The sequence below is a fragment of the Tetrao urogallus genome (genome assembly GCF_951394365.1).
Source record: "Tetrao urogallus genome assembly, chromosome: 1".
Classification (NCBI taxonomy): domain Eukaryota; kingdom Metazoa; phylum Chordata; class Aves; order Galliformes; family Phasianidae; genus Tetrao; species Tetrao urogallus.
The window spans coordinates 66,418,778-66,562,956 of record NC_136813.1 but is presented as its reverse complement, the minus strand read 5'-3'; the positions used below and the strand labels follow the sequence as shown (position 1 = coordinate 66,562,956).

At 39.6% G+C, this 144,179-nt stretch overlaps 6 protein-coding genes across 6 annotated transcripts; 3 read left to right on the top strand and 3 right to left on the bottom strand.

Annotated features, from left to right (window-relative positions):
• Nucleotides 1–40,815: 40,815 nt before the first annotated feature.
• Nucleotides 40,816–41,889, top strand: P2RY8 (P2Y receptor family member 8; the record flags this gene model as incomplete). Its single annotated transcript, XM_079544942.1, has 1 exon — nt 40,816–41,889. One exon carries the CDS (start codon nt 40,816–40,818, stop codon nt 41,887–41,889), a length of 1,074 nt encoding a protein of 357 aa, XP_079401068.1.
• A 9,597-nt stretch (nt 41,890–51,486) lies between these two features.
• ASMTL (acetylserotonin O-methyltransferase like) lies at nt 51,487–77,293 on the top strand (the record flags this gene model as incomplete). The annotated part of the gene is made up of 13 exons (XM_079549648.1): nt 51,487–51,579; nt 53,213–53,344; nt 55,863–55,910; nt 56,284–56,348; nt 58,408–58,469; nt 60,343–60,451; nt 62,145–62,559; nt 65,577–65,739; nt 66,712–66,896; nt 69,311–69,440; nt 70,568–70,711; nt 71,248–71,370; nt 77,062–77,293. 13 exons carry the CDS (start codon nt 51,487–51,489, stop codon nt 77,274–77,276), a joined length of 1,884 nt encoding a protein of 627 aa, XP_079405774.1. The 3' UTR covers nt 77,277–77,293.
• A 3,532-nt stretch (nt 77,294–80,825) lies between these two features.
• SLC25A6 (solute carrier family 25 member 6) lies at nt 80,826–83,901 on the top strand (the record flags this gene model as incomplete). Its single annotated transcript, XM_079536438.1, has 4 exons — nt 80,826–80,936; nt 81,863–82,349; nt 83,082–83,222; nt 83,680–83,901. 4 exons carry the CDS (start codon nt 80,826–80,828, stop codon nt 83,835–83,837), a joined length of 897 nt encoding a protein of 298 aa, XP_079392564.1. The 3' UTR covers nt 83,838–83,901.
• Nucleotides 83,902–86,899: 2,998 nt separating this feature from the next.
• LOC306946638 (granulocyte-macrophage colony-stimulating factor receptor subunit alpha-like) lies at nt 86,900–98,507 on the bottom strand (the record flags this gene model as incomplete). Its single annotated transcript, XM_079535730.1, has 11 exons — nt 86,900–86,968; nt 88,387–88,468; nt 89,038–89,131; nt 89,939–90,071; nt 90,733–90,771; nt 93,803–93,942; nt 94,674–94,849; nt 94,954–95,083; nt 96,855–96,975; nt 98,119–98,252; nt 98,420–98,507. 11 exons carry the CDS (start codon nt 98,505–98,507, stop codon nt 86,900–86,902), a joined length of 1,206 nt encoding a protein of 401 aa, XP_079391856.1.
• A 12,051-nt stretch (nt 98,508–110,558) lies between these two features.
• LOC306954006 (granulocyte-macrophage colony-stimulating factor receptor subunit alpha-like) lies at nt 110,559–123,491 on the bottom strand (the record flags this gene model as incomplete). Its single annotated transcript, XM_079545048.1, has 11 exons — nt 110,559–110,633; nt 111,416–111,497; nt 113,330–113,423; nt 113,850–113,979; nt 114,977–115,015; nt 118,027–118,166; nt 119,561–119,730; nt 119,852–119,981; nt 120,996–121,122; nt 123,109–123,242; nt 123,407–123,491. The coding sequence occupies 11 exons, from the start codon at nt 123,489–123,491 to the stop codon at nt 110,559–110,561; spliced, it is 1,206 nt and encodes a 401-aa protein (XP_079401174.1).
• A 5,130-nt stretch (nt 123,492–128,621) lies between these two features.
• On the bottom strand, nt 128,622–136,227 carry LOC306953911 (granulocyte-macrophage colony-stimulating factor receptor subunit alpha-like; the record flags this gene model as incomplete). The annotated part of the gene is made up of 9 exons (XM_079544930.1): nt 128,622–128,684; nt 129,580–129,661; nt 130,204–130,291; nt 130,846–130,984; nt 131,554–131,592; nt 133,285–133,424; nt 134,114–134,292; nt 134,383–134,512; nt 136,191–136,227. The coding sequence occupies 9 exons, from the start codon at nt 136,225–136,227 to the stop codon at nt 128,622–128,624; spliced, it is 897 nt and encodes a 298-aa protein (XP_079401056.1).
• Nucleotides 136,228–144,179: the final 7,952 nt, after the last annotated feature.

Here is a 144,179-nt window from a genome sequence, read left to right as displayed (position 1 = left end):
CACCTTTTCTTCTCCTAAGAGAAAGATTCTTCTCTCTATAATTCCAGGAAAAAAAAAAAAAAGAAAAGAAAAAAAAAAAAAAAAAAAGAAGATCTGAGACCTAGTGAATGATATGCAGAAAATATATACTTCAATAATTTATCTTTCAAACATTCTTTTGGTATTTGTCCCATTTAAGATTTCTAGGTGCTTGGGTCTGGCAGTAGTAAGTTCAGCTAAAAGTTTAAATAATTTAATTACAGTGTTACTTTTTTTGCTGCCATGGTATCCTACTGATATTGTATATCCATCACATTCACTTTGAAAGATCCCTATGTGCAGCTAACAATATCCCACACTTTATTTGCTAGAGCAATCAGCTGTTACAGCTGCAAATACTACTATCTTGCACTCAAGTTTTCAGTTTATCTAATTTTACACCTATGGAAATGAAAGAGTTATTTCTCTTTATGAGAAATGGAAAAAGCTTTTTCCTCTTGATGTTATCAAGTTTCATCTCAGCTTCACTCTGAAATAATTTAGTTTCAGATTGTGAGTACACCAAAGATAGCATTGGGAAGCTGCATGCAGAATACATGCTCAGCAATTATAGTAATACATTTAATGCACTAAAAAACCATTAAGTGAGATTTTGCCTTTCCAAAGTAAGTCACAGAGGTTGGGATTCAGCTCATATACATTAAGCCATCTAAAATGCAGGTGTCTAGACTAAACTTGTAAATTAGAGAGAAATTAACACTTCTAGTAAGAGATTCCATTGTACCCTATAACAGAGAGATGGGATGGCTGTGAATCTCCTCAGCAACACAAATCTAGCCAACAAGGTTCAGCAATTTCAACATAGGTAATGAGATTCTCATCCACAAAGCTGTTCTAGCGGCACTTGATTATCACTTGAGCTTTAAACCCAGCCTTATCTGGCCTGACAGTGTAAAGGAAGATGGAAAGATATTTTAGCTAACAATAGGTGGAGGTAGCCACTGTCTGCAGCTGCAACTAAGAGAATTTGTTCGCTGCTAATCTGACCATTTTGCAGAAGTATCCAAGCCTGTCACAAGTGACAACAACAGAGAAGCTCTACTGGTTCTTGGGACGAGTGTCAGGTCAGCCTGGCTCTCCTGCTGCTTCTGTTCCCTTTGTGGGACAGAAACTGTCTGGTTTTAGCAGGAGAAGGAGAATGTTTTTGATGCAAGCTTTTGGGAAGGAACATCACAGATCATCGCAAAACTGGGAGATCTGGGGACATTTGCAGGTGAGGAGAATTCCACTTACACGTGGGACTAAGGTTTTGGTGTTTCAGGCTCATAAAAGTGATGCCTTTATACATGAGAGGAAGGTGTTGTAAATCAAGGCTTCTAGATGTGCGACTAAGAAAATCAGCTTACCACAGAATTAAATTCACAAATGCATTCAATGAGCTCAATGAGGTACAATTACTGATGCACTACTGTTAATTTTTTTTTTAATTATTTTTTAATTTATATTTAAATTAAATTTTTATCCTGTTTGCTTGAATTCTTTCTCATTTATATGTTTTGGTATTCCCTAATAGCTCCTCACTAGGGAATGCAAACTAACTGTGTCATAAAACTGCTGATTTAGAAAACACATTTCATTTTTCCCTATTGTTACAAAACACAATACATGAAGCTGAAACCTACAGGAAGAATCTCTTATCATTTCCAGCCACAGACTCATTAAAGACTCAGCATCTCATATTTGCAGCTGTATTTCCATGATCAGAAATTACAAACAAGTCACCGCACATGAGATTGCTCCTCATCTCTGTATGTGGGAGTCAAAAAAGGAAGGTGAATAACATTCCCCGTATCTGAGGTGAAGCAGGAACAATCTGCAGGATAGGAAGTCTGGTGTAAATCAGGTCAAGCTGTAGGAACCAGGGAAGCACAAAATATTTTGATATTCTGGAGTCAGACCTGTGCTCAAACACTTCAAAATTCACCTGCCATCTTGCTGCCACTATAACTTCAAACATTAAAGCCCTTAAATTTCCCACCAAGGCCTTAAGATTAAATATACTTCAAAATCAGCTCAGGGAGAAAAACAGAGAAAAGTTTGCTTCGAGTCCTAGTGGAGGCCTTTTCTTGCTATGAAGTCATAGGACTGGACTAAATAGGAAAAAAAGAACTCCTGCAAATCAATGCATGGGGTTAGGTTTCTTTTGTTCGTTTGTTTGCTTACTTGCTTGTTTAATTTGTCTTTTCTCATTTCACTGCTATCTGATTTTTAGGAGTTTCCTCAGTACTATACTGATCATTAAGGACTAAGGAAAATGCTGCTGATGATGTTTTTGGACTAAATTTTTACTCCCTGTCAGCCAGATAGGCTTGGTGTATCTCTGCCACTGGATTCAGCCTCTTTAAAGATAGGCCAAGTCATGTAGGAGAAGTCAGAGAGATCCAGCGGGCTGTCCCACTCAACTGGAAGGGCTATTTGTGTTCTCAGTGTCTCTACCAGTGCCACACAAATATACTGAGATATCCCCCAGAAGGTCTTCAGATTCATATGCTCACACCTGGCTGTATATTACTGTCCTGCCCCACTGACTAAAGTGGAAGGGGAAGAGACTCAAGCTACATAGGTTGCTCTGAAAGTAATGCCTCCTAGTTATAGTCATGGAAAGTGCAACTGATACAAAAAACACTATTTGATAGAACAAATTACTATCTGTTGCATGGCGATATAACATAACGGAATGTTGATGGGAAAGTTCAACTTCTACTGCCATAGTACCAACACCTGCCTCTGACATCATGGGTCAACATAATAAAACAGAAGGCAATACTTTCAGAGCAACCCTTAGCATCTGGCTGCTCTCTTGAGGTCTGTAATATTTGTACCTAACAGCACACAGACTGTTGGAGTTTCAGTGACCATCAACCGCTTGAGAACATCTGTGTTTTTCACTTCAAGTGCTTCACATTACTGCAGAAGTCAGCAGGACACACTGTTACCTTCACCCTCCCAAACCCTCCCATAGCACTCATAATGCTTCACACCTCGCTGGTTTGGCAGTAGCAGAAGGTGCAGCAGGTGTGAAACTAGACCTTCCGAGGTGCTGAGTGGGTCCTTCAGGCAGAGAATGGGGAAGAGAAAGGGGAAATCCCACATTACTCACAAGGAGGAAGCCCAGGGAGGAAGGGCAGGACATTCACCGCTTTTTTCTCGGGGAAGGTGCATTTCCTCCCCTCAGCTCCTCTCACACTTCCTTTCTGCTTGCTGTAATGAGCAGCAAGTAGTCATCCACACCTTCAGGCTGGCCACATAAAGTGGCAAGCCAGAGCCACCCTCCAGAAACAAGAACTGGGAATTAGGCTGGGTGGCCTACAAATAGAGATGCAATCTAAATATGTAAAGCACACTGTAAACAGAATCTTGTAAGCAAGAACTGGACTTAATGCAGGGGTGACAAGAGAAGATGTGCCTGGGGTAAGAGAGAGGACTTATAATTGAGGGGGGTAAAAACATACACTAATGGAAACATTTATTCATTGCAACAGCTATGCTGAAAAACAAAGAGAGCTCCTTTTGCTGTTGCATTATGTAGAAATACCTATTTGCTATTACAACTGGGAGACATACTAAACACTGCAGAAAATAACCCGCAAAGCACAAGCCTCCCTTTTCACATTGTTATCTGAGTCCAGGAAACAGCTGCCTTCTTGGCCCCACTCTCTCACCTTGTGGCTGTTGTCTTTTGTGGAAACTGGCAGTGCTCCATTTCTGCCGGCTGCCGGCAGTAGCCTTGAACATTGTGCCAGAGCTACCACTGTTTGTGACAATCCTATGAGATGCATGGTACAACTCTGCTGAGGCACATCTTCAAATGTTGGCTTCCACTTATAAGGATGAACATCATTTTTTTTGGTGCGAGAATGCCCAGCAGTACCTGGCTTTGATGTGTTGCCCTATCTATGTTTTCTTGAGAAACACTGCTTGCCTTAGAGACAGAGTTGTGGGGTGACAACATTGTGGGGTGACAACATTTTAGGGTGACATTGCTGCAACTTACAGGTCTTCTTTGTGCTTTTTCCTCACTGTCAATGGCATCACAATTATTCAAACACTTGTTGCTAAAAACTTCTTACTCTGCTCCTTCATTGGTGAAACCAAGCAGTGCAACAGAGCTTTCAAATCAGTTTTGTGTAAGATTTTTATGAAGTGTTGTATTCTCAAGATAGTACTAGCAGTAATCCAGCTGGCATACATTGCCAAATTGAAATGTTTGTTTGTGGTTATATAAGCTTTTGCTGGTATCAAATGGTCTCTGCTGTGGATTTGATCCTCCTGTTATTATTGTGTTGCAAAGAGTTTCAACAAAGGGCACAAATGAAGACCTGCAGATACACTCCTGAGGTATGCAATGGAAATGAAGATATGCTAGGAACTTCCTGAGAGGAGAATTTCAGAATTGAAAATGCATTTAATCTGTAATAGACACATATTACAGTTTTATTTGGGACTTGAAAATACTGCTCTGTTAGAGTTTAGACTGAAAAAACAAAAAAACAAACAAACAAAAAAAAACAACCAAAACAACACAAAAAAGCACATACTGCTGTCAGTCACAACATGATTGCAACTTCTTTGGGAGACACTTCTTGACACTAGACACAGCTCAACTGGAAAAGCAAGAAAGGGGCTGATCAGACAGGGAATCAGAATGTTGCAGCGTAGGAATGGGTCCAAGTTAAAAATGTGAGTTGCACATTCGTGCAGGGGCCCTGCACCCTGCTGGACCACATCTTTTGAACTTAAAGAAATTCTTCTAAAGCTTCTTTCCTGTTTGCACTGTTAAAGGAAATGGCAGAAGACAATACAGTAAACATTCAGTCATAAGGCAAAGGAATATCTGGACTGAGATCAGTGTTCAGTGTTACTTGGGTCAAGGGTAAAGTGCTGATGAATCGACAGAGTCTGCACTTAAATGGATGGCAAGAAGACTCAGATTAGCTTTAGTCTGTCTACGTAAGCTGGGTTTCCTCTTTGCGTTTAGTTTTTGCATTGTTGGTACATGCAGTGTTGACACATTATATGTACATTTTCTAATGGTGTCACGGCTCTTGTTGTCCATTTATGGCCACAGCCCATCACGTAAAATGGCTCCTAATGTCTGAAACACACAGCAGAGCTCATCACAGCCAAAAACCAGCCTGGCAGGGTCCTGGTGCTCCTCTCCCTCTAGCACTGGCACGGCAACCCCACTAGCTGCCCACAGCTTGGCCCTGGTCTCTCCCTGCTGCTGAGGCGAGCTGGCTGTGACAGCAGCTGTGCTCACTGGGACCTGAGAGTTGCCACAGTTGCAGCATGTGAGCCAGCAGGCTTTCACTTGAGGCTGCTGCTCCTCTGGAGAGCTGCAGCTGAGAGGACACCTGGCCTGGCAAGTGACTGGCATACTTCTCCTCCCCCAGCTGTCCGTCACTAATGTAATGGCTTCCTGGCGGTCCTGCTTCCTTCCTCACTTCTTTCCCCTCCCCACAGAGCTTGCTGCAATGCCAAGCCTTCTGCACAGACATTCAATAGTGGCTCTGGCCTGTGGAGAGGTGGCTTGCATGGCACGGCCTGCCCTCCAGAACCAGGTGCTGCTCTATGTTCTCTGTCTCCTCCTCTCCCCAGCCATGACCTGCTTGAGGAGAGCCAATGCACCATCTGAGCTCTTCCTCAAACCTTCTCCAAGAACCTTCCCAGCACTGAGTAGGAGAGTTTTGCGAGCTCAACCCTGCAAGTAAACACAATGTGAGCGTAATGAATGAAGCTGTAGCCATATGGGACGGGCAGTCCATATGGAAGAATCACAGAATCACAGAATGGCCAGGGTTGGAAGGGACCTCAAGGATCATGACACTCCAACCCCCTGCCACATGCAGGGCCACCAACCTCCCCATTTAATACTAGACCAGGCTGCCCAGGGCCCCATCCAACCTGGCCTTGAACACCTCCAGGGACGGGGCATCCACAACCTCTCTGGGCAGCCTGTTCCAGCACCTCACCACTCTCTCTGTACAGAACTTCCCCTGACATCCAACCTAAATCTCCCCTCCTTCAACTTCAAACCATTTCCCCTTGTCCTGCTGTCATCAACCCCTTCAAAGAGTTGATTCCCCTCCTGTCTGTAGGCTCCCTTTAGGTACTGGAAGGCTACAATGAGGTCACCCCGCAGCCTTCTTTTCTCCAGGCTGAACAAGCCCAGATCCCTCAGAACCTTGGCAGCTGTGACAACACTACTCCTGCCTTAGCAAAACTAGGAACAGCATTTGACCCTCACTTTTTTATACAGTGGTCTGCAGGAATGACTGCAAGATTACAAGTATTGACTGACGCTTATGTTGTAGAACTGGGATCCAGATTTCTGATTTGGGCTGCAATATCAAGACCTTTGGAAATACACACCACCTAACCTTGCTTGCTTTCTCACTCTGAATCTTTCTGTATCTTGTTAAAAGGATTTCTTAGCAAATTTGTGGCTGGAAAAAGCAAAAGCTTTTCTGGCTGTAAATGCCATACAATTAAAATTTAATAAGTTGTAAGATCATTTGTTCTATTTTTTCACCTTTTCTTTTTTTCTTAAAAAGAAAAAAATAACGGTCTTCTGTTGAGACAGTGATAACACCTTTAAGCAACGGTGCATGATAAATCAAGAAACTGGGTGGAGTGCTTCCTTCCTGTTATCCGTTTGTGATCAGTGAGAAGTAAGAAACAAGTAGGACATCTTACTTACTTACAACGTATGAAAAACAAACTTTCTGCACTAAAAAGCAGAGGTTCTCCCACCAGGTTTTAGCTCTGGGCCAGATCCTGAGTCCTTATAAATGCCTGTGTGACTGTCTCCCTGCTTTTCTTCTTTTCTCTCCCAGCAGTTCTTCTTTTGTCTTTCCCTCTTGCTCAGAAGGCAGGCTTCTTTCTTGCACACTAATCTCACCCAGTGTTGAGATGTAAGTCAACATGTCATTGGAAGTTTTTTGGTGGCAGTAAAGACTTGAAAGCATCTGCTCATGCAGACACAGCACAATCTATTTTCCCAGTAACTATGTGGTGCAAAAAGCAGACAGAAAGAAATAAAAAACAAAAGGTATCTTACTACTCTGTATAAGCCACCTCTTGTTTCAAAACACTCTGTTCTGGAGATGCTGGGTGCTCCAAATTATCTACTCAGTGTATTCCATTTGTCACATCCAACATCTGGGCAACAAGGACCAAGAAAAATGACCTCCAAGTGTGTAAAACATAACTGAAACATGCCAGTTGTTAAAAACAAAAACAAACCAAACAAATTCAAAGCATTAAAACCCTATTAGTTTTAACCACTATAAAATGTGTTGCTTCTCAGGAAATGGCCATTTCCTATCTGTTTTGTCCAAGATTTGTGGTTTGTTCTTAGGGATCTCCAGCAGTGCTCCCTGAAATTGAGACCCAGGAATATACCCAACTGGGAAGACCTCAGCTGAAGTGATCTTAGTGGCTTTACCTGGAAACTGTGGAGTAGAAGACCAAGACAAAGCCCAGTTTTGGGGCAACACTCAATGGTCTCAGCTGTAAGAGTGTAGAAGGACCACCAGCCTGCTGCCTTCTACAATACCACAGAAACCTCTCTCTCAAGCTGACACACTGTTTGGGAGGGATTCAGAGAAATGGATAGGTGACTGCTTAATCAGAGAGCATCCCATCTATCTAAACTTGAGGGTCTGGTTCTAAAAGGTGCTTGGAAAATGGCAACAAGTGAGTACATCATCTCCCAACCCAAAGCAGCTGAGCTACTAATGATTCTGCTTGCCCCTGCCTCAACAGAATAAAGTAACCCTATGGATTAAGGTCTGCATCTTATCTCTTCCCAGCTCTCTTCCTACAGAAATAACCTTTGAGGTCCAGTCCTTAGGCTGTGTATGGGAACTGCTGAGTCACGGCCTGAACCTCTGATTAATCACCTGAGGCGAGCCATGAGTCAGCCAGAGGAGCACAGGTGAAGGCAATTCACCTGTGCTGCCGGAAGGGGTGGAGCCTGGCTCCACTCCTCCTAGACCTATTTAAGAGCTGGCTACCAGAGGGGAAGGATCTCTTCTGGAGATCCCCTCTCTTGGTGTCTTCTGGTGAGCTCAGCCGAAGGGTAAGCTCTTCCGCTTATTCTCTTTGTGATCATTGTCTACCTTGCTTGATTCTCTTGATTATATTGTGATTACAACATCTTGATATCTGTTGATTAAACAACTATATTGCAATTATAGCATCTTGATTATACAGGCTGGAATTTAAATGTATCTTTAATGAAGAAAAATGACAAAAAATTACATTATTTTATATGACTGATGGGAAAATACTTCCAATCACTGAATAAAAAGGAAGGAATTCTTATCCCTGCTTTTTCTGTTCCCTTCCTACCTCTTTTCTATTTAGTGTGCTCAGTGGCTCCTTTACTCTGCCAGAGAAAAGTAAGGGAGAGACATATGGGGATCATACCCTGAAATAGCAAAAATAGGAAGAGGAAGTTGCTTTAGTGTTACTGTCAGGATTATCAAACTGAAATCTGCCTAGTGGGAGGTTAGTCAGGCCAGCAATTAGTCAGCAGTCTTCTAAATGATTTCAAAAACACTTATTAGTTTTCCTGAAGATGAGTAAATTAAAGTTAAGGCTGTAATTTGTGCTATGCAGGTGGTTTTCTTCACTGTCAGGTCATGTACTGTTACACTGCAGTGTAGGCATTCCTGTGCAACTCTGCTGATCATACTGTTGCAAGGAAAACCTTTCACCAGAATAAATTTCTCTATGATTTCATCTTATATTCTCACAGAGGGGACTGTGGTACCTCCAACACCACAATGTGATTTGGTTGTACCAGACGCTCTTCAAGTCATAGACAAGTCATAGAGTTGTCAATGGCAAGGAGACAGAGCGGAAAAACGTGGGCCAAAAACGTGATCTCTGTGAAGTCAGAGGGATCCTTATGCAAGATTTCGTGTGCTGTCTGTGCTGTAGCTGGTTGTGCTATTGTGAGATTTCTGTGAATCAGGGCCATGGATTCATCATGCATTAGATGCATGCTGTGAGGCCATCAGCAGAGCAGGGAGAAGCTTAAATCTTAAGAATGCCAAACCCACCCATTTGTGGAAAGGGCTGTCAAAGGGCTTAAAATCCTCCTGTATTCTAAAGAACCAGAGATAAACATTTCAAGAATTTTCAGCGAATCAAGCATTTTCTTTTGAGCCAATGAAAACTTTATTTTCAGCTCAAATGCATCTTTTTTGTTCCCAATTTTTTTTTTTTCCAAAGCAGTTGGTGCTAAACTCATACGGGTGCTATGAGATGGCAGCCATCGAACTGCCAGCAGAGGTCTGATGGATCAATTTCAGCTGCAAGGGACTGGAGTACCTGTTGCTACTCAGTCCAAGCATCGTTTGCCTCCCAGAAACAGTCACCAGGCTGCAGATTCATTAAAGTTTTACACAGTATATAACAGGAAAGGCATATTATACAGCTGAACTTGTAATTTCATGCATTCCACAGTGCTTCTGATGAGCCTTGGTTCTCAGCTCTGGTTTTCTGTCATTCCTGATTTACAAGCTGTGCCTCCTGTCTATTCCTACCAAATAGCTCTTTCTTCTTTTCCCTGCTCTTCTGCTTTGTCCTCTCCCTTGCACATCATAGACTATTCACTCCCCTTTGCCATCTATTATCACTCTCCCTCTCTATTGCAGTTTTTTTCACATATCTTACTTGCAATAGTCTCACTCACTTCTCCCCATTCATCTTCCACAAAGCAATGGAAATCTTGCTCAAGCTGCAAGAAAAAATGTATAGCAAGAGTCTCATTTAGAGAATGTCTCCATCTTTGCATTGAAACCAAGGGACATGCACTAATATGCCTGGAGTAAAGGTTATGGGTCTCAAAGTTCAGTTCTGGGTGTAGCCAGAACACTCTACTCAGTGTAAGAAGCAAGAAATATCACTAGATGTGGTAGAACAAATGTCGTTGGAGAGATCCTGGCCCTAAATTGCAATACAGTGTCTAAAAAGCACCATGAAGAAATGCAACACTCTTTTCAAGCAAAGACTTGTATTATATACTATTACTCTTGCTACTAAATTGGGCAGTACTCATTTCCTATGACAGACATTTTTTTGTGAAAAAAAAGTCAGTTTGAAAGCACTGAAATGAGTCATTTTATCTTTGAGAGTTTTTCACCCTTTATTTTCCCTTGGGCAGAATTGCATGAGCCTTTAGCTTGGAGAATGAATAACAAGAAGTTGAAATGTTTTGACCCTGTGAAAGTCTTAGAGTTGGATATGGAAGCAGTTCGTATGGCCTCTCCCAAGACAAAGTTAGACAGTTATATCTCCCATCATTCCATTCCATCATGTACCTAGTACATCTGGATGCTGAATCCAGCTTTAGAAATAATTGGTCAAGACTGTCCACTTATCTCATGGAGAGTTAGAGTTTCTTTTTCCTGGATAGCTCCATATAAAGTGGCACAATAGCAGTAAAATGATGGCCAGTCATAGCTGACATCTGGACTTTCATCAGATGTGTAAGGGCACCATAGCACAGCCAGCTCAATAGCATGGGCAAAAAAAAGTCACTGGGAGGATGAGGGCTGAAATAATGCATTCTGCCTTTCTCATTGCAGGCCATCATGTCTCAATTATGATCTCTGGAGGAGGGTGGGGTGCTAGGGAGTGTGGAGACACAAGGATGAAGGAGATGCCTCCTTTTTCTTGACTGGGGTCACCTACCATCCCTCCATCTTCTTGAAGAACTTACCTTGCAACAGAGCACTTAATGCTATGGCAATCTTGCCTTACTAGTACAGACAAAGTGTCTGAGTTCTGGCAGCTTGCACAGACCTCCTAGTAAAGAATGACAAAGAAGTAAAAGTTTACCAAAAACATGGTTCTCCTTCTTTTCCTTCCTCTCTGCTGTGATGCAGAAGGACATCACAGATCCTCTTTCATCCTTTCTGTTCTGTTTGCTGTTCTCTCACAGTTCTGGGACTTCTTCTGTCAGCCTCACTCACTCTTGCCACCTTCTGTCACTTCTCCATCCCTTCCAGCTCCTTCTTTCTGTACAGGTTTACTTTTCCATTGACTCAATCCCAGTGCAAAGGACTTCCTCCTCCAGGTAGCTCATCCTCCACCACACTGTTCATACTCCCATATTGCTGTGCTTACAAACCTGCCCCCCACACCTTGAACCCTCTCTTTGCCTCCCAATACATGTAGAATCATAGAATTCTAGAATTGTTTGAGTTGGAAGAGACCCTAAAAGTTCATCTAATTCAACTCCTCTGCAATGAACAGAGACATCCACAGCTAGATCAGGTTGCTCAGAGCCTTGTCCAGCCTAACCTTAAATGACTTCAGGAATGGGCCACCCACAACCTCTATGAACAACCTGTTCCACTGATTCCCCATCCTTATTGTAAAAAAGCTTCTTTCTTGTATGCAGCCTATATCTCCCCCTCTTTCAATTTGGAACTATTTGTCCTTGTCCTATCATAGCAGACCCTGCTAAAGAGTATGCCCCCTTCTTACTCAAAGCCCCCTTTAGATACTGAAAGGCCACTATCAAATCTCTCTGGAGCCTTCTTTTCTCCAGGCTGAACAGTCCCTCATAGAGGACAGTTGTTATGCTGTGTCGAGATGGGGTCAGGAAAGCCAAGGCACAAATGGAACTGGACTAGGTCCCTCTGGATGGCATCCTGTCCCTCAGGCATGTTGACCACACCATGCAGCTTGGTGTCATTCACAAACTTGCTGAGGGTGCACTCAATCCCGCTATCGATGTCACTGATGAAGACAGTTTTTGTTCTAGTACAGACCCCTTCTCCTTGTCCATTGTTATCAGATTGCCTGTATTATTCACTTGAGGCAGGGTATGCCCTTCTGGATTTTCCTTTTCTAGTTTGTATACTTGTAGAATCCCTTCTTGTTATTCTTTGCACCTTTTGCCAAGTCCAGTTTCAGACCAGGAGCATCGCTATACTGTCCCTGTTTTCACCACCTGTGCATTTTCTTCTTGTTCTCCAGTTTGACCAGCGGGTTGCAGTGCAGCCATACTGCCCTCTCGCCTTCCTTTCCTGACTTCGTACACCTGGGAACGTAGAGCTCTTGTTCCCTAAGGAAAGTTCACTTAAACATCTGCCAACTCTGCTCCCTCCCTTGTCCTTGAGGGCAATTTCCCAGGGAGTTTTGTTGTCTAGCTCCCTGAACAGCTTGCAGCTGACAATAGCCACACTCCAGCCATGGGAATCATCCCAATAGGTCTTGTTGATGGCAAGTATGCCATAGGTTTCTAGAACTAGGCCTTCAGGAAGAGTGGGATGTCAGCTTGCCTTTCTCATATTTGTTGATATCACAGCTAGCATCCTGCTACATGCTCCAGTTGTCAGGTCTCCCTCTCTTTATGTTGACTGCCAGGCTGTGTCTGTCAGGGGGATGCAAAATACTGTACATTTGTTGCTCTGGGAATGAATAAACACATTTAGCCTTAGTGCAGCTCCCCAGTACTTCTTTTTGCTCTATTTTTGTGTAAGATTTTGTTACGCCTTGTGGCCAGGGAGCCCTCAGTGCCTTGAACAAATCAAATCCCCTTTCACATATTCTTCTTCTGGGCACCAGAGCCAGAGGCACATTCAGGTCACCCTCATGGCTGGTGCAGATTCACTCCAGAGGAAACTCACTGCAATGTCTGTATAATTAGAAGCTTTCTAACATCATTAAAAAATAATAATCATCATTAATAGAGTCTTCTTAAATGTCTTTCAGGAACAAAAATCACACCCCTGTCTCCCAGGAGAATATAGTCAAAGTGTAGATTCATACCAACAGTGGAAGGAACACAAATATTCATAAACCGAGATGGCTCCAGGGCAGGCTTGCAAGATGAACTCTTGACCTTACTTAGCTCAGTAAGGTGACTATGGGCTTGCAGAGAGCTGCAAATTCACCCAAAGAAAATTGATCTATAAAAATCTACAGCATCACTCAGAGTCATTTTGAAAGACGTGATCAACTTTCAGAGTAATGATTTCGTAGCAACTAATTACTTGCTCAGGAAATCTGAACATGGACAAATGGGTTCTCTCAAGTAGCCTATCTTGAAACAATAATAATAGTAATTATAGTAATAATAATAGTAACACTCGTTATAATGTTATATACAGTTATAACATTATATACAGTGGTCCTATAATATTATAGGACCACTGTATTTCATATTTTTTTTACCAAAAGTATATACTGATTATTTTTTTTCTGAAAGTACCTTTGAGAATTTGTAGAGGGGAAATTTTAAAAAATGCAGTGAATAAGAGTTGTAAAATTTGAGATATTTTGCACCTTTAGGGATCAAAAAGTAGAAATGGAGCTCTATTTCTAACCTGCTATGTTTAAAATGAAAGAAGACTTTTTAAAAAATAACTGAGGACCAGATTTAATTAATTTTTAGGATGTCTCATTCAGTATTTTTTGCATACTTTGAGGTTGTGAGACTGAAACTCCTTCCTGCTTACCTGCAGGCCCATGGTGAGAAGTGGGTCTGACAGCTGACATGGACAAACAGTTAATTCAGTTTTTCAATGTGAAAGTGGAGGAGTCAAGGCAAGAGGAACTTCAGTCTGTTCTGCAGCCACATTAAATATAAACATCTCAGATGCTTCTGCATATGAAGCAATATAATAAATAGCCCTAGCTTGAGGAATCACCTGCTTACAATGAAAACCATGACTATCCTCATCATCTTTGGGGCAAGGTGTGAAAGAATTAACACTGAAGGCAGATCACACTCCTTGGTGCCTCATGGGAGCATGCATCATGAGTTGCTACCACTGGAGATAATGCTTGTGAAGGATTTTATTTGTTTATTTTAGAAAAGAATTTCAATATAAATTATGCAAATGTATATATGTATCAAAGGAACTTTTACTCACTGTTAAAACTCTCAGATAAAGAATCCTATACGTTCCTGTTTCTCATCATTGCCTATATCCAAGATGCCTGAGATGGCTAGCTCTGATGTAGATATCCGGAGTGTGAGTGTCCAGGACCTGGTGAGACAATCCCACCCCTTCCTGTTCTCTGGGGGAGGAAGCCCCAGAGTGTGTCTGCCTGTCTGGAGGAACCTCAGCCCTGTCCAACACACAGAAGAACCCCATTTCTTGAAACCCACCCCCCATCAAGAGCTGGACAAGGATTAGCTCTGATAGTTGTTACTGAAGTGATTGATGTCGTTCGTATAGTGCATCTCCCATGGAAAATTTCTGGAGCAGTCTCGCTGATACTTCAAGCCTGTTTGATCTGTTCAACTTTAGTGAGAAAAATGGACTAGATCCATGCCTGTTATTTCTGTGGGCATTAGACATGTTTTATGCAGAATATTATTTATCATTGGAGCAGCATTCAAATCATGTTTCATCCTCAGCAACCCCCTCATTAGCCCTCCTCCTTGTGCAAACAGGAAGGTGTGAGCATCTGATGCAAGAGAGGGGGAGAGCCTTCTCCTTTCCACTAGAGGAAATGCTGCAGTTTGCAGGCTCAGGTATTGCTGTGTGAGGTGCACAAAATATAGATTTAGCTCTTCGCAAAGAACAAAAACCTGAACCAATCTGTCTGAGCGCTTCAGCTATGAAACTGTCATGCAAAAGTGTATGCTGATGACATTTCTATTCTCTCTTCCTCTACCAACGCCCCAAATGCAGGGAATGACACTTCTCTCCCCCATAGTGTCTTTAAACAAAACCTACACATGCCTACGTGAGGAGACTTCAGAGCTGAGGAAAAGGCATGCATGTGTGTCCAGGACTTGCTTTCTAAATCGTAAGAAAAGGAGAAGGGTTCTGTGTTACCATCCACATTGTTGGAAATGTTTTCTTCCTTGGGCTGCAGCTTTCAGGTGAGGGGAATACATTCCAGGGTCCTGATTGCCACCCAGACTTGGAAGGAGAGATCCCAAGTGCCACCTCATCTTCAGCGTGGGAGTACCCCAATGATGGTGAGTGTTCCTGGAGGGACTGGCCCTTACTAGCTCCCAGGCCAGTGGTTTTATGTAATGCTCAGACTCAGAAATGCCTTTCACCTGAGCAGGTACATACAGCCAAGGGAGTAGGGCTCATGCAGCAGAAGGTTTTTATGTTCAGAAGACCTAACTTCTGGTGTTGCAGTATGCCCAACTTTCACATAGGGACCCTGTGTGCATAAAAGTATCTCAGACCATATGCACACCAAATGCATGTCCAGACTGCAATGGACACTGCTCTCTAAATAACAGCATTTTCTAGTTTTTGTTTTTTGGTTTTTGTCTTGCTCTGCTGGGTGACACAGCACAAGTCATGCTGAGAATATTGTTCTAAGCTTCTAAAACTGAGAGTTAGCTGCTTAAGACATTACTTAGTCATTTCCACATCTCATCACATAAGCTTCACACAACAGTAAAGTGTACTTTGTTACAGTTATGCAGAAGATGCTGCAAATTCTCTCTTCCATGGAGGTGATCAGAGACATCTTCTCTAGACACCTGCATGTTCTCACTGTGAAACAGAAATCAAGTGTAGAGCACGGCATTAGTTACCAAGTTGCAGTGGAGGGGAGGATGGATTTTTTTGCTGTACTTGAAAAACTGAAGACAGTGAGGAAGGAGTTAATCGTTACAAAATACAGAGGTCATTTCCTGAGCCCTGTGGTTGGATGAATGCAAACTTTCAACTATTTCTAATTCTTCTCTGGCATTTAAGAGGCTTTCAATGTGCACTGTACATCTCAAATCAGGTAAGGACTACAGCTTTTCATTTCTTGTTGGTTTTTTTTTTTCAAAATTGATTTTTAGTGGAGTTAAACTCAGCCAAGGCTGATTTTTCTCACCCTCCTATTATTTTCATCCAAAGGGAGAACAAAGTTCCTTGCATCTAAGAAGTGCATGTGTGTTTTTGTCCCAGATGACTGTGAGCATTAGTAATAATGTAAATACTGTGTAGGTTAGTAAGAGAGAAACAGCAATGAAGAAGTTAGGCTACTATCTGTCAGAAGACAGAATGATTACAGCAAATACTGCAGTAAAAGAGAAAGAAGACTCTTACCGCTAGTTTTAAGGAGTTCTCCCTGCAACTGTGATCAAAATAAGGAGTCATCAGGTGTATGGTTTGCTTTAGTACAGAAGGCAGTAAAAATCTTAATGTTTCTTCAAGGCTTTTTTTTTTAAAGGAGGAAGAGTGAGCTGCTACATGCTCTTAGAGAAGAAAAAAAAAAAAAAAGTTTGGACTAGTTTGATTTGTAAAACTTTATCTGGTAACTATCTTTAGCTATTGCAGAGTCACATATTATAGTCATCCTGAGACTGTTCCTGAGGTTTGCAGCAACTGAATGTACACATAGAAGCATATCATAAGAAGATGTAGTTTTATCAGAGTCTTCTGATGCACGAAAACTACGCTCAGACAGAGTGGCACCAGAAGGAAGTCTCGTAACAGAGTGCACTCTTGCATACTGCATTTGTTGTCTCTTAATAGATGGGAAGAGACTATTTGTGTGAAGGGTTTTTTTTTAATAGTTTAGACACAAACATAAAATAGCCTGTGTAAGGCAGTTATTGTAAATGAGTGCTGTCACTGGGTCGCTGCAGAAGGTGACATGCTGAGAGGATCACCGAGTGAAGTAATGGACTGGAGAATCAGTTCTTTGGCATTTACTTTTTTAAAATAATTCTTTTTGCTTGTTATCAATTTTCATGTTTGGATATCAGCTCCTTGACTGTATTCAGTGTCTGATATAAACAATTTTTGGATTTTATGCGTAATGGTTAGGACAATCCAACCACTGTAGCTTCTGAAAGTATTTGTTTGCTTCAGAAATGTAAGTTCCATCAAATTTTGGACTTCATTCCTAAGTGATCTGCAGCCTTCAAACTCTGTAATAAAATTTACCCTTAAAATATCCTGTGAAACAGAGATATTTTGTCACTGAAATTAAATGAACCCAACCCCAGGTGAGACAATCATCACTTCTATTAATGATGATGATTATTTTTTTTATAATATTAGAAAGCTTCTAATTATACTGGCATTGCAGGTGACACCAGATTTGTGTTGTGGTTTTCCCAGAATATATGATCTGATCAAGAATCCCAGTTCTTCCATTGCAAACAGCTGTAGGTTAGTTTAGACACAACCAGGAGGATGTCATCATGCTGCTAGGGAAGAGGCTACAGCGTGGAGAGAAGCATTTTCATCAGCTTAGTTGTATCTGAATATCACTGCTAAGCAGTTTGAGGTTCCTTACAGTTGTGCAGGACCTTAGCTGGTAAATACTTGTAATCTATGATCCATACTGAAACACATCACTACTAATACTGCACATTGCTAGATGAAAGCTGGCTAAGGTATGCCTACCCTCGTCACATTTCACAGTTACTGCGTAGACATAGCTTGAGTGAAAATACACAGCAGCTCTGTGGGAGGAAAACGAACTGAACACAGGCATTGCTTGTCACCAGAGAGCAGATTCCCTGCTGCTTCTGCCTCCAGATTTTAGCATCACTTCAGGTACATTTATTGAAAATGTTTTATTCCCCTTTTGCACTGTGGGTTTGAGTTCCACTCATCTGTCTGTGCAGACAATTTTGCTCTCACTAATGGCTGTGTAAGTGCAGAAAATAGGGCATCAGCTTAGATGTTTTTAAATGTTTACTCTCAGCATTCTCTTTGACCTTCAGCATCTTTCGCATGGGAATAGAGTGTACCCCTCAGCTGTCTGTCAGAAGAGGCATACATTGCATGTAGTGCCATAACAGGATGGAAAATAAACAGCGTTAGTTTACTTTTTATGGTAAATGTAGTCACCTCCATTATCTGCTGGCTTCTTGTTGAGTGGCTGGAGGAGAGAAACCCAGCGTGCCACAATCTACCCTCAAGAGGTTACTGTGTGGTGGACTTTCTATCCTGCTTGAAAGTGAAGAGACACCAGGACCATTTCTCAAGGCATTTAAGTGATGCAGTAGCTTAAGTGATGCTGTAGCCTTACAATTCTACTTCATATTTACATAGTTTCCATGTTAAAACTGGTTTTGAAGCAGAAGTCCAAGGTGCTTTACCATTGACAACTAACGTTTGCAAAACATCCAAATAGACAACTGACATTTTTTATATCAGATGTTCTTACTTTTTCAGAGTATATAATAATCTTCAAAATTGATCTTTTTTTGGGGAAAAAAAAAAAAGATTTTGTAGAAATAGGACACACTTGATTTGTACCTCAAGATTTTCCAGATAAAATTAGTTCATTTTATAAGTAAATATTGTTGGGACTATGCTTTGGGCTCATTTTCTCTTACAGACAGATCTTTATATTCTGGTTAAAACTGGAAAGAAAAGTTGGTGTTCTGCTTGGGATGACTATTTATTTACATACTGAAAACCTGAGAGTGACTTTTAAGTGAACCGTTGGGGTCATGATTGTTAGATAACTTTAGGACAGGTAGTCATAGAATCATAGAATCATAGATTAGAATCATAGAATAGCTTGGGTTGAAGGGAACTCAAGGATCATGAAGCTCCAACCCCTCTACTGCAGGCAGGGCCACCAACCTCCACATTTAATACTAGACCAGGCTGCCCAAGGTAATATAATCCAATTTTTGTCTATATTTACTTGCTAATCATTGAGAAATATCCCACCGGCTTAACAAGTGGAATTTGGTGATGTGTTTGCTCTTTATACATTTTTCATAAGAGGCCTTCAAGTTCTGACTGAAATTTTCCATTGCTAGTCTTATTTCTCAGTGTTGCACTGAAATATAAGTATTTTGAGTGTCTAACTAAGGCGAAGAACACAGAGGACGAGTGAGAGAGCTTGTATACGCTTCATGTAGTAGCTCCTCTTTTCAAATGAATACTAGCCATCAGAGAACTTAAAGGAGAGATTTTCTCAGAATCAGAGATTGATGAGGAACCAAGAGTTCTCCAAGCCAGTGCACACACCTCTGAGCTGTTTTCATAAGGAGTGGTATGTTTTTGTCATATTTTTACACCACTGCATGAAGAATTCATGCTCAACAGCTGGTGAATTGAAGTAACTTTACCATCAGGTCTTTGCTCTTGCAGTTCCTTTTTAGGTCTTGAAATAACACGAGATGTTATGTACCAGTATGGTCATGATGAAGCAACTAGGTACACCTGATTCATACCACACCTCTCTCAATCAGAAAAGAAAATATAAACTTACCAAAAAGCGTGTGCCCTTTTATCTCCCCTTCTTCAGATATGCATATGATGTATCTTTAGCAATCAAGCATAGATAGCTATCAGCTAATTAACTGTGTTTTATGAGAGGCAGTGTCATTAGTGCTTGCCACTTGCCACTAATTGGCATCTTTAAACATTTTTTAGTAACAACTGATTTTTAAAAGTTTTTCCTTTGGTCCTTCTACAGCTCTTACTCAGAGAGGAAATTTGATCTGCTACAGCACGGAAACATCAGCAGTGACCATGGCGAGACAAATTCCTTAGGGAGCTGCCTGTAAGTCTGATCAACACTTAAGATGAAAAGTGCTGCATATTCTTTGACAGGATGTTACATGCAGAGTTTAGCTATATAAGGCAATTTCTGAGGCAATAAGGGAATATTCAGGAACACAAGTTTCTGCCATGAGCAGCAGGTGAGTAAGCACAAAGAAAGGAATTACCTTGTAAAGATTGTTTTGTTGTTGTTGTTTTTTTTCACCATATGTTCTCAAAGATATGGTTAGTTGTTGAGATTCTTTGAACTGTGTCAAATGAAATCCTGTTATCCCAGAATCTTGGGTACACTAAGTAGACTCCATTTCTGTGCTGCAGTGATTCTGCAGCTGAAGGTTGGGAAAAGGAATCTTTTGTGCTTTTATTATTTCTCCTTGTGACAGTTGGCAGTGGGGGGAGCAAAGGGAAATCCTCCTGGGGCAAGAGGTAGGATAGGAGGTCATGGATAAGCAGGAATAGAAATGCTGAGAGAAAGAAAAAAAAAATACAGGAGGAAAGCTAGCAATCCAGAATTGAGGGAGATGAGGATGGATGTATCTGGATAGCAGCTAATGGGGAGAAGGAAATACTCACTCTGGGTTACATGCTACATGTAAGTAGGTTGTAGAGGACAGAACGATGTGATCCTCTCAGCTCATTTCTTGAAATACTCAAAAAGAAGGGAAGGGAAGAAATATCCATGTCACAGAAACTTAAAAGGGAACTTCCAAGGCAAAGTAGGTTTGCCTGCACCCTCTAGTGGTCTAAACAGAAATGACATTTTTCACTTGACATCTTCAGTAAAACTACCATTTGTTGGAATCTGTCAAACTTTGTTCCTCAGCCAATCTGAGACATCTCTAACAACTGTTCCCAGCCTCTGAAACAGGATGGCTACATCCAAACTCCTTTTTCTGGAATGATCTTTAGTCTATGATAACTCCTAAAGTTAAGAGAGTATTAATTTGTGTGAATCAAAACTGTAACAAAATGATAATCATAGAAGCATAGAATATCACAAGGTGGAAGATGCCCACAGGAATCATTGAGTCCAACTCGATGTGCGCAGGACCACCTAAAAAACAAATCCTGTGCCTGGGAGCAATGTCCAGACTCTCCTTGAACTCTGTCACTCGGGGCCGTGCCCACAGCCCTGTGCATCCCGTTCCCCGCCCACCGCGCTGTGGTGCAGCCCCTTTCCCTGACCCCCAGCTGCCCTCCCCTGACAGCTCCATGCCGTTCCCTCGGGCCCTGTCGCTGTCACACAGAGCAGAGCTCAGCGCTGCCCCTCCGCTCCCTGCGAGGAGCTGCAGCCGCCATCAGGCCTCCCCTCAGCTCCTCTGCTCTGTGCTGAGCACACCGAGGGGCCTCAGCTGCTCCTCATATATCCTGCTGTCCGGACCCTACACCATCTTGATAAATCTCCTTTTGACACTCTCCAGTAGTTTTATGTCCATATTCTCATATGTGGTCCCCAAACCAGCACTCAGTGCTCAGCACAGTGGGAGTGGGACATCCCCACTCCTCGCTGGGTGTCAGTGCTGGATTGCTGATGTCAGCTTGCCATCAGCCACAATCCCCTGACCGGGTCCCAGGTGCAGAATCTGGCACTCACTTTTGTTAGAGTTCAAGAGGTTGGTGGTGGCTCAGCTCTTTAATCAGTATGTAACCACACAAGGAAGTGAATTTCATGGCCTGAGCCCAAGTTTTGACAGAGTTTGATTTACTAATATTGACTTAGATTCAGTGTAGTAGCAACTTCTTTGTGTATATGGAAGATGGTACAGTCCTCAATCATGTAAGTATAGATAAAACAGAAGAACACTTCATCACACAAAAAATCAATCAGTCACTCATTTAGAGGGAAACTAAAGCATGTAAAAGCCCTTACATGATTGCTGCTGAAGGACACATGCTGACTGGAGGTAGGACTGCAGGAAGAAATGGGAGTAACCTTGTGATTTGATGCTTGAGTGATGTTCTGGGAAATCAGATTCTGTCACTGATTCTGCCTGAAAGTCTTGGGTGATGCTGAGAGTAAGTGGATGCATAAAAATACCTGAAATTAAGCTGAGATGAAACTTTATAGCTTCAGCCCAAGTGGAGACAATTCTCACTCAGTCATTGACTACAGTCCCTAATAGTCACTTCTTATAATATAGCAGTACTTAGGATACTTAAGGGCAAGTACAGAGCAGATATCCATTTGCAATTACAGGGCAACAGGTTTTGACAGGACTGAGAGAGCTGGCCATGTGCCAGGAAGGAGCATGATTGAAGTATGTAATTAAAATTGTTTTTTTCTTATAAATACAAATGCTTTCTTTTTAAGTACATGTAATTCTTTTTCTAGGGCATTTTCCTAGGATAAAGATGCGACACATTCAATGCTCCCTTTGGAAAGTATTAAAAGCCTTGACCATTTCCTTCCTTAAAAGTATACAAACTACCACACTCAGGGCTGATTTGCACTTGACCAGTTGAAATTGCAACCTTGATAAATGAGGAAACAGTGGTCATTGGACAAAAGAGGAGCAGATGCCTGAAATATGGTTCAGCTAGAAGACAAAATAGCTGATCTCTAATTTGGTTTTCTGAAATACTGTTTCACATTCAGTAGTCATTGGATAATCCCAGTCTAAAGAGTAGCGATCAGACTATGACCAATCTTTTATGGATAACTTCCCCAGTGTTTTAGACTAGAGAATCCCATGCCCTCCTGCACGGTGCTTTCATCTTTCCCTATGCAGTCACGTCAATTTATTTTTTATTGCGCATCTTTTACATGAAATACAGGCTGTACACAGCCATTTCATGGTTAAAGCAATCTCTTGCTCAGATAACCATTTCCATGGTGAGACATGGTAGGCAACCTGGGGCTCTGTTTCCTGACCATAACCGCTAGTGTGTCATTTAGAAAGTGAAGGAAGTGTTTCTTTTCTGTCAGTCATCTTAAAAGACTATAACAAATAATAATCATTTTCCAGAAATAAAAGGAAACAGATAATTAAATTTAAAAAATTAAATTAAATTTAAAAAAAGTATTTACAAATAGGTTGAAGGCTTAGGTGTTCAAGTAATCTTCCTAAAGAAGAGAGGGTGTTCTGGGAAACTCACCAAGATTTTGTTCCAAGTTTTCACGTAGTCTGTTTGGTGTGAACTAAATCAGTCTGAGGGCTGAGTTCGTGCTATTCCTCATCATCTTACTATTTTGCATCCCATTCTGAGTCAAGTAAATCGCAGAAACAAAGAATCACATGTCAGGGATTGGAAGGGACCTCAAAAGATCATCTAGTCCAATCCCCCTTAGCAGGAGCACCTAGATAAGGTCACACAGGAACACGTCTCCAGAGAATGTCTCCAGGGAAGAAGACCCCACAAGCTCTCTGGGCAGCCTGTTCCAATGTTCTGTTACCCTTACTATGAAAAAGTTTTTTTCTCTTATCAAATTTTCATTGGTACCTTAATGTTTGTGATTCTCATCTCATAGAGCATGAAGTCTTTTTTCATATCTGCTTTCAAGGGGTTAAGCTTTCAGAAAAAGCCACCAATTCAGAGTTCCTCATTTTCTAATATGTACTCAAAGACACCTGGGTCTGACTTGAAGAAGTATTGAGCACTTACAGATTCGAATATAGTCTACAGAATAGTAATGTCAAATGCTCAGAGAATTGAAGACTTAGGCAACTCAGGTTCTCTATTGCTTACTTTCCTGTCTGCAATACAGAGTCAAATAATTTTCATAATAGAGAAAGGCTGAAGATAAAAACTTTGCAGTTCTTTTTGAAGCACTTTTCATCAACATTGCAGGCTACAGAAATACCCACTAATAAATGATTTATTTGGCATTCAGAACGAGAGGTTGAACAGTGCACTTAACATAGGGTCTAGTTGTCATTCACTGAATAGTGAGAAGAACAGTCTAAAGCTTTCTGGTGGCTTACTTTGCTTTTGGAATATTGCTAGGAGAGCACTGGTTCCAGTACAAATCTAATGGAAACAGGCAGGCTTAAACTTGTCCATTTTGCATCCAGCTGAATTGTTAAGTTTCTTGGCACTTGAGCTGTTTGCCTCTCTTCAGTTTGTTGATTTCCAGCTTTTCCCTAGTTTGATCGTTACACTACAAAGCAATCAGGGGAATCTGCTGACAAGATTTGGGCTCCCACATTCTTCAGTAGTTTATCCATCCATTAGAGCAATAACCCGCCTGAGCTATAAGAGCACTCCTTGACAACAAAGGAAAAGATATGTTCATAAGAGATACCTTCCCCTCCCCTCATCAGCACAACTGATGATTTCAGTTATTCAGTATTTAAATAATCAGTGCAATGATCAGGGGTATTGTGGTCATTAGAAATACATATCAGTAAAAAAGTTTGCAGATTTTTCACAACTGCAGCTAACACAAGTTGGCTGCCAAGATTAAACTCTTCAGTTAAACTAAACTCTTCTTTATACCTGCATGCAATGTCTCTTCATAAGCCTAAATTGTAGATGATATCAGTTGCCCTTTCTTGGTCCATTGATGCCATCACTTCATTGTTGAAGGCCCCTGAATTGGTCAGGCACAATCTGCCCATGGTAAAACATGCTGGCTGTCTCAGCTCACCTTGCCTCATATGTGCCTTAAAATAGCTTCCAGCAGTATGTATTAGGTGAACTCCCAGACACAGAGGTTAGACTTACTGGTCTGAAGTTCCCAGGGTTCTCCTTTCTCACTTTTCTTAAAAAGGGGAATGATGTTTCCCTTTTTCCAGTCACTGGAGACTTCACCTGATAGCATGAATTTTCAAATATGGTGGAGAGTGGCAACCACATCAGCCAGTTCCTTCAGGACCCTGTTGTCCATCCTTGTAGACTTCTACACTATTCAGCCTCATGAGGTGGTTTCTGACTTGCTCTGCTCTTACAGTGGGAGGGATTTTTCTGATCCCCACCTAGATGTTCAGGGATGTGAGAGGTGTGGGAATCAGACTGCCACTGCAGACACAGGGAAAGAACTCATTGAGTACCTCAGCCTTTACCATGTCTTTTTAAGCCAGTTCTCCTTTCTCATTTATCAAAGGGGGTATAGTGTCTTCTGTCTCTTCTGTCTGGAAGAATGCAACAAAAATGCAGAATTGAGCCAGGCAACTTATTTCTCTGTTGAAAGCCTTTCTCACTTTCTGGTCACCATGCTAGGTTGGGATATATGGACAGGATGTATGCTACAGAGCAATAGGACAAGTTGCCCAGAGTGGTTGTGGGAGATAGACTATCTCTTCCTCGGAGATAGTCAGTGACCACCTAGACATGGTCCTGCTCCCTTTATCAGTGGAGTTGAACCACATGGACCCAGAAGTCCGTTACAATCTTATCCATTCTGTGGTTCTATGATTCTCAAGGAGTTTCACAAGAGAAAAGTCAACTTCTGAGGACCTACTAAGATCTTGGGGGATTCATTAGCTGACTGAGTGGGATTACAGTATGGAATACTTGTCGTGAACTTTGATCTAGAGAAAAGGCATTTGGACTTCTTCAAAAGAAGGAAAGGCAAGTACATTTAATTGAATGCTGCTGAAGCTTTCAATAGACAGTGCCAGCAATCCATCCAGTATGGGACTGGTTTGCAATATCGTGATCATCAAGAGGTAAACTAGATGCACAAGCCAAGGAGGTACAGCTGCAGAGGAAGCACAATCTCAGAGGGTAGAGATGGGCATTTGTGGCTGATAGTCATAGCACAATAGTCAGGCCTCTGCAAATTCATAGGCCTAAACAACTTGTTGGCATTTGCTCCAACCTGCTCCAACCTCACAGTACAAGAGAAAAGATTTCCTCACAAGCTGGATTATCAAAATGTACTCTTAATTCTAACACTGAAAAAAAAGAGGCTTTAGAAGCTGAAATCCTCTGCTGTTTTCACTGCAAGTGCTTAAATTCAAGACTGAGATCTTCCTTAGCTTAGAAGGAAGGTCTGAAGTGATCCACAGCTGTGGAGGGGGAAGATTACTTTGAAAGCTGTATCATTCTGAGAACCCAATATGCTATAAATAGTCTAAGCATTTGCTGAGGACTTACCAGAGTAAATCCTAGTAAATCCTGCAGCTAGTAGAAAGGTGGTGATGCCATGTACCTTTTAATCCTGTTGATGCTGGGAGTACTCTCTACAAACTAAAGATGTTTAACTAATCTGGTTGGAACCAAACATTTTTGCACAGATTAGCCACCATGCTATACAACATATACTACATATATTCTATAACTACGTATATTCTACAACATATCTTTATTCCTGAAGCTGAATTTGTTCCAGTTTGCATGGTGCAACTGAGTTACAATGTAAATAGTTGAGAATGAAAAAGTGTAGTATTTTGCATTGTGCTTAAACGGAGACATCCCAATTTATATGTTTTATATAAAGTGACTAAGAAAATCTTACTGGTTCATGGGTGCTGTAGATCCAAATGTTACCTCTCTGAAGACAAAGAAAGAAAAGAGGAAAGAAATAAAGAAAGAAAGGAAAGAAAGGAAAGAAAGGAGGAAAAAGGAAAGAAAAAACTGTAAAAGTTATCATTTCATTTACAGCCAGAATACAAACAGCAGTGGCATGGAGTTGGCACATGATATGACCTAAAAATAGGAGTCGAGTATGAACACATGTTCAGCCTAAAAAGTAGTCAGTCTTGTGATTAGTGTGACCATTTCAAAATATTTCCTGTTGTGATTGAAAAACCTTTAACAAGAAAGGATGGGTTTTATCTGAGCAATTTCTAGGTGTCTTCTCTTTCTCTTAGTCTTGGAAAAAATATGGTTTTCTTCTATGTTAAATCATCAGACAAATAAAACTAGATTACAAACCATGCTTTTTGCATAGTGTAGTTTATAGCACTATTAACAGAGTGTTCTAAAGCCTATCAGTCTGTATGCAAATGACTTTAATGTGTACCTTATAGAATGCCTTAGAGGTAACATCTAAAGAGATGGTGTGGGAGTGGTGAGTAGTTTTGAAGTGAGGAAACCGCTTTTTAAATTCAGTTTTTGTGTTTGCTACTTTTTGAATTTTTTTTTTAAAGACATTCAGAGAACTGAAAGAGGAACCCGCACTGAGCAGCACGTCCTAACTTGTAAAACATTTTCCCCACATCATGTGATGAAAAAAATTTTATCACTGCGCTCTTACCGTTGCTATCTGAGAGGTTCAAGCACTACGGCTCTTCTCACCTCACCTCTGGTTCTAGAAGGGGCTACAAGAATTTACTTTGCCTTTGTAGACTCTTTGAGGAGTATATCATTCAGAAACTTTACTAAAGAGGGAAATCAATTTATTTTAAAGCTTAAAACTCTGCTTTACATTTCTTCCTCTCTATGTGTGTATTTATGACTATGAGTCAGAGCAAGAGACTGAAACATACACAGGAAAAAAATAAGGACACTAAAACATCTCTCCTGAAATCTATATTGCCTTTATATTTTTGAGATGAGAATCTTCCTGAGATATTTAAAATAAAAGGGACCTGGATCTGTTTCCTTTAGTCCATGAATGACTTCCAGAACAGTGGCTTTTTCCATCATTTGGCTGCCTACCAGCAGTAAAAGCCCTGTGGGTGATGATGCTTAGTGACTACCACAGGCATCAGTGACTCCACCTCATACACCCCACCAGGTCTCCCTGCCGTGTGGACAGACCCTGTTCTGTTCATAATGTCAGTGGGGCTGGGCCGCCCTGTGGGAAAAATATGGTGATGGTCCTGCTTCTCTGACCATGGATCCCAAAACAGAGATGGGAACAAAGTTGTAAGAAAAATTAAACAACCTCCACGTTTTTCAAGAGAAGCAGAAAAGTTGTTGGTGCTGGTCTTCTTGAATGCAACTGCAATGGGCAGGAGAGCAGGCTGTGAGAGCACAGTCCTGTCTTTGCTTCCACAAAGCAGAGTGCATCCTCAAGGTTTCAGAAGAGAAGACTGCTGAGAGGATTGTGGGAAGGTTTCAGCCTCTGTCAAACCACCAGCAAGGGATCTCCCAGGAGCAATTCTCCTTTGAGACTTATGCCTCTACAGCAGAGGCACAACAGAAAAAGGGAACCAAAACCTTTCGATAGGGAAGCCCTCACGAGAGTACAGGTTTCAAGCTTGAACTTTTCTTCTAGCAAGTCTCATTTCTCATCAGTTATTTCCATGTATTCTGCATTTCTTTGGGGACAGCAAGCTGTACTTTAGTGCTATAATAATACTGATAAATTAGACAGCTCCAGTGAGAGCTTTTGGTCACGGGAACTCTGCATCAGTAGCTGACAGCAGTGCTGCCTGGTGCAGGTTTGGGTTGTTAGGTCCCTCCTCCCCACCGGTTCCCTGGTGTTGTGCAGTGGCTGGCTCAGGCCTGGAATGTTCTGATTAGGCTGCATGCCATCACACAATGGAGAAAGCATGTCAGCATGGCACAGGCTGGCACTGGCAAGGTGACCTCAACAGCAGAGGTTGGCCCTGAAACTCAGGGGAGGAGCCTGATCTCAGGTCAGGGCTTCTGCTGCTGAGCAGGACCAGGACAATGGTAGAAGCCTAGGTCACCAGATGCGCTATTGACATTATATTCTATTTATTTTGGTGTTTAACTCTTCAAAAGTCTGCATCACATGTTGATGCAGCTGAACTGTTTGTTGGATGTGACACAGAGTTTCCTGCAATACAATCATACTAATCTTTTAGCAGACCAGCCTATACTGGCAGCGCCGTGTCAGTGTTTGTCCTGGCCATAGAGTTTTTAGAGGTTACGTCTTTCCATCAGACTCATCTGATAGCTAAATGTCAGATTCTCAGCCATAAAACAGGGCGATCACTCCCATCAATTTTACACTCTTTGCATATCTGTAGAAATAGCTCCTGGGGATAGGAAGGCCCTACACAGGGATCAGGAAAGGCTTGGATCGCTACACTGAGGCCAATGGGGTGAGGTCCAACAAGACCAAGTGCCGGGTCCTGCACTTTGGCCACAACAGCACCAGGCAATGCTACAGGCTTAGGGCAGAGTGACTGGAAGACGGCGTGGATGAAAAGGACCTGGGAGTTGGCTGACTCTCAGCTGAACTTGAGCCAGGAGCGTGTCCAGGTGACCAGGAAGGACAATGGCATCCTGGCGTGTATCAGAAACAGTGCAGCCAGAAGGAGCAGGGAAGTGATCATCTCTCTGTACCCAGCCATGGTGAGGCTGCACCTCGAGTGCTTTGTGCAGTTTTGGGCCCCTCACTACAAGAAAGACATTGAGGCCCTGAAGCATGTGCAGAGAAGGGCAGGGAAGCTGTGAGGGGTCTAGAGCACAAATCTTATGGGAAGTGGCTGAGCTAACTGAGATTGTTCAGTCTGGAGAAAAGGCTCAGGGGAAACTTCATCACTCTCTACAATAACCCTGAAAGGAGGCTTTGGTGAGGTGGGGTCAGTCTCTTCTCCCAGCGAAGAGTTACAGGACAAGAGGGAATGGCCTCAAGTTGAGCCAAGGGAGATTCAGGTTGAATATTAGGAAAAATTTCTTCTCTGAAAGAGTGGTGCAGCTCTGGAATGTGCTGCTCATGGAGGTGGTTGATTCACCATCCCTGGAGGCATTCCAGAAACTTTTAAATGTTGTACTAAGAGACATGGTTTAGTGAAGAAATATTGGTGATAGGTGGACGATTGGACTAGATGAACTTGGAGATCTTTTACAACCTTGGTCATCTTTGATTCTATAATGAATATCTTGGGCTTGTTATGACTGTTATACGTGATCTACTTCAAACACTGCAGAAGCTGTTTGTCCAGTTCCTTCCTGGATTTTATTAATATCTTTTCCTGTCCTTTAAGAATATAGGGGATTTAATAACATTCCCACCCCCAATGTGTGTGTCATCCTGAACCACACGCTTTTCTGTGCCAAATGGCTTTCTTTAGTCTTCAGTTTAAAAACTGTAACCTTAACTTTTAGCAGCAGAAACTTTGATTGTTTTGGTTTAGGTCGAACTGTTTTTCCTGTATAGGCTCCAACTGTGCCAAACTTTTCCTTTACTCTTAGTATATTTCTATCACTTATTATACGTCAATTTTCAGTCATACATTGGCACTCCAAGCATTCAGTAATATTTTAAAGAATGTCACTTGGAGGTCTGTGGTGGTACTGATAACTCACATTTTGCTTCCAAAGAGCTATCTCCTACTGCTCTGTTGTTGTTATTGACTTACTGGATCATAATCATGCTAGTTTTCAGAACACTTCAGTTTGTTTTTAGATATCCCATGAATTTCAGTATCTTACTCTTCAACACACTGTTTTCACCCAAACTGAAATAAATATCTATAAAGTACATGATCATCAGTCCATAGTATAATTTCCAGATGTATTTTATTTCTTTTTTATTGGGTGATGTTTTAACCTGTGCTACTGAAAGAGCTCCTATCTGCAGGAATTTTTTCTCCAGTTTGCTTTCCCTTTTTCCTGTAAATGCCTGTTCTCTTCAGAAAGTCAGAGACTTGCATGTCTGTTATGGGACTCCTTTATGGTGTGCTTGTGCTTTTCTTCTGTGTATTTATTTCTCGGCCAGATTATTACTTTCATTTTATTGTATCAGTAGGTTTCAGCAGGGCAGCAGTTTATTTTCCCCTTCATTTTCATCTCTTCAGGTGAAGAGCATTAGTTATGCCATTTTCAAGTGTTAGAGTAAGACAGTAAGTAAGAAATTGCATTTTCTTTTGCCACACCTGAATTTTCTGTCAAGTTCCTCTCTGTTCTCTATATTTGTCCTTGTCATTGCATTTCTCAAGTTATACATTAAAGTCTCATCTCACACGGAAATACACTTTAAGACTGGCTGATCTCTGGACCCCATTTCTTTTTCTGCAGTGCTTTGGTCCCGGTGAAGCTCAAGCTTCAAATTTTATCTGACAGAGTTTTTCATTAGGACTTGGAGTTCTTGTACTGTAGGATTGCTTTCCTTTCATGGAATATCTGAAATTAACTCTATCAAGTCACCTAAATGTCAGGATCATAAAAATTGCTGTGAATATACTATTTTTTTAGTACATAGGTCAATAAATAGCACCCTCCAAAACATTTTTTTTCCTTTCTTAGTATTTCTAAAGTCTCTTAATGCCTCATACTACAATGATCCATTTATCTCAGGGCATTTCACTAGTGGTGAGGGGAGGTCAAGTTCAATGAAAGCCAACAAGTTGTTGCAATGTGTTGCCTGTAGATGAGAATACACACTAGGCACCCCTTCCCCACCCCCAAATTTTCATTAAATTATATACCAGCACACTTCTTGATTAAAATTAGGCTCCTTTATACTTCTCAGTGCAGAAAGGGCATGTTAGACAGGAGTATAATCAAATGTTTACCTTATTTATACATTTAAGTTAGCTAAGCGCAGTGAGGATTTGTGAGAGAGACAAGAATCTTAACTAGAACACTTGCAGCTTAGTTCAACTGATAAGATTTCAACTTTGACCCACTGTGTCACCTGCATTCGATGACTTTCAGAAGAATGAAATGGTAGCAGATGTGGTTTCAGAGTGCTATTCTTGTTGCATCTCTGTATATTAGCATGACAGCACAAGTAGTTACAAAGGAACCCAACAAGTGGAGGAGCTTTTGTTAGAAATCACAGAATTGTAGAATCATAGGATCATAGATTCGTAGAATGGCTTGGTTTGGAAGGGACCTTAAAGATCACCTAGTTCCAGCCTGCTGAACTGGAGATTATGAAATGGGAAAAAAAAACAAAAAACATTTCTTCATACTTCTGACTGGTATCAAATTGACAAGTCGGGAAAAAAGTGGCAAATTAGAAAAAAAAATAAAAGGCAAAAAAAAATCTCTCATTTTTCATCTCTTCTGCTGTGTACTCATGTAATGCTGCTTTTAAAACTAGGTAATGCATGCTAACTGATAATGTATTTATTTCTGAGATTTCCCTAACAGGTTTGTTTCCAGTTTCTGCACAAAATGTCTTACATTAATGCTAGAATTACACTATATTCTATTCTAAACTCCAAACTCCAAAAATCATGTCAAATTATCCTTTCAGCTACACGTACAATATGGTGGAGTGAGCTGTTTATGGACTGCAGCATATATTAAATTGATCAACAGCTAAAGATTCTCATATTCTTAATGCAACTGGAAGAGAAAGCTATGGTTTTTTTCTTTTCTTTTCTTTTCTTTTCTTTCCTTTTCTTTTCTTTTCTTTTCTTTTCTTTTCTTTTCTTTTCTTTTCTTTTCTTTTCTTTTCTTTTCTTTTCTTTTCTTTTCTTTTCTTTTCTTTTCTCTTCTCTTCTCTTCTCTTTTCTTTTCTTTTCTTTTCTTTTCTTTTCTTTTCTTTTCTTTTCTTTTCTTTTCTTTTCTTTTCTTTTCTTTTCTTTTCTTTTCTTTTCTTTTCTTTTCTTTTCTTTTCTTTTCTTTTCTTTTCTTTTCTTTTCTTTTCTTTTCTTTTCTTTTCCTTTCCTTTCCTTTTCCTTTTCTTTTCTTTTCTTTTCTTTTCTTTTCTTTTCTTTTCTTTTCTTTTCTTTTCTTTTCTTTTCTTTTCTTTTCTTTTCTTTTCTTTTCTTTTCTTTTCTTTTCTTTTCTTTTCTTTTCTTTTCTTTTCTTTTCTTTTCTTTTCTTTTCTTTTCTTTTCTACCATGTGATTTCTTTTTAATCTCTAAAGATAATCTTCAAAAACACACATACAGCTCTACCTCAATTCCTTTGGACTGAGCAGGAGAGGAAACATTCAGAAAGAATTTCACAGAAGAGATGAAAAGATAGAAAAGATATAGTTCAAGCAGAATATATATACATGGGCTGCTCTGAAAGTAATGCCACCTATTTCATGATGTTGGCCCATAGTGTTAGAGGCAGATGTTGGTGGTATGGCAGTAGAGGTTGAAGCTTCCCACCAGTATTCTACCACATTTTGTTGCTGTGTGACAGATGTGAGAGAAGGAGCAGTCTGACAAAATGGCATCTGACATGAAAGTGTGTATGGACCAAAGAGGTGTCATTGCATTCCTCCACTTGGGAACAATGGCACCCTTTGGCTCACTAAACGTTGATGGAAACCAAACAGTGCATGTGAGCACAGTAAGGCAGTGGGTGGTGCATTTCTGCAGTGCCATCAAAGATGTGAAAGATAAGCTGTGTTCCAAATGGCCACGCACAAGCTGTCAATTCCACTGGTACAGATTTTTATGAGTTCAAGCATGTATGCCCTTGTTCATCACTGGCAGAAAATGCATAGCTAATGGTAGTGATTGTGTTGAAAAAAAGTGTTTTATTGATGATAATTTGCTCTATCAAATAGTGTTATTGTGTTCTTTGTAGCTGTTGTAGTTTCCACAGAAATCATAGAATCATAGAATGGCCTGGGTTGAAAAGGACCACAACGATCATCTGGTTTCAACCCCCTGCTATGTGCAGGGTCACCAACCACCAGACCAGGCTGCCCAGAGCCACATCCAGCCTGGCCTTGAATGCCTCCAGTGATGGGGCATCCACAGCCTCCTTGGGCAACCTGTTCCAGTGCGCCACCACCCTCTGTGTGAAAAATAAATAGGAAGCATTGCTTTTAAAGCAACCTACATATATTTGCTATAAAATGTCCATCATACCATGCATTCAGTATAAGTCTGTGACCTTTTCTGAAGATGAATGGATTCTCTCTTGGGGATCTGTCGTATTGTCTATCACAAACAGCCTCTGCCAACAAAGTGTTGATTCTTTTCCTGACAGTTGAATTCAGAAGGGAAATGGTCTCAACTATATATTTGACTTTCACAATGACTGTGTCAGGTATTTACTCATAGCAGGAGGTAACTGCAGACTAAAAGTCGTTTGTCAATCCTGGGCATAGACAATATGCAAAGATGCAAAGTAATACAGAAGACTAGATCATGTATTATTTAAATTTAGACATTTTGAGGTTGATGTTTATAAAAAATATCAGTGTTTTGCTATAAGTCAGTACTGTTTAATAATTGTTTAGTGGCAAGCTACCTGCAGTAAGGCCCTCTGGCATGGGATCATTCCATGCGGCTCAGGACATCTGCTGAGGTGGAGTATTTTGCAAACTGATTGTCCATTGCCATACCGTCTGGGTAGCCATCTGACAAAAACTGCATGAAGTCAATGTTTCCTGCCAGAAATCAGCAATTTTTCAGTTAACTGCTTGCGTGACTTTTTTTATTTCAAGCTGCCTGCTTGCATTCCCTAAGACTGCAGAAGTACTCCCTAATAGGCAGAAGTGGTAAAATTACTTTTCTTCAGTTTTGAATAAAGCTGCTTTCATCTAGGTTGATACATCTGACAAACTCAACAGGCATTTACTACTCCATTACACTAAAGCTGGTAATGTTTCCACATTTCTTCACTTTAAAAATAGAGGTTTTCTCACCTCTAAGTGTGAAATATTTGTGGAGAGAAGACACTTGTGTACTGCCTTGACCTAACTATTTGAGGTCACATCCATAACCACCGCAAGATTTACTTTGACAAGGTGCACCTAAAAACAGACTGAAATATGTCTCTGCAGGAGTTTCTAATCAGTACGGCAATTCTAAAGTCACTCTTTCAGTGTAAAAATACTTCACCTTTTGTAGTGGAGGCATACGTTTACTTTTCTTATGTATTTTATTTGAATAATCTTCTGTGAAAAATTTGAAGTTTTATTTGTTCAAAGCTAAATGACATAGAAGGTCCAGAATTTTGCAGCTAGTTGGTTGTTGTCAGTTTTGTTTGCTTGGAAATACAGATCAGTATCTGCACACACAAAGACCTGTGGCATCGTGGCGTGTATCAGAAATAGTGTTGCCAGAAGGAGCAGGGAAGCAACCATGCCTCTGTACTCAGGTGGGGCTGCATCTCAAGAGCTGTATTCAGTTTTGGGCCCCTCACTAGAAGAAAGACATTGAGGCTGTAGAGCGTGTCCAGAGAAGGGCAACGAAGGTGTGAGGGGTCTGGAGCACAAGTCTTATGGGAAGCAGCTGAGGGAACTGGGATTGTTCAGTCTGGAGAAGAGGAGGCTCAGGGGAGACCTTATGGCTCTTTTAATTACCTGAAGGGAGGTTGTGGTGAGGTGGGGACTGGTCTCCTCTGCCATGTAATCATCAATAGGACGAGAGGAAATGGCCTCAAGCTGCACCAGGGGAGATTCAGGTTGGATGTTAGGAAATAATTCTCCGAGAGAGTGGTCAGGCTCTGGAACAGGCTGCCTATGGAGATGGTTCAAGAAACATTTAGATGTTGTACCGAGGGACATGGTTTATTAGGAAATAGTGGTGGTAGGCAGATGGTTGGACTGGACGATCTTGGAGGTCTTTTCCAACCTTGGTGATTCTATGGTAAGTGCACAAGTATGCTCATTTCTCAAAAGTTGTTTTTCGTTTGTTTTGTTTTTAAAAAAAAATAAGTTAAAGACTTTAATAAAGTGTGAAATAACACTTTTGTGATAAGGTGGCTACATCCTTGGCAGCATTTGATGATCATTGCAAGTATGATACTCAGAACAAGACAGAAACAAAAATCCTCAGCAAAAAAAGAACAGCAAAGGCCAAATACAAAGAAGTTTCTTAGAAGACAGGTTCAGATCTTGACTGAGAGAACAAAACCTTTGACTTGTTGAGGTATAGCATTGCGTGTTAAAATTTCTACAAAAGTTTATTGCAAGTGTGAGAATGAACATCCAGGGAAAGCCTTTGGCCTCTTTCAGCAAAGTCAGCATTTAGCTCTGGGAACGTGATCAGCAACACACTCATTGACATTCCTCAGCTGGGTGAGCAGGAACACTTAGAGAAGTGCTTCTCTGAATTATTTCAGTGATGCTTTGGGAGCAAGAACCGAGTTGTGTTAAAAAAATAATACTTCTCATTGTTCCTCATATTAAAACCCTTTAGTCTGTCTAAACATCAAAGTGTTTGTCACTTTTCTCACAACTCAAGATGTTATCCCATGCCCTTCCTTGCTATTTCTTCTTTTCATACCCAATCTACAAAGGAAATTAACGATCTGTTTTCTACACTGGTCTAATATTCTGTTAATTCGACAGGAACTGTTAACAGTCCAACAGAGGTTGACTATCCAGAAGGAATATTACATGTAGAGGATCCCTAACTTTTCACCACTTTTAGCTAAGTTTAGTTAGAAGTAAACTATCCTAATCCTTTAGCTCTCATTACTGTTTTGTTAGTGATAAGCAGAGCAAGTAAAAGAACTTCCGTGTTACTGTTTGCTAAAAATGCACTATCTTGATTAAAAAAAAAATACAACAGCAAAATTTTTAGTCACATTTACTTTCATTAAAAACTTTTAATATGACTTCCTCAAGCATTTACAGTAAAATATGTGTTTTTATTTTCATTCTGAATATGTTTGCGACTAAGTTCAGCATTCCACGTTGGTTGATTTGTTTATTTCCCTGGAGCGTGAATCATGCTGTCCTACATACCTCAGCTAGAGTAGTGTCTTTCTAAAAATGCAAAGATTTCAAAGGATTCTTGAAACAAGGCATTTATTTTCTACTGAGCAGTGCTTTAACAGATAGTGAACCAAATTAATGAATCAGAATAAACACTAGAAGGCTTTCTGCTTAATGGCATGCTTTGAGATTTATTTTTCCACCTCAAATCACAAAACTTTTTACAAAATGGTAAATCTCTTTTCAGTCAGCTTGCAGGCTTTTCAGTCTTTCTTGCAGGTGCACTTTACACAACAGGAAAAGAACAGATGAGAGAAAGGAAATACATCAGTTTTATTTAATAATCTCCTAAAAAGAAAGTCTCTGCTGTTACTCTTCCATGACAAAGAAATAAGAGAGTTCTTTTCTCTTCTGCTGTTTTAGTCTTTGTTTCTTCGTATACTTTTTACTACTTTATTTGCCATCTTTTGTCTGCTGAAGGGAAAGAAATCACCATCCCCGACAAAAGAAGCACTAAGCAGCTTTCACCCTCAGTTATGATTACAGCTTACTGAAATTACAAATGAATCTTTTGAGTGCTCCAAGTGAGGAAGTGTGAAAAGGAGCAAAAATATTCTCCCCAAATTTACCGAGGGGTACCTAGTATTGAACTGAAATACACCTGTCTACTAAATGTTCCAGAAATTAGGTATTTCATAACATTTCTCTCTCTATGCCCAAATTTTTAGGACTACTGTAAATGGCAATATGACTGTACTTTCTCATTTGAAGAATCCATATCAAGTATTTCTTTCTGTCTACCTACATGTTCACTTGTCAGATTTTAGACATAGTTGTTGCCAAAATAAAACAACATCATTCTTAAAGGATATTTATGTAACAGAATGCATGTTTACAGTTTTGAAACCAGAGGTGAGGTTTTATGTTGTAAAATTATTCTGCAGGAAATTTTCTCTTGAGTGATTCATGGAAACTCCATTGAATTATGTTGTGCTGGAAGCCTGGAATTTCAGGAAAGCAGCTCATAAATGGAAGTATAATGTAATTATAATACTAAAAGACAACCAAATAACAACAAAAAGCAACAAAAAAAACCAACCAAACAACAACAACAAAAACCTTTCTTGCTTTATTTATGACATTTTCAACCAAAAGCACAAGTGACAAAGACATACTGTGATTGCCATGGGGAAAGGACTTTATATTACCCCAAACAAGATGGAAATATAGTTGTAGTACTTCTAGACACAATAGTGGGGAAGCATGTTGAAATGCTGTGTTGTGAATCCAGCAGCTTAATCTATCCATTGACGTAAAAAGCAAAACATCAAAAATAGTGGTGACTCAGAGCAGGAACTGCTGGGGGCCCATGTTTCATCAGCAAGAAGTTCAGGATTAATGATCCAGAAAGATTTGGCAAAAGGAAAGGCAAAGACCAAGTGGTGATTTTCTGTACTCCACATTTCCATAAGAAAACTTGCAATTCTTGCGTACCCTGCAGGCCCTCTACTCTTCTGCAGAAGGCACTAAGGAACTACCACTGCTTACGATGGAGCTATCACTTCTGTAGCTCCTTATGATGGACAGTTTCCTTACAGAAAACCATGCCAAGGGGGCCCACCATATTTGGAGAGCTCTTGTAGGCACAACAGCAAAGCCCAGAGCCTTACAATCCCAGTTCAAGGAGTGCCTAAATCTGGGAGGCAATTAGGTTTTACTGACAGTTCTGTCCCGTAAGTGTACAAAATCTGCCTTTAACCTTTAATGGCTCTGAATCCTAACTGTTTTTCATATTTTAGCATGTGTGTGGGTTTTCCCCTTCTTTCTTATTGTGTACTTTCTGAAAAAGCAAGTTTGTGTCCAGTTCTGGGCTCCCTGGTGCAAAAAAAGACAGGGGTCTCTTGGAGAGAGAGTCCAGTGGAGGGCCATAAAGATAATAAAGGGCCTGGAGCATCTCCCCTATGAGGAAAGGCTGGGTGACCTGGGTTTGTTCAGCCTTGAGAAAAGAAGACTGAGAAAGGATCTTATTAATGTTTACAAATATCTTAAGTGTGGGAGTCAAAGCAACATGGCCAACCTCTTTTCAACGGTCTGTGGGGATGGGATAAGGGGAAATGGTCATAAATTAAAGCATAGAAAGTTCTGCACCAATATGCAAGGAACTTCTTCACAGTAAGGGTGACAGAGCACTGGAATAGGCTGCCCAGGGAGGCGGTGGAGACTTCTATTTCTAAGTTATCTCCTCTGGAAATAGTCAAGACCTGCCTGGATGCCTACCTGTGCAGCCTACTGCAGGAAGCCTGCTTTGCAGGGGATTGGACTCAATGATCTCTAGAGGTCCCTTCCAACCCCTGTGATTCTGTGATTTATTAGCTGCTTTCAGAAAATTTGTTTGTGATTATTCCTTATATAAAACTCAGTGTAACAGATATTCAACAACTTTGTGCCTAATGTGAAAGTTTTAATGGAAATTTTCACCTGTACTTCAACCTCACAAATACATATGCTTCTTATAGGAACAGCATCTGGAGGTGAAGTCGCTCAGTCTCCGAGTCCAAAAGTCTTTCACTTTCACAGGCTTAACATTAAAGTTCTATAAGTACTTTGGAATAGATAAAACTTTTCTGTTTGTTTTGGGAAATGTAGGGTTGCTAGGCATGAATGGCTGTCACTTGACAAAGATTTTTAAGGCAATAATGGGTTCATGTTTACTATGGTTAGTCATGGATAGAAGAGTTTAAATAGATGGCATTACATTTATTTTTTTTTAAGAGCTGTGTGTCAGTTAAATGCCTTTTCTAGTTCCCCTGGAAATTGAAGAGTTGGTTTAATTCTTGATACAACTCCACTGACAAGAACAGAATTTCATCTGCAATGAATTTAGCTCAAAGTATTTTTTGCATTTGTGGTTATGTGTTCAATTTCATGTGTATGATGTATTCAGAACACATCTCTGCCTTCTTTGCAATTCCTATTTCCTTGTTATTACCTGTTTGATACTGACTCTCACTATTTCCAAATATTTTATTTATTGATCAGCTCAAGAAACTACAGAAATAGGCCCACACCAAACTTCTTACTGCCATGGCTGCGCTTTTTAAAATTTTTCTGGATTGCACTCTGTTTACTTTTAGAATTGAATATTTATTTTTCACTTTAGTAGAAGCTTCATTTTTTTGCCAGGTCGCAAGACTTATCAACAGTTATGTTGTGAAAGGGCTAGGAATTTAATCAGTAAGAGCTCTGCTCAGAAATCACCATTTTTCGGCAGAATGGCTTTTGTCAACATGAGATACTCAGCACTGTGGGCCAGCCACTACTTTGAGAGACAGACACAGTGCTCCAAGGTTAAGACTACTTAAGACTACACAGTTACATAAAGGTCTTATTTGACTAGATCTCAGATTAAGTGGCACTAACTACTAGCCTCTATTGTGGCAGGAGTGTCTTGGAAAGAGATACTTGCATTAAACAGGTAATCAGAGTCCACATGTAAAGGGATATGCTTGTACTCACTCTCTGTTCCTCTTTATTGATAAAAGCACCATAGATGTATCCAAAGTTATCAGATGGCTTGGCCTGGAATCCTTGAAAGGTTGTCATGGTTCTATGTTTTTTGTTTTTTGGGTTTCAGTATTCCACTACACATCACGTAGTGTATGGGGCATTACTGGTATTATAGTAAAATAAGCTTTCCTCCATAGATTGTTGCCACTGTTCTTTTCCTCCCTTCCTTCCTTCCCATTTTTGTGGGACTGGGGTGGGGGGCGAGGGCAGAGGCCTGTTGCCCCCTGTCACGGACGTAGATTGATCTAGTCAACTCCATGACAAAGGTCCCTAGTCCCATTCTTCCAGAACGTGCTGCTCATCGACCATCTGCCTTTCACACCATTCATTGCCATTTCTTCAATTTTTGACTCTTGGCTTTTGTAAAATTACATCCCTGTACTACATGCATGCATCTAGTACTCTGAGATATGAGTTCCTGTTTGCAGCTGCTAAATAATGCTGCACTGTCTACAGTAAACAAGCCAATCCATAAGCTACTTGTGTCTACCAATAAAGGTTTATAAAGGTCAGACAGTGAAAGCATGGCCCTTTTTTGTAGGCTGCAAAACTGAAACTCCTTTTGCAGAATTACAGGTGACACCGATAAGATATCTTTCAAAAACCGAAATGCAGCATCTGTTCCTTTAGTTAGAAGAAGGTGTGTGACTTCTTTGGCTGTTCCCTCTAGCCTTTAAAACACACAGTCTGTCCCTGGCTTTTGATTATACATGGCCTTTCTCTTACATACAGTTCATATCATAGATGTACAAAAAATAATTGATTGCGTGTTCTCTGTTCTCCTTTCCCCAGTTACATATTTACTTGGAATAGATTGCTGTTTCATTGGACAAAAAATAAAAACAAAAAAAATCTCAAAAACTATTCAGTATTACAAGACAGCAAGGTCTTGGCATCCAGAGTATATAGAATGGATTTAGCTCTTGAGGAACTTATGGCATAGTGTGCTAATGCAGACATCAATTTGATTCCAGTTTGTGATTTAATCTGTGTCACAATTACATGACAATGAGGTGTGGTAATGGTAATGTATAGGCTGTAAAACTATCAGAAAGCCATTCAGCTGGGAAAAAGTAGCTATTCAAAGCTAGAAATAAATGAGACAGATAAAACAATGCAACAAGTAGAAGGGAGAAGGCAGTTCTCAGAAGATAATTTTAACTGATTCAGTTTGTTCAGGAATAATATCAAATGAAATTCAGCTTTTTAAAATTAATATTTAATTAGTATATTAAGCATGTTTGCAATTTCTGCTTTGATATATTGCTTCTCTTTCTTGACATTTTCTCTCTAGATTTTCAAGCCAAGTGTTCATGATATGATCAAGCTAGCTTACAGAGAACAAGAACACTCTTTTGAATAATGGTTAAAAACGGATCCCACCTGGATGCTGAAACGCTTGCAATGCTTCAAAATAAAGCTATCTCCATCACTCTCCCAGTGGTATATACAGTGGTGGATATTATCAGTATTCCTGGCAACTTTTTCTCCCTTTGGGTGCTCTGCTGGCACATCAAACCCAAAACACCTTCTGTTATCTTCATGATCAACCTGAGCATCACGGATCTCATGCTGGCCTGCTGCATTCCCTTCCAGATTTCTTATCACATTAAGGGCAATCACTGGATCTTTGGCAAGACTCTTTGCAGCCTTGTCACTGTGATGTTCTACTCCAACATGTATTCTTCCATACTGACCATGACCTGTATCAGCATAGAGAGGTACATGGGCGTGGTATATCCCATGAAGTTGATCAAGTGGAGGAGAAAAAGATATGCCCTGGGTGCCTGCGTGGTAATGTGGATTTTCTTGCTACTAGCTTTCTACCCATTGGAAAGCACAGATCTGACCTATGAAGTGAAAGAATTGGAGATTATAACCTGTTTTGATGTCCTCAAATGGGAGATGCTGCCCAACTTCGCAGCCTGGGTAGCCTTTCTTCTCACCCTATTTGTTGTGCTCTTCCTGATTCCTTTCATTGTAACGGTTGGATGCTACATCGGCACCATTCGGAAGCTTATTCAGACATCAAGCAGATATGGTAACAGGCAGAAGACGAGATCCATCTACCTGGCAATGATAGTTCTTTTGGTATTCGTCACTTGCTTCGCCCCCAATAATTTTATCCTACTTGCACATATGATTGTCCGTCTGTTTTACAAAAGGAGTTTGTACCCTGCTTACAAGCTCACCTTATGCTTAAGTTGCCTCAACAACTGCATAGATCCCTTCATTTATTATTTTGCATCTAAAGAATTTTACCAGAAGTTCATGCAAGTTTTTCGCTCTAAGGTACCACTGAGTGACAGCCTGGAAGCCAGAAGAGAAAGCTTATTTTCTGGCAGGACCATGTCGGTCAGGTCGATGTCAAGTGGACCTATGGATGGCTTAGAGGGAGTGAAGATCTGTTTGCAAAGGCAAGAAAGTGTGTTCTAGCCTCAGGCAGGAAAGCACCTGTGAGTTCCATATGCAGAGGCCGATAACGTTTTGTTGTTGAATAGCTACGCTGAAAATAACTTTCTCCAGTGACAGACATCAAACCATATTCATACTGTGCATGCTACTTTAGTAAACAACTGTTTGCTGATAAGAAGTGCAAGCACAAAACAAACTGAGTTTATTCAAAAAACCTCTGAAGAAAACCCAACATAGTTTTTTAAGGGTTAGCCTGGAATTAGTCCAAAGGATAAGTTTAGAACAAGAACTACATTTCAGACGTATGATTTCAAGCATTACCCAAAGCTTGACGTCCTAGATGAATGTGAAATATTGCTGTATATGAGTTAAAGCTTATGCTGACAAGGGATTTGGGGGAGTTATTTTTCTAAGCAATGTGCTTTGTGTTTTTTTTTTTAATGTATTGCTATCTCTCTTGTATTTCTATAAAAGAATGAGTAAACATAGCTTGTCATTTTACCATTAATGCTTAATACATAGCCACTGTGAATTCACCACAACACTCACCCAACTGTTTATCGGAATCAAACCACACTAACCTTTGAAAAGGTTAGACTGGCTCATATTGTTTACTTCAATTTTATCTTATGCTATATTTCATAGCAAAATATCTCATGCAATGAAAGAAAAGCTAAAACAAAGAGTATTTGAGACAATTTCAACTGCTGCATGGATTACATTTGCATTTTCTGAAATTATTGATTTCTCAGGATGGAGAAGGAAGTAAAGGAAGAGAAGATAACTTAATGTGTTTAAAGTAAAAACAAAACAAAAAAGAAAAGAAAAATACACACACACACACACACACAAAATCCACTGCTTACTTGCTTGGGACTATGGCATCCAAATCCAGCTCATTCAGTGTCACTTTCTTTGAGCACACCCTACCCAGTTGCCTGCTCTACCCCTCTAAAGAAAGAAACAATAATAATAATTAAAAAAAGCTATCCAAGACATAGCACAGTACTTTCAGTAGTTTGGACATGTGCCTCTATTTACCTACTATGTCTGAAAAGATACACAGGCTGGGTTTTTCCTAAGAAGTCCCATCATCACAAAATTCAGTTATACATGTTTTGCAGGCCCACATGATAATTTAGCATGATTTTGCCTTGCTTTCAAATCTCTCTTCCATCCACTTAAAGCATTACAGCTTTCTCTCTACCAAAACTGTTTTCAACACTTCGGCAGAAACTGTTTTGTCACTCATCCTAATGTCCCCTTCTTTCTCCTTCTTCTTCTTCTTTCTTTTTTTTTTTTTTCTTAATATGCAAATAGTTTTCTTTGTTATTTTTTCCATCTCTAGTGTGGATTTTCATTCTGTTTGTTTTTTAATTTAATCTTCAAGCACTTACTGCGTCCTGAAATGTGGTGAAAGGTCTCTAATGTAACTGACATCAAACAGAGCAGAAAAGGCAGAAGCTTTGCACGTTGGACATCAACTGTTATATTTTGAAAAATACTGAATTGCTCCTTTTGCAATACAGAAAAGCTGCTCACAACTGACTAAAAATGTTCTTCTCTCCAACTTCACTCAACTCACCATAACACTTCATCCTTTTCTCAACCGTGCATCAAAAGCAATAGGAACGTTATCCCATGCAGGTACTTCTTCATATCAGCTGGCCTCCAGTTAGCTCAGATCAGGTAAAATTTCAGTTTTTGTTAACGGGATTGTTTCTCAGAAAAGGAATATGGAAGTGAACAACGTTTTGAATTTGATGGTGCATACTATGAAGCTTTGGGGGTTGTTTTAAAAGAAGAAGAAAAGAAGTTACTTCAAAAATAGCCCAACGAACTGCTCTTTGACACTGGAAACATGTCCTCAAGGGACACCAGAAGGTGTAAGACTACTACCCTCCTTGTTCAGTGTATGTGAGCTTAAATGTATTTATATGTGTGTATGTACATACATATAAGCTTATGTTGCCATTTAAGAAGTTACTGTGAAGTTCATATCTATACTGCCTTCAGTTGAGGGAAACACTGCTTCCCACAGCATTCTCCTAAAGAACCTGGCAGCCTGTGGCTTGGACATGTACACTCTTTGCTAGAATAAAGAATGGCTGCATGAACAGGCCCAGAGTGGTGGTGAATGGACTTAAATCCACCTGGTGGCTAGTCATGGGTGGTGATCCCCAGGGGTTGGCACTGTGGCCTGGTCTGCTCAATACAATACGACCTGGATGAAAGCACTGAGAGCACTCTGAGCAAGTCTGCAGATGACACCAAGTTGGGAGGAAGTGTCGATCTGCCTGGGGTAGGAAGGCCTACAGAGTGATCTGGACAGGCTGGATCTCTGCACTGAGGCCAATGGGTGAGGTCCAACAAGACCAAGTGCCGGGTCCTGCACTTTGGCCACAACGACACCAGGCAATGCTACAGGCGTAGGTCAGAGTGACTGGAAGACTGTATGGATGAAAAGGACCTGGGGGTACTGGTCAACACTCAGCTGAATATGAGCCAGAAGTGTGCCCAGGTGGCTAAGAAGACCAATAGCATCCTGGCTTCTATCAGAAATAGCATTGCCGGCAGGAGCACGGAAGAGATCATCCTCCTGTACTCAGCCATGGTGAGGCTGCACCTCAAGTACTGTGTTCAGCCTGGGGCCCCTCACTACAAGAACGACATCAAGGACCTGGAATGCGTCTGTGGAAGGGCAGGGAAGCTGTTGAAGGGTCTGAAGCACATGTCTAATGAGGAGAAGCTGAAGGAACTGGGATTATTCAGTCTGAAGAAGAGGAGGCTCAGGGGAGACCTTATTGCTCTCTACAATGTGAAAGGAGCTTGCAGAGAGGTGGGGATAGGCCTCTTATCCCAAATAACTACTGATAGGACAAAAGGGAATGGCTTCAAGTTGCACCAGGGGAGACTCAGGTTGGATACTGAGAAACATTTCTTCTCTGGAACAACGGTCAGGCACCTGAATGAGCTGCTCACGGAGGTGGTTGAGTCACTGTCCCTGGAGGTTTTCAAGAAACATGTAGATATTGTATTAAAGGATGTTGCTTAGTTGGGAGATATTGGTGGTAGGTGGATGGTTGGACTGAAGGATCTTGGAGGCCTTTTCCAACCTTAGTGATTCTATGATTCTATGATTTTATGATTCTAGTATGAGTTCTGGATGACATGTTTACTAGATTGCTTCTGTGGCAGCAATTTTACTGAGAAGCTATGGATATATATAAGCTCATGTTCTGTTTGTTGTTATTGTTGGGTTTGTTTCTTTATTGCTTAACAATTTAATGTCTGAATGTGCTTGAACTTGTTTATATAATAATAAATGAATAAATAAACAAACAATGAAAAGGACATGATTTAAGATTTGTTTGCACCTATCATGTGCAAGTTACTTCTCTGCTTAGAACAAGTCATGGAGATCAAGTTATTAAATAAAATGAATTGGTTTTCCATTACTATTGACCCTTTTTTCTACATCTTTTCAACTTTTAAAGTTTCTTACTTTTCCAAGCACTCTGAAGACTGACTTTTTTTCTTTTCTCTGTATACCTGTTCATTTATTCTTCTATAATAAAGCTTATGTATAAATACTAGAGGCTGGCAATTGGATGCCCACAAGAAAAAAAATGAAGAACTCATTGTTGAAATAAATCTTGTACTACCTTTCCTCAATTATGGTGTTCTTGATAGTCTTAAAAGGAGTTTCTGAGAGCAAGATTTCAATCATGCTACTCATATGTGATATATTCTTCTGGATTACAATCATTTTAGATTACATCTTTGTGCATAAGTGTTATCTCGTCAAACTCATAAAGTATAATCATGGAGAACATTATAGAGTAGAGTACATCACTGAGCTGAAATATCTTTTTAAAAGCCTTCTGACATCATTTGACAAAAAATCTGTCTGAAGTCTGGACTTCTACAGAACTCTCAGTCTTCCATGATTTGCTTGTAAGGCTTATGATTTTTTATATTTTCCTTTAAGCCTAAATAGCTGGAGATATGTTAATAGCTGAGGAGACTCTGAGGACTCTTAAAGAGTCATGTCAACCAGGATAACTTTCTAAATTTTTGCACAAATAAAATGCCACCTGCTTGACTACCTTGGCTCATTACAATGCCCAGCAGACAGTCTTTCTTTTTCAAGAAGCTTTTTCTTCTGTAGAATTTTCAGCTATGGTGGTTCTCTTTCCACAGCTCCTGCATCAGTGTTCACATGACCTGGCTCTGTCATATCCAAATTGCCCAGGAAAATGTGCACATTATCCTTCAAGGGAGCTGCCAAGGCTAATTCTCCATTGAAGCTTTTCCCAATATCTTCCACATCCTCAACTTGTTGCTGGAATACAGTTGATGTACTAGGAAAATGGGAAAGTGTTTCATTGAGTGCTTCAAATTCAAAAGAACTCAAAGGTTTGACTCCTGCTGTATATCTTAAAGGCCTTGTCACAGGAGAAAAGGCTTTGGAGAAGTATAAACAGATTCAAGTAAGAGATGGGTGAGGGGCTGAAGAAGTAATTTCTATAGAAGCTGAGGGAAGTAAAACCATAAGTGAGAGTTTGGAAAAAGATGCAGGAAGTTTGTCTCCAACAGAAAACATCCACGGTAGGAGAATGTCTGTAAATAATTTTCTTCATAAACAGCCAATTTCATTTTAGAAACATAGAGCCCTTTCAGTGTGAAAGTTGGAAGCAGCAGCAACACTCCAGATTCTTGCTGCAAAGAAAGGAATGTGATTAACAGATAAATAAACCACTACCTAGATACAGAGCAAACACCTCGCAGTGGAACTCAGATATCTAGAAATGTGGGCTTGCGAGGCACAAAAGGCACAGTTCATCTGATCAGAAACTAGATATTAAGTGTTGCTCTAAGTGTCTTAGTGCATGGCAATATGCATCTTGATTTCCTGCTCCGTTTCTGGAATCTACGTGACAGCTGTACTTTCTGTTGGTTGTGTTCAGACATCCAGATGTTAATAAACTTTCACATTACCATAAAGCCACACCACAAAAGGAATGTTAGTATGCTGGGCCTGTTACTTTCTGCTTCTTGACAGCGTTCTTCTTATTCTGCCATCTTCACGCTTCTAACAGGAGCTTGCTCATCTGATGGAAATCCATGTAGGCTTATAAGCTGGTGAAAATATTCCTGGGGACCACAGCAAATGCACAAATAGACTGCAAGTCTCTCTCACTTCCTCAAACCTTTATGGCTCCAAAAAATTCAAGACAAATATATCATGTTAAATGACTGTAGCTCTCATTTCATTGTTTACTTCTATAAAGACTGTATACAAACTTTTCACTTTGAAACTCTGCAGGGATGTGCAATGAATTTTTCTTCTTCAGAAGGATTCAGCAATGCAACACTGATGGTGCTATTTTCCCAGCTCCTGCTTACTGACCACAGGCTGACATTTTCCCTTTCCTTATATCACGTTGCTTTCCAGTCTGTGCAGAATGCATCAGTGTCTCACCACATTGTGATGAATAATGCAAATCAGTCAGTATGATTCTTCCTAAAATGTCAACATATTTGTAGCAAGACAACTATTTCCACATATTGCTACTAAAACCAAGCCTTCAATGTGGTAAAAATTAAGATACAGTAGAGCAGATAAGTTATCTTTAATTGATAAATCTGATCTGATCAAGAAGGTAGAAGACAAAAATAAACTCTGTAAGCTAACACTATTTAATCTAGATTTTACACCTGAATTTTCATATTCAATAAAGGTATTTGGGTCCCAGTTACTGCTGTTCATACCGTCATGCAAATTTGTTGGTGAGGCATTAAATGCTGTTACAAACTGGGTATCTTTATGATGTCCCCTTATAGTTCCCATTTTGTTTATACATTAACTTTCAAGACTATCTGACATTACCTTTAGTTCTGAGTATCCCTATATGCACTCACACACACACATACAGCTACATTAGGTAATCCTTAGCTAAGTCTATCAAATGGTGCTTCGAGTGCTTGTGGTGTTGAGTTTTTGTCTCTACCGGTTACAGTAGTACACAGCTATGTGCATACAGCAAAGCCATAGAAAAATGATGGAATCTACTGCCCTCATGTGGAGACTGGCATAGTAAACATGCAAAGATCACAAAGCGTTCTTAAACGTGGAGACTCAATTAAGAAATCACTTTCTGGACGAACTGGAATTCCAGCTGAAATAAACGAAAATATTCCCTGCATTTTATCTTCATTTTTTTTTTTTCTGCCTTTGCAGCATTGTCTTTCCAGTAATCACTACACTGTACAAGCAGAAGAGAAGGAAGACCTAAGAGAAACAACCTATTTGTTTTTCATACTTAGACAAATGTAGATTTGTATGTGAAGTAATATTTGTGTATGTTTTACATAAACACACAAACATATATAGTGTGCATTTTTTGCATATAGTACAGACATAATGTACACATACATTTTCTGAAAACATTTTATTAGCTTGTTTGTATGTCCTTTTGAATATAAGCAATGAAGACAAAATGGGCTTCACAATCTGATAGAGTATTTATTTTTCTCTGGAGCTTACGTAAGCATTAATAAGAATGAGACAGGGGCAGCACTGAGATTAGGTGTGGAACCACAATTGCAGCACAAGCAGGCCAGTGCTTTAAGAGAGACCCAGGAATTGGAAATAGCCCACTGCCCTACAAACATACAAAGAACTAGCAGTGTTGTCAGCAAACTCTTACCCCTCTGTCGCAGTGTCTGTAGGGTTATTCAGCACTGTCCTGTCTCCTCCCCTGAGGCCATTTGTTGGCCCCAAGAGAGAAAGTAAGCTGCAGTTCACAGAAGTTGATCTCAGTGGCAGATGCAGGGCTATGGCAACAGCTGGGAAACAGCACTGCTTCTGTATCGTGTAAACTGGCACATGTTGTTGTCAGGTGGAAATGAGAAGGAGGGAAATACTCCTTTCATATTTCTGCCCTGTGCTGCTGCTGTGGATCTGGTAGCTCATCCTCTTGGACAGCAAAGGGACACAGCTTACCATTCACTGGGGTGTAGCTGTGTTCTCAGTGGGATTTTTCCAAGACTAGATTTTTCTGCCTTGCAACACCTCCCCTGTGGCAGAAGGACAGAAATTAGTTTGAAGCACTGGCGTCTGTTTTTTAATTCTTGGAAGGAACTTCCTTACACTATTTAAGTATGCTGGTGTTTCACCAAAGCTTGGATGATAATTTCTGTGTTAAAACGTGCCTTGTGAGTGACTACCTGGTCCCCAGTAGCACTGCTACGTTTGTGTTAATTCTACTTGTCCCATCAAATGGGCATAAAGCTGCCAGAGAGATGGGCTGATATGTCTTTGGTACGAGATATGTTGCACTCTCTCAGATGTGAAGTTTCTTCATAGGCAAGGTATAATGTTATTTGATAACTACGTGGGATAAACAACATCAAATGAAGTATATATAAAAACATGTATAGGGACATTATATAATACACAGACTGTATTTAACTGGAAAATAATCCTTAATGACTTCCTGTGGTTTCCCTAAAATCTCCCTATGTTCTTGTTTAAGATAAGAAGGGAATTATGTGAAGCAACCATGTATGCACATTGAGCTATTGCAGGCCTTCAAAGTTTTATAGAAGAGAACAAAGTTTTTAGACTTGAGCTGAAGAAAACTTATTTGAAATTATGATTAGGTTCTTAAAATTGAGCTATAAGAGCACAGAGCTATCAATTTCGTGAAAGAGATCTAGGGTACCCATTCTGAAAGCACTCCCTCAGTCTTGAAAGTCTTAGGATTTTCCAAAAATCCACAAGCCTAGCTGAACATGTAAACCAACCATAACAGATTGAGGACATATATGATTAGATGAGGTGGGAAAATCACTGCAACTGTACAGTTCAGAAGAAATGGCTAGATAAATATATTTGTATGTAAAAAGTTAAAAAAAAATAATGCAGATAATGTTGAACGATACAATTATGTCAATTTTAAGCAGAGGAGTCCCTGGAGCTGATCACTGTTTGGTGAAACGGAATCCATCTTTAAATCACAGATGTTCTCCCTACAGTAACAATGAACAGATACCTCTTCATGAATTGTGTAGACACACTGGACTACAAGAATTTCAGTGCCAGAAAGAGGCTTCTCAAAAACGTACATGTGAATGAATGAATCTGAAGTTGTCTTAGAAAAGTCAAACTGTCTTGTGAAAGATGAAATATTTCATTTCCTTCATAGCTACGCTTGTAGGATTCTCTACCTTCTTTGCAATGGAAATGTAGCAAGACAAGGGGAAACGGTTTTAAGTTGAGGGAGGGAAGATTTAGGTTGGATTCAGGGGAAGTTCTTTACAGAGAGAGTGGTGAGGTACTGGAACAGGCTGCCCAAAGAGGTCGTGGATGCCCCATCCCTGGAGTTGTTCAAGGCCAGACTGGATGGGGCCCCGGGCAGCCTGGTCTAATATTAAATGTGGAGGTTGGTGGTACTGCATGTGGCAGGGGAGTTGGAACTTCATGATCCTTGATTCTTCCAACCTGTGCCATTCTGTGATACTGTGTATTTTCCCCACAAAATTTGATCTTGTGCTGGTATATGTGACTCAGCTAAATACATTCAGTTTGAAATACAAACTCTTATTGAGATATATAAAAATGCTGGCACGAGAGTTTGATTAGTAATAGTGTTCTTTAGTTCTATACATGCAGCAAGTTATTACTGTGATGGCCATAGTATAAATGCATAGGCAAAGAAGCAGAGAAATTCACAAAAAAATTGTCGAGGAAAGGTCTTTACAGTTCTGTTACTTTGCTTTTGTTCAAAATACACCAGGTATTTGAAAAAGTCAACAGTTTCATAACCAACCTTGGACAAGCTAATCTTTGACTAGCACCGTCAGCCACAGCAGAAACTTTTCTGATAACTGTTGGTGTCACCAGCTTTCACCTCAGTCACCTCACTGCAGCCTCACGCTTGCTTTGCTCAGCTCTTGCAAGGCTACAATAGAGAAATTAGAAATAATTACTTATAAAATCTCTTTAAACTGTGATAGCTTACTTGATGATGTTTAGCGTGCTCAGAAAGGGTTTTTTGAACTTTCCCACACAAGTAACATACATGGGAATAAATACAGGCATTTTAAGAGCTCCTTGCTTTTTGCCTTTTAAGCAAACTAATGCACTCCTTGTCATGTTAAGGTTGCAAAAACTCCTTTATCAGTCTCCACTTTTAAGACACTATACAAACTTTCTTGGAAAGGGCTCTATGGAAATTTCTCACATTTCCCGTTTATTTATTTATTTCAACTGTTGTCAATTTCCTTGCGCAGGTCAGAGAAGCAGTCTGTAAGTAGAATTCAGCCAGAATAGGCAAGCCTTGGTTGTGTAACACTTGACTTCCTGGGTCTCCACAAGTAGGAGAGATCATAGGACGGCTGGGATTAAAAAGGACCTCAACTCCCACCCAGCCCCAACCCCCAGCCGTTGGCAGGGCTGCCCCTCACCCCCCATACAATCGGCTACCCGAGCCCGCCGCGGCCTGCTGGCCGTGCCCGGCTCCGGCCCCGCCCCGCCGCTCTTATAAGGCCGCCCCGCCGCCCGCCCCCGAGGTGCGCGGAGCGGGACGTCGGGTCGTTGTTTTCGCGGCCATGGTGCTGAGCCCGGTGCTGGGGAAGCTGGTCAGTAAGCGGGTGGTGCTGGCCAGCGCCTCGCCGCGCCGTCAGGAGATCCTCACTAATGTGGTGAGTGCTGCCGAGCCGCTCTCCTTCCCTCCCCTCGGCGCGGGAGGAGGCCCGGCCCGGCTGTCGGTAGCGCGGGGCGGGCGGAGGCCGGCGCTCCTGCGGCTGCTGTATGTCTTCTGTTCCTGGGGCGAGCGCGGTGGGCGGCCGCCTGTTTATGTGAGCGGCCCCGGGGGGTGCGCTGCGGCTGCGTCGGCCTGCTCGGCGTGCTTCTGCTCTCAGAGCTCTCAGCTCGTTACACGTGCGTGCGTGAGTTAACCTGACCTTCTAGATTTCGATTCTGTTCCATCTTAGCACTTCTCTAGTTCAGCGTGTTTAAGTGCTCTCAGGTGATGAACAGATTAAAGTACTCTGCTAAAAGGCAGCATTGTTACTTCTGGTTTGTTAAAGAAAAGCTTAGAAGACCTCGATGCTACCTGGAGTAATTAAAAGGGTCAATCTGTTGCCCTAAATTCGTGAGATGAGTTATTACTGTTGTGGGGGGGTAAAGTAGCTACCCTTCTTCTTGCAAAGCACTTCTGAAGTATAAAGGAAACTTTAATCCTTCCAGAGCATTTGGTCTCTGGAGGCATGTGCAAGCTGGGACAGTAGACTGGCAGTAATATGAATATTATACCTTACTAATGAGGTTGCACCTCAAGTATTGTGTTTGTTTTGGGGCCCTTTGCAACAAGAAAAACATTGGAATCCTGGAGTGTGTCCAGAGAAGGGCAGTGTATCTGTGATGGTCTGGAGCACAAGTCTTATGGGGAGTGGCTGAGGGAACTGAGATTCCTCAGTCTGGAGAAGAGGAGGCTTTTAGTTTTCATTTTAGTGAGGTTGGGATCAGTCTCTTCTCTTGTGTAACTAGTGATAGGATGAGATGGAATGGCCTCAAGCTGCACCAGTGGAGATTCAGGTTGGGTGTTATGAACATTCCTTTTCCAAAAGAATGGTGAGGTGCTGAAATGGGCTGCTCAGGGAGGTAGCTGAGTCACCATCTGTAGAGGTGTCCAAGAAATGTGTGGATGTGTCACTGAGGGACACGGTTAGTGGGCATGGTGGTGAGGGGTTGATGGTTGAACTAGGTGGTATTGGAGGTCTTTTCCAACATTTATGATTCTATGATTACGAAATGTGTAATGTAATTACACAGGGTTCTTCATAGGAAAAGTCAGAACTTAAATGTAAAGGAAGTATATGGAGATTAAGAGAAGCATAGAGGTTCACATGTGCCAAGTTGTTAGCAATGTAATGACAGTTGGGTGTTGTAAATCTATGTGTGTCATCTGGAGATGGGAAGTAAGTACAATTTTTTTTATAAAGCCATCTACTTATTTTCTACTTACGTTTTTAATAGTGTATAACTACAGGTGGTAAATCTCACGTAAAAACATGCAGTACTGCTGCACAAGTACTGTGAATGGATTCAGTAAAAACTCTACTTATAGGAATAGACTAGCCCCAGGGTACATAAATTTGATACTGAAAAGAGCCCTATAATATTAGAAGCATATTTTTTCCCTCTTGTAAATGTAAAGGTAGGATGTTTTAGAGTGGGTAGAGCAGAAACTGAATTCATCACTTACCTGATGTGTCTTGGAGCAACTTTTAATGTGATTACGCTTTCCGTATTGCTTTTCTTTCTTTGTTACAGGGCCTACGCTTTGAGGTAGTTCCATCCTGGTTTAAAGAGACACTTGAAAAGTCATCTTTTGCAGCCCCTTATGAATATGCCATTGAAACAGCAAAACAGAAAGCTCTTGAAGTAGCAAACAGAATGCATGTGGTAAGTGTGGAATGTGTGTGTGTGTGGGGGGGGGGGGGGGGGTATAGGAAAGGACAGACTCTTTAGTAGGGTCTGTTGGGATTGGACAAAGGGAAATAGTTTCAAACTAAAAGAGGGGAGATTTAGTCTGGATCTCAGTAAGAACTGAGATAAAGGTGGTAAAGCACTGGAACAGGTTGCCCAGAGAGGTGGTAGATGCCTCATCTCTGGAGAGGTTCAAAGTCAGGCTGGACCAGGCTCTGAGCAGCCTGAAGTAATGTAGGTTTTCCTGTTTATTGCGGAAGAGTTGGACGGATGACCTTTGAGGATCCCTTCCTACTCAAATGATTCTTTGATTCTAAGTTGCCTATTTCAGCAATGAGATTTTTTTGTCTTCAAGTTTTGTGTTACAGTAACTTAATTTGCATGTACTTCTTAGGTAGTCTGTGAGTGCATCTTCCCCATTAAAAGGAAAATGGATGTTTTGTCACTTCTGATAGGTAGCATACTGAAATTTACTCACCTAAGCACAAGAAAGCCTAATGCCTTCAAATAAAGGTTTTGTCAGGTAGATGTGTTTTGCATCTTATATCAGCAGTGCACCTGTTCTGTCTTGGGATGAATAATTGGTAGTTCCTTACAGCGTCAGGTTTGTGACTAGCTCTTATCCAGACAGTTGCTCACTCCAGGAATTTGTTGACTGTGAATCCCATGGCTTTGATGTAGCTAAAAAAAAATAATTCAATTGAACAGTTGTGACAAGAGAACTCAGAATTCATAAGAATGAAGATGCTTGGAAAGCAGAAAAAGGAGACAATCTGCTGCTATTCTGTGATTCTGTAAAACACTGCAGAAGAAGGCTGACATACTCTAAAAAGAGTGAGAATCTAACAGTTTCATGTCTGTTATTCTTAAATATTATAAAATCTGTTACCAAATATGCAGTGTTGGTTGGATTTCTGCCCTTGTCTGCAACTGCTGTGTTTGAGCACATCAAGCTGTTCTTTACCAGAACCTTTTCAGGAGTCTGGCTGATGAGATCCTGTGAAGTATATTGTAATAATGTTTTATTACAACTCTGAAAGAGGAGTGTACTTGTTCAGCCTATACTGATGTCAGAAAACACTGTAAACCAACAGTGTTGCCAGATGTTACCATTATTTAAAGCAAATATTGCATGATCTTCAGTGTAAATTGTTATCCAGGTTTCTATCAACTTTTTTTCAGAGAATGATGTGAAATTAGGAGAGTGTGTATCAAACCCATGTTTGCAAACTGCCCTACACTGGCCTTTCCTGGGGCTCCCAGTACAGGAAGGACATGGAGCTCTTGGATTGGGTCCAAAGGAAGGCCACAAAGATGATCAGAGGGCTGGAGCAGCTCTCCTATGAAGAAATGAGGGAACTGGGCTTGTTTAGCTTGGAAAGGAGAAGGCTCCAGGGAGACCTCATTGTGGCTTTCCAATACTTGAAGGGAGCGTATAAACAGGAGGGGGAATGGCTGTTTACCAGGTTGTGTAGTGAAAGGACAAGGGGGAATGGTTTTAAATTGAGACAGAGGAGCTTTAGGTCAGACGTTAGGAGGAGGTTTATCACTCAGAGGGTGGTGATGCACTGGAACAGGTTGCCCAAGGAGGCTGTGGGTGCCCCATCCCTGGAAGCATTCATGGCCAGGCTGGATGTGGCTGTGGGCAACCTGGTCTGCTGGTTGGCGACCCTGCACATAGCAGGGGGGTTGGAATGAGATGATGATTGTGGTCCTTTTCAGCCCAGGCCATTCTATAATTCATTTCAAAGCAGTATGCTGGTGATAATGTTCGTTCAGATTTCTAAATGTGTTTTGAAAAAAGAGGTTTTTTCTGGAGAACAATCTCCTCCCTATAAACTTTTTTGTTTAAGAGTCAGAGTTGGAGACAAATTTCCTCTCTTGTGTTAAATAGTAGCTATTTACCTCATTAACATGCAAGTATCTGTAAGGACAGGTTACATACAGCTTGAAGCCAAGAAATTAAGGGCTATAAGGATTCTTTGTATGCCTATACTTCTCAGTTTCTTGAACTGTACTGTATGTGTTCCCCTGAGGAAAAGAATTGTAGCTAAAGAGAAATCATTCAGAGATCTTGACTATAAAAGCTGGTTCTAGAGGGCTTCAGGTCTACATACCTGTCCCCACTGCATAGGGTGCTTGCTGTAAAGGAAATCTAAATGCCCTTTCAAGATCAAATTAGCCTCTGGGAGTGCAGGCAGTCTTCTCCTGGATGTATTTGTTCATCAGTAATGTATTTGGGTGAACTTGTAACCTGAGATTAGTCTGCTCAACTCTCCTGTTTTATTCACTTTTGTGGTGTTATAGATGATTACTATTCTGTAAACAGTGCAAAAGGAGAAAGAGAGTCATGTTTTTCAGTTCCCTGTAAAGCCCTGCCTGTAAGTCTATCTGGTGAACTAATATTTTCTTGCCTTTTTTTTTTTTTTTTTTGAAGTATTTTATCCTTTCTACTTTTTTTTGAAACATACGTTCTTTCTTTATGCCTTTTCAGAAACACCTGAGAACACCTGATATTGTTATAGGAGCAGACACTATTGTGGTAAGAGGTCTTCCGAGCTTTAGCAATGTTTTAAACCATGACATGTGTAGAAAATACAAGCGTATTTAGGCTTAAAGTTGGGGTTGGAAAATGATTTTTCACTAACCAGTTGCACCTGAGGTGAGATGTGTTTTGATGTTTTGTACATGTATTACAAAGTCATTTCTTCCTAACAAGTCAATTTTTGCTGTCTTGAGTGCTCAAAGCCTCAGTACTATTCTTTCAGAGACAATAGTATCTGTATCTGTTTCTTGCTCTGCTCAGTAGTCTCATTTTGAAGATGTGGCTGAGAACTTATTTTAAGTCATTATTTTGAATCCTCAGTTTCAGACAACTAAGAACACAGCACAGTATCTCCATCTTTCTGTTTCAGACTGTGGATGAGCAGATCTTGGAGAAACCAGTTGATAAGCAAGATGCATATAGGATGTTATCAAGGTTTGTAATTCTACATAAAATTCAAAATGTGTACATTTGAGTTCTTTTAATGGGAGCTGTATAAATGTATATTGAGAAATCTCTGGCTGTATTTTTTTCTGATGATTTTAAATATCATAAGCCCGTTTTGTCTCTGAAAATTGGGTGTGTTTTTTCTCTTAGTCAAAGCTGCTTGTTCTTGCTCTTTCACTGCAGGGTGATGGGGGACTTAACAAACCATTTTGTTCTCATTTTAAATTCTGGAGTGAATTATTGCAGGACTTTCTGTATGCTTCAGTTAATACTGGAGGGGAAGACAGGGAGAGAATTATGATGGGGCAAAGAACAGAAGTAGTTTGAGGCTTGAATTTTAAAGAAGATAATTGCATGTATGAGAGAGTGATGCATGCTCATTGACACCTACTTTGAACTCCTAGTACCTTGTTTCCTTTCAAGAGAAATGAACGATGTCTTCAGTTTAAGTTTACTATTGGATAAGCGTTTGTCTAATTTGCTTCTCAGTAAGTAAGATCTAATACAGTCAGTAGTGAAATTGACTGGCTGAATGATTGAAGCTGGAAGGAACCTCTGGTAGGTCATTTTCTCCAGCCCATCTATTCAAGTAGGGTCGCATTGTGAAATTATAAGAAAATGTGTTAGTGTCTCAAACTGAAGCTACACTTGCAGTTTTGCTCCAACCCAGATTCTGCTTTATGGATTTATAGTTTAATTGAGGAAATTGTTTTGTTTTTTTTTTTTACTTCCATTGTTGCTCTCAGTGGATAGGCTGTCAGGCTTTTAAGCTTCTGCTTTTTTTTTTTTTTTTCTCCTGAAGGATATTTTTCTTTTCAAATTTAGTGGGTTTTTTTGTTCATTATCTTTAAAGAAACACTAACTGAATAACATAAATAAAACTAATAACATTATTTTTGAAGGATGAGATGTGGTGAGTCTGCTAGTCAGACAGTCTTGTGTTGTATGGGAAAGGAAAAAGAGGGTGCAGTACTTGATTCAGCAGTTTATAATGCAACTGAGGAGTCTGCCAGACAGAATACAAGGAGTTTGCCTGGGTCTGCAGTTTAGATGAAGGTCTAACCTTGAGTCTGTTGAGTTTCTGTAAGTCTGTTTTAGATTGCTTTTTTTGCACTGGTGAGTTAAACTGAATTTTTAATCCTTTGGGGCATGTTGCTAATTTAATAGTAGTAGGGCTTTTTGTTTTGGTCCTTTACTGCATAACAGTGGCATATGTTGCTAGTAGGAGATTCTTGGAAAAGTCTGCCCAGAGACCTCTTACTACTGTTTTTGCTTAAAATGATACCAAGTTTTTCCTATCAGTATGTAATGGGACTTTTTTTTTTTATGTTAATTGTGTTCTGAATGAATTGGAAAACGTTTGGGCAAGATATGTCCTCATATCCAAAGTATCAGATTAAAAATTTTTCATTTGAGGTTTCATTCTGCAATTAATCACACTGACTTCAGTGTGCGGTGTTAAGGGTGAGATGCTTCTGGTCACAGCACATGGTAGCCTGGCTAATCTCTTCAAAAATCTAACTTTCATGATACTTAGGATAGTTTAATTGCTTCTATATTCCACAAACTTGATGCCTTTACAATTATTCAGCCACAGTGTGGCACTCTGGAGCCACTAGAAGAGTGGCTGCCACTTCAGGCTTTCAGTGCTAGAGGCCTGCTCAGTGACCTAACTGCTTATTGGTGGTTTTCAGTGAAGGTACCTGTAATGGTAGCATAAATGTTGACTGGCTCTTTCTTATGCATTTGAAATAGTTGCTGCTTCTGTGTGGTGAATAGTCCTGCACCGCTAATTGCTTTCTCAAGTTGTGGATGTTGGTGTCAGTGGGATTTTAGAGTCTTGCCATAAATCTTAATTTTTTTTTTGTTGTGTTTTATTAATATCTTTTCACCCATATTGAACTAAGAATGTATTTGCTTATGACACTTACATCATGTTGGTGTTTTTATATGATCTGTTTTGGGGTGTGGCAATATAATCATGAAGAATGCTTTTGCTTGTGACAGGTTTTATAACTGTTGCTTAATACATGATTTTCCCTGACAGGTTGAGTGGGAAGGAGCACAGCGTTTTCACAGGAGTGGTTATTATACACTGCAGCAGTAAAGGTACCTCAGTTTAGTTTGTTTTCTTTTTACTCACTGTTTTTATGGGCAATTATTTGCATAAAGACTGACTTTCTCTTATATAGTCTGAATTGGTGTCTAACTCAGTGTGGGAATTACCTAATATTTAAACTAAAAGCTCGTCACAAAAGCTACCCATCTTACTGCATTCAGTTGTCATCGTCCTTTATGACAAAATACAAGCCTATAAAAATGCTCTGAGATCTATGGGACAAACTTAAAGATCAGTGTAAACTGGAGGAAATACTGTAACTGAAATTCAGGCACAGCAACTGTAGGGGGCCATATACCTGTATTTATCACATAACTTTTTCAGTGAATGATTGTTTTTTGAGCACTCTAATGTCAAAATTTGAGTGTTTAAAGGATTTCCTCTGATCGTTAATGTCAGTACTTCATTAGAGGAACTTGTATCAAAATCCTCTCTGAAATTTCAATGAATATGGTTTTATGTAGATAAATTCATTATAGCTTTGTTTTTATTGGAGTGGTTGTTCTAAAGTCTTGTAGCAGAAATAAGGTCAGTGATCCAACAATCTTATTGATGTTTGTACAGTAGAAACAGTAACAGCTGAAAAAGAAAATGTTTTCAAGTGGTCTGTGAGCAATCTAGGAAGAATAATGCCTTGTCTTGTTTAAGAGAAAAATAAAGTTGCATATACTGTCATTAGCGATGCTGATGACAGCTTGTCTCATCTGGAGTTTAGAAGTTGAAGCCATGGTATATTCAGATGAATATAAACATCTGAAGTCAGCGTATTCATCAAGTGATTCAGTAGAAGAGGTGTTCAGGTTTTTTTGTGGTTTTTTTTTTTTTTTGTTTGTTTGTTTTTTGTTTTTTTTTGTTTTTTTGTTTTTTGTTTTTTTTTAGAATTCATTTTTGTTTTAGTTGATAATTATAATGTGTTGCTAAGTTTTGCATTTAAGCTCCAGACAGAATTTTCATCAACATGTAGCATAGGAGGACTGGTTACTAACATTTTTCTCTAATTTCACCTGAATCGTGATGTTCTTTCAATGCTAACACCACTTGCAATTAGTGTACTGCGGATCTTCCTTTCACCTCCTGGGGAATTTCAACTGCTACCAGAATACAGACTAATGTGCACAGCAGTAGGAGGAGATGTGTTCGTCAGTCTTGTAGGAAAGAGTCAATGTGCTAGTGCATGCTCATTCTTAGAAGGCTGCTTTCTTTTGAATATATTTTGGTGCAGCCTTGCTCTGTAATCTTACTGAGTTCAGTGTACCCATGCATTATACTGTTGGAGCCCACACCCAGATATGCAGTGTTTCATAGCACACTTCACAGCACCTTTGTCTTACATCTACTTTTAGGAAAAGAAGGCTGAAATAACTCTTCTTATTTATTGAGAGAGATGAAAGACCACACTGCAGATGGCACTGCTGGATGTCTGCAGTACAGATGCAGCTGCACACTCAGACATATATATAATAGCTATAATTTTAACCATGTTGTGTTACGGGTTGTTTGTCAACACTCCTAAGTTAGAAGGATGTTTGCAACCTTTGTATTTGTTGCTGGATGTATATACTAGCAATTAGTTTTGCTAACTTGAGCATATTGTACGCAGGGAGAGCAAGCTCTTAGCTTACGGAGGGGAACACAGTGGTAGATGCTCTCCCAGCTTTCAGCTTTTACTGATGTGATGAGTATGTGCAAGGGGAAATAACAAAAGAGATCATTGTCCCTCAAACTTTTATTAGCTACTTCATGATTTATATAACTTTTTCTAAGTAAAATTCATATTCATAGGAGGTGTAATTAAACTGTTGCTCTCTAAACTGTCATTTTGATGTTACAATTTCTGTTTCTAATGAGATTTCCTCTCTGTAGATAATCAGCTAGAAACAGAAATCACTGATTTCTATGAAGAGACTAAAGTAAAATTTTCAGACCTTTCAGAAGAGCTCTTGTGGGAGTACATTCATAGTGGAGAGCCCATGTAAGTAAGACTCTAAGGCTATCTAACAGTACTTCAGAATAGATCTTGGGTTATATTACTAGCATGCAGCATAAAATATTTTGCCCTGGAAATTTTGTAATAAGAAGTCTTTTGGTATTTGTATTCTGTTGTTCCACCACTGCCACCTACACAGATATTTTTTTTATACTATTACAATTCAAGTAATTGTTTTTTTTTTTTTTTTTTAATGAAGACTTAGTCTTGTGTAATTTCTTAGAATTAAATAATTGCATGAGAAATTAAGAAATTGACTAATTTTTCTGCTGTTGTGCATCCTTCTTATCAAGAAAATAAGCAGCATGTAGTATTTTAAAGTCTGTGTCCCCAATGACCAAACTAATTCTAAAAGTATATAGCTGAGTTAAAATATGGACAAGGAAGGAGAGAAGAGCACTATCTCAAAGTGGACTGTGTGCCCAACATCTTTCTGATGGCTGCAGAAATATGGCTGTTCACTTTGGTTTTTTTTTTTTTTTTTTTTTTAACCCTCTCCTTTCTTCAATCAAGGATTTTTATTTTCTGACTGGAAGATATCTTCCTATTACTTCTGTACTTCTGTAGAAATAAGGCTGGTCTACATTAATTCTAACTAGGTTGTGATCCTCTAATGAGTGGATTTGGTTTCTGTTAGACTCTTTGAGCCAGTATTTTATTCTGTATGTTCCAAAAACTTAGAACTTGCTTTCATCAAATCTGCACTAAACTGTCAGCTGTCTTGTAGCAGTGTTCTTTTGAAAGCAGTTTGTAATTCTGTACAGTCTGGAGTTAATAGATCTGAGACTGACTGACCTTTGGTTTCAAAGGTTGCTTACTTAGGCTTTCAGGTTCAGATGTTAGTCAGTGTACCTCTACCTACCTTGTTCCGTAGGCGTGAGCAGTGAAAATGTTGGTTTACTGCACTTTATCTGGCTGCATACATAACATTATGCAATGAAATTTACATAATTAACTTAAAGGCAGATTAAATTCCCAAGGTTACTTGCTGTGAAATACATGTGTGTACTAGTGCCATGATGTTAGAGCACCTTGTTGCATACAGCTCTGCTTACATTTCCAAAAACCCGTGTAGAAATTAGGTAGGACTGAGTGAGATAGCACTGGATTTTGTAATTGAATAGGACTTTGAAAAAGAACAACTTCTTTTCCCCGATCTTCATTTTAGATATTACTCTGACTGAGAGCTGCAAGACACATGCTATGGTTGTTTGAGACGTCCCCTTAAGTTTGAGCTCCTTTTCAAGCTGATGTATGCCTAAAGATCCTTCAGCCTCTAGTGGAATAGGGGTAGGGGTCAAAATGTAACTGGGTGACTGAGTGGCAGTGTTGGTCTCAGGAATGCTTGCTGTTACTATCCTTGCCAGACAGGCCATGGAGGAAGCTGGGTGACCTATGGTAGTGCAGTTTGAATGCAGTCAGGTGATATACTTCCACGTAGGTGACTGTGTCACTTGGACTGGCAGAAACTTAATGATCTTAGGCTTAATCCTTATACTTAGTTATGACTTACAAATTGCAGCTTTGTGCTTAACTAGAATCCATCTCCAACTTGAGTAGACTAGTCTTTATTCCAGTCTCTGCAGTACTAGTGATTACATGTATTGTGCAACCTTTACTGTCAAACACATTCTCAACCTTAATTGATAGGTCTCAGCTTTCATTTTCTCTCCCCCAGGGACAAGGCTGGTGGATATGGAATCCAGGCCCTTGGTGGAATGTTAGTTGAGTATGTCCATGGAGACTTCTTGAATGTGGTGGGATTTCCTCTGAATCACTTCTGCAAAAAACTAGCAGAGTTGTACTATCCACCCCTTAAACATACCGTACAGCATACAAAGCATGACTCTATCCCTTCTGTGGACACTTTTGAGAGCCTAAGTGATGGAGAAAGTGAATCCTCAAGTTTCAAGGAACATAAACGTGCTAGCAAGTTGGACAGTCCCTCAGGAGTTATTTGTAACTCTGAAAACAGCTCTGGTGTCAGAACTGGTTCTGGGGTACCTTTGGAAAATCAGAATGGAGTATCAGACAGTGCAGCAAAAGTTCCATCTAAAATTCTAGACCTGATGGATGGCTTTAGAGCTTCAAAGGTAAGGAGGGGAGAAAAGTAAAACTAATTACTTTGACTGACACAATTGCTTTGTTGGAGGTAATTTGAAATGCTTGAGATGGAATAATAGTACAAAAGAACCACTGTGCAGAGAATCTAAGATAGCTGAAACTTCTGACACAATACAGATGTATTTTTTTTTGTATTTATTCTATCTACTCTATGAAACTTTAACAGCAGAGATAGTTTAAAAATATTCCTTCTAATTTGAAAGTGAAGAAGTCCATAGGACTGTTTTATTTTTTCCTTTTGCCCTTGCATGTTGGGTCTTGGGTATAAATGGTTAAACTGTGCTTCTAGGATGTCTGGAAACAGTACCTATCTGCTTTCTTCCCATATGTTCCTTTTGTCATGTTGTCTAATTAAATGCAACTTATGGAAGATTGATTTATCTTTCATTAGCTACATCAATGATTCTGTCTCTGGTGCATGTTGTAATTAGAATGCTCCAAAATAACAGTAATTTCAGAAATGTATCATGCAAAAAATGCATTCCACAGTGAAAGTAGAATGTTGTTGGGAAACTTCAAAAGGCTTTTAAATATAAATTTATCACTGAGGTTTTTTGTACTGAGTGCAATCAAATGGAAAATAACCTTTTATCAACACTACTAGGAAGGCTTTTTATGTGGTTTAATTACCAAGCTTATTTTAAATATGTGCATGCTTGTCATGTTTTTTTGTTTTTTTTTTCCCTTTTGAACTTGTAATGCTTAGTTTTAGAATTCTGGGGGAGATATTAAATTTTTTTATTTCCTGTTAAGGAAGTAGTTTTTTTTTTTATATACTCTTTTCATGTTCCAGTTGTTTATCGTATATTGCCTGGAGATTATCAGCTGGAGACACGTCTATGTAACACAGGCTACAAACTGAAGGTCACATGCTGTGAGGAGCATGTGTGGAGCAGCCAAGTGTAATGGGAAACGAATAACTGGGTGTTTTAAGTGCTACCAAGTTTTCTACTCAGAGCTCCTCTGTAGTGAAGAAGGTGAAGGAGAAATAGAACACTAGTCATTCTGAATAGATTACTGGTATCGAGTTGGTGATGTTTCAGGAAGAGATGAAAAAACTGCTCAAGTGACAGTGAAATGACAAACCTAAATGCAATTAAAAATAGCAGAGGAGGATACACAAGACAGTGAACAGTGGTTCAAACAGCAGAAAGTCACAGTTAAGCCTGTGAATTGGTGGCTACTCTTATTGTAGTTCTGGGCAATGCAGTTAAGTTATGATAATTAATAAAATCAGATGTACTTATATAGCCGGACAGTAGCAGTAGGTTGTTTCAACAGTATAGCAAAGGCTGAGGGTAGGCTTGTCAAGTAAGATGTATCCACAGAGAGCAAGTTTGAAGTACTTGAATGGATGAGATAATGCTTAGCACACCTTCAAGTGCAAGATGTGGAGAATTACCAGCATTCTGTAATGGCACATTATGTTTGCTGATTGTTGTGATCTGATGGCAAATTCAGTTCTGTGCAATGAAAGTTGATGGCCACTGTAAATAGAAGCAGGAGCTTTCATTTTCTAATAATCAGTGTAAAATCAGCACGGAATGCTGAAGTTTCATGTTGAGCTATTGGGGATTTCTTTTCCTGAGGCCTGAAAATATTTGTATAATACATTACTCATTGTGGATTACTTCTGTGGATAGACAAGTCTTACCTCCTCTCTTTGCACTTCAAGAATATGGATAAGAGCACAAAAGCATTTAGCTTCATAAAAGCTTCCAGGATCTGTTTCATTTTGTTTCTTGAGTGTTGTTGCTTCATAAAGCAGGCTGAAATCTCCTGCAGAGGAAGGAGGCATTGCCACCTACTTTACTATGAACAGCTGCTATTGCAGAACAGGAGATCAGGTTTGACCCTAATGCTAATCCAGTTCTCCAACATGTTCTGAAATTGTGTATTCTGATCTTTACTTGCTGTTAGGATATTTGTTTGCATTGTTTGTGAGCTTGGCATTACAGAATTGTAGAATGATTTATATTCTTAATTTTTTTGAATCTCTTCATTTCTGTAACTTCCAGGTCACATTAATTAGTTCAAAAGTTGGGCAGATCTTGAAAGTCAAATGGTTGTAGTATAGATGCACTTGGCTCAATACTGTGGAAGCCTGGATTCTAATAAATCCCAACTGTATGTTCTTATTAGAACAACAGAGGAAATGATAGAAAGGATGAAGATAATAAAACGTTTACACACTAACATACCTTTCTCTAAGTTATTTTTTTATTAAATCCTTTGTATTGTATCCTTTCTTCTTGGCTGACTGATTTTTCAAGTATATCACAGTTGGTTGCAGTTGCAGTGAAGTGTCTCCGTGATTGCTGTGTGTTCTTCCACTGTGCTCTACATGAATACCATTGTTTTAGGAATTTTAACATGCTTCTGAGTACTGAAACTGCAGTGTTTTATTTTCTTTGTGTTCCATGCGTGTCTTACTAAAGTGTGCATGTGGTAGAGTTGTACTTTGAAGTCTTATTCCTCTTTTTGGCCATAGTTTTTACTTCATGAAGACCAATCTTTCTAGAACTGAAGCTGCTACATTGCCTTAGTGGAACTTTACAGTTCCTTACATTTTACGTAAATCAAATTTAAATTGATCTCTTAGGCATTGGTTCACATGTTTAAATATATTTGGCTTAATGGAACATGCATATTGCTAGGTATATGCTAAATATCTGAATAAAGAGGTGCTCTTAATACAAACTCTGTAGACTGCATGCCAGTATATTTTGAGTTCCCTTCTCTCTCATATACCTCTGCCCCAATTAATGTTACTTAGCAAAGCTATTAGAACACTTAGAAGGGGAAAAAAACCTGTTATAACAGTTCTTAGGAGTTGTTATTATGTTGCACTTAAATAACAGTAATTATGTAGACTAATACTTCTGGAATGTCTGTGGCAAAAGTGTAGGTCCTTTGTTTCTTGACTGCAGTCTTTCAAATGCAAGTTTTGTGGTCTTTTTTTTTTTTTTTTTTTTCCTACATGTAGGCTCTGTTTGTAGCCTCTAAGCTGAAGGTGTTTGATTGTCTGAAAAAGAAAAGTCCTCTAAAGGCTGCAGATATTGCAGATGAGGTTGGAACTTCTGTGCATGGAACTGAAAGACTCCTTGATGCCTGTGCTGCTCTTGGTTTGCTGGAGAAAACACCACAAGGTGACTTTTTCTCATCCCTCCCATATTGTCAGTAACTTGGATTTGAGGTGGGGAGATTGTTGGGGTTTTTTTTGTGTTCATCATTAATAGCTGGAATTGTTCTGTTTAGGAGCAGGAATTATTTTATGAACACACTAGGTCTCCTTTGAGGAAACCTTGGATTGATGTTGTGTTCAGAGAGCAAAAGCAATCATCTCCAAGTTCTAGTAACTTTCATGGGCAAGTCCCAGGGAGCAGCATAAAAGCTCAGGTATACCATCTAAATAAGGACCGAGCCCGTTCTCCTCTGCAGCCATGCAGAGTCACAAACTTGAGTGGAGAATTGCAGATTTTATGAGGAGGGCTCTGGAATTTAAGCACCAGCTTAAATGCTAGTACACCTAACTTGCACAGTACTTGGAAGTGTATGTAGGTGACAGTCAGCAATAGGATTAAATTCTCAAATCTGCACTATATAAATTTTCATATGTATCATTTACTTTGTAATACTTGAGAAGCTGAAATGCCAAGAAAAAGAAATAAAGGATGCTTTCAACACTGTTAAAGGACAATGTGAAGGAGAAAGCACTAAAGTGGAATGTACTGGAGAATGCTTGAATTTAAGGGAAGAAGAGGCATCTAAAACAGAAAAAATGCAGTCAAGAATGACAAACTTCTAATGGTCTTCCTTGAATATCAGATGCATAGTTAAAATTCTCTGGATTATAAATATACAATGAAAATGTTCTTTGCATCCTTCAGCACCTACATTCATTTTAAAAAGAACGTCCTAAAGTGATTTTCATTCTCGAAGAATAAGGAGGCCTTTAGAAGTATTTCATAGAAATCGTTTTACAGTGAAACACCTTGTGATGCCCAAATCAGGATTTGGTGGCTCTTTAATGGCATTACAAGGTAATATGCCTTCAAATGTTAGCTGATGTCTATAAAGTGGTGGAACAAAACTGATTACAATTGTGCTCTTCCCTTAAGGTTATAGTAATACAGATTCAGCAAATACTTATCTGGCATCTGATGGTGAATACTCGCTTCATGGCTACATTATCCACTCTAATGACCATCTTTGGCCTCTCTTTACACACCTGGAGTCTGCTGTTAAAGAGGGAAGCAGGCAGAACCATCGAGCCTTTGGAAAGAAAACGGAGGATTTATTTAATGTAATGTAAACTTTTTTTTTTTTTTTTTTTTTTTCAAGACTCGTTAGACCAGAACTTATCTAGAGGGAAGTAGAAACCGAGCTGTTGAAGAATGTTCACAAATCTCAAATGCTAGAAATGCAGTATAACTTGCTAGTCGTAGATTTCTGTTCCCTTCAATTTTAACAGTGTAGTCTTAAGGCTCTAGAAACTGTGGAGCAATCGCAGAATAGTCTAGAAAACTTCAGTGCTGATAAAACTCAGATGGAAGTTCTGCCCATCCAGTTAACATGCCCTAGAACGACCTCTCAGTGTGTTTAATTAACTACTGTGTGGCCTTTCTGTTATACCAGGCATACATTAAATATGTATTTCTTCAGTTCCACTCAATTTGGCTTGTTACTGATGTGCATCCAGTGCAACCTGTTGTGCCTGTACATTTGAAGTTGTTTTTGAAGTATCATTCTGTTAATATAGGGGATGAATGATCCAGTCTACACAGGTCACTCTGAAAGTAATGCCTCCTATTTATTTCTGCAGAAACCACAACAGATACAAAGGGCACAATAACACTATTTGATAGAGCAAATTCTCAGCTAAAAACCACTATTTTTGAACAGTCGCCACCTTTAGCTATAAACTTTTGCTGGTGATGAGTATAAGCCTGTATGCTGCACTCATAAGTCTGTGTGGCCATCTAGAATGCTGCTTGTCTTTCACATCAATTTCACCACTGCTGAAATGCACCACCCACTGCCCCACTGTGCTCAAATCCACAGTTTGGTCTCCATAAACATTCAGCAAGTGTCCATGTTGCCATTGGTGTCAAGATGCCATTTTGTCAGACTGCCCATCTGCTGACATCTGTCATGTAACAACTGTTAACAGAATATTGGCAGAAAAGTTCAGCCTCTGCTACCATACTACTATCATCCACCTCTGATGTTGTAGGCCAACTGAATAAAATAAGGGGTGTTACTTTTGGTGCAGCCTTTGTTTTATCTAAGTTTGTAGTTTTATGTATACTTCAAGCTGGCAAATGTTGCCATTAAGAATTATAATCCTTTCCTTAATCTGTTTCCATCTCTGCAGCATTCCTTTCCTAATACTAGCCCAGGTGAGTCTCTTCAAACTGGGGTATCACTTAAGGTGATTCCTAACTCAGTAGTTCTAAACCTTGTAAAGCAGACTGAAGGCATAAATATTTGTGCCTGTTTAAGAAGAGCGTGGAGGAGATTTATATAAGGATTTCATTTTTAATGGCAGTGCTTCAGGCTACATCTTGATGTTCTTGATTTGTATTTAACTTCTAAGTGTTGAGGAAGCCAGTTTTCTAAAGAAAAATGTCTATACTCTTCCTGTGTAGTTAATGAATGAAGTAACAGCCTTTAAAGATTCTACGAAGTCCTTTTAGCCTAACATTGTGTCTATATTACTGATGGACAGAAGCTCCTTTAGGAATCCTTTAGAGACTGCTTTAAAGGGAACTTGGATTCTTTAAAATAACTGCTGTAGAAGTAATTCACACAGATTTAACCTACTTTAGTGTAGGTGAATTACTTTGTGTTAATCGAATTATTGACATGAGTTTTACTAGATGATGCTGGGCAGTAGTCACTACTAGTTCAGACCTGCACTTTCTACAGTACAGTACGTGTCCAAGCAGGATAGGCACTTTGTGGTACTATACATACCATAGCCTGTAGATATTCTACTTAATGATAGCTTTAAAGCAGTGTATAACTAGTGAGGTTAGTATGGAAGTGAGATGTGCTTTATGCATCACTTAGAAGCCTGAAGCATAAGGTTCTAGTTCTTCATAGTTTTTTAACTAATCTAAGACGAGCAGTATGATCTTTAACATTGCTGTTTTAAAATTATAGCCCAATATTCTCATGTGATAGGAAAACAATTAAAATAAATGCCAGAATTGCATGAAATCAGTTTGAGTATATCAAGAGGAACGATCATAGAATGAAAATGCAGTCTGTTTGTCTGCTTTAAAGACATACTGCTGTGGTGCAAATTCCTTAATGTATATCTAAGGCATAGAATTGCATTAAAAACACTCCAGATTACCTCTTCTTCCTGCTATGCTACCTCAGTAGCAATCATGTAGACAGATACAATTTAATAACCCTTAGGCTAACCAAGACCAAGCTAAGTGTGTGTTCTTTGAGACATACTACAAAAGATGTCTAGATGACAGTTAAAGGGTGCAAAAATGTGTTCATCACTACACTGAAGCAATTGTAACCAGCAAAGAGCTTGCATGAGCAACCAGGCAATGACAGTTTGATCTATTTTTAATTTCAGAATTCTCGTTAATATATTAGTGCACCAACTGCCTTGATTGAATGTAACTTTAGTTACAGTAATAAAATCTGTTTACATTACTTGTTTTTTTTTTTTTTTAATTTCTTTTTCATTTTTAGGACTATTATCAGAGCCAGGAAGTGAAGCAGCGTTTTATGGCTGCCATGCACAGCATTGCCCACCTTACAGCAAGAGACGTGGCTACAGCATTTGATCTTTCAGAGTTTAAGACTGCTTGTGATTTAGGAGGTATGGTCTGTAGTTGAGCCTGTGTGCAAATTTAAGGGAAAAAGCTTGCTTTCAGATTCATATTTTACCACTTACGTGGGAAAATGTGTATGTTTTCAGTTGGATAAAATTGGCTACTGTTAATTTTTTGGTATTGTAATGTCAGAATGAAAGGACTTAATGCAGTTAACTAAAAGCAAAGTTATTTAAATGGTAGTTGAGTGACTTCATGGTACTTGAACAATTTGAAGTGAATATGTGAGTTATGTAGCGATGCACAGCTCAACACAGAAAACAAAGTTTGTGGCTTTGCTGGTAGAATCTTCCAGTGCTGGTATGTCAGCCTTTAAACTGCTACAAGAAACATTTTGGACTGTCTTAGAATGGGCTGAGTACTCCTGTGGTTATGGTGTTTTACCAATTAATATCTCAGATGACCACCAAAATGTTGAAGGCCAGTGATGGATGTGAAGAAACTCAGTGTTTTTTTTGTTTGCTTTTGTTTTTTATTTTACCCTGTGCTTAGTGTGGCAAAAATAAAATATTTAGGGAGAGTGTCTTGTGCAAGAAGAAAGCATCACTTAAGGTCTGAGGTATTGGATAGCATTTCAGAGTAATTAATAAAATACTGATGGCTACCTTTCTCACTTGTGCAGAGACTTCAAGAGCTCATCCATATTCTTCACTGTCCTGGAGACTGTCTGTCAAATTTCTGCTCTTGGTGCTCTGTGTATAGTAAATAATTTGTGGGTAAAGAACACAAACTATAAGTCCATTAATGTTCCAGAAACAAACAAACAAACAAAAAAAAATCCCAAGCAAGAATAAGACAGCAAATACAAAAAAAAACAAACAAACAAACAAAAAAAAAAAACCCTGAAGTAGTGCTATCAAAGGCCATACTAACAAATCTATGATAGAGTAGGGAATAATAACTATACTGGCCAAGCTTTGAGGCATTGTTCTATCCATTGGAAGGTGCTCTTGATCGAATTAACTGTGGATATTAGTACTGAAATATTAACTATTGGCTGCCTCTACTTCTGACTTGATGTTTATGTCCTCTTAATGTTACATACAGACTTATCCTTAAAAATCTATGCAGATGGTGGGAGAGAAGATTTTGAGTTTCTCTAAACTTCCAACAGGTTGTACTGGAGCTCTGGCTCATGAATTAATACGAATATATCCAAATATGAAGGTCACAGTGTTTGACCTTCCAGAAGTCATTGCAAACAGCTCTTGCTTCCAACCGTCAGAACAATGCACAGCTCCAGTGACATTTGTTTCAGGTAAGCGTAACATTGCCATTTATTTTGTATCTGTTATCCTCCAGCAGAGGGCGGTCTCTTTTGCTGCAGAAAATGGTGTGCTGCCTTGCTCCAACCCCAAATCTGACCTGGTACAATGCAGCATTGGCTCACCCATGCTAAACAGAGGCACTGTACTTCTCAAGCCTGTAGGAACAGAACCAAACAGTAGTTGGAGAGTGGCAGTAAATGAAGTGTGAATGGAAGTAGAGGCTTCTTGTATGCCTGTGTCTTTGGCTTTTCTTATCTAGGTAAGATCAATATGGTTATTACAGAAGACTTCAATCTCCTCTTGCTTTAGGCTTTCTCTCCATTTCTACATATAACAGAATTCTTACTTTTGATCTGCTCTGCTCTTACACTGATTTCTAGCTAAGGAAAGAATAGTGTATCAGTACTCCTCTTCAGGCTTCTTACTTTACCTCTGCTGAAACTTCTAGTTTCATCTTAATATTTTTATTTTCTGCTGTAGAACTATACTAACTAAAATGAAAAATACTAACTCTGCATTTCAACAGGTGACTTTTTCACTGATGACCTTCCAGAAGCAGATCTTTACATACTTTCGCGTGTTCTTCATGACTGGCCTGATGAGAAGATTCATGTACTGTTAAACAAAATATCAACTGTTTGCAGACCAGGTAGGTTTTTAATCTCTTATGATTACAGGTGCATATTAATGCACAGTCATAATCATAAGTTCATATTTCAAAATGCATATTCTTGTCCGATCATAGCAGCCTTTGCTTATATGCTTATGCTTGCATTATAGTAATGCCTCAAAAAAAAATCCAAATCTACTCATAGAATGATTTGAAATAAATCCTTGCTGTAGTTGTGGATTTTACAAGGAAGTTCATCTCCTTTATCTCTACTACATTCAACCTTTTTTCAAAAGACTATCATCAAATTACTGAAGCATGCACTTCTACCTGTACAAACAAGCAAGCCAATTGAAGATGCTGCCCGTTAATCAAGGACAGGCAGTTGTTGCATGTCACTAGTGTCTAGAGTAGTGGAGTTCAGAACTACTATATGATGGGATTGCTTGAAAAATATGTAGTGTTGTATTTTCAACTATGTTTTGATAGTATAAAAGATCAAAGGGGAAGCCCTTTAAACAAAAAGCAAGGGAAAAGCCTTCCTGCTTTACTCAACTGATTCCTCAATCCAAGAGGATTAACAGTAGCTATGAAGTTTGTTTCATAGGAGAGCATTCAAAACAAGATCTAGGCTACAAAGCATAATCTTGTTGCACAGAATTGTATGGGTAGGAAGGGACATCTGGATATCGAGTCTAGTCCCATTGCTAAAGAAGGTTCCCTACATGTAGGTCACACAGAGGTGTCCAGATGGATTTTGAATATCTTTAGAGAGAGAGGCTCTAGAACCTCTCTGGGCAGCTTGTTTATAAACTACAAAAGAAAACTGGATGGCTGTCTTTCCTTATTTGAAGACTGGGATATGACAGGAAAGAGTTGCTTGGTTCAAGTGGTAACAAGACAGTTTAAAAATCATGTTCAGGAAGTGGTCTAAACTTCACTAAAGTAGAAACAGTACTCAAAGCTCCACCTTTCCCCTAACAACTAATAGTTTTTTTCCAGGAAGAGATGATTGAAAGTAAACTTTAGTTACTGATTACCCCTGAAGCCCATTAAAACACTGTTTTGATGGGGGACCTGTATGTAAATGTCTCTGAACAAAACACTAAAAATGTGAAGCTAGAAATACTACTGTAGTGCTTCTGGTTGTTCTGGAAATGCAGGAAGTGCCTTGCTAGTGGCAGAAACTGTGCTTGATGAGCAGAAGACACACCCTCCTAGAGTTGTACTGCAGTCTCTGAGTATGACTGAAGGCAAACAGAGAAGTGGCTCAGAATATAAGCAACTGCTGGAGAAATATGGATTCACAAATACACAAATTAAGATCACAGGCAACTTACTAGATACTGTTTTGTGCTTCAAGAAGGGTCAGTCATCTTGGCATGCACAGAAATAGCATGAGATGCTGAATTGTTTTAACGTGTGCAATGTACCTATCATCAGCCAACATTTTCAGTTTAGGACCATTTTGACCCTTTATATGAAACATGGATGTTGTAAGCATTGAATAAAAGGTTAAACTCAATCCTGTACAAGCTGTAGTCCTTGGGATTGTAGTAGTCTTTGCTTTTCTATGGGACTTTACTGGGAAGCACTTCAAGGATGCCATTTTATGCTTTTTTTTTTTTTTAATTTGCTCCAAAGAAAGGCAGCCATGTTCTAATTGAGTTCCTGTAGTAGTTGTAATGTCATAGGAACTTCAGTAGCTTCTAATTTCAAGGGACAGTATATACTCACACAGACTCCACTTGAGTTGTTTCTGTTGGTTCCTGTCAGATTTGTTCTTTTTTGAAAATTTTTTTAGTATTGTTAAATGGCTATTTATACTTTGCCTCATTTGAGATGAATTTTAGGTTTTATACAGCTTTTCAAAGGTCTGTGAGTAAAAATTTCTTTGTTCCAGCTTTTAATTAAAGAAATATGTTCTCCACCCTCTCAAGTACTTTGTCTCTAATGTCACAACTTTTAATTGTTTTCTTTCTGATACTATAGTCATATTTACTATTTCTATTTCAAATGTCCTTTGTAGTAGAAGCATTCCTAGAGATTAAAGCTGTACTTTCAAACTAGCTTTCTCTTCTATCAGTTATTACTTTCTTGCCTGTCGCATTTCTGAAGCAACTGTCGCATTTCTGAAGCAATAATCCTGATGAGCCAACCTCAGCAAATAGTTTGAGCAAGGTCAGGAGTTGTATCTGCCTGCTAGACTCAGTCTTGTTATTTAATCAGAAGTTACTTTGCTCTTTGAACTCTTGAGTAAAGCAAATGTACTACAGTGATTCATTCAGCTCATCTAAGAGACATATAGTACAGAGTGTTTCTGTAGAAAACTAGGGGAATGCCAGATTTCTTCCAGACAGGGGTATGTAAATCTTAGCAGAAGCTTTTTATACATGAAATTTTTTTTATTTCATCTGTATAGATGTTTGGAGAGAGGAGATGTCAAACTACTGAATGTATTTGAAACAGCTTTATTTTCTGTATTGATACAAAGTTTGCCATTATGCTTAAAAGGTTTATATTTTAAAAGACTTATTCCAGCAATTCATTTTTCTGTTTGTTATTCATCAAGTTTATGCTATACATCAGGCTGTTAGAAGATGTTTGAGTCAGAGCACAGCACTCTTAAAGCTGGCACATTTATTACGGTCAGACTGAAATTTGTACCTCTAAGTACTGTGTACTTAATGGCTATAAAACTTGACTAGTACATGTGGCTACCACATCATCTCAGTGTACTCTGTTATTTAAGTGCAGCATTTTATACAGAATGAGACTTAATTCCTTGAGCATGGTGACTGTGGTAATATACTAACACAGCTCTATTGGGCAAGTCCAGTGGAAGCAACCAGGATGGCCCAGGTGCCACAGTATGTGGCTTGCAGCTTTGACAGAAATGTGCTTCAGTCTGGTGGTTTTAGGAGAATCCTGCCTATCACTGCCAAAGAAACAGGTACCAAAAAGACAGAGCCAGGCTCTTTCCTATGATGCACAGCCATGGAATGAGGGATGATGGACACAATTGGGAGACCATGACTGGATAACAAGCTGGGGAAAAATCATTCATTAAGTATTGGAGCAGATTGTCCAGGGAGGTTGTGGGATCTCTGTCCTTGTATGTCTCAAGATCTGAGGATAAAGCTCTGAGGAAGCTGATGTGATTGTAGAGCTGCTGCACTTCAAGCAGGAAGGCGGAGCAGAATTTGCCTGTCATCCATTTCAACTCAAGCTATTCTATATTTGATATATTCCATTAATGTGAGGAATGGTAAATTCATCATTTCTCACTGATGTTCAAAAATTTTTTTTCTGGAAAAGGCTGGTATTGTTTCTGACTGGACAGGGTGGATTTAATGGTGTTACACTGAAAAGATTTCCTGAGCAGTGGGGTGAACAGGGGAATTCGGGCATAAGAATGAAGACACAAAGAATGTAGGGATGAGTTTTAGAATGCAAGTGATTTTCTGCCAATAAACCTTATAGGTTTTTTTGCTTCTCTTTGGGAAGTGACATTCAGCTATGCCTTCTTGAGGGTGCTGTCTTATCCACATTCTGTGTTAACAAATAGTTCAGATGAAATCTGGTACACAGTAATTTTTTTTTTTTTTTTAAGTGGAGGATCATGGGGATTTAAAGAATAATAGATGAATGAGGAGAAATTCAGAATTTGCTCACTGAGCAGTGTGGTGAGCAAGAATCCTTGAGGAGGATAGAAGGTGTAAGTTTGTAAAAGGAAAACAGAAAAAACTTGATTGACTGTCATGGTTCAGTCCCTGTTATATTAAAATATTGACCACTTTACAGCTGTTAACCAGTATTTGTGGCTGGAAAATAAATGGCACAGTATTGTAACTGAGCCACCCAGCATAAAATCTTTGGAAGAGGTATTGAGTGGCTGAGCCCCTTTGTGTAAGCGCTCAGTTAAATTCTGAATCTGTTAGCTGTCTACAGGATAGTGAAATTATTTCATGTGTTTAAAAAATAATTTAAAAAAAATTGGGGGACTGGCAATTTTTTTGCATCTTTTGGCTGGAAGTTATGTGTTTGCTAAACACTTATAATACGGATTAAATGATGTTCTAATTTAGAAGAACCTATTCTGAACCATCAATTTTTATCTAGAAAATCATGCCAAATTTCCTTCATCAAAACATATTTCCTGAAATGGCTGGAAGTCAACACTGTTTCTATTCCTCGTGAAGAAATTTCAATTACGTTAGCAAATTTCCATCAATTGTAGAGGTATGTTTCCCCCGTGGTAATTTAGCTTACTGTGCCTGACATTTGAAGGCGTTCTTCCCAGACTGGTTGTTCTCTCCAGGTATGTTTTTTCAGATTATCCTGACGCTGTCTGTGAAAGAAAACTGCCTTTTTTCTTTTTTTGGCTTGTTTGGTTTGCTTTTTACAAAAGTTGTAATGGATATGTTTGATAACTAGCTGAAATACATCTGTATTAAAGCATTCAGAAATTAGGAAGATCATATGGGTGAGAAAGAATGTAGGTTCAGGTTCACCTCAGACACACCTGGCAAATCCTTTTTCTTTGTTAAGCACCTGTTCACCACAGGCTTGAGGCTGCATTTACTGAGGTTAATAATGACATGGTGATGAAGCAGAGTATTTATTAATAAGCTTTCAGAAGGACTTTTATGACACCTGATAGCAACGTAGAGGTCTCAGCTAGCAATATTATCCTCAAGTCTTAATCTTTTCTCTAAGAAGCTGCAGTCTTGTCGTAGAATCACTGAATATTCTGAGTTGGAAGTGAGCTATGAAGCTCTTCAAGTCCAACTTCTGGCTATGCACAGGACCACCCAATATTCAATCCCTGTGTTTGAGAGTGGTGTCCAGACACTCCTTGAGCTCCAGCACTCGGGGCCGTGCCCACAGCCCTGTGCATCCCGTTCCCCGCCCACCGCGCTGTGGTGCAGCCCCTTTCCCTGACCCCCAGCTGCCCTCCCCTGACAGCTCCATGCCGTTCCCTCGGGCCCTGTCGCTGTCACACAGAGCAGAGCTCAGCGCTGCCCCTCCGCTCCCTATGAGGAGCTGCAGCCGCCATCAGGCCTCCCCTCAGCTCCTCTGCTCTGTGCTGAGCACAACGAGGGGCCTCAGCTTTCCCTCTGATGCCTTGCCCTCCACATCCCTTACTGTCTTCGTAGCCCTCCTTTGGATGCCTTCTGATAGTTTTATGTCCTTGTATTGTGATGCTCACTACATGCGTTGAGGTGTGGTTATGTTTAATTGTGTTCTTCATTGTTTGCTAAGTGTCTGAGATGTACTGGTTGGAATGACAAAGGGGTTGTCTTCAGGGTCAGAACAAAACACTAATCTCGTGCAGCACTTAATAGTAAGATCACTGCAGCCATTTTGATCTGAGTTGGTGGTCCTTACCTCTACTGTGCAAGGAGAAACTACTACCACATAAAATGCCAGTCTCAGAGACAGTAAAATAGTGCATGTTTTGTCAGCAGAGCCCTCATTCATGTCTTCCCTGTCCCATTCATGGGTCTGAAGATGGAAGAAGAGGATGTGTGTGAACAAATTATTCGAGTTCTGCCCTTGATCACTCCCACCAGAAATATCATATAAAAACAAACAAACAAAAAACCTGGCTGCTTTGTGGCTTCTGTAATGCTTGCCATCCACTGTTTGTCCCCTTGGTACAATTTAGCAGAAATTGTCTGGTTGATAGTGGGTTAGTACTGTTGTATGCATTTGTTTTTGAATTAGGCTGTGGGATTTTGCTGGCTGAAATGGTATTGGATGATGAGAAGAAGAACAGGAGCGCAGCTTTGCTTCAGTCTTTGAACATGCTTGTGCAGACAGAGGGAAAGGAAAGAAGTGGCTCTGAATATCGAGGCTTACTGGAACAACATGGATTCTCTAAAGTCAAAATCAAACTGACAGGAAACTTGTTAGATGTTGTTCTCTGCATTAAGGTATAGGAAAAAAAATATTTAGTCATAGAATCTGGATTATATTTGATGTTTTGTAATCATACAAATATATTCTGTTTCCCAATAATGTAAACAATAAATGCTTTGTTTTTTGAAGTTGCATTTAAAAAGGGGAAGCAATTGATTGCATTTATTTTGAACTTGAGAAGCTTTCAGTGTTCAAAAATAACAGTTCTGGCATGATTTGATGGCACTGAAATTGTAGTCACACAACACAATACAAATCAGAAATGTGCTGTTAGCAGCTCCACACATTGACATTGCTGAGAAATCAGTTTTTCCGTAGTGGATGCAAATTGAGTCCAACTTCTAGATGAACACTCATCACTTCGTCCCTGTTTCATAAGGTTAATGCAGGTGTAGGTACAGTTTCAATACTCCAATCACAGCCTTTTTAATACTATCTTTATTTTACAATTTCTACTGTATAAAAAAAAAAAAAAAAAAAAAAAAAAAGCCATTGCCTTTTTCTACCCTGCCTATAGCTTTGCATTTTGCTTCCCTTCTTTTATATTCTTCATATACTTTGCATTTTTTTTTTTTTTTTTTTTCCAGTATATATCTTCTGCTATTCACTGTCTGCTATTTCACAGCCTACTGTTTGACTAAAAGGAAATGTTCCAAATACAGTCTGGAGTAGTTTCTCCCTTTTTGCTCACCTCTTTTCCTCGTTGTTCCACAGCTGTCTCTGCTATTTATACAGTTAGAAACTATCAGGGCACAGCAGGATTTCAAACAGCTGGGCTTATTGCATATATAGAGACAAAGTTTAGCTTGAGATGCTAGAGCTGCTACCTGTCCCTACCATAACTCTTCTGCCCTTTTACACATCCAGAACTATTTCCCAGACTGCCTTCTCTTGTCCTTTCTCCTTGATTACAGTGCTCCTTGACTGTAAGGCCTGTCTTCTTAGTAACTCAGTCAGAATGGTCACATTGCTGTAGTTGTTAGCTACAGGCTCATGTTTTCTCCACTGAGCTACTTGCATCATGTTGGGGGCTATGGAAATAATTTGCCTAAGGAAAGAAACACACAGTTCTTCTGGCTACATTCATTTACAAAGATGTGTTGGAAGAGACATGATACCAAGTGTTCATTAATATACAAATGCTTCATCATTCATTGTATGTGGAAATCTGTGATAAAACTTAGAATTGCCTTGGTGAAACTGAATTTCTCACTGGTGGGTCACCCTCTCTTCCCACTCCTAAACTTGCCTGTTGTGGCACAGTCTTCTACCTGTGAGAGCAAATCAGTAAAGCTTGCCATTAACAAAAGATCAAGGAGAACTACTTTCTAATTAAAAAACATTTTCAATCAATGAGATAACAGACAATTCCAAAACCTGAGTGGAAAAAAAAAAAAAAAAAAACCTCTGCAAGAATACATCATATCTAATTGTGCTGAGGAGTATTCAGAATGACCAGAAGAATGCTGCACTAAAGCAGAAACCAGTCTTCCTCCGTTTTCACTTGCTTAGGTATCTCCGCTAAAGGGGACAAAGAAGCCCTCTTGCTTTCAGTGACTTCCCTTGGCTTTTTGCTTTTGGGGACTATGGATTATGTACTGATAATTTGTAGGCATAATGGACAAGGATATTTGGAATTCACTCAAAACATTTGTGCTAGGAGATGGGATCTTGCTCTAGTCTTGTCAGTTGCTACATAACCAAACAATCAGAAGCTTCTGCACCAGATGATTCGTGCAGTGCTGTAAGTCACAGATAAGTAAAGGTGTTTGACGTTACCTGGGATGCATGTGACTGCTGCTTATCTCACTGCTATTTTATAGAACTCATTAGGCATGCACCTTGTTAGCAGGTAAGCATTAACTATGTAACAAAGTCAGGAAACAGCACTATCGTGATGGTGAAGTCAAGCTTGGAAGAACTAAAGCAGAAGCTTCTCAGGAACATTAGAAAAGACTCCTCAGCATTCTGTGGGGTTTCTGGGAAAGGTGTTTACATAGAAGTTTCACCTTTTTTTTTTGTTTGTTTGTTTGTTTTTTTTTTTGGGGGGGGGTTCATCTAATCTGTAATTGGAGGTTGGAGGTGAGGTATGGGGGTGCTTTGTTTAGTTTAAGAACATCCTCCTTCATTTTAGCCCTACTTAATTTGTGAGCTCTTAAAAAAAGTGGATAGAATATGACATTAGATAAAGAACAGAAAAAACAACAACAACAAAGCAGTACAGAGGCAGCGGGAAATGAATGGTGCTAAAGAAAAAATGAGATCTGCCCCAGTCAGATGCATCTGAGGTCCCAAGGTGAACAGGACAGCATAGGACAACTACTGACTGAATGGTTACGTATCAGATGCATTTTACTTTCATTTTGCAAACCAACACCACCTAAAGCACAAAGTTCTCTATTAATCAATAGGAAACTTCATAAAAAGTGCCAGCCTAGAGAATTACAAGGTATTGCGCTATGAGAGAATTAATATTTACTTATGAGGCTTTTTTTCCCTCAAAGAAGAACAGCTTTTTAAGCCACGTGTGCCTGAGAACACGCACCATGGCCTTTCATTACGCATATCCAGACTGCAGTCCTGTCACACAGCTTGTGTGTGACCTTCTGTCAGTCAGCAGGGGAGTCTTTTCACTACCTCCCTATCCTGGATCAGAATATAAAGCAGCGTACAATTATTTCATCTTTCTACATGCAATAAAATGTGCAATGACACGTGACAGTCCATGAAGTGGAAGTACGCCAGGCACGTTCTGTTCTCACAACACCTGGCCTGAGTTGCTCTTTTTGACCTCCTGCACAATATGTGCGTGTGAGCTTGTTTTGGACACATGCATTGCTGCTCTCTCTGGTTTAGTAATTGAGTAGTCATCTGTTTAGAAGAAAACCTGGCTTTATTTACGTTTGCAGGAAGCATCCATTAAAAGTGAAAGCAATTACAAGACGCAAGGGAACTCGTGCCCGGCAGCTAGCACAATTTCAGACACCACTTCGGCTATGAGATGTATAATTTCGCTTTCAGCACACGTAACACTGCCAGAAATTGCCGACGGACGGTGCGTCCGTAGGGCCGAAGCCGCGCTGACAGCTGTCAGCCTGCGGAAGGGCTTCGCACATCACCGGAGGTCGAGCACTGAGCGGAGGACTGCACGTTCCAATTCTCCCTGCCAGAAGCCAAGGCTTAAGCTCTTTGACGCCGATGGCGTCCCGCAGCACCCCTCCCGGGTACGGCACCGTGCCGCTCCCCGGGCCGGGAAGAGGCGCGGCCTCTCGCCCTTCACAAAGGCTCCGACGGCGCCTTCCGGCCGAGGCTGCCGCGCGACACGGGCACTGCGACGCGGCGCCGTAACACTGGCGCCGGAGGGGCACGGCAACGATCGCAACCACCGCCCCGACGCAACTCGGCCCCGCCCACCCGGCGCCGAGGCCCCGCCCCCGAGGCGGCGCGACCAATCAGGAACTGGAGGGTGGGGCCGGCGGGGCCCGGCATTTAGCTGTTGCGCGGCAGTGGGCCCGCCCTTTCTGCCCGAGCAGTGGCGGCGTCTCTTCCCCGGCGGTTGCGGAGTGAACATGGCGGACCAGGCCATCTCCTTCCTCAAGGACTTCCTGGCCGGCGGCGTCGCCGCCGCCATCAGCAAGACGGCGGTAGCGCCCATCGAGCGGGTTAAGCTCCTGCTACAGGTGAGCGGCGCGGCCGGGCCCAGGAGGAGCGAGGGCGGCCGTGACCTTCTCCGGCGGCGGCCGCCCTGAGGGCCTGAGGAGAAGCGGAGGGTACGAGTTGGGGGGACAGCGGGCGGCAGCCGCGCGCGCGGAACAAAGGCCGCGCGCGCGAGGGGGCGGTTGGTGAGGTCACGTGGGCGGGGGGCGCGCGGCGCGGCGGGGAAGCCGGTTCCGCTATGCGGGGCGCGGCGGGGGCGGGGCGCGGCCGGGGGGGCGGTTCTCGGTGTCACTTCCTCGCGCGGGACGGGAGCGCGCATGCGCGCCGCCATCTTGGTGACCTTCACGTGGAGCCGGCGGCAGGGCGGGGCCTGCGAGAGCGGCCCGGGCTGACCCCGCGCCCCAAGGTGACCTTCGTAACGGGCCTGGTCCTGAGCTCCGGGAGAGCTGGAGAGGCGTTTTGGACTTTTCGCTGGTTCTTAGGGTTGTGCAGAGCTTCGCTAGTTCTTAGGGTTGTTTCGGGCTAGATAATTTTCTTTGTGCAGTTCAGTCTTATCTGGAGGCTCTGTATGCAACCCCTTTTGTCTGTGTGTAAGATAAGGTTTTAATTTCTGAGTTTGTGCAGCGTTTTGTCTATACCAAGTTACAAACAAACAACAAGTCGTAGTCTTAAGGCTCAGAGTGATCCAGAGCATTGAGTTTTTTCTATTACAGTAGGCTTACTGCTGTGATGGCCTTATCTCTGTAGGCCGTCAGGCCACCAGCTCTCTGCGTAATCCTGAGAGCAGACTCAGGCCCAGTTGCAGTGAGGGCTGGCTGAGGCATAGAGCCAAAAGCATATTGGAGAGCAGTGCTGCCCATTGCTGAGGGGTTGGAGCCAGAGGGTCTTTAGGATCATTTCCAACATGAGCCATTCTGTGATTCTATGAAATGCATGTTTTTATTCACAGGTGCAACATGCAAGTAAGCAAATTGCTGCTGATAAGCAGTACAAGGGTATCATCGATTGTGTGGTGCGCATCCCAAAGGAACAAGGAGTGCTGTCCTTCTGGCGAGGAAATTTGGCAAATGTCATCAGATACTTCCCGACCCAAGCTCTCAACTTTGCCTTCAAGGATAAGTATAAGCAGGTGTTCCTAGGAGGAGTAGACAAGCACACTCAGTTCTGGAGATATTTTGCTGGCAACCTGGCTTCTGGTGGTGCAGCTGGAGCCACTTCCCTCTGCTTTGTCTACCCCTTGGATTTTGCAAGAACCCGTTTGGCAGCTGATGTCGGCAAAGCTGGTGCAGACAGAGAATTCTCTGGTCTCGGGGACTGTTTAGTCAAAATTACCAAGTCTGATGGTCTGCGTGGCTTGTATCAAGGGTTCAATGTCTCTGTCCAGGGCATCATCATCTATAGAGCTGCCTACTTTGGAATCTATGATACAGCAAAAGGTAAAGTTTCAGGAGGGTATTGATAAACTTGTTTGTAGAACTGTGTTGCCTGCTTCTGCTGGTTTTTCTGCGTTGTTTTCTGTTTTTGACTTATATACTTAACGTAAGTGTGATGGAAGAGGGGTGACATTGCACGGAGAGCAACACTTCAAAGGCAAAGCTTCAGCATGCATTGATGGATCAGTCTGCTTTAGAATTTTCCTGTTACGCTTGCCTTTAGAACACAGCACTTTTTCCTAATGGAAGTAATGTGTTTTGGTAACAGTATGCAAGTACTCAAAGTTTGTGATTTCTTGCTGAGTATTTGTAGTTCTGTTAGAACAATTCAAATGTATTAGCAGAATTTGAGCTGTTCTTCTGTAGAGCATTTGTTTGTTAAGCTTGGCTTCTGGATGTAGAGTTAATTGATCTCTGAACTATAGGTACTGATTTATTTGATGATGTTTACTTATATAAATAAGTAGAGAATAATTAGAACACTTTCCATGCCTGTCTGAAAGGATCTTGGTACCTAAATGTTATGCATTTTGATTACTGACAAGGAAATGCTGTGTGTTTCCTTATTTATTTCTCTGTTGCTTCAGTATGCTTAATGTGTTTTAAGTGTCTTGTTGCAGCTTAAAGCATTGCTTTACAGTGCTTCATGGTAGTTTTTTGCGGTGAAGTAGCTGTTGTGCTGTAAACTGAAGGAGCTTTTGCAAGCTAAAAAGCTAATGAGCTTCTTTTTTGCAGGCATGCTGCCAGATCCCAGAAATACTCACATTGTTATCAGCTGGATGATTGCACAGACAGTGACTGCTGTGGCTGGTGTGGTTTCCTATCCTTTTGACACAGTGCGGCGTAGGATGATGATGCAGTCAGGACGCAAAGGAGGTAGGCTGTTACCATATCAATATTTAAGTGCTGCTAATGGTGATCCCTTAGTGCTTATGATTTCTTACCATGTAAATCTGATTCAACTGTTCGTATGTTCTAGTAGTAGGAGGCAATTCAAGTAGTATAAGGCTTCTGACTTGTGTTTGTGAAGAATTATGATGAGGTTGTTTGTTTGTTTTAATAAATTGGGTAAATGGATTGGTTGTTTGTGTTGACAAAGTAAGTGTAAGCAAGTAGTTGACAGTGTAATTGTCATAAGAGCAATTAACACTCTTATTTTACGGCATAACTTTTAATAAGTAGGTAAGCAAACAGGAAGATTTTTTTTTCTGTTGCCTGAACTGGTAGCGCGCTAAAGTGAGATATGGGGCATACTGGGGGAAGCAGAACAGCTATTTTTAGAGTCACCTGAAATACAGAAGTTAAAAAACCCCTCTTTGCTCTTTCTCTACAGCTGATATCATGTACTCTGGAACGATTGACTGCTGGCGGAAGATTGCAAGGGATGAGGGAGGAAAGGCGTTCTTCAAGGGTGCATGGTCTAATGTTCTCAGAGGCATGGGGGGTGCTTTCGTGCTCGTGCTGTACGATGAATTCAAGAAAGTCATTTAAACAGCCTAACTAAAATTGGAAATCAAGTTGAGCAGATCATGTAGAATAACTACCATTATGGACCATTGACCTTCAAGAAATTCCTGTGAGTTTTATTTATCGGAGCCAGCTGATACTTGTAGATAGGGCTGGAAACTGACATAGAGGACTGATCCATTTCACGGTAACCTGCATGAAGACACTGAATCTGGCAGTTCAGTGTGATGATTTTTTCAGTGATGAAAAATCAGTGACAGTGGTTCTGGGTCCAAAGTGGCTGGGTCCAATTTAGGCAGAAAGAAAAGTATGCCTGTGGATCAGTCCTCAGTTTCAAGTCCTATCTTTTAGGACCATAAAATTGTATTTGAAAATACTTGCTAACAAATCATGTTCTTTTCCACTTGTACTGAAGCACTATGTACCATTTTGCACAGCTGAACATCTAGCAATTATGTTCTTAAATTGGGGCATTCTGCTGTAAAACAATAAACGTACTTATTCTGTCTGTGTTGAAATTATTACATCAAAGCTTTGGGAAAGCGTCGTTTCTTTGAAAACTTGTTTCAGATAATGGTTCCTCTGATACACTTACGCTGCACTGTAACAGGATGTTTGATTTTTGTTTTAGGGAAACCTGAGTGTGAGAACTTTGAAGGAAAAAAGCATGGGTTGTACTCATAGAAACCACTCCCCTTCTTTGTGCCTAATAGTGTATGATGGGCTGCTGCAAGTGGCTTTCAGCATGATTGTTAGAAATTGATTTGCAGCTTTGCATATGATGTAAAATGAGGGTTTTTCTGTTGTAGTACTTCAATTACCCAAAGTTCCAAGCGCAATCAAAAAGTAATGAATGCTTTTTGCTCCTGGCAAAAGTCTTAAAATGGAATCTATTTTTTTAAATCAATATAGGAAGCAACACATGATGTTCATGCAAAAAAGCAGGAACCTGGTTAAATGCTTTTAACCTTTGAATGAGTATTGTTGCTGCTATTTGGAAGTGTTGATTATGCCACTTAAGCTTTTATCTCTAGAAGTGGCTAGAAGTAGCTTTGAAAAAAAGAATTTAATCTGAAATTCATTCTGAAAGGTGAAGTCGATATGGGTATGTAACGGAATATGTGTGGTTCTGTGTGGCTGTAAAATAAAGGTAAAAGTAAGTCAGCCTTCAATATTGACTGAATGTCTAATTTTAAGGGTCGCTTGAAGACTAAAAACATCTCAAAAAGCAGAAACGAGAAACTAAATCTGTGCTCTTTATATGTACATAATCTTTTGTACTTTGTAATCTGCAAAGATGTGATGGGGGACCAGTAAATGAGAACAAGGTGTTCATCTTTCAGCACATTCTTACAACTCGCCCTGTATTTGTGAAAATGTCATTGTAATGAGTCACTGAAGGCTGACTGAGCTATCAGGTTTTTTTGTGTGCCTTCTGAGGTTGCTATTCAAGATGAGATATTTAAATTTGCAACATGGCTTTGGCTGGTAATTTGTACCAATGTGATGTTCCATGGCACAAGCACTGCTTTTAGCATCTTCCTATGAATGTAAGTACATTACACAGCTACTTTGTACACAGGCTAATGGCAAATTTTATGTACCTACTGCAAGTGGTTTTTTTTGTTTGTTTGTTTTTAACCTTGTTTGGTAATGGTAGCTCTCTCATGGTGTGGACAGGTCACTTGATGCTGAACTTTCCAATTAAGCTGCTGTTTCAGTTGTAATTCTATTCATCTGAAGGGACAGAGGAAGAATCTGCCTATATAGATATATTTCATAGGTTTATTTTCTACATCAGTGGCTTAAAAGGTAGGTATATAATGATAGAGTCCCTCACATAACCTTACTGTGAGTGCATGCTGGCCGAACTTTGTGAGGAAGAAGCAAGCATGACAATTAACTAGCAGCCCTTTGAAAGGGCAGATTTCTTTTTTTGTCCACCGCCCCTCCTCCAACAAAATTAGGTGTTAATCAGGAGAAGCAAGCAAATAAATCAATGCAAGCGTGGGTTGTTATTTAAGTGGAAATGCAACTTACCTCTGCTGTGTGTTACAGCATGTACTGCTTGGTGTTTATTTTTCTAGTATGTTGCTTCCCTTAGTCATCCAGCAGCATTTTGCAATGTGATTATGCAGTGTGGGAACATAAGAGGCAAACAATAAATGAGACTTTTAAAAAAAGCATTTGTTTTCTGCCTTATTGAAGCACTTAGTTGGGGAAATGTGGATCTTTTGGAAAATACTTTAAGCAGGAAAAGATTTTGAATTTGTTTAACAGAAAATATTGTATTTTCAATAGATCTGGAAACAAGATCTGCACACTTGGAAGGACGTAGACTGGTGTGATGAACTACTTAAAACCTAGTTTTACAGATTTGATTCCAAATCTTGTGATTGTTACGCTGATGTATTGAAGTCTGTAGCTGTGCCACTGAAGTTCTTATTGGTATTGCAGAGATTCACATTGCTGTTGGAGATGCTGAGCTCATTACATGACTGACTGGCAGCCCATCTTAGTTATTTTTAGCAAGATTTTATTTTATTTTATTTTATTTATTTTATTTTATTTTGCCATAAGGTTCACTGAATGTTTTAAGAGTTTGGTATCAGGGTTACAAGGTAGAAGGGCAACTTTTAGCTACTTTCTGCTCCAGAAAATTCTTGGGAGTATATATATAAAATGTTAAGTTGGGGAAATAGCATTTTGATTTCCTGTAGCACTACTCTTAATTCAGGAAATAATTGCTCCAACAATGAATGGCAAAAATTATACCACATTTCTGCTATGTTGTTGATGAAAGGCTTTGTCTTAGATGGTGAAGAGAACCTCAGCAACCTTTAAGCAAATCATAGCACATGTTTTTGGAGGAGCTTGGTTGCCAGGCATTGCTTCTGAACAAAGGGAAAAGAAATGTTTTTGTGTTTGGCTTTTTTTTTTTTTTTTTTTTTTTAATGTGGTGAAATGGTTTCATAGGTGATACTCATTTCTAGTCCATGCTGTGAAGAACACCGTAAATAATTGGAAATTATTAGGAGGTTGTGTGATTTTTGTGTTGCATCCAAATCTGTTTTCTTTCTGGAAGATTAGGTCATCTCCTCAATCACAGTTATTTCCTCAGTACAACTTATTTGAGATAGAAGCGCATTCTCTGTCTGAGAAGAGGGGAGAAAGAATAGCCTTTAACATACGATAAACTACAGGTTAATTGTTGGTGTTCACAGAAAGCATTAAAAAATATTACATACACAGTTCCAAAGGCACCCTGGTCTTGCTATTTTGATACGTAAGAAATGTTTGCAAAGAAAAGGATGGGCAAGATGACCAAAAATTAAAGGAAGAACACTGAAATAAAGTGGGATGATTGTAGGAATACAAATTCTCTAATGAACTGAGTTGGTTGGTAGGATCTGACCCAAATCTGAAAAGGAAAGCAGGTGGTACTTTTAACATAAGCTTTAAAGAAGCAACTGTGAACTCAGTACAGTGCATTTAGGGTTATAAATCATGAGATCTTTCAGCGATCAGGAATAAGTTCTTGAGAAACGGGACAAACAGTAAATGTGAAAGGTCGTGAGAGCAAGTGGGGACAAGATGATGAAATGTAAGCTTCAGAAAGCAGAATCAGCAAAGGGATGTGTATAGTTCAAAATAGTTCATCAATGTGCTGGATTTAAGTAGTAGGAAGAGATAGCCCTGTTATTCAGTGAAGAAACTCCTTGGATAACGCATTTGAACTTGATCCATTTTGAAGAATTACAGTAGTCAAGTATAAATTGTGTCTGAGAAAGGAGGTAAAATTCATTTTTAAGACTAAATTAGACAAAGGAGAGTCAGACAGGTAAGAGACCTGAAAATGATCTTCACAGCCTTGGTGTTTGTGAAATTGAACTTCTCTTGAACTCTGGCAGTTATTGCTGGTCAGCTGCTGCCTGCAACTGTGCCCATGCAACAGTTCAAGAACCACATCCACCTGCTTTGTGCATCATAGAATCACAGAATGGTCTGGGTTGAAAAGGACCACAATGATCATCCAGTTCCAACCCCCTGCTATGTGCAGGGTCACCAACCACCAGACCAGGCTGCCCAGAGCCACATCCAGCCTGGCCTTGAATGCCTCCAGAGATGGGGCATCCACAGCCTCCTTGAGCAACCTGTTCCAGTGTGTCATTAATCTCTGTGAAAAACTTCCTCCTAATGCCTAACCTAAACCTCCCCTGTCTCAGTTTAAAGGCATTTCCCCTTGTCCTATCACTATCCACTCAAGTAGGCAGTCATTCCCCCTCCTGTTCATTGTCTCCTTTCAAGTATTGGAAAGCCACAATGAGGTCTCCCCAGAGCATTCTCTTCTCCAAAAATTACCAGTCTCAATCATTTTTAACTGTAAAATATGGTTGTGAATACACAGAAGATAACTGCTATACTCAGCAGTCACGTAGGACACAAACTTTGCAAAGGGCCAAATCAGTTTTTAATGGACCTGATATGGGTCTCATATTTACACAGTATTTCTTCATGCCTGCAGCTTATGGTAGGTTACAGTTAGCCGATATGATTGAACAGATGTACATACCTGGATATCTTCCTCAGCTGGTATATCAAATTTGCCTCTTGGTTGTGGGATAGGAGGAAATATTCTTTTTGAACTGCAATACCTTTGGATAGAAAATGGGATGGTAAATAAAATGCTAGTGGCACAACAGTAAATTTTGTGTTGAACCTTAAGAGTGCGATTTATTGCCTAATAGATTGCTAAGTGAGAAGAAGGAAAAGGCTTTGAATGTTGACTGAGGATTAACTGTTTTTACACTGCTCCATTGGGTAACTCAGCTTACTCTGTGACTGAAGTTACAGTAAATGATTTATTAAACAAGACTTAACCCACTTGACACAAATATCCTCTACCACTAAAGAAGTTTGATCAAAGTAAGGACGCATTCATCTGTCTCAATTCCCTGTTGTCTGGTGCTGTGTGAAGTCAGTGATTTTAAAATAATGTGAAATGCTTTGAAATAAAGACGAAAAATGTTTTTCTGTAGGATCTGATGGAACGATTCACTAAGTCTAACAATTTGTCCCCCCATAGTGTGCCATACTGCCATCCAAAACCATACTGCTGGTAATCCTGAATTACATTGATCAGATAGATTGATGAGATTCTTCAAGGTTGCGCAGGTAGGAGGGATGTTTCATCAGAATTCCTATGTTAAGAAGGTTGGTTTACCTCTTGCAAAGGCAGTAATGGAGCAGCGTCACTAGGGTTGTTCCGAGTGCTATCAGAACTAAAATCACATAAATAAAGTAATCTTTCTCTTCACCTGAAACATATCAGAGAGAAATGTCAGTGGTCTGCCAGAAAGTGTTAGCTCCGATTGCACCTGAACTTCTTAGTCATCCAAAGGATTTCCATTTGGTATCTTACAGATCTTTGTTCAAAAGTTCAGGTGCATTAAATGTACCTTGGAACATTCTGAATGTTTAAAGTGCAGAGAAAAATAAAAAATCCCGACTGTGAGGAGAACCAGAATGAAAAGTTGGGATAGAGGTGGGACTGTTAAAGGAACGTCAAAGAAGCAGGGAGTAGGAAGATTCAGAAGGAAGAAGAGGAATTTGAGCGTGCACTGAAGCACTGGAACAGGTTGCCCGAAGAGGCTGTGGATGCCCCATCCCTGGAGGCATTCAAGGCCAGGCTGGATGTGGCTCTGGGCAGCCTGGTCTGCTGGTTGGCGACCCTGCACATAGCAGGGGGTTGGAACTGGATGATCACTGTGGTTCTTTTCAACTCAGACCATTCTGTGATTCTATGAATTTGAAGATTTAAGGGGACTTTCAGAACTTCTGACGGAAAACAGTTTGGGTACACCTCAGCTGCTTTCTGTGCTCCTGCTGTCTCAGTCACAGCTGCCATCACAAGCACAGTTACTCATGGGCTTCCAGCATCTGTTGCCATAGGATTTGAGCACTTCATCTACATTAATCATTTCTATCCTGCTCTTTACATGTCACTGAATGAGAATTAAGGTTTTATTCTTATCCATGAGTGTGAGAGAGAAGAGTTTGCAAACACATTAATAAAGAAAAAATCCCCAAACCCATCCTAGATTACAAGAATATTTCAGTCTTACCAAACTCTATAGGGTTACTCCATTCCCCCCACTTTCTGTTTACAGAACATCTTCTTTTTCCACGTGCTCTGATTTTCAGAATGCTTTTTTTTTCTGCGTTGTAACTTTTGAATTCGTATTTGTTTTCAGTTACCTGCAATCAGAGTTAGAATCTGTATTTCACTCCATCAGCAACTATTAATAAAATTTGAGTTATAATTTCCTGATACGGATTCTGTAAATGAAACTTATTTTTATGACTTTGCAGGTAAAGGGTTAGATGATCTTTCCCCCAAATTTCAAACCCTGGTACCCATTAGTTCATCCTACCATTGACTGTTTTGGAATTTAAAGATGTTTTTTGGAATTTGTTGGTGCTTAAATTTATTCTGTTAAGGATATCTTGTTTTCTTTGTCACGTATATATCCTAAAAAATATAAAACAGGACAGAAAGCTGAAACTGGAGAAGCAAATCATGCAAAGACTTCTCCAAATAGAGTCTCTTCTTGTCAAATGGAATTGATGCCTTTGAGACAATCCAACACCAAGTATGGATTGCCAGGCCTTGTGGTGCTTAATGCAAAGCCTGGAGGCAGTTGAGGATGCTTGCAAGGCCGAGAGCTGCCCATTTGCAAGGGTTTCACTCGTTTTGAATATCTTGAAGCTTATACATGATGCTGCCATGGGAAAATATACTCCTAATTTCTTATGTTGATGAAAAAACTACCGTTCCAGGGACATCTATATTCTATATTACAGTGTTTACATGATAAACAGGGCAAAAGTACAAATTTGTTGAGATAAGAATACTTACGATTACAGGAGGATCCTTTTTCTCTTCTGGGATCTTGTACTGCAAAGCAAAGACAAACTCAATTTTTTGTTGTTGTTGTTTTCTTGCCAAATAATCATATATTTCTCCCTCTATTCTTCCCTGTTTTTCGCTTATAATTTCAAAGTGAAATTCAGATGGAGATTCAACCCCAGTAACATCCCAAAATATAGCACTTTATTCAGAGTTTTGTCTTCCTCTGTTTCATTTTGGTGAAGAGCTGGAACAGGCTGCCCAGAGAGGTTGTGGGTGCCCCATCCCTGGAGGTGTTCAAGGCCAGATTGGATGGGGCTCTGGGCAGCCTGGTCTAGTATTAAATGGGGAGGTTGGTGGCTCTGCATGTGGCAAAGGAGCTGGCTATTCATGATCCTTGAAGTCCCTTCCAACCCTGGCCATTCTGTGATTCTGTGATTTTAGGAAAGGAAAAAAATAAATGATGTCAGTGGCTGTGAGCTGTACGTGCTTCTATACAATGCACACTCCCATCCAGCAGATATATATCTGAATTATCTAAGAAAAAAAAAATCCTCTAAAGAAGCAGTTCTGGAGGCTATAACTTCGCAATAGGTTGGTAACACAGAGCACAAAACTGATATGAACCACAAATTTATTTTCCTTCCAATTGAACTTTGATGGACATAGAATATTAAGGTTGGAAAAGACCTCCAAGATCATCCAGTCCAACCATCCATCTACCACCAATATTTCCCCACTAAACCATGTTCCTTAGTACAGCATAGAAGGCACATGAAGGATAAGCAGGTGATCCAAGACAGCCACCACAGCTTTACCTAGGGAAGGCTATGCCTGCCCAATCTGGTGGCCTTCTATGATGGAATGATGGCCTTGGTGGACAAAGGGAAGGTGACCAATGTCATTTACATGGAGTTATGCAAGGCCTTTGACGTGGTCCCACACCACATACTTATCTATAAATTGGAGAGATACGGATTTGAGGGGTAGACTTTTTTGTGGATAAGGAATAGGATGGATGGTCACAATCAGAGGGTTGCGGTGAATGGCACTATGTCCAGGTGGAGGCCAGTGACAAGTAGTGTCCCCCAGGGGTCTGTCTTGGGACTGGTGCTCTTCAACATCTTCATCAATGACATCAATAATGAGCTTAAGTGCACCCTCCACAAGTTTGCCAATGGAACCAAGCTGAGTGGTTTGATAGACATGTTATAAGGAAGGGATACCATTCAGAGGGACCTCGACAAACTTGAAACGTGGGTCTGTGTGAACCTAATGAGGTTCAACTTAGCGAAGTGCAAGGTTTTGCACTTGGTCAGAGTAATCCCAGACATGCACATGGACTGGGAGAAGAACTTGAGAGTAGTCCTGCAGAGAAGGACCTGGGGGTTCTGGTGGATGAAAAACTGAACATGAGCCAGCAGTGTGCTCTTGCAGCTAGGGAGGCCAGTGGTATCTGGGGCTCCATCAGAAGAGGAGTGGATAGCAGGGACAGGGAGGTGATTGTCCTTCTCTATTCTGCCCTCATGAGGCCCCATCTGGACTACTGTGTCCAGGTCTGGGGCTCCTACTACAGGAAAGATTTGGAGCTGTTGGAGAGGGTCCAGAGGGCTGGAGCACCTTCCCTATGAAGACAGGCTGAGGAATCTGGGCTTGTTCAGCCTGGAGAAGAGAAGGCTATGATAAGACCTCATTGCTGCCCTCCAGTATTTAAAAGGAGCTTGTATAAAGGAGTGGAATCAACTTTTTTTACTAGGGTAGACAGTGAAAGGACAAAGGGAAATGGTTTCAAGCTTAAGGAGGGAAGGCTTAGATTGGATGTCAGGGGGAAGTCCTTTACAGAGAGAGTGATGAGGTCCTAGAACAGGCTGCCCAGAGAGGTTGTGGAAGCTCTATCCACGGAGGTGTTCATGACCAGGTTGGATGGAGCCCTGAGCAACCTGGTCTAGTATTAGACATGGAAGATGGTGGCCTTGCCTATGGCAGGGGGGTTGGACATTGATGATCCTTGGGGTCCCTTCCAACCCAAAGCCATTCTGTGATTGTATGATTTTTTTATCTAAACATTCCTTGAACACCTCCAGTGACACAACCACCTCCCTGGACAGCCTATTCCAGCAGCTGACCACTCTTTTGGAGAAGAAATTTTCCCTAATATCCAAACTGAACCTCCCCTGGCACAACTTCATGCTATGACCTCTTGTCCTATTGCTAGTCAACTGGGAGAAGAGTCCAGCCCCCACCTTGACATCAGAGTGATTCATATTCAAAATCACTGTGAATATTTACTTACACATTCAATGCAATCAAAATTTAATTAACAAGAAAAAAAAAAGTATTAATGCGGACTGAAGAACCCTAACCTTTTGAAATATTTAATATGAAATGCATAGGTGTAAAAATTAGCAAGCACTATCACCAGCAGTGGTTGCGGTAAGGATTCCAGAAAAGATGGTATCCAGGAAATATTTACATGTAATGTCAGTGGGACAGCTGGCATTATGAAAAAGGAAAATGTTATTGGAAGGAATGTCTCATTTCAGAAAATAAACCTGTTGTGTATAATGCATTATAAAGATTAGTATTTCCCCATTATTCATTGTCAGATGAGCTTTCTTGATCTAGGACATGGATGGAAATCATCGGTCTGCTGTAGACAAGGAGGGTTTTACTGAGCTGCCTTCACTTAGCCTTCTAGTGCCTCTTACAGCTGCTGCATAGTATTTTGCCTGGCCTCAGATGGCCCCTCCAGAATGTGTCTTACCTTCTGTCACCATGTGGGTATCCCTGGTACCTCCACTCACCCAGTGCCTGATTTAGTGAGTAGCAGCCCACAGAAGGGAGGTTGGAACTACGTCATTTTAGAGGTCGTTCCAACCCAAAGCATTCTATGAATCTGTGATTCTCTTATTCTATGATATATTAGTTTGAAAAAAAGTCAGAAGCAGTGTAGGCTGCAAGACTGGAGCAGTAGAACATGCCACAGCTTATCAGATAGAAGCCAATAAACTGAGAACAGAAATTTGCATGTTCTTTAGCTAGATATGGTGCCAAATGCAAGCCAGTACATTGTTTTTACCTTTGTTTGTATGTTTATTTCATACTCAAAACAGTCTGCGTTTTCCACATGACTTAGAAGGGGTTGTTGCCATGTAATTATGCAACCTCCTGGATTGCTAGTACAGTTGGCAGTGACGTTCAGTGGAGGAGGGAGTCTTTCTGGAATGAAATGAAATTCACGATCAATAATCAACTACAACTCACGTGTTCCTAGCAAAATGTACGTGAAGCTGAGGCAACTAGTTCAGCTGTATGCTGATGGTAGAAGAGAATGTTATCTATCTGCTAAATACAGTAGGTAAAACACAGTATGAAAACTAGAGACTAAGATGCTACAACTATTGAACATCTGTCTTACATCTACAAAACTTCTGGATGTCTGAAGGTGTCTCAAATGGCAATAGAGGCAAGGTTTTAGGCAACTGGATCCTGCCCGAAATCTCTATCAGAACTTAAACTTGTGGGTACTCACTTATTTAGTTAATACAGTCTTAATTTTCCAGTTGAATCCTCCCTCTGGTTTAAGGCACCATGTCCTTGCGGTTCTCATAGAGATGTGGAATTGCTGAGTTGGAGAAATAAGCCCACAGGAAAGCTGCCCTCAGAACATTTTTCACAATTGTTTCTCACCTCTTCAATCCTAAGGAATTGTTTACACTGTTCCCCAAGCTGTTACTTCAGACACTCTGCCTTTGTTCATTTTAGTTAATTTCAGGAATGCTATCTTTTCAGCTAACTGGAATCAAGTTTGTACTACTGTATAGAGTCCTATAACAGCTGCACTCAGTTGTTTTATTCTCTTTCTTTTTTTTCCTTCAGAGAAAAATTCCTGGCTTTGTTTGTTTGTTTGTTTTTCTTTTGGGTCAGCAATAATAAAAGTGCCTACTTACCAATTGTGTATAGTTTTGTATAATTATCATAAAACTGGATCAGGAAGGCTTTGTGGGATCCATTTACCAGGAAATAAGTAGTTTTATCTTTAATTGTCACATTTTGGAATTTACATCCCACGTTTCTGTCATTTTCATCTTTAATGTAAAGTTCACATTCTGTCTGGTCATCATCTCTATAGGTAACATAATGGATATATAACAAGGAGTTTTAGTTAAATGTAGGCATAGTGATGTGTTGAGAATTCGGACTACCCAAAACTCAAGAAGACCTACTCACCTCGAGTTCTGCCAGTAGAGAAAATATTGAGTATCTCCTGGAGCATTCCTGCCTGCCTGCCAAGTGCAGTTCATGAGGGAAATGTCATAAATCACACAGGAGAAGTTCTCAATGGCTGACCCATTAATGCCTGCAAACACAGCAATGTCCATTATGAGGAAAAAATGTGTGGACTGCTCCATGCTGGAGAATCATGGCAGCAGACAACTTTTCTGGGTTTCTGTAAGGCTTTTGGTACTGTCCCTCATGACATCATTCTGAACTAGTTGTCCAACCCTGAGGCAAACAAGTTCATACTAAACTGGGAGTTGTACTGGATCAACAGCAGAGTTCAAATGGTTGTAGTGAATGGACTATCTCTGGCTGACAGCCATTCATTGGCAGTGGTCCCTCAATTCTAGGGACAGTTCTGTTCAACTTTTATATCAGTGTTCTGGAAGCTGGAGTGGAAAGTCTCCTCAGCAGATTTGCTCACAATACTGAACTGCGAGGCGCTGCTGACTTCCTGGAGGACAAAAGGCCACGCAGGGGGGTCTAGACACATTGGAGTGTTGGCCAATCATCACTGGCATGAAGTTCAGTAAAGTCAAATGCTGTGTGCTGCATCTGATACAGAGCAATGCCAGACACAGGCGCAGACTGGGAGAGGAGTGGCTGGAGGGCAGCTTAGCAGGGAGGGACTTGTGGGCTCTGGTGACAGCATCTCAGCATGAGCCAGCAGCATGCTCTGGCAGCCAAGAGGGCAAACTGCACTGTGAGGTACATTAAACAGAGCATGGCCAGCTGGTCAAAAGAGGTGATTATCCCTCTGTATTTAGCACTGGTGTGGCCTCATCTCAAACTCTGCATGCATTTCTGGGCTCCACAACATAACATGGACTTTCAGAAACTTGGAAGTGCCCAGAGGAGGGCACCAAAGCTAAGAAGGCTAACGGCATGTCCTATGAGGAGAGGCTGAGAGTTAGACGTAAAGTAGTAGGGAGTGGAATTTGATTTTTGTGGGTCCTTTCCAAAGTATCTCCTCTCCTCTCCTCTCCTCTCCTCTCCTCTCCTCTCCTCTCCTCTCCTCTCCTCTCCTCTCCTCTCCTCTCCTCTCCTCTCCTCTCCTCTCCTCTCCTCTCCTCTCCTCTCCTCTCCTCTCCTCTCCTCTCCTCTCCTCTCCTCTCCTCTCCTCTCCTCTCCTCTCCTCTCCTCTCCTCTCCTCTCCTCTCCTCTCCTCTCCTCTCCTCTCCTCTCCTCTCCTCTCCTCTCCTCTCCTCTCCTCTCCTCTCCTCTCCTCTCCTCTCCTCTCCTCTCCTCTCCTCTCCTCTCCTCTCCTCCCCTCTCCTCCCCTCTCCTCCCCTCCCCTCTCCTCCCCTCTCCTCCCCTCTACACCCTTCCCTTCCCTCAGGTGAAGGCACCTGAGAAGCATGGGAGTCCCCTTGGAAAACCTGCATGCCTGGACCTGAGGTCCAGATGGGGAGGAGTATTTGAAGGGCAGTGCCCTTGGTTGTATTTTTTAGGACACTGTGAAAAAGTCTCCTTTGTGGAATCCCTAAGAAAAGTTGAACTACTTAATCTTATCATTTTTTCCAAGTCTGAAATAACCCAGCTACATGCGGCTGCAGAAGCACTAGTGTCTTTGCCAGAACAATTACTTGAATCACCCTGAAACCACTGTAAGTTAACAGCATTTTGGAGCCCTAGCAAGAAAAGGAATAATACAGTTATTGATACATTTTTTGTAACACCTCTATTGCAGAACTGCAGAATGGTCAGTTAGAGAACAAATGGCTTCAACAGACTTAAAAAGACAAATATTTCAAATAGAAAAATAATATTTAACTACTGTTTAAGGAACTGTTTCCTATGGTATTATTTACCTTCAAAAGATTGTAAAAGGAGAAAACCACAAGCATTACCTTCAGGGAAAAATGGACAAATTTTTGAGATGTTTGTCTTTGGTACTGTAATGGTGAAGGCTGCTCCTCTGTACAGAGGCACGCTATCTTCTACTTCAAACCTGCATGATTTGTTCTTCACCTAAAAAATAACATGTACATATTTTGCTTCTCTGATTTTCCTCTGCCATTTTAGATAGTGCTGGATCTGAAAGGACCAGTCAGCAATAAATCCAATGGCCAAAATTTAGTGTGTTTATGTAGAATCATAGAATCAAGTTTGGAACGACTCCTTACATCATCAAGCCCAACCTCAACCCACCCCCACCATGCTCACTGACCACATCCCTCAGTGCCACATCCACACGGTTCTTCAACACCTCCAGGGACGGTGACTCCACCACCTCCCTGGGCAGCCTGTTCCAATGCCTCAAATGCCTGTGGCTGTTTTATGCTCTTCTTTACAAATGGAGGATGATCTAGAATGAAACTGAGTAATTGAAAGCACAACTACTCAAAGAGTTTTCTACACCATCATATGACAATTAAGGAAGGCTAATATTAACCCAAAGACGTAAGAGAAGACGCTGAATCAACAGGAGAACCAAAATGAAATTAAATCAGAGGATCCTGGTTAAACAAAAATCTTCATCTGATCTCCATGGGGTTAAGAAAGATATCTATGGCATTAAATTTAAAATCTTCAGTGACAGCATGGTGTATTATGGTAGTACATATTTCCAATTAAGCTTCTGCTTTGCTGTTCTAAATAAGCTGTCTCTCTGTCTCTTCCTCTCCGCAACAATCTCCTTAACTTTTCTGTTAGGATAGCATGAGCTTATAACAAAATGTGTCCTAGAGGCTTGTTCACCGAGAAATAGGTGAAGAACTTGAGACATTGAAAATCCATTACATCATTTGGAATATTCACTTTTCAGCTGAAGGATCTGCATCCCTCTAAATTCTCCAGGTATCTCTCTTCGTCTCACACCTGAGACAAAGAGCAGCTACATTCCCATTCATGCTTCAGCACAGCTGCAGTTCAGGCTATCACCTCCCTTTCTCTTGGGTGACTGAATCTCACTTCTGTGCTTCTTTTGGGAAGCTTCTTTCACATCAAATACACCCTAGCATCAGCAATAGCTTTTCATAGATCAAGATGTAGACTGCAAACAGTCACAGATTTTAAAGCCAACTGATGCAATTTTTTTTTCAAGGTAAATGAAATCTGTAAGAGGTAAACAGAAAATGTGCAGTAAATTATCTCAATGAACAGAATGTTTACCTTCATTTCTCTGAGTTTGAAGTTTGCAGCCATGGTACACTTGTAACTGGAGAAGTTCTTGCTGCTTTGCCAGGACAGCTCCATTCTTCTCCGGTTCAATGTCAAGTTTGAGATAGGCAATTCTTGTGTCCCTGCTGAAATGGTTACAGGATAAGTTCAAATTAGAATATGGTGTTGCTATTGTTAAATACAGAGTATAGTATATTTCAGGCCTAAATTCACTATTACCAGCTGAATTTCAAATAACTCTAATAATGAGGAATTAAACACCATTCCTCGGACTACATAAAAATATACTTACACCCCATACACTGAAGGTCAGCATGCAAAGGACAAAATAGCATCATGCACCAACAAATCATGCATGTGAGTCCAAGAGCGCGAAACATCTTTTCTTCTCTGTAAAGATACAATGAAGCCTTCAGGGGCAAAAATAAAATAAAAATTTTAAACAAAAGAAAATCACATCAAAGTGCATTTTTTTTTTTGCTCCAAATCTTCATTTTCTCATGACAAGAGCAAAAAAATCTATTTAATTCACCCCTGGAACATATTCTTCAGAAAAGCTGAGCTGTGCTTCCGAATTTCTGGTAAGCACCTATTCTTTAAAAGATCTGAGGTAAGCTCACTATTATACTATTATCTACTGCAAGACAGCAGTTTGAGATGGAGAGGCCACTAACTCTCGTTACTATACATCCATTCGTTGACAGTGCAGGGACCATGACTTAGGATTACTGTTCTTTACATCCTTTCAGATATTTGTCCTAACCATCAAAAATCTAAGTGTTCTTGCTTTCTGATCCTGTGAACAGCCCTGCCAAATTTACAAGAGAATCAAAGAGTCACAGAATCATTAAGATTGAAAAAGACCTCTAAGATCATCTCGATCCATTGCCCCATTCCCACGATGCTTACTAACCACACTCCTCAGTGCCACATCCATACATTTCCTGAACATCTCCAGGATAATATAGAATGAAGGATTAAGGTTGGAAAGACTTCTCAGATCATCAAGTCCAACCCCAATCCACCCCCACCATGCCCAGTGATCATGTCCCTCAGTGCCACATCCACATGGTTCTTGAACACCTACAGGCACAGTGACTCTACTACCTCCCTTAACAGCCTGTGGCACTGCCACGTTATGTGGTGCTCCATTTTCTGCTGCAGAATGACCATTTAGTTTGGCTTTCAATTCTTTGGTGAAGGCATCTTTTCGGAAGTGGGCAGTTTGGTTTTCAGCACTGTCAGGCTGTGGGTGACTCACTTCTCCAGGAGTGCCCTGTTAAACCAAGCATCAGCACCAAGTTCAAAGCTTGTTTCTCTTCCTGTTATCTTAGCTGTGCATGGAAAACACCATGAGCTCTGACTTGTTCACGCAAAGCAGGAGGAAAAAAATCTCAATATCTGCCAGGTCTTAGCAGGAATTAAATACTGACCTACTTTTCTTAGCACTGACAAGTGTACAGTTTTGCTTAAAAAGAATTTGAGGCTGATTTCAAATGTTCATTATAGCAAAACATTAACAGTGTTTGAAACAGACTTGTCCACCCCACAGCCCATGGGCCACATGCAGCCCTGGGCAGCTAGTAGTGTGGTCCCACAAAATTATAAACTTTATTACTATTGTGTGATTTTTAATAACATTTTTCATGAATTCATTGAGCTTAGCTCAAATGCCAACTGTGTAGGCAACAATGGAATGCTGTGGAGACACATGCAGTGCAGTGCTAGTTGCACCTCTTGTGCCCTCCACACACATTAAGCTGAATTGATGTCTTGTGCATTACACTGTACACGTGTTTGTGTTGCTTGGTGAGTAAGATGCAATGATTGTCAACAATATTTCAACCCACCTACACATATGTATGTCTGTGGAGATATATGGGTTTTTTTTTTGTTATTAAGTGCCTATGTAAATTTTCTTATTTGTTATTAAACTTGGACTTGTGTTACTTCATAACATCACTCATTCACTGAGGAAGAAATATCCAACTTCTCAAAAAGCTCACAAAAATATAAAATAATTTTAGATAGATTCCTAATGAGTTTTGTGATATGTATTTGATTTGTGTTTCACAAAATCAAGGTCAAATATCACACTAGTTGTATTTTTTTTGTTGCCCTCCTTTTTATGTTTTAATTTTATCTATATATATATATATGAAGTTTTGTTACACATATACATTAACTATATTATATATTGTATATGTGAACAAAGGTAAACCTAAAGGTTGGACAACCATGGCTTAAAAGCATTTCCCTAAGTTACTTCTCATTCTTTTTTTAGAGGCAAAGTGATTGTTACCATCCCTCAAATTGTTCAAGAAATGTTTAGATGTTGTACTAAGGGACATGGTTTAATGTAGAAATATTGTTGTTAGGTGAACAGATGGAATGGATGATCTTCAAAATCTTTTACAATCTTAATGATTCTAAGATTCTATGACTCTGTCACTTCCAGCATTATTTACTATCACCTTTTCTTCTTTCCTTTTCTGACCACATACCAGCTTAGGAAAGTTTTCCATTCAGAAAAGTGCCCTAGATACTGGAATTCTGATGAGCCTTACCACATTCCATTTGACTATGGATAACCTTAGATACAGCTGCTTTTCTATTCTCCTGAGCATGCCAAATAGAAGCATCCATCATAAACTTTATATTTCTATCAGTTTCTGACTAAACTGAATTAAATTCATTTATTTATTTTTTTAATGTGGTTCCTCGCTTTTCACCCCTTTTGACGGAGAACTGAGTGTACTAAACAATCCCATTTCTTAGGTGTAGTTTCCTGCATCCCACTATTAAACATGATGCATTTTTTCCTGTGCTTTCTTTGTTCCTTATTTCTTTTGGATCCAGAACTTGTTGAACTTTACTGTGGACATAAAGCATGAGTATGTATTCTTCATAATCAAAATTTGACGCTTCCTTACGGGACCATGTCTGTAACAATTTTGAACTAACAAATAAATTGATCCACAATTGAACTTTGACTAAAAATTACACTTAAGAAGTTGGGAAAGTGCTAAATCTGCTTCACTGATACCTAATCCAAAATTAGCAGACAGATATTTGCCTGAGTTAAAGACTCACATTTTTGAGATATGACCATTACATCAAGCTTTTTGTAAGTCATATGTTTTAAGTGATTTTCCCAACTTTTGTTTCTATCTTTAACGGATATACTTACAAATTTCTCATAAATGACAGAGAAAGGTGACTCCTGATTTGAGAACGCCTTTATTTTTCAATCAGACTTGTTTATCAATGTAATTATATTCTAATTTTTGTAATAATTTCATGCAGTGTTCCTGTGTTGAATCCAGCTGCTTATTACCCCTTTGCTTATTCTCCCCTTAAGGCTATTTTTGACACTATGACTCTATGTCTTAAGGAACAATTTAATAATAAACAGTACACAGCCTTTCTGGTCCTCTGAACCTATGAATTTTGTTCCATAAGCTGTAAATATCTTCCAGAACCTTATTCAGTCTTTGTGTGGTATTCGGACTAATTTTCCCAGAAGAAACAGTATTACCTTAATGATCCTTTTCAAAGAATTCCTCAAAGGACATGAGATATCCTTTTTCTCGGGCTAATTGTAGGACTATTTGGTAAATACAGGAAAGGGGGGGGGGGGGGGGGAGGGGGGGGGAGGGGAAGAGGGAGGACACTTGCTAATAGTCTGTTAATTGCCTGTTTTTTTCCATTAACCGTTTTGGGCATTTCAGAAGAACAGATTAAGACTGGTTCCATTTGTGGTTTAAGCAAAAATCCAGTCTGATCCAAGCAAGCTGGAGTTTTGAATGTGTTTGAAGGGCTTCTCACACTTCCTGGAAATGGCTCAACATGGCCAATCTGTTAGAATCTTCAGAAGTAGAGACAGGATAGGACACTGTGCTGGTGCATCAGCAGATAGAGTCTTCATGGTAGCGTGACACTTTCCTGCTTATCTCTTCAGCATCAGACTTTTCTTTCTAAGTTGTTCTGCAACAGTGAGGATGTGGCCACAGCTGCTGGGAAGTGATACTGAAGAATCTTAAGTATAAGCATACAGAGGACTGGTACTGAAATGTTCTATGAGATATTGGTCTCAACAGTTATTTTACTTTCCCATGTTCTCAGTAATCTCCACAGGAATGTACACAGGGATGTCAAGACCTCCTGTTATTCTCTACTCTTTTCCTATAACCATATTTTTCTGCATTTTACGTCCTTAGTTCAGTCACTTAGTCTTTTCTTGTTCTTTTCTTCATTCTACCCTGACTTTCGGGTGTTTGTTTTCCTATTCCCTCTAAAATGTCTGCTCACCTTTCCTTTATTGTCTTTACTTCATTCTTGTCATCTCCTTCTGTTTGGTCTCATGACTACCCTGCTTTCCATAGGTCCATACTACTAATTCTCTATTTTCTAGAGGAAATGCTAATCTGGAGCACTGCCAAATGAGTCATCTACTGCTCAGAGATTGCTGGCACTGTTGTGTCCAGGCTCTGGGCATGTCATTGGGCTTGCAGTAGGAATAGCAGGAACTGCAAGTGTTCTTCTTTAGAAGAAATGATCTTTTTCATTGACAGAGCACTGAAGAACTTTGCTTCCCAATGCATTTATGTTTCACAGTTGACTGACTTTTAAAGAACTTACACAAGAAATCATTGTTGTGTACTTTTTTCTTCTCCCATTGCCCTAACTGAATGCACCAACAAATAGCTAGGTCTCCTGAATTTTCTCTGGGCTGCATTCAGGGCAAGGGATAGAGGAGCTGCAGAATGACCTAATTCCTTTGCTTTATTCTTTCATTCCTTCTGCCTGGAAGTCAAGCCAGCATCACATCTCAAGGAGCCTTGTACCTCTAGGACCACTACCCTTTCCCAGACTGATCTTTTGCGGACGGTTAAACTTTCTGCTCTGAACAGATCTCACTATTGAAGGTGTCAGAAGGAAGGTGTAGTTATGCCAAAACAACTAGGAGTGTTATCTGAAGGATCACACAAACAGAAACAAAAATACGCTTGTGTAAGTAGCGTTTCCTCATGTTTTTCCTTTTTCTTTTCCTTTTTTCTCTTTTCCTGGCCATCTTCGCAAGTGTCTTGGCCTCTCAGCATGTAGTTATGCTGCTATATGGAGGAGAGATGCAGAGGGAACTCAAGAACATGATGCCTACACTCTCACTTATTAGTTTAGCTCTCTCCAAGGCAGATCTGCTCTTAAGCTAATCTATCCACCCAAGCTAAGTGGACATAAACTAGCTGGTGCTACTTGATTGGAGTCATGAAGAGTCCTAGCTTTCTTTTATTTAGTGGCATGCACATAGAATCTATATTTAATTTTTCACTAGGAAAATTTTGTCAAGGAAAACATCTAAATTACTGCTAAGCTTATTATCTAATGTTACCAGATGTATGACGTGTATTACTCAGCAACAGTGATCATATCCCTCGAAGACAGACAGTTTTACTGTGTGACAGTGAATGTGAGTATGTTTGATCTTTTGTAGCAAGGCGTGGGCAAACAGTAAGCTCTGGAGTGACTTCTGTATCGGAGTTCCAGAAGAAAAATATGTTCACATTTAGAAATTATAGCATATCTACAGTAGTTTTTACAGAGGCATCAATTAAATACTGACTTAAACACTTTATTTTCTTATCCTCTTTTTTTGGCATGTTCTTTTCTCTCAAGCTGTGAGTGTAGGATATTACCAGTAAAAGCCACCTGTAACCAAGCTTTCTTGATTCTAACTCCTAGCTTTGCCACTTTGTGGTTTTCTTTTCTTGAGTGGCTGTGGGAAAGTTACTCCTGCCCATGACACCCTTCAGTAAATGAAAATGTGAATTTTACTCATAGAGTGATGTGAACATAAAATGATGTTTTTACACTGCAGTCAAACCAAAGCTTATATTTCACAGGCAAATGGAGATCACCATTAAGTGTACCAGGAGGCGTATAAATTAGCATAGGAAAAATCCGGCAATGTCTAACAGGCAATTAAGTATTTAGCTCATATTGATGCCTAAATGTTGCCTTCCAAGAATCAATTCAACCTCTAGATAGTTTTTTTTCATTTTTGTATATGATATAAAACTGGGAGAAATTGTTGCTGTAGCACTATACTGTTTTGCTTCAGAGGGACCTGGATGGGCTGATAAAGATCTCATGAAGTCAAAGGGAAATGTGCACCTGCTGTTCTTGTTCCTCATGGGGAGGAATAATCCCAAGCACAACTGGAAAGCAGCCATGCAAAGAGAGTCCTTGGAGTCCTGGTAGAAATGAAGCTGAACATGAGTCAGCTATGTTCCCTTGCCACAAAGAAGGTTAATTGTAAACTGAGATGCATTAGGCAAAGTATTGCCAGCACACTGAGAAAGGTGATCATTCCCCTCCACTCAGCACTAGTGAGGCCACCCCTGGAGTCCTGTGTACAGCTGTGGGCTTTCTGATACAAGAGAGACACAGATACACTAAAGTGAGTCAAGCAAACAATCACAAAAACAGTTAAAGAAATAGAACAGCTTTCATAAAAAGGAGAGCTGGAGAGAATTGGAACTGCTCAGCTTGGTGAGAGGAAGTCTCAAGGGAACCTTATTCATTTGCATAAGGTAACTTGGGGGGAATAAGGAAGATGGAGCCAGACTTTTCTCAGTGGTGCCTGGTGACCAGACAAAAGGCAATGGGCACAAACTAAAAGAAAGGACATTCCATTAAAAGATAAGAAAACATTTTTTTTCTTCAAAGGTAGATACACACTGTCACAACTACTAAGAGAGGTTGTGGAATCTTCAGTCTTGGAGATACTCCAAACTTGACAGGACACAGCCCTGTGCAAAACTGCTGTAGCTGACAGTTCTGGACAGGGAGTGGGATTCACCAGCTTCCATAGATGCCTTCCATCTATGCATGATCTTATGATTAATTTTTTTTTACAAGAAATAGAAATCCGAATATCCCCAAGGATGCAGAAAATGTATATATATATATTTTCAGTTATTGCAAAATAAATGTCAGATAATGAAAGTCAAATAGAGCAACAGACATCATAGGTATTTCATAAACTTTGAATCCTGGAGAAAGTACAAGTATTTTGCCTGGACTTTCTAAAGCAGGAAGCTAATCCAGATTTCATATATGTTCTAGTATAAGTGGATCTAGCTTAATCCTTAGCAAATGTTTATATTCTCACATTTTTTATATTGTGGCAAAAGAAAAAAGCAATCGATGACACAAAGACACATACCTCCTTCTGGAAAAACCCTCCTCCTCTATTTTGTTTGATTTTGGATCAGAGCAGCAAAAGCACTTAAGCTTGCAAGGGTTTAGATCTGTCAATTTTTTTTTTACAGTACACCACTACTTAATAGCAAATTCTGCAAACCAGAAAGTTACTCAGATTATCATTTCCCCTACAGCTTTTCAACTTCCTTAAATTTCCTAATTTGCAGATGCTAATGATTTCACATGAACTGATCACACAACTAACTCTTCCTTCCTGCTATGCTGTATAAACTAAACAGTCACAGTATGCAGAATCATTATAAAGTAATGCATAAACACACAGTGGTCATGAACATATTCATAGAAGTACCCCTCTTACAAATAAAGGCATTTTCATAAATAATATGTTTTGGAAATGAATAATTGCAGTTACGTTACACTGATTTCAATTTTATACAACTAGTCAACGCTTGAAGTTCTTACAGCATGACCATTTAATTTTATCAAGACCCAAATGGCTATACGGAATGTTGAGTTTCTAAAAGGCTTTGCAGTCATAAAAATATGAAAAGCTAAATCATCATGTTTGCTATAGTTGTCAGCAACTTCAGCTGTGGCTTTAGGTCACACTGAGTATTAGCCACTTCCTACTTTGTTTTACATGATATGTGATATACATAGAAGTAGCTTGCTGTTCTTCAGCAAGACTTTATTTCTTGTTTTCAAGTATTCACAGACAGAATGATTTGAATTACTCTTTACCTTTCACCCCTAATATAGGCACAAGAACAGAAAAGAGAATTCCCTGAGCTTCTTAGGAGTGGGGAAGGGTCCTTAGCAGTTAGTCTGTTAGAGGAAAAATTATTTCTAACCCTGCTTTCCTTGAACCAGAATCTCTCACTTTATTATTATTTTCTTGTGTTTTTTTTGAGGTCCACCAATATCGAATTACTTCACAGATATTTCAAATTCTAAATGCCTTTGTTTTTCAATCCACACTGCTCTGTCTTGCTCAACATCAGCCAAGGATACTTCTCAAAAGGGTATGTTAATATTTTCTTAAAATCTTGATTTTATGACTGAAAGAAAACTATGTAAAGATAAAGTGAGGAATACTGAGAGAAGAGTGTATGTGTTTCAGCTAAATATTCTGGTCTCTCAAGCAACATTCCTAGTGTTGACTCAGTCCTTGTCATCTTTTCAGCACCTTGGGAAGAGGATTGGCATGTTCCATTTTCCATCCTCTCTGGACTTGCTTCTCATCCTGTCTGTTTCTGGGTTTATTCTGACAGTGGGAGCTAAAATAGCTCAATGCTGTTCAATTTCTTTCTTCCCAAGATATGTTCAGGACAAGTATATCAGTACTGTTTTCTGCTGGTTGAGAACCAGCCCTGTGAGAGACTCTGGGGAGGGTTTGGGCCTGAGCATGCTCTCAATAGATGGCTTTTACCTAGGAACAGGAGAGGAGGAACAAGCACTGGAAAGGGTTGAGGAAGAGGAAGGTCTGAAGGACAGAACCTATGAGAAGTAAGACAAGTAATTTCAGGTGAAGGAAATACATAAATGACCAATTAAGAATTCAGAGATAATTTTAAATACTTTTAAACTTGTAAGCTTTTCTGGAAAGATAATTAATTTTGTTAAAAGGATTTGCATCCTGTAGCGGTGGCATGTTTGTGAATAAACTGAGGGTTGTCTAACAGTCTCATCTGATTAGTACTTTCAGACTATTCAAAGAGTAGCTACATTAGTCTTGACTAATGTGTTTCAAATCTCCAGTCTGGATGAATTCACTGAGGCTCTGTGTGCACTATTCTTCCCTCTCCTTAGGATATGGCTGTCTGTGCTCGCTCACTGGCTGCTCTAGGATAGTTCTGGCCAGAGAGATCATGGCCTGATGGCTCCATGGCTGTCCTCAGGTTCTGTGTACCTCCCAGGAGGACACATGGCCCTCACAGTGTCCTGGTTTATCTGTGTGGACAAGACCATGACTCTGACTCCATTGATAACCAGTTTCCTTTAAGGACATCTGATCTCTTTTATGTATCCCTTCAACATGCCCCACCTTCTCCTGGGAACCATCAGATCAACTGTTTCTGAACTGACAAACTGCTTATCTTTGTGTTTATAATAAACCAGAAATGGTTTTGGTATTGTGCAATGTGCTATTCTGTGCTTTGTCAACGTAAGCAGTTGAGACTCAGGAGCACTGAGGCATGGACCATGACCTCTCCGGCTCCCCCAGGACAATCTCTTCCAGAACCAGTACTCTTGGTCCACAGGTGTTCTTCTGGACTCTTGCAGGTGGTGTTCCACAGTGTTGGTGTAGCTATTAGTAGCCAATTCATGAGTAGCTTATCATAAATAAGAGAGAGAAATTCACTCTACATGGTCTGGGTGATCAATTACAATAATATCTTGGTTTAGCATTAGCATTTGCTGAGAAAAACAAACAAACAAACAAAAAACAAACACTAGGCTGATAAAAGTTTCAGAAATGTCACCAGCCTTTCATTAAAAAAAAGATTAGATCACAGATGGATAATTCAACAAGTTGCCCAATGCTGTATGAAACTCTTTTGTAACAGACTAACAGTGACTAGTGTAATTCATAGAGTTTTAAGAAAAGCACAGGAAATTTTTTCACAACACTTATTTTGAAAAAGATGATATTACCTTAAAAAAAAAAAAAAAAAAAAAAAAGACCACACACACTAATTTTCTTTTTCTGGGCAACTTAAATTAAAACTCATTAATGGATGAATTCAGGTTTTGTTTGGTTTTTCACCTTTTCTTCAGTCTGTGTGGCCTCTGTTTTGAGCAAATGAATTGGTCACCCAATCTGGTGTTATCTACAAACATGATCTCACCAACAAAGATGTCAAACAGGATAGACTTAAGGACAGAACCTTCTGGTACCCCAGTTGTCATGGGTATTTACTCTTTTAAAAACCATACTGACTACTCCCAGTAACCTCCTTATCATGCTCAGAAATGTGCTCCAATAGGACTCCCATCATGACATTGCAAGCTGTCAGTCCCTGGGATAATCTTAAGAACTTTTTCTAAAGATGGGAGCAATACTTGCCTTTCTCTAGTCAACAAAGACCTCCTTGGTCTCCACAACCTTTTGAAGATGATACAGAATGGACTGGCCAGGTCTTATCACCCTTAAGTTGGATTCTTGTGAGAACTGCATAGATTTGAGTTTCCACATTTAATTCCTTCTTTGGACATCCACTGTTATCTGTTCCTTTCCTCCTTGCGCCCTTTTGGTTTGGGAAGCTGGTCTCCTAATATGTCTGCTTGTTTCCCTAAGTGTTGCAATGTCTCACTGTTCTGCATAGAGAATGTAGTTCTAAATGACCTGCCAGCTTTTCCTGAGCTCCTTCCCTGAATAAACTAAAGTATATTATTCCTTATCAAAAGAAAACAGGAAATAAGGAGTTGTTTTTTTTTTTTGTATCTACCAGACTGTAATGCGGTCTCGTAAGAGATGCTGTCTTTATTATACTTTCTTATTCAATTCCCTACAGCGAGTCATTAATGTTTCCTAGTTCATGGTTATGCTATGGTGGATTACAGTCAAACTATGCTTCTCCCTGGCTTCTTTGCCCAACAGGAATGATATCATCCAAAGCTGTATAAATTAGTGTGGCCTAGCACAATGTCGTCACTCTTTTTGCTTGTGACTGTGAGCATTTCTATTCTGGCTATTGCTGCGTATTGGGAGAAGTATGTGCAAATGCTGTTTGTACATATGTTCAGCTCCTTCTCCTTGAGAAATTGGCCTTGTTCTTGTAATCTGAAGGAAAAATCTTCCCAGGTGAGTCTTTGACTCAGTGGCAATCATTAATTTTTTCAAATGCAGTAGTTCTACCAAGAGCTGTTTGCACCTATCTAGAGTAGAAGTTAGACAGTGTGGGAAATAGCTTCTGCCAGTGCTGGTGGTTGGACAACTCCTCAGCACTGGAAAGAGTCCAGAAACAACTGTTCTCAGCACTGACTTGGCCAGGACTTGCAAACAATGTCAATGTCCTGAACAAATCCTGGGCATAGTCCAGGGATTATCTCAGACTGGGGCTAGTATGTAATGGCAGTTGGTCCTGGTGCAAGAAAACTGTCCTGGGAATATTTAATCTGATAATCAAGCATATAGCATTGTAAAAAAAATAGTCTAATAATCAAATAACTATATTTGGATGCCTGATACTGTAGTCCAAGTTTCTGTCTCAAAATAAAAAGCAGTTTTACACTAAAGCATAAGTTTGTTCTAGCCATGGTTCCTCACTTATTTATGAAGAACATTATGACATCCTTAAAACCTGAATCTCCAAGGCCAAAAGAAGCAGAAAGATATGTGAGCTGTCAAAATCAATGAGACTACCTCAGAGGATAAAGTTCTTTTTATTGTGAATGAAAGTACTCAAAGGTTAATTCTGTTAAGGGCTGAAACGCTTGACCATTTTTTGTTTGAATATTAACATCAACTTAGAAGTCATGGTGAGCTTCCAGCATAACATCCTCAGGTAGGAACAGGTGGATGGCTTACTTTCCAACCATCCAAACCAGGGAGTCAGATGACAGGACTATTCTGATATAACTCCAGCTCCAGAATGAGCTTTGTATGGACTTAGGTTTTAACTGAAAGGGGGACCTTTGTGCTCTCCTGTCACCTGACCATACATAAGGACACATTGGTTATTTTTGTCTACCCTGTCCACCAGGACCAAAGCCTTGTCTACAAACCTGTCTGTCACCCACTCACTAGGATACATGGATTTAGTTTGTCCCAGGTACAGGTCTTTGCATTTGCACTTGTTGAACTTCATAAGGTTTCCATCAACCCACTTCTTCAGCATGTCAAGGTCCCTCTAAATAGCTGGCCTGCCCTCTCAGTATGTTGGCTCTTAGTATTTTTAATATGATTAAAAAAAAAAAAAAAAAAAAAAAAAGTATTATTTTTCTTTAACAAATTGTAACTGAAACTTCTTGACTGAAATATTTAAATCATATTCACAGAATGGAAGATACCCATTAAGGACAGTTACCCAGACAGCTAAAGTAAGATGAAATTAAAAGAAAAGACAAAGGCATTTCAAAAACTTACACATAAATAATCTTATCTCTTGGCTATACTACCTATGCATTTTAGTCCCTGACTTTCTGCAGAGCTGAATTGCCTGAACTAAAAAGTACACTTTCAGGTTCCTCATTTGTTTTTACTATTTTACTACTTCAGCAACTACTATAATTTGTTCAGTTTCAGAAGTTACTGACTGCATTTTGCACTCCATCGTCTGAAAGGAAAATTAAAATTTCTGTTAGTTTTATACATGTGACTAAGTTATGTATGTGTAATTCTGAGAATATTTCAACTGTTTTTGCATATTTTAAGGAAATATTTCACTTCTTTTTTTTTTTTTTTCCTTATCAGATAAGCTTTCCTTAGAAAGACAAAATACTGAAATTTCAACACCTCTGTAGTGCTGAAACATGATTTTCAGCCTGGCTTGAAAATGACTAGGGGGAAAGTGTGCTTTTCTCTGACACACCGTTCACAGATATTTTAAAAGAATTAGAACAAAAGGATTAACTTTATTAAGGTACATAACCAGGTGAGTACACTTTGGCCTGAAGCTTAGTTAACTGAACAGGCCTTGGTACAGATGTGTGCATGTCCCACTGGCAAAGTTCATCCTGCCCAGCTGGAGAGAAGCAGCCAGACTGGGCTGTTTGTGGCTCTGCTTATGGCACATTGTGTTATTTATGTTTATAATTATGTTGGTGACAGTGTGATGCTGGTAAGGCATCCATAGGTATAAGACCTACCAGTGAAAGCATTAATCCCTGTGCCCATCAAACTGGAACAGCAGAAATCCCCTGGGGGGAGAAGAGTACTGCATTTGACTTCCCTTAACAAATTCCCTGCTGATTTTCTTTCGTAGTTCCTCAATATATGGCAAAGGAAAGAGTTATTCTTTCCTTTAAGTTCCTTATCATTTAAACATTACCTTTAAACCTGCAGTATAGTCTTATTTTGCATTTCATGCATTTAATATAAAATAGAAAGAGAGCCTACCTGTGGATTTATATCAGGCTGTCCATGAAATGGATTTTTTGGCTTTGGAACTTGTGGAAATGCTGCTTTCCAATAACCAGTCCTGGAATTTAAATGGGATAGAGCAAAACAGAAAAATAAAGTATCTAGCGTGTGTCAAAACCACTGCACCCTTGAACAAACTCTTATCTTCCTCCTCCAGGGGAAGAAATCTTCCTCAGAAAAGAAATGAAAATTGTACATCATCATGGCACATAATGAATACATATGAGGAAGACACTAAGAGTTTAGATGGTAGTAATTTTCTTTTTGGTTAGATTCAAAATATTTATTTTCTTCTTTGAAATAAGAAGGAACTTACTATTGTGATCATATTTAAGCCACTGCAACCAGTATAAAGTGAACATAAACTTTTAAACAAGTAGGCAGAACAGTCTTCTCTGAATTACTGCATATTTCTATACAAAGCGCATGATAAGGTAGACTATCCTTTTTCTTTCCATTTCTCTTGCATAGTTTATTTCAGGAAGAAATGCAAATTTCTTATGCATTCTCAGATTAATTTAGCTTGCTAGGACAATTCTAATGTTAGAATGTTAGAAGATCTGTACTGATAAGTACAATCAGCCTGTGTGTTTGCAATAACTACATTTCAAGAAATCACATCTTTTGGCAGACAGTCTACATGTTGGTAAGAATGGCTTTAAAAAGCTGGTATCAGGAGAGGCTGTTGAAACTTAGGTTTTTTTGCAGGGAAGGCTAAGAGGTGACCTCACTGTTCTGCGCAGCACCCTGAGGAGAGGAGGCAGAAGGAGGTACCACGCTCTGCTCCTGGGAACCGATTGTTATAGAACAGATCATCGTGAGTGAGATCACAGGACATGTGCAGGACAGCTAGGAGATCAGGCCCAGCCAGCATGGGCTCGTGAGAGGCAGGTCCTGCTTCACCAACCTGATTTTTTTCTATGACTGAGTGACCTGCCTGGTGGATGAAGGAAAGGCTGTTGACATAGTCTACCTAGACTTCAGCAAAGCCTTTGACACTGGCTTGGACAGATACACAATTCACTGGATAAAGAACCAACTGCAGGGCTGGGCCCAGAGAGTGATGCTGGATGGAGTTGAATCCACCAGGAGCAGGGAAGCAATCATCCTTCTGTACTCCGCCACACCTTGAGTGTTGTGTTTAGTTTTGGGCCTCTCACTACAGGAAAGACATTGAAACCCTGAAGCATGTGCAGAGAAGAGCAACAATGCTGTTGAGGGGTCTAGAGATCAAGTCTTCGCAAGAACAGCTGAGGGAGCTGAGATTGTTCAGTCTGGAGAAGAGGAAGCTCAGGGAGACCATATTGCTCTCTAAAATTTCCTGAAAGGAGGTTGTGGTGGGGTGGGGGTCAGCCTCTTCTGCCATGTAACCAGCAACAGGATGAGAAGAAATGGCCTCAAGTTGAGTGAGGGGATGTTGAGTTGGAATTAGGTTTCTTTTCCAAAAGAGTGTTCAGGTGCTGAAACAGGCTGCCCAGGGAGGTGGTTGAGTCACAGACCTTGGAGATGTTCAAGAAACATGTTGATGTGGTACTAAGGGACTTGGTTTAGTGGAGAAATATTGATGGTAGATGGACAGCTGGACTAGATGATCTTGGAGATCTTTTCTCAACCTTAATAATTCTATGATTCTGTGGTAAGTGATGAAACATAATTAACCTTCTTGCCATGTTAACAGTAGAGACTCTTGAAAAAATGTATGTGAGTCATCCAGAGACTTTAGGTATCACAATCATAATGTCTGCCTTGAGAACACCTTTTTAATTTGGCTTCTATTAGATTGTGAGTGAAAATGTGTTCAGAGGCACCTCTGCATAATTTATTTGTTTAAGAACTGCAGATGTTTCAAACATTCACACAAAATAAAATAGAAGTATAAATTCCATATACCTTTTGCAGAAGAAAATTGTAAAGATAGCTATTGAGAGTGTTGCAACTGCCACTACAGGTAAAATCCATACTGAAGAAGAAATTTCTTCATTTCCTGAAAGAGCAACAGTCATGAATCATTATTGTTAACAAAAAGCAATAAATGCACAGTCAAGCACGTACTCCGACTAATGAATGTCAATCCAAAAGGTTTCTCCTGGAACAAAATGCAACTCTTTTTTTCTTTTAGCATTTTAGCTGTACATTTTTCCAGGAGAGATTAACACCAAACCTGTTTGTTAATCCTCAGCGCTAAGCAGGCATGATGGACTACAGTTTCAAATATACAACTTTTTTATTGATTTCCAAAGTTAGAATGTTAAGAGATAAACTAATCATCTCTCTCCTTCCCTTCTTGTGCAATGAAACACAATGCTTACGTATACTTTATATTTTTCTTTGAAAGTGCACATCCATGTGTGAGGTAGTTAGGTCATAGCAGGGAGAAAGATAAGTCAGGGTAAAGATTTTTCATTCTTACCAAACTCAACAGCTGAGCTCCACTCCCCCCAGTCTTTGCTCACTCTACATGTATGGCCAGCTGCTCTTACTTTCACCAGGTTCTTCTTTCTCATGTTGGGATTTTGAACTATGTGGCTTGTAATAATTTCCTAAGCAAACAGACAAAATCACATCTAGACTGAGTTTTTCGTTGCTGAATTCCTAGATGTTGACAGTGTAAAAGCTGCGTTTACCAGTGAGAGTTTTCGAGGTATGGAGGAATTGCTTGTTAGATCAGACTGCTGCTTTGGAGCAAAAAATATATGCTTGCTTTTAAAGTATGTAGCATATATGTACCTATGTGTGTATCCTTTCAAGTATAGTCTATCACTCCATAAATTTTGCTGTCTAGAACTTTCAACTTTTCAACTTCTATTCGTTAACCTGTAATTTCTTATGAAATTACATCATCAGTAATTATGATTTATGATTTTCCTTGCTACATTTACAGAAGCAGAAAAGCATCTTGAATTATCTCATATTAGCGCTGCTAAAATTCTATAATGCAAAGAATAAACCATCTGTATGTAGCTCATGTTTCTGTCTTTGTAATAGGGCTCCTTAGGACAAACAAAAATTGTAAAATATTGTCAAATAAGAAGACTGCAGTACTTAGCTGTACCAGAACTTCCCAAAACATACTCTTTCTTTGGATACTTTCAGAATAGGAGTGGGAAGTGTAGGCTGCACTGAGTAGAAGAAGGTGCAGCATACCTGCAGAACTATTCCAAAGGGCTTTTTTTGGTCTTTGGGTATACATAAGTTGAATTAAATTCCTAGGAGGAGTTTTCTCAATGACTTCTTTCCCTTCTGTCACTAATGTGTATTTTCAAATTCTGACCCAAACATTTGAGAGGAAGAAATATTTATGTTAAAAATAGTTATGGAACAGTAACTTTTCTGGTTTTTTTTTCCACATTTCTTTGAATGTATGACAAGTGACACAAATATCATAATTATTTAGCAGCTAGACACGATTCAGAAGCCCATAAATAAGAATATCATAAAGCATAGAACTAATGCTAGATGCAATTGTGTGCTATTTGCTTTTCACAATTGACTATGAAATGAACATACACTGCTGATAAATAGAAAAAGCAAACTTACTTTTGTATAACTTTGATTGGTCCACTCTGCAGAGTTACCCTGTATATCGAGAGAAAAGTTTTATTTTTATGATCGCTTTTTTTTTTGTTAAGATAGTCATTTTAATCAATTGTCTATCACCTTTCTCTGCATTACTGTCTTATATACTTCACAGTTTGTTTTGATGAACAATTTACCTAATTTACCTAGTAATTTACCTACTACTTTATTTCTGATATGTGATTCAACTGCAATGCCACGTTTATAGTAACTATTTCTTCTATGGAAAAGTATTTGTATTCCTTACCATTAGAGCTGAGAAATAAATTGTATTTCAGATTGATGCTTGAACTGAAACACAACCGAAAAAAAACCACACCCTGGTCTGAATGCAAACAGTAACTCTATTCTTACACACATCAGAAAAAGCCTTTAAGATCACAGAATCAAAGAATGGTTTCAGTTGGAAGGGACCCTTAAGATTATCTATTTCCAAACTGCCACTATAGGCAGGGACACCTGCCACTAGGCCAAGTTGCTCAAAGCCCCATGCAGCCTGGCCTTGAATGTTTCCAAGGAGAGGGCATCCATAACCTCACTGGGCAACCCGTTCCAGTGTGTCACCATTTTCACAGAAAATAATTTCTTCTTAATAACTAGTCTAAATCTACCCTCTTCCAGTTTAAAGCCATTTCCCCTATTGCTACATGCTCTTAAAAAAAGTCCCTCCCCAGCTTTCCTGCAGGTCCCCTTCTAGTACCGGAAGGCTTCTTTAAGTTCTCCTGGAATCTTCTCCATGCTGAAAAGCCCCAGCTCTCCCAGCCTCTCCCCATAAGGGCTCCAGCCCTCATCTTTGCGGCTCTCCTCTGGACCTGTTCCAACAGCTCCATGTCCTCTTTGTTTTGGGGGCCCCCGAACTGGATGCAGCCTCCAGGCATGTCTCAAAATAGCAGAGTAGAGGGGCAGAATCACCTCGTTGACCTGCTGGTCACACTTCTCTTGATGCAACCCAAGATAAAATTGGCTTTCTGGGCTGCAAGCGCACACTGGCAGTTCATATTAAATCTTTCATCAACTGACACTGCGAAATCCTTCTCCACAGGACTGTTCTCAAGCCATTCTCCACTCAACCTGTATCTGTGTTTGGGATTGCCCTAACTCAGTTGCAGGACTTTGCACTTCACCTTGTTGAACTTCATGAGATAAGATTTTCTTTTTAAATCTATTATTTATATCTTATAAAAACACTATGCTGAATAGTAAATGCTAAGCAAATGATGTTTCTTTTCCCTCAGATGAAATCATTCAGAAGTGATTTGGATTCATAAATGTTTCATCTACATTTCTGATAGAAAATAAAATCCCATATCTCTTCTGTGTAGGTATAATGACTATTAAAAACTATAAAACTATAAAAACTATAGCATATTGACCACACACAATTCATGATTGGCAGTAATGATCTCCACTATCCTGTGGGTTTGGGGTTTTTTGTTTGTTTTTAATTACTTTCAGTCTTGTTTTTTTCCCATTGTAAAACAAAAAGAAATCAGATCAAATATTTCTTCAGAAAATAATAGTGCCCATGTGGCACCTGAGCATGTGTTGCAAAGCATGCTGCTGTACAATAGAGCAGGTCCTTGAATTCCTAAAGCAGCTACCTCGAGCAGAGGGGGAAAATGGAATCATGTAATCTCCCTTTAGTGTTTTTACTGATGTCACATACGAGAAAGAAAGACGATAACAGAATTAAAGAACCATAGGGATTAGAAGAGACCTTTGGAGTCAATCCAGTCCAACCTCTCTGCTAAGCAGGTTCCCTACATCAGGTCACACAGGCAGGCATCCAGGTGGGTTTTGAATATCTCCGGAGAAGGAGACTCCAGAACTCCTGAGGGCAGCCTGTTCATGGTCATTGTGTTATCCTTTTTGTTTTCTCTCAATGCAAGTAATTTCCAGTTGTAAAATAAAGTTTAAAAGTTGATTGTAGCGCAAATATATTTTGGTTGCAGTATATTAGCAATGCAATATTTCTCTATAAAACAATATAAGCAAAATCTTGCTCTCACTTTATACTTCGCAATTGGAAAGCAATACATTTTGCAGTGCAGTATTTGGTGGACTTTGATGAAATTAGTAACGTGAAAACTGCTGATAATTTCTTATGGAAATACGAGGCAATTCGGACACCATATGAATTGAATATTCTTTGTAACCTGGTATTAATCATGTGCTTTACTGTGATTTCTCTTTATGCCAAAGTCACACAGAGCTCAACACAGAGTATAACACAGAGTATAAGGACTTAATTGCTACAAAGGCAAAGGGATTGGAAGAAGCCGTAAGGTTTTATAGCAGCAATCATCTGGGATCATCTGTGAATTAGCAAACCGCCTCCAGACTCAGCTTGGAACAGTAACTCCAGAGAAGGACGGCGCCAGCCGCCCAGTGGCCGCGGGGCTGCAGTACAGGCAGGCTGTTCGTCCCCAGTTGCCCTCAGCCACCTCTTGGTCGCCTGCCAAAGTTCTGCCAGAGGTGTAGTGCACATACTCTCCTTCCAGCTGGACCCCTCAGTCTATCACTCCATCCTCACTCCTTTTTGCTCCCAAAGACTTGTCAAGTCTTTCTGCTTTCTCTCTCACTTGTTTTCTTTTACTTAACATTATACATCTCCAGCTGCTATGGTGCCTGGTAAGCTAGTTACATTTTGAATTAGAAATTTCAGCCTCTTCCGTACATTCATACTGCTTAACCAAATCACCATTTCTTCACCCCGTACCTGCAGCCCAGATGCAGTCACCACTGGAAAGAAGTGAACCTCAGCAAAAGAAAGTACTTTTTCTAGTTTTGTCACTGCCAAATCTGTAATATGTTCAAGTTGTGATTAGCCATAAAGTGGGATAAAATGGTTCAGTACAGTTTCACAAGGTGCAAGAAAGGCACAACAGTGAAAAATAACGCTGCATATGAGGAAGTCTACATGATACGAGAGGTTTTCCTTTTACCCATGCATATTAGAAAATGTAAAAATTTGCATCGATGTTTAATGTAGGTCTAGAGATTCCTCTTACCTTGGATGTTATTTCAACTTCATATTTAAAACATCTGTCTTTTTTAGAGTGATTTATTTGGGGTTGTTGCCATCGAATAGTGCAAGAATGTGAGTTTTCATCACAACTGACAGTGACATTTGATGGAGGCATGAGTTTTTCTGAAATGATAAATTCAAGAATTCAAATATTTAAAATCACTTAATAGTTTTTGATTTGATTAAAAAAAAAGAAGAATTGTGGGTAACATTTCTGTGAATAAATATATTTATTTACATTTATTTTTATTGAGCACGATGTTAGAAGACCAGTGTTCTCTATATCCTGTCTCCAGGAAAAGAAGTAGGAATGTGGTTCAGGGAGAGCAATCTGATGTTAATCCTAATGTAAGAATTCTGAAGGTTATTTCATTCTTTAAGCTTTCTCATTTAACTCTTCTGTGACATGACCATATGGCTTGCTTGGTGTTATGAACCAAGCAGCTTATTTCTCCTCCAAAAATAACCATATGGGTTTAAGAATGGCACTTCAGTTTTAAGAATTTAGAACTTCAGAGATCTCCCCTTCTTTCACAAACGCGGGCAAAAGTATGGATACTTTTGTATTTTGATCATACCCAAGGACTTAATATCTACTGCAACAGCAAAAGACAAGCAGACACTGATGACTAAAGGAGTGATAAAACAATAATAGGGGGAATGGTTTCAGTTAGACTATCTTGCATCAGTCTTTACAGACAAGACTGGTCTGTGATGGGCTGTTTGGTCAAGAAGCAGTTTTATTTAATCTCTCTGAGTAATAGTACAGCTTACTTCCTTTTCTTTATAGAATGAAACTATGCTTCTTGGTGGCACTATCTGTTGGCTCTTTAGTAGAAATGTCTTTAGCCATCACTGAAAAAGGTAGTGGTGTGAAATGCCATCTCCAAAATTCCATCGATGTATATGTAATTCAAGTAGATTGCTGAAAAAAGCTGAGAAGGGCTACAGCTGTGAAGAATCCTAAACTGAAGCTAAATTCTGCAGCCAGACACTAAACGCAGAAATAAGATAATTTTTAACAGCTTTAAACATAATTAAAAATAGTGTGAAAGCAATTACAAAGTCAGTGTTCACCATCTTTAGGATAATAATCAGCTAAATTTGTTGACAGACTGGGCAACACATTTCACCTTAGCTGCACGTGTGAAGATAGAACTAGAGATTTCAGTGAGAATTTAGGAACTCTGGTATTAACATCCAATGGATTTGAATGCCTGCATGGTTTTTAGATAAATGACACTCAAGCCAGAAAATCCTCACTCTCAACGTAAGAATTGTTAGGATGGTCAGACTTCTCTTAACAGCTATTTCAGAATGTTACTACTTCCTCTTGTGGTCCGTTTCTGAACTGTATTTTTGCCAGCATCAATGATAAGACCAAATATTTTCAGAAAACAGGAAAAACTGTCATGTGGGGAGACAATTCTGTCTGACTGCAGGCTCTGTCTCACGGATAAATGCTCTATTACCCTCATGCAATAGTAGAAATAAAACAAAATAAATAATTTACTCACCAATTGTATATAGGTCAATATCTGTGTCGTAGAACTGGATCAGGGAGTTTTTGCTAGACCCATTCACCAAAAAATAGGATTTCTCTATCTTCACGTTTTTGAATCTACATCCCACATGTCTACCATTTTCGTCTTCAATGTAAAGCTCACATTCCATTACGTCATCATCTCTATAGATAATATAACACACACACACATATATATATATATATATATATCAAGGAGTTTTAGTTAAACACGGGTACTGTGATGTGTTAAGTGGGAATTCAAGACCCAAGAAGACCTACTCACCTCGAGTTCTGCCAGTAGAGAAAATATTGGGTATCTCCTGGAGCATTCCTGCCTGCCTGCCAAGTGCAGTTCATGAGGGAAATGTCATAAATCACACAGGAGAAGTTCTCAATGGCTGACCCATTAATGCCTGCAAACACAGCAATGTCCATTATGAAGAAAAAATGTGTGGACTACTCCAACGTGGATGATCTTGGCACATGCTTAGATACAGCAAATACCTGCAACTCTAGACAATTATTGTTTTGATTAGGAATGGTAAACATCATTTTACATAGCTGCATTGGAAGTTATTTAGACTGACAGATCTTGTGAAGAATCTGATGTAGCTATGTCCTCCAAAGATATGACTGAAGTTGCATATGACAGGATTAGGCTCCATGAAGACTAGGTTGCCATAATGCAGGCTGGCACCTAAAGTGGCCACCTCTGTTGCTTGAATTATTCTGATTTCTGAGATTAATATCACCAGATCACAAACACTACAAATTACTCTTTAACTCCTAACCCCAACAGAGGCTAATAAGGAGAATAAACATGTATTTTTAAAAGAAAGGATGACTTAGCCTCCTTGTATAAGGAAACAATAATTTCTTTGAGCTTGGTGAGACAGGAAGTAGCGTCATTGTGTATATTCCAATTATATGTTACTTAAATCAGCAAATATTGTACCTCATTATCTTAACACTCTCATATCTGTTATCCGTCTCATATAAAAAAGGGCAGATTCTGTCAGACTTTTTGTTATCATAGATTGGACACTACGAAGTGACACCATGAGAATTCAAGGTATCACACAGTTCTTGAGGAAAAATTTAAAAATCACAGCCACAAACCTATTTCAACTTGATTTTGAATAATACAGGAAAATGAAGCTAATAAAACATTCAGAAGAGAATTTGCAATTAAGAAAATGTTGCCAAGCAAGACATTAACCAAGGGCAAAACATTTACTGAGTTTCCTACAAGTTGTAGGAAAACAGTTCACTTGTCCAACATACATTGTCATAAGGATATGAACAAGGAGACATCCATTTCCAGGAAATAGAATAACTAAAGAAGGAAGCACTTCATGGTTGTTGTTGTTTTTTTTTTTACACTCAGGCCCAGTATGCAAATCCTTTCCCAAAGTCTAGTGCATTACCTTGAGGAATATACTTGCATGTGACTGAGTATGTACTGTTAGCGCTCTCTGCTTTAACCGAAAAGTTTGCCCCGTTGTGCAGAGGATATGCTAGATTTCTTCCAAAGATGCAATTTGTATTCTTTTCCTGAAAAATTACATTCAATTGGTTAATTTTTAACTTTTTCAACTCCTTTCTACTTTCTACTTTCCTTTCTACTCCTGTAGAAAGCCTGCGCTTTCTGTGTAACAGTGGGTCCACTGCTAGAGTGAAGTAAGTACTTGTATCTCCCTAAAACAGAGAGCACCCTTCCTAGAAATGTTGGATAATGAGCCTTTATCAGCATAAGGTGAAGACTTTGATGCTTCCCATCAGAAAATCTCATGACAGAGTAGTGTGAAGAATAGGAACTCCTCCTCTCTATCCATCCATCAGCATAAAAAAATCTTTTGAACCTCCTCAAAATGAAGCATATGTTCTTTCATTAAAATCAACAGATGGCTTTTCTGTACTTTATTCTCATTTCAAAGACAAAAGGAGATAGCCCACAAGTGACTGCTTGGGTAAGGAGATGGCTTGAGGTTAATGTCTAGTAGTATTAGATTTCTTAATGTTAGCAGCCAATTTGAACAAACCATGTAAGTGCCTTCTGTATTTAGTGGTAAAGGACACAGGTGTTTGCATCTAAGATGCATGGGATACATTTTCTCCAGGCAGGACCTGTATCTCACTGGTAGCTTTTATCAGAGTTTTGAAGACTAAGGTTTCCATGCTTAGACAGTTGAAATGAGGATGACATGACTATTCTAATCTGTGATCATTGATGCAGATTCTAGAACTACATGGAGTACTGAAAGATTCCCCAGAAGTTAGACTTCTGGAAACTGCTTACAGAAACAGTAAATGTGGTATATATTTTGCATACTGACAGAGCAGCATATCATAAAATGCTTATTCGTTATTTGTGCAAAAAAGGATGTCAAAACCAATATTTCCTGATACAGTTCCTGTTCCTGAACTTTAGAGGTAATCAAGTCAGTCTGATGCACAAGAGATATTGACCAAATAGACTGTGACATTACTGCAGCTGTGGTGTCTAGAGGAAGAGAATTTGGTGAATACTGGAGTAATGTATGTATTCAGGAAAAAAATATTCCCATGAGTTCATGACTAGCTTTGAAGAACATAGCAGTCTTCAAAAGAAAACCTATTCTGGTTAATACATGTAGTAATTACAAAACAGGGAAAGGTTTAGCTTGCCATCTTCTCTGCATAAGAGCTGAAAACAGACTAAACCTGACAAAGAAATTATCTTTCCATAACGTCAGAACACTGTCCAAGTAATCCATTCTGGGTTCCATGTCTCCTGTCAGCTATCAAAATGTTGGAGCTGTATTAAAACAAAACCAAAACCAAAACCAAAAATATATATATATGTCTATATATATATCTTATTTTTCTTTTTTAGCTATGCATACAGGTTTCCTGCTCTCTTGGGACAAGATGCAAGATGGGCATCTGGAACATGCTGTCCTGCAGAGTGATCTAAAGTAAATGCCTTTCAAGAATGTCTAGCTACAGAGCTGCTGGCTGCTCAGGGCCTTCTTTTTTCTTCATGTTTTGGTTCAGTTTGTCTATTCAAATGTGCCTACTATGTTTGAAATAACCAGCTTGGATCCCAGGAGCCACTCCAGAAAAATTGTTCCTTCACATGGAACTTCTATGTCACATGAGTCCCAGTTCTGAGCTACACTACAGCTCCAGTGCCACTGACCACTTATTAAAGTAAGTCAGAGCACGTGTCTAACTCAATTTCTCCTCTATACGTGAAAATTCTCATCCATACAGCATGAGATGCCTCTCAGTGAAGTTCCTTTGAAACCAGGAAAACAGGCAGTCTTATGCTTCAGTCTCATCAGGATTCTGGTTCCACAATAGTCCTCACAGGGCAAGAGTTTCACGAGAATTGTCAGAGGACAGACACATATCAGTATTAAGATGGGCCTCAATAAAAACTAAAAAAAAATATGGCTAAAACACAGAGTATCTTTTTTTCAGTTATTCAAGAATACGAAAGATAAAGAATAAAGTGTAGTGATTTATCTCTGTTGATATTTTACATAGAAAATTTACCTGTATTTCGACCACATTATTATATACTGACATAGAACAGTTGTACTTAGTGAAATTCATGGTGCTGATCCAACTCAGTTCTGTTTTCCACCAATTCAGCATCAAATTTTGGATGGGTGAATCTGACATCTCCCCTGAAATTATCACATAATAGGGATTGGTTATGTTCGGATTTTTGAGGTATAGAGGTTACTACTTACCAGATCTAAGACAAAAGGCAAATGGGGGACAAATATGTCTAAAGAGAAGCATATTACACTTCACCTAAGAGGATATCTGCAGGAAGTGTTCTACTCACAGTTTGTGCACTGCCAATCATCATACATCTGGGCAACCAGCAGCATCCACTGTGTCATGAAGATGAGTCCAAGACAAGCAAGCATCTTTTCTTCCTTGGAGACAGAAAGCAGCAAAAATTGTCCAGTTTGACAGATATCAAAGCAAACCACTGCCCTCTGAATTGGTCTGGTCATATCTGCTCATTTTACCTGCTTCCAAACTGTCTGCCCATCTCAGTTCTTGTGCAAGAAAAGATTATATGGATGTTTCAAGCAGCCAGGGAATCTTTAAAATGGATAGTAACAAGATCAACAAAGTTGTTTTTCACTGCAGCAAAATAATTTGTGTGATGATTTTTAAAGCTGTTGATTTGGGAACCGCTCTAGAAATTCTACATACATTCACCTGATGACTGCCATCTTAAGGTCTAAAGATTATCTATCAGGATGAGTAGACCTCAAGCATGTGGGTAAACAGCTGCAAATAGAAAATATCAGAATTTGTCACAGCAAAATCGATTAGCTCTAGATACTCAGTGATCAGTATGTTAAATTTGGTGAGGGTCTTAGCTCAGCTAGTGCACTTCCAAGTGTATTTTTTAGTATACATGCATAAAAGTAGATCTAGGAGCAGCATCTAAGTTTATTACAAATTCAATGCCAAAACCAGAAAGAAAATAAAAAAAATGTGGCCAAGGAACATTCTTGGCAGGCAGTAGATATCTCGCTTGCAAAAATCTTTATTCAACTCAGCTCCATGTATTTCTCTGCCAGCTTCTGAGATTATGCCTGGATCATCGGCCCTCCAGCCCATGGCTTCCTGTATCTATCTCAGAACATTACCAAATGCTCCCATAAACAAAACAGAAAGACAAAGATAGACATACCTTGTATTTGAAAACTTCTTTGTCTCATTTATCTTTGTATCATAGTCTTGAGGCTCAGAGAAAATGGAAAGACTCGCAATTGCAATGGTTATACAGCTACAAATAGGGCTGCCTCCTTGTCTTCTACATTTTAGGGAACACTCATATTATCGGAAGTGTTGCAAGATGTGATGCTCATCACTTCCCTTCTGATTGTTACAAAATCAAGAGTCTTAGCAATTTTAAAACCCACATTTCATGCAATATGAACAAGTAGTTAGCTGTTAAATTTTCTTTTTTGTTGTATAGAATCTGGTAATACTTCGGAATCCAATAAATATGTAAAAACATTTCCTCTCAGAGATATTTATCTCTGTCTGTAAATAATTATTAGTCGTACAAAGCGTGACGCAATAAAAAGCATATCCTTCCATGGGCCAAGCATGCTGCCCCTGGTGCTTGTGGACAGGCCCTCAAGGCCAGGTCCCATCCAAGAGCACTACTAGGAGCAGGCAGCTGGGGATGTGGGGGCACTCACAATGGTGGGCCCAGCTGGGCAGGGGCCATGTCAGGGTTGGGCAGGGCTGTAGTGAGCTGGAGCTTGGCCACTATGCAGTCTCGCTGTGGCAGGGGCTGGTGGCCATAGGGTGATATTTTAAGGAGAATGGAAAGCAATAAAATTAGAGCCATAGCAAATGCCAGAGAGAATCTAATGGAGTTTAGAAAATTGAAGGAAGACAGTTTCTGTGCATCTGCCTCTCTCTCTCCTTTCTTCCTTAGAGAGATCCTTTGTCTCCCTCTTCCAGTAGCATAGTTCCCAGATTGTTAAGCAGTCTCCCACCCCATTCCTGCAGCAGATACCTCCAAAGCAGGAGCTCTGCTCCCACTCTGGCACCTCACACTGCAGAAGAGAAGGAAAGGTGCTGAGGTGAGCCCAGAGATAGGTGGAAAGGAAGAAGGCTGGAATCAATTCCACCAAAGTTGCATTTGTTGATCCTGCACCACTTTAAGGATGGTGTTTAAGGTCAGCTGATGCTCTGAGGGGGCTGTATTTCCACACGCCTACAGACGTTTCCTGGGAGAAGCAGTCGGAGCACAAGCCCATATATGGCTGTGGCTGGATGGCTATGCAGTGCCTGTATGTGACTCAGCTGCTCATCACGCTGGTGCAGATGCGGTGGGATGCTGGACAATTGCATTTTCTGTGTGCCTAAATTTGGTTCTGGGAAGTGCTGTCAACTTCCAGATTTTGAGTCCTCCCAATTACATGTGTTAGAATGAGTGAACAAAGAGAAACGGATCCATGCAGCGCTGGGTTCCTTTTCTCCAGTGCAACTCCACTACATGGTTACTTGAGCCTTATGTTCTCACTCTGAAGAGCTCCCAGGCTTATAGCAAACAGTAGAAGAGCAGCACTCTCTGATACTTTCTGAGATTATGCATCTAAGCAACACATTGAGGAAGTAGGGGTTTTGAGGTTTTGGGGTGCGAATACTTTTTTTTTTTTTTTTTTTTTTTTAACTAGAATGTATTGTAGAAGAACAAGCCAAACAACCCACAAGGACAGTACTGTTGCCACCACAAAGGAGCTCTGTTACCAGGGGATTTCTTTGCTTGTCCGTATTTAGGGCAAATCCTTCCTGAGATTTTTAAAAATATAAACAAATTAAAAAAAAATAAATCACTAAGCAAAACTGTTGCATGTTGATGATATTATCAAAGCCTTGAAGTCCAAGAAACCTGTGTGGAGTGGCCTTACTGTAACCCAGCAGGTGAAAAATAGGCTCTTTTCAGAATTACAGAGGTAATGAGAGTGTATTCAGCTTCTCAGTTTTTTGAGTTCCATGATGATCCTGCCACTGCCAGATCAGAATTAACACAACTTTCCTAGAAAATCCTGAAGCTTGAAGAATATTTTATTCATCCAACAGCAATAGGAGTGCTCACAAGAGCTGTCTAAACATTTTTTATGGCAATATATGGTTCTTGTATAGATTGCAACATTCTTCTTGGTACTTGCACTACTTCCTTTTTTTCAGAAAATGATGTTTTCCACAGAACAAAGGAATAGCAAGAGGGGGCCAGAATACAAGACTTCTGTCTGTGTGAACATCTGAATCAGATAGTTGGAGGGTTACATATTCTGACTACCCTTTTACAGTGATAATTACTTTGGGTCTTTGCCCAAGAACAGGAAAGAGATAATGTAATCCCAACTACTCCCACCTCCTCTGTCTCATTAATAGGACTTCTGTTGTTCTCATCAGGACATAAGAAGTGAATTCCAGGTTTCTGAAGGGGCTTTGCAGCCTCAACAGCTTCCATAGTGAAAGCCAAGAAAGTAAATAGTTCACTAATGGTCATGATTATGAAACAGAATAGAAAAGATCCAGTAGACCTTATATGTTTTGACTTCCATGGTAAGTTTTGGTTTTAGTTGGACATTTGTGATGCAGAAGTTCTTACTGTTAATACGTTATAATTTAAAGACTATGCTCCTTTTCAACTTCTATTTTTAAAGTTATCCAAAAGAAATTGTCCATAAAAACTTATTTATAAACATGGAATCAGAAAAATCTGGCTTCAAAGGAATCATCTCGATCATGTGGGCTAGTGGATGTTTATCACTATCACTGAATTTTGTCTATTAAGATGGGATTTCAGCTGCCTGAAATGACTTTAACCATCCTGAAATCTGCTGGAAGGGCAACATGGCAGGGTACGGAGAATTAGATCATCAGGAATCATATCCACAGATGCTGGACAGACCAAATGCAGAAGGTACTCAGTTGGATTTGTAACTCATCAAAGAGTTGGTCAAGGATATGACAGTCATTTGCAATCCTGACTGCAAGGACCGCAATGTGGTAGACTTTAAGATCCTAAGAAAAAAGGGGATGGCAAATAGCATAATATATATGTGAGATGTCATGAGAGTATTGCTTAGCTTGCCTGCCAGCAGCCTAGATTTATCTTCCATATATCCTTTGTCCTCTTCCTGTGTTTTGGACGTCATGACACAGACTACAGTTCCTCCCTTTGAGTCTCAAGAAACCTCTCTAACAGTTCTTGGCATCTGCTATCTTTGCCCTACACAAATTCTTTTATGCCAGAGCCATCCTCTCATAACTCATGGACTCAGATCTCTGTGACCTGTGGCCCCGATTACTTCCTTTTGACACTGGGGATTTCCTATGCTGCAGAAGATGCCTTGGTGCCTGTCGGATGGACTTGGTTTACATTACGGCATGACTCCAGGCACGTTTCTCTAGCCAGGGTTATGCTCTGGGCAGAAGAGAAATTCTCATTGGAAGCTCCGGTTCAATGAAAAGAAACTCACGCTTCTTCAGTTAAATGTATCCATATTGAGCATTTTTTAGAATCTGGCATATTTTTTTCTTTCCCTCATCAGCACCTCTCCTGTTTTACAAGGATGCAATTTGAACATGCAAGTCATTTGAGACATTCATATTTGAGACATATTTGAGACATACAATACATTCCAGTGTGCCAGGGTTCATTTTATGGTTGTGTTTTTGTTTGTTTGCATGCTTGCTTTTTTTTTTTTTTTTTTTTTTTTTTCTTCTTCATATCAAATTCATTTCAGAAGTAGTTGTTTTAGAAATTTCAAATAAGGCATTGGAAAAGCCAGTCAGGAACAGGATTGAACAGAATTGCTTAGTAGGCATAGAAGTTCTTCAGTATTTATTCTTGAGGGAGACTTCAGGTAACGCTGACATGAGAAAAAACTTATAACAGAAATGTAAGTAGCTGAGCTCTTGTAACCCTGTAGCTCAGTAATATGCTATTTCCATTACTAATAACAGATCATTGAGCACGTATCTGTAGCTTTTTGGATTTACATTTACCTTTGTGTGCTATTATCAGGGTACCATTGCAGTATAAGCTTGGATGACTGCCAAAATCTTCAGGAAGGGAGACACAGGATATGACAATGAGGTATACAAGCATGGGGGAGATAAGAGATGGAACGTAGGCATGGCACTGGGCAATCCATGGTAATACATGACATCTAACTCGTGGTTTTCCCAATCTAAATGATTCATCTATTGAAGTGCAATGTATGATTAAAATCCATATTAATGATTCTGTTTGACATCTCCTTACTAGTTAGAGTATTCCACTAGTTGGAGTATATAACTCAAAATACTTACAGAAATTATATATTATTTCCAAGCAAATAACACAAAGTTTTTTTAATGACAGATTATAGAAGACTGTCCTGATCAGGCAATGCTGTTACATCTGCTTACAAGAGGGAAAATATCAAAAACCTGTAAATTAATGCCAACAAGTACATATATAATCATTTGCATGAAAAAAGAAAATTCTCTTCTTTTGCATGCCATTATGCTTCTTCAATAATTGTTATTATTTCTTCAGTTTCATGCTTTATGAATTGATTCTCTGTCTATTAAAAGAAAAAAATATTTCATTAACATTTTATGCATGAGATTTATCACTAGTTTATAATTTTGAATCTTCATTACTCAAATTGTTATTATTTGTGTATTATATAGAAGATGTGGCATTCTGGCAATGAGAGGACTGGAGTAGATGAGTATATATCTTCTCTTCATGATGAGATCCCCAGAAAAAAACAAAGAAGTTTTACAAAAGCAACTCTGGATCTAACAAGGGAAAGTTCACGTGACTAAGGAAATGAAAGTAGGATTTATAGAAGCTTCCAGTATGTCCTTGTAGGCATATTCTTGCTTCCTGACCTGCTCATTGCCAGCTAAAATACTGTTTGAATTGTGGCAACAAAGCATTTTGCACAATGCTTTCCAGACTGGCAGTTCTCTCATTTTTACTTGTGATATTTTCCTTGTTCTCATAAGTCTCTCAAGCACTCTGCACAGATCAAAACCTCCCAGCGTTCTGCTGTACTTTTTTGCTTGTCATATCCTGGAAAATTCTCCTCCTTCAGCAGCATTGCCAAATACTAATGTGGTCTCAACATCTGCTATGTGAGAAGTATTTTTAACCAGAAGTAAATTTCTCTGTGTCTCTGTCTGCGTAGCTACCAGCCGTCTGGATCTATACTATTATTGTGCTGAGAATCTTAGGCTATGGAGAGCTGGGTGAAATGGTTTATCTAGCCAATACCAAATATCTTTGAATGGAAAAGGAGAACCAGGAGAATTACTTGTATACGGAGCTCATCTTTTGATACCCCAACAGAAGAAAAAGAAAGAAATATATTTTGTGCTTATATACTTTCATCTGACACTTAGTTCATATGGTTGAGACTGCAGTGGATCCTTCTTTACAAAAAAATTCAGAGAAATGGAAAGAAAACATACCTGGAAATTCACTGGAGAGATATCGTGGAATAGGTCTTTTGGCTGTAGTACAATAGCAGGTACTGTTTTCAAATAAATGGTTCTACAGGGTCAAAAAAAGGTGGAGAAGAAAAGACTCAATATACAAACTTATAATAATGTTATTCTATTATTGTAACAGTGAGGCTTTATTTTCTTTCTCTGAGACAAAAATAATGAAAAGGTATCTAAAAATTATGAGTCAAAACCAGTGGCATCAGTTCATTGTTCAGAATTTGGATTTTTGCAGTTTATTTTATGACTAGTTAAAGAATTATAGGAAGTTGCTTTTCTTTATCCTCTGAAACAGAAATATCCTTAAACCAAGGCAGAAACTAAAGAAGAATTGATCTAAGACCTCATATCTCTGTTGGAAGGAGTTGTGCTATATCGATCAAGTAGATGAAAAAACACTGGGAATCAGAAATACAGAGCTCACTTGATACTCTATGGCCAGGAGGTCATGATACCTGCTATAATTCAGTATCACCTTTCCCCCTGTCTTCTCTACTTAAGAGATATCAGAACATCTCTGCTGGGAAAAAAAGAAGAGTTATTTTACATTAGAATCCAGAATACAAGTTTTGCACAAGAAATAAGACTTACATGATGCAGAAGAAAAGTACGAGACTTGCTGCTATTGCTGATATCAGAAGTAATGTGTATGATGAAATAGATGTCAGTTGTTCTCTTCCTGAAAGACAATAATCATCAAAGTGTTTAGTATCACAAAATAGGAAAGAATGCACCTATTGCACTATGTAAAGCATCTTATCTGATGCATGATGGCATTTCACAACATCGTGCCATTACTTTTTCCTTGGCCTAGCTTCTCATTGCCTTGTAATACGAGAAGGAATGGGATGGCAGACAGTATTTCTTCAGCAACTTGACGCTTTACCAAACATTTTGTGAGGAACAGAGTCTACATATTATTTCAAAATCTAAGGTGACAGAGAACAGGTGAAATGATAGGTCTGTGAAAACAGAAGGAAAACAGATGGCAGCAGAGACTTGAAAAAGATGTGCTTTATCTGCTATTTTCTTGCAAGAAGTATTGACTGTCACAGCAGAACGATTGGAAGCCTCCCTCATATTGAGAGATATGCCAGTTCTTTGCTCCTTTTCATCTTAGCAAATTGAAGGGATGTGCAAATTTAAAAGTGTTTCCACCTGGGAAGTAATAAGCGAAGCAGACAAATAATAATTAAGAGAAAATTATGTCAGGAAAATGATTTTCATTCTTACCAAACTCTACTGGTGTACTCCACTCCCCCCAGTTTTCGCTCACTAAGCAGTCATTGTTAGTAGCTCTGATTTTGACGCTGTACCTTTCATTTGCATTGAAGCTGTCAAATATATAGGAATTTCCTGTGATGATTCTTTCCTAAATATAAAACAACTAGACTGAGAGCTTTGCTTTCACTAGATGTACAGATGTTAACACAGGTATCTGCTTCATTTAATGATGTAAATAATCACAGAATAAACTTTTTTACATAATTCTGTGGACAGATTAATGATATTTTTCTTCCTCCTTTATAGTGACTTAATCTTTCAGGTGGTATTTTTCTGATTCATTTATCTCAACCCCATCCTGAGACCATTTATGGAGTAAAATTCTTCACAGTTATCTGAATTTTGTGTCTCCAATCATAATGTGAAATTATGATAATATTTCTACATATGCATGAATTTGCTAGGAAGTACAATGAGCTGTAAAATGGAGAATGCGTGACTTGCATAGACGTAACTTCCATGTATGCAAGTATTGTTTGTGCCATGTCTTATAAACAAAAATATAAAACTGTACTGAGGAAATTTGCTAATAATAAGCATACATACTATATTATACACTAGTATCCTGAAGCGGAAGCGATTTCATTGCAGGATGTTCTTGTACGGTTGGCTTTTCAACCCAACATAAACTTTAGATTAATGTAGTAAAAGACTTACCGTTTTAGATGTGTTTTTGATTCTTTCCTCAGGATCAGCCTAGCAACAACAAAGAACTTCAATTTTTATGGTTGTTCCTTTTGTTACTACTTAATAAGATGTCCTACCTTATAAACGGTTGATTTTTTTTTTTTTTTAAAGAGTATATTTCATATTTTAAATGCTTTTCTTTATACACTGTGAAATTAAGCTGTTCTTCCACAGAAACATTTTTCCTCATCACCTGTGCTCTGAAATAATGAACTCTTTAAATGGGAGTGCAGAACTGAGAATCAAAGAACTGAAAAGCAATAACAAAAGAAGCTATTTTCACATGCCCTATGTGTGAAAGATGTATGTCTTACTTGTACTAAAACAAGCCTTGAAAAATACTAGCAAACTGTTACAAATTTTTTTTCCCCTTAAAACTGTGTATGTGTAACTTTTGCATTCATAGTCATTTAATTCAGCTACGTTATGTCTCCCTTAGTTATTTATTTATTTACTTATTTGCTGTTGGACCAAAGAACTCATGACTACTTCCACAAATATTTCAAGCAGTATTCTTGATGGATAATACACTACTGACCTTATTCATCCAAATCTTCAAAATAGTTGCAGTTAATGAAATGCAAAATAACAATCATTTCACGTTAAGATCTGGAAAACCTGGATATTCTGTTTCAGTGACATGATAGAATATTTCATTTTATTCAAAAACATAGCTGAATATTTCCAATTGAAATTAAAAAGAAAGGACAACAAACTTAAGGAAAACAAAGACAAAACCAAGCACATTTTAAAAAGGCAACAATACAAAGAATTGATGTGTATTGCTACCACAAAGAAACGTTCGCGACATCTGCAGTGCTGTTCACAATCCTGACAGTATATAAGGTGCAGACTTACTTTAGCTAAGCCTCGGAATTGGATGAGATACAAACTTCAAGGTCAATCAAATGGTTAGTGCAATCTGGCAGAGATGTTTGTTTATACAAAAACTGCATCCGAAAGAAACACACAGCTCCAGTTAACAGCAAAACTAGAAACACAGAACAAAGAAACAAACAACAACAACAAAAAAAACTAGGAAGTACTTTGCACAGACAGTGCTATGAGTGCGCTAATTGACGCTGCCTGCTTTATCTGTGTAAGCCATCTACTTTTCTTTGAATCACTCACTTCCTCTGGTGCTCTGCAAATGAGTTTAACTTCATATATTTCCGGTCCTTAAACCAGCTAGCTACATTGAAATTCAACCTTCTGGCAATTTTGAGCATTCACAGCAATCCAAGAATTCCAGTTAAACAATGAATTTACAACCCAAACCATGCTACTGCCCAACTTTATTCTGAAACAGAAATACTTTCACTGTTATTTGGACTGTCAACTTCCATATGTAGCAAACTCAAGAAGGCTAAACTAATGTATCTTTTGGAAGAGTTGACAGTGGTGAGGGGGAAAGTTATGTTCTATGTTTGTGCTAGAATAACTGTTCAACCTTGGTACGGAGAATCCTCGACCAGTTCCTTTAATGATCAGCCATACGTTGGACAAAAAGTATTCCTGCGAATGGCTGCATTTTTGTGTGAGTGGCAGCTGTTCTCAGCTTGCATGCAAGGGTTCTACATAGAAAAACAGAGAGGTAACTCAAGAAGAGAAAAGAGAGAACAGGGCACTTGTTGTATGATAGCGCAGGTTGAAACGCAGGTGTATGAAATAATGTTAGGAGTTATAATTCACTCTCCTTACCTTCTTTTCTATGATAATTTCATATTTGAAACAAATGTCTCTGTCCACATGACTTGTATGAGGTCGTTGCCATTGAATTTCACAACTGTGAGAAACTCCTGTACAGTTCACAGTGACATTTAATGGAGGGGTGAGCTTCTCTGAAATAATTTAATTAGAAATACAATCATTATAGGAATACGGCAGATTAAAAATCTAGTCTCTTTGCTCTGTCTTATTAAAAAACTGCATCTTGATGAGAATTACCAGATTCACCCCATATTCAGAAGTGTGACTTCCTGATTTAGTATTTCAGTTGAGGAGTCTGGAGTATCAGACATTACTGTAGATTAAACTAAAACAAAACAGAACAAACTCATTGCTATATTTTACTGAATTCTGAAATGTAATCTGTGCATTTGTTTTGTTTTGTTATAGTTTTTGCTCACTGTTTTAAGACATTTGGTATTTTAAGGATCTTTTTTTTCCGTTTCAACAGAATTCAGAATCATGAGATAAAGACACAAACCCAACATCTAGATATTTCCACTCAGGCATCCATAGCTACTTAATCCCAAAAGATGACTTTGTTCTTTCATAGAATATATATGTGATGCCAATGTTCAAAATTCTCCAATCTATAATTTCAGGTTGACTCTGCATTCCATTTTTTTTTCTTATAATTTTGACTTTTCAGTCACAAAGGTTGGGAAAAAAGAATAAGAAGTCTGAGGAACAGTATTTCAAAAACTTATCCTTTTTTTTCCCCTAGGATTGAAGTATTGAATTCCTCATTCTTTTAGCACAATGCTGAAAATAAAATAAAATAAAAAATAATAATAGTCCTTACCAATTTCATACAGATAAATTGTCGCTCTGTAGGGCAAAATATTTTGTCCATTTCTAGACTCATTCACCAGGAAATAAGCTTTCCTATTCTCTTTTATTGTCACATTTTGGAATCTACATCCTGTGTGTCTTCCACAATTATCTGTGATGTAATTCTGGCATCTGACGAAATCTTCATTCCTTTATATGACAAATTTCTTCAGTTTAATATTGATAATGTTGCACGTCAGATGAAAATTCAAATTTTCCAAGGCAAGAAGACCTACTCACCTTGAGGTCTTCCAGTATAAGAAATACTGAGCATCTCCTGAAGCATTCCTGTCCACATGCCAAGTGCAGTTCATGAAGGAAATATTATATATCACACAGACAAAATTTTCAATGGCTGTGACATTCATGCCTGCAAACATAGGAAAAATATCTCATGTCCCCTCTGTGAAAGACTGTACAACTTCTTAAATCATGTAGAGCTTGCATGCACATTTAATGATTTTTAGACACCTGATTAGCAAACACAGTTGCATACTGTTTGGGTCTTTCAGTTGCACATTTGCATCAATATAGCAATCATTTCATCTGTGTTGAGTCTGAAGATTGTCTACCATTGTTACAGATGCAGAAGATGTGGCTATGATTTAATCTGTTCAGGTGCAATTACATAGTGGAGGTTACTAACAAAGTCACTCACTGGTGTGACTCCCACCTCCCTTTAGATATCTATGAACATTGGATCTGATAAATGTTTATAAATATCTAAAGGGAGTCAAATGGATGAGGCCAGGCTCTTGGTGGTGTGTAGCGATAGGACAAGGAATAATAGCATAAAACTTGAACAGAGAAAGTTCTGTACTAACACATGGAAAAATGTCTTTACGCTAAGTGTGACGGAGCACTGGAGCAGGCTGCCCAGAGAGGTTGCAGAACCTCCTTCTATGGAGATACTCAAGACCCAGCTGGATGCCTACCTGTGCAACCTATTGTAGGGTGCCTGCTTTAGCAGGGGAGTTAGACTTGTTCTCTTCAGGGCCCTTCCAACCTCTGTGATTCTCTCATTCTGTGATGTGTCCTTTGCTTACATCTTCAGTTTATCAAAGGTCCAGTCTACAGTGGAATATAAATTCTGCAGCTATGAGCCAGGGAAATTTTCTACCCTGCGTTCGTGTTAAGTGCTCTAAACTTATGAGTATGGACTTACAAAGGTTTAAGAATTTAAGATAAGTTGTCCACCACTTTTTTTTCTGTGTTAAAACTAGGTGATTACAACCCAACCCTAACTCTGTTTTCTGAAGATATGACCTACAGAATTGTCAATATTTTGAAGAGAGAAAAGCATATTTTGAATCTTTAATTTAGATCCATTGCTAACCTATTCAGGACTGATACAGATTGGATTCAAGGGTTTGTGGAATTCTGTTTGCACATAACTTTGATAATATCCATGTTATTAATGCAGAAAAGTGTACTGTCCTTCTGAATTCTTTTCTCTCCTCAACAGTGCTGTATGAAAAAAATAATTCTCTAGAATAAAAGGACCTTAAATGCATTCTTGTACCTAATATGTATATACATATTTTGGTGGCTCCAGGCAGTTGCTCTGCTATATTAAGGTATTTGGAACTTATTTACAGAAAGTTTATTTCATCTGAACGCATTAGGGATTTAAGAACTAAATACATGTGGCCTGACTCAAAATTTCCAGAGGCAAAGGCCAATATCTAGGAGAACTCAGAAAACCTCAGGGGAAACATCCTCTTCACACTTAGCACACTGGTAATCAGGATGCACTAGGGGAGTTGTTATTAGGGACAAGATATTTCAATGGAGACACAAGAGTAGCAGCTATCTGATTTTGTAAACATCTGAAAATAAAGAGGAGTAATTCAAGAGACAAAAAAAAATTGCCAAAATACTCCTGTTGCTAGAGACATGTAAGCATTCAATATAGAGTTGTTTATATCTGACTTACATATGTGTTTATATAAACATATTACAGTACACTCTTCAGAGTCCAGTAAGTAAATCATGATACTAAGATGACCAAGACCATCACTCATTTCTCTGTTATTTCACAGATTCACCTGATGACCCAGGGTCAATCAAATCTGTGCACTTCATTTCCCCATTTACACAAGGGAAATACTTCTGGATTGGAAATAGGGAAGTGTTCTTCCCATCAAAAATGTGCAACAGGCTGAAGTATGATAATAGGCACTGTGCGAGGATCTTAGAAGTTTAGGCTTTATAAAGCCTTTGGTGATCCTGTAAATCAAAAGGAAAAAGGGTTATTTTGGTGTCAAATTCAAAAACAACCTGGTTCAGGAATGGCCCAACAAACAGCTAGGTTGACTGAGGACATAGTAGGGTAAAGGGAACTCCTGAGGTGGCATTGTGGCATTGTGGTCGAAGAAAAGGCAAATGAAACCAGTTCCTTGCCCTCTTCAGTTGTAACTTCAGCTTTTTATAACTAAGAGAAGCATATAGAAACACCCAAATGTTCTTTAAACTTACGAGCCTGTGTTCTGCAGCCACGATGTTACTATGCCTACAAACAGCCATGATCAGCTGCAGAATTATGTGTGAGTCACTTTGTTCGCTTTATGGATAGGAATTTCATTCCAAACTCTGGGAATTTATTTTTAATTTCCACCTTTCCACGGTATGTAAAATTCTGACTACCTTTCCTTTAGGGAGCTGTTTATTTTTGAGTCTATCCTATTCCCTATAGTGTTACAATTTTACCTTCATTTTTAATAACAGTTAAGTTCCTTAGATATTTCTCCCACTATCTTCCATTTTTTCAATGAGATACTTAAATTTTTCTCCCTCCAGTTTATACTTGAGAGCTTGACAAATTTTCTTAGTGGTTTCTTGCTCTACAATTCCTCTTTTAAAAACCCTTTATTCATCATTTCTTTATCATTATTTCCTTAAAAATAGGTAGAACCATACTACCATGATTCTTTCCTCTGAGCTGTACTGGGAAAAAAAATGTTTTATCTGCAAAAAATATCATCGGAGATAATAAAATTTTGTTTTCTGTTCTTTGTGGTAATTGGGATTACTAACAAGGAAGGACTGGATCTCACTGCTGGGCCAAGACCAATTTCATATTTTATTCAGTAGTTCTTGAATAGAAAATGTAAAAACATCTTTCAGCTCTTGGACACAGTAGATCAGATAATTTGTAGAGGGTTGCAAATAGCATATTTTAAAATTAAAAGAACATGATTTGTTTTTGGAAATGAAAAAAATGAATTACTTTCAACATTTAACATTTAACTCTGAAGACGGCATCAGACCGTGGGGTGCAGTTTGTCTTAACAGCATACAGGTGCTGTATAAATGTGCCCTCAAGGGAGGCTGTGCTGCCTTTGTAGAGGCTGGAAAGAAACAGTACTTAAGACACAGTTAATTCAAACTAGCCTAGGATGAGATAAATGAAGTCTTCATTGTGTTTTCTGCCTGAAAAGGTAAGTCAGAGTGATCAGCCCAGACGTATCTCTATTTAACAAAATTTTCTGCCTTGAATACAGGAGATTTAATTCATTCTGCCTCTTACATCATCTGGAACCTGCATGTAGTTAATGAACAGAAATGCTTCCTATCTTCTTTTTTTGTGAAATCTGCAAATTTATTTTTGAAATGATCTTTTCCTCCTCTTTCTTATACCTGTGGTCTCACATATTCTCTTTAGAAAAACAATTACAGTAGAAGAACAGTACTTGTTCTCCTCAGAGGTGGGAAGCGCTTTCTTTTACATCTCACGCAATTGATGTGCAGATTATTGACCAAAATTTTAAAGAAACATGAAGCATTTCCATGCAAAGCTGTTTCCATTCTGCATCCATTGTGCACTGTTGTTTATAAACTTTCTGTGAAAATAGGTTACAACTAGGCTTTGTGTTGCAGAACAACCCACCCTTCATTTCTTCTCTGAAAATGCTCAGCCGTGACACATGTCCACAGGAGATGTTCATTTTAGAAATTCAGAAATATCAGCTATGTTGAAGTCCTGTTACATTATCAATTCTTCAGACTGATTAGTTCTCATTAGATTATTAGCCTAATAACATCCTGGTTATAAGCAACATCTGACCCTGTAGCTTATTTTAGCTTATCAGAGCCTATATTATGTCAGATACTACAATGACTTTTATAAACAAAGGAAAGGAAGATGTTACTGAAAAAAAAAAAAAAAAAAGTGAAAGATATATATACATATATGTATTTAAATATATACATAATTTTTATATATATATAAAATATAATTTTTATATATACTCTATTCTTTACTATGATGCTTATTTTTGAAATATGCCTTACTTTTAGGCGTATTCAATTTATGCCTCTGTTCTTTTGTCATTTTCAGAGAACTCTGCATATATGGAATATTCTACTTCACTATTAACATTGGAATAAGAGAAGAGACACTTAAATAGTTTCATTTAACTGGTGCCTAAATGCAGTACTCCTAAAAGGAACTCACTGTTACAGTGATTTTGCTCTATGAATGCAAAAATCTGAACATTTCCAGTCAGACTGGGCTTTCTTCAAGAGCATATTTGGTAGAGCCCAGTAATACTGGAAATATGGTCACTCTTCATTTTAAAATAATTTTATATAATAAATAAACTATAGAAAAAATATACTAAAATGCCATCAAAATTTTGGCTACATCTGTCTTTGGAGACAAAAGCATGCATTTTGGAGATAGTATCTACCCATCCGTTGAAGAGTTATTTTAAGAACATTTAAATTAACACAAGTGACATAAATGCAGTATTTCTTTGCCTACCTTCTTCGTGGTAAAACTGTACAACAGATAAAGTCAAAAGCAAACATACCTTCTCCTTTCAAACCTGTTTCCCTGTGGCAGTTATAGCAGTCGGGCACAGAAAAAGCGGAAACCGTGAGTACAACTCAGTGGCATATTTTTGTGTGCTTTGACAGTGTTATTTCATTATTGAGTTTTTCTAAACCTCACGTAAAAGGGTGTAAAAATCCCGCCTACGCCTATGTCTTACTCATTTCCCCTACACCGCACTTCCTTAAGGCAACGGGCAAAAGGAGCCACTGTATTGCTATAGGGAGGCAAAAATAAAAACGGTGTGACAGCTTCTTCACCACTTCATTCATGTAATTTTCTTCTTTTTCCTGTTACATGAGCTTCATATGGGCTTCTGTATAGAGCACAGCCTCAGTGGCAGATGCAGATGTGAGATAAATTTCTGGGTTAGATATAGGTCAGCACTGTTGTTTCAAACCACCACCACTGTTTTCTGCTTATTGCTGAGGGTCACCTCTGCAATATGCCTGATGCTGTGGACTTTGTAACAGCAGTTTCCAGCTCTGCACTATTCAACCTCAAATGCAGTTCCTATGAAAGAGTAGCAAACCAATGTTTTCAGCTCCCATAACTTCTCCTTTGTCAATCTTCCACTTGACAAGGGTAGTGTCCTTCTTGTGCACGTACTTTTTTTCTGGGTACATTCAATGGACAGTCAAGGTAAAGTTTGTCTTGGCATTTAAAAGCCCTGAGGGTACCAAAACAACACTATGGCACCTGTGTTAGTGCACTGGTCCTCAGAGGTGTGCAGCATCACTTGCATGAACTTCAGTGTCCTCATTCTAAATGCATACAGTAATGTGAGCACACATGAGCCATCACACACTGCCCATGAGTGGAGACAAGTAACCGCCCAGGTTAATAGGCTCTGAAGTGAGTAGCATAAGGCCTTTTGCTACCTTGACTGATTTTGAGACCAAAGAATGGGCCTGGGTCCTGGAAGACACTTACCCAGCAAAGCAGCTTTCTGTGAACTGAGAAACATAGCATCTGCCTTTCCAAGTACTGCACAGTACCTGAAAGGCACATCTTTGACTGCTTAGGGCACTAATGCTTTGGATTTCTTGGGAAAATGCCCTCAGAGGTACAAGAACAAATGAGAGATGGGTGGTATTTAAAAACTTTTCTATTTGGGCATAAGAGCTCTCAAACCTGACATGCAAAAGACCAGGCAAATGAACCAGGGAATGAGGTTGCCTAAGTCAAGAACTCTTAGCCAAACTAAGGCACAAAACCAAAATGCATAGGCAGTGGAGGCAGGAATACAAATACTAGGAATTGAGGGATGTGGTCCTGCAAATAGTGAAATTCGAGGCAAAGCAGGGCCTGAGGTGTGCTAGAGGTGAAAAAAATAAGGAGAAGGACTTATTAAAATGCCTAGAACAACAAAGAAAGATAAAGAAATGGTACTGTCCCTGATGAGTGAAATGGAAAATATTCTAGTCACACTGTCCAATTCACAGAATGCAAAGGACTGGGAGAATGAAGAACTTCCCACTGTCAGAGAGTTCACATTTGAGACTATCTGAGGAATCTGAATGTGCACAAATCCATGGGACCATATTGAGATCCATCAGATATGGATGTCTGTCAGCCTCTTGAATTTCCCTGTGGCTGGAAACAGGGAAACACAACCTCTGCTTTTAAAGGAAAAATATCTATATTAAAAAGAGAAAAAAAGAGGTCTGGAGAACTACAGGCCAGTTAGTCTCCATCTGTGCCTGGCTAGATAATTGAACAGATCCTCCTGGAAACTATGGTAGGACACATGGAAAACTGAGAGTGACACTCATCATGGATTCTCTAAAGGCAAATTGTGCCTGACAAATTTGGTGGAATCTTGCAATGGGGTTGCAGTGTTCATGGATAGGGGAAGAACAACTGACATAATCTACCAGGACTTGTATACTGCATTTAATGCTGTCCCCCTCAACATCTTTGTCTCAAAATTGGAGAGATCTGGATTTGATAAATGGAGCACTAATGGTGGACAAGGAATTGGCAGGATGGATGCACTGAAAATGTTGCAGTAAACTGCTCAGTATCAGGCGGATACTAGCAATGGGTTGTGTCCTTCACAAGTCTGTACTGGGGCTGATGCTGTTTAACATCTTTGTCAATGATATGGACAGTGGAATTGAATGTACCCTCAGCAAGTCTGAACTTCTTTACAGTAAGGGTGATGGAGCACAGGAACGAGCTGCCCAGAGTGGCTGTTAAGTCTCCTTCTATGGAGTCTCTTTCTGTAGAGACATTCAAGACCCATCAGGATGCCTACCTGCGTGACCTATTGCAGGGAACCTGCTTTGACAGGAGGATTGGACTCAGTGATCTCTTGAGGTCCCTTCCAACCCATGTGATTCTGTGATTCTATGACTTGCAGCCCTGAAAGTCAATTGTGTCCTGAGCTGCACGAAAGGTGCATGAAAAGTACAGTGGACAGCAGGATGAGGGAGATAATTCTCCTCTCTACTCTGCTCTTTTGAGATCCTACCTAGAAAAATGCGTTAAGCACTGAGGTTCCCAGCTCAAGAAAAAAAAGGATTTGTTAGAGCAGATCCAGAGGAGGGCCACAAAGTAAATAAGTTGGGCTGGAGCACCTATCCTATGAAGAAAGGCCAAGTGTTGGAGTTGTTTAGGTTAGAAAAGAGAAGTTTCTTTCTGAGAAGATATTATAGCAGCTTTCCAGAATCTAAAGAGAGCTAAAAGGAAAGACAGAGAGAGACTCTTTATCAGGTGATATGGGACAAAGAGTAATATCTTTAAACTGAATTAGGGTAGATTTAGATTAGATATTAGAGAGAGATTGTTTACTCTGAGGGTGGTGAGGCACTGGCACAGCTGCCCAGAGAAACTGTGGTGCCCCATCCCTGGAGGTGCTCAAGGCCAGGTTGGATGGAGCCCTGGGCTGCCTCAGCTAGTGGGGGGCTCGGAATTGCATGGGCTTTAAGATCTCTTCCAACACAAACCATTATTTCACGATTTTGTGACTGTGTGTTTGCAGATCTCTCCACCTTTCTTATCATTTAATTACTTGTACATGAAGTTATTAAACAGCACTCATGACTTACAATGTGCAGTGAGTGTACCAGTTTTGCTACACATATCTGTTACATTTCTCTGAAGAGATTGGAAATAATTTCAGATTTGTCCTGACTGTTTTCTTGTATACTGAACACTTCTCTCCTATCAGCCTTCTTTGTGGGTTTTATTTTTTTTTTTCCTTTTTTTCTCCTGATCAGAGGAGGAATTGGGAGTTACTTGAGAAGATGTTTCATCTTCCTGAGGTTTCAATTCCCCAATTTTATTCATAGATCAGAGAGCAGACAATAGGCTGTTGCCTGCACTTCATTTCAGGAGCTGCAGAAGTTAAGACCTTCTGTTCTCTTTCTCACTTTCTCTTGTACACACATTTTAAAACTTGAGTGTGTGTGGTTTCAGGATCAATTTTTATCAGCAAGCCTGAAATCTCATTTTCACTAGGGTATGTATAACCCGTCCAGATAGCTGATAATAGTGCTGGAAAGGTTGGAAACTAAACAATTGACTTTCATACTCATCTGCAAATTCTGCAGCATGAAACAGGATTTCTGTTGAAAGGATGTAATTAATGTAATTAAAAACTGTATCACAACACATGTACACATTCTAAAAGAAATAGGGTTGTATATACAAACGTAAATCTTCCTATACTTCCATGTCTTTTATTTAAATTGTGTTTTCTAAAATATTTACAGTTCTTCTATGCTGTCACATTGGGCAATTTATTTTGTGATATGGGAAACTACTGTAATTCTTTAGTTCATAAATGCATGTGTGACTTTTTAAAGGGAAGATTTATGTAACCTTTGAGATACGGACATGCTTGCTCATGTACATGATGCTTCCACATCATGTAATCATTTGGGATGACACTGGATCACTTAGATTATCTTTGTTAAGATAATGCTGAGTAATTTATTGGCATAAGTGTAAGGAGTTTACTCACCATAAATCTCCTTGCAGTGATTCAGGTATATTTTCAGGTAGATGTTAGAAAGATTCATGGCTGGACATTTGGGACTTCTGACATTTGGGATCCTATGAAAATTTCAAGGATTTGGGACTTATATGTGCAGCAAGATCTGATGAAATTACACTAGTCTCAACTACTAAAACTGCTCATACTATGAGTGCAAATCTTTTTGAATGTGAAAGCTGTTTTTTTCCAGGATTTACTGATTTCACACAAATGCAGAATAAAGGAGTGTCTCACCACTTTCAAAGGAAAGAATTGCTTCCCAACATCTAGTCTAAATTGGCCTTCATCCAGTTTAAAACCATTTCCCCTCATCCCGTCACTACCTGCTCTTGTAAAAAGTTGCTCACCAGCTTTCCTGTAGTCCCTCTTCAGGTACTGGAAGGCTACTATATGGTCTCCTTGGAGCCTTCTCTTCTTCAGACTGAAGAGCCCCAGTTCTCTCAGTCTGCCCTTGCTGGGGAGGTGCTTCAGCCCTCTGACCACGTTTGTGGCTCTCATCTGGACCTTCTCCAACACTCAATGTTCTCCTTGTGTTGAGGACCCCAGAACTGGATGCAGCACTCCAAATGGGTCTCACAATAGCAAGTAGAGTAGAGGGGCAGAATCACCTCCCTCGACCTGATGGTCATACATCTCTTGATGCAACCCAGGATACAGTTTGCCTTCTGGGCTGCAAGTGCACATTGCTGGCTCAAGGACCACTTCTTCCAAGTTCAACATCAAGAGCTTCCCAACAGATAGGAAGTCCAGAGAGGGAGCCAGAAGGCCTGCATTGTTAAACAGGGAACTGCTGGGCAAACTCAAGTGGAAGAGGAGAGTGTATGGATCATGGAAGGAGGGGCCATTTGGCTGGCCATGTGGGAGGAATATAAGACTGTTTTCAAAGGATGTAAGGAGACAACTAGGCAAGAATTAAACCTTGCAAGGGAGGACAAGGACAACAGAAAGGGCTTCTTCAAATACACTGCAGATAAAACTAGCATTAGAGGCAATGTAGGCCCATTAATGAATGAGGTGGTGTCCTGGTGACAGAAAATACAGAGAAGGTGGAGTTACTAAATGCCTTCTTTTCTTCTGTCTGTACTGCTGGAGGCTGTCCTCTGGAGCCCCATACCCCTGAGGCCCCAGAGGAAGTCAGGCTAAAGGAGGAGTTTTCCTCAGTTCATGAGGCTGGGTTAAGGACCAATTAAGAAATGTGGA